The sequence below is a fragment of the Rosa rugosa genome, chromosome 6 (assembly GCF_958449725.1).
Source record: "Rosa rugosa chromosome 6, drRosRugo1.1, whole genome shotgun sequence".
In the NCBI taxonomy this organism is placed as follows: Eukaryota; Viridiplantae; Streptophyta; class Magnoliopsida; order Rosales; family Rosaceae; genus Rosa; species Rosa rugosa.
The window spans coordinates 39,563,208-39,706,418 of NC_084825.1; the positions used below are offsets into that span (position 1 = coordinate 39,563,208).

Below are 143,211 nucleotides of genomic sequence, written 5' to 3' on the forward strand. Positions count from 1 at the left end.
TGTCTTACTTCAACCTTTGACAAATTTAAAAATAGTAAAAAAGAAATAACAATCCAAGACTTACAACAAGAAATAAAGACAATTAAAACACAAATACAGTCTTTACAAAAAAAAAATTTAGAAATCAGTCATGACAACAAAGAAATCAAACATGACTTAACTATTCTCAAAATAGAACATCAATTCCTTAAATTACAGTATTCTAATGACAACCCTCCTAATAACGATCCACCTAAGCAAAATGATGTGGAAACATCAGAACAAAACACTATCAGTATCATTCGTCAAATCCAACTCAAAAAATGGTATACCACAGTACAACTTAAAATTAATGACTTTCAGTTAGTAACAACAGCGCTTATTGATTCTGGTGCAGATCTCAACTGTATCCAAGAAGGCTTGATACCTTCTAAATACTTTGAAAAAACAAAAGAGTCATTAAGATCAGCTAATGGAACCAAAATGAAGTACGAAATACCTAAAGCACATGTTTGTCAAAATAATGTATGCTTCAAAACACCATTTGTTTTAGTCAAAAATTTAACCGACAAAGTAATTTTAGGACTTCCTTTCATTACTTTAATATATCCTTTTACCACAGAATATGATGGAATTATCACCTATCCTTTTGGTGAACCAGTCAAATTTACCTTCCTATCCAATCCTAAAATCCATACACTAAAAGCTTTCCAAGAAGATTCTATTTCAAAAACACTAAATTGTATTCAAGCAAAATATAAGCAGATCACCTTTCTCAAAGAAGAAATCAATTTCAAAAGAATAGAAACTCAACTACAAGAACCTTTCCTTCAACAAAAAATCAAAACATTCGAAGAAAAAATCATTAACGAATTATGTTCGGATATTCCTACTGCCTTTTGGCATAGGAAAAAACATATTGTCACTCTCCCTTATGTTAAGGGGTTCAATGAAAAAAATATTCCTACCAAAGTCCGTCCAATTCAAATGAATCAAGAAGTCATGGAATTTTGCAAAACAGAAATTAAAGATTTACTTCATAAAAGAATCATCAGACAGAGTAAATCCCCGTGGTCATGTCCTGCCTTCTACGTGCAGAAAAATGCTGATTTAGAAAGAGGAACCCCACGCTTAGTCATCAATTATAAACCTCTCAATACAGTTCTAGAATGGATTCGATATCCTATTCCCAATAAAAGAGATCTCATTAACAGATTAAATAATGCAGTCATTTTCTCCAAATTTGATATGAAATCTGGTTTTTGGCAGATCCAAATTAGTGAAGAAGACAAATACAAAACTGCTTTTGCCACCCCTTTCGGTCATTATGAATGGAATGTCATGCCATTCGGTCTTAAAAATGCCCCCAGTGAATTCCAAAATATTATGAATGACATATTCAATCCATATAGTCATTTTTCCATAGTCTACATTGATGATGTCCTTATTTTCTCACAATCACTCGATCAACATTGGAAACATTTACACCAATTCTTCACCATTATCAAAAACAATGGTCTAGTAGTCTCTGCCTCCAAAATTAAACTCTTTCAAACTAATATTAGATTCTTAGGATTCAATATCCATCATCTCCAAATTCATCCAATAGATCGAGTAATCCAATTTGCTGACAAATTTCCTGATGTCATCTTAGACAAAAATCAATTACAAAGGTTCTTAGGATCATTAAATTATGTGGCAGATTTTTATCAAAATCTAAGGAAAAAATGTAAACCTTGATTTGATAGGTTACAAACCAACCCTCCACCCTGGTCATCAGTTCATACTTCTTTAGTCAAAGAAATTAAAAGTTATGTAAAAACCCTTCCATGTCTTGGCATTCCTCTCGCCAATTGCTTCAAAATTGTAGAAACTGATGCTTCAGAAGTAGGTTATGGATCGAGGTGTCTTAAAACAATAAACCTCTCCTACTCATCCTGAGCAAATTGTTCAATATTATTCTGGAGTCTGGAACCAATCACAACGCAATTACAGTACTATTAAAAAAGAGATTTTATCTATTGTTTTATGTATTAGTAAATTTCAAGATGATTTATTAAATCAAAAATTTTTAGTCAGAGTTGATTGCAAAAGTGCTAAAGACGTTTTAGAAAAAGATGTTCAAAATATTGCCAGTAAACAAATCTTTGCTAGATGGCAAGCAATTTTAAGTATTTTTGATTTTGAAATTGCATTCATTAAAGGCAGTGACAATCACATTCCAGATTTTCTAACCCGAGAATTTCTACAGGGTTCCAAAACATGAAGACCCGATCATCCACTGGGAGAAATCCCTCAAATCCAGTAAATGAAGACCCTTTTTGCCCAACTGCTCCCAAAAACACAGTCAAACCAGAATCATCAACCCCAGTCAAACAAGAGTCATCTTCCAGTTTAGTCCCATATGCTGGACATCCACCCCTACCATTACCACCCAGTAATAGATTCAATACCATTGGTAGCACCCTTGGCACTAATCGTCCCAATTACCAGTCAGCCCTAGTCAACCAATATGACCCATTCAAATCTGACTCCCAAACAAATTACAAAAAAACCTCTCCTTACATTCAGCGAACTGTTCACCATCTTTTTTATGTTGAACCAACCATGAGTCATCTGAAAAATCCAATGTCTTTAGTCAAAGCTTATTACCCTCCTGGTTTTCACTTTTTACCTAGTCACCCTAGCAAGTCATTAAAGTTTTATAGAGATATTCTTTTTGAAACTAAGTCAATCACCATTAAACCTATTCCTGACAAAAAAGACCCAACCAAAATCTTATACCATTCTCTCTACATAGTTCGCATCATTTCTCTTTCTCAATGGGGTGATCCTCCTTTCACCTACCACAAATGCGGAGACCTCTCATTCAATTACTATGATTATGAAGAAGCATGGAATACCATCTTCCTTCATCAAACTGATGATTCCAGTCATTCATGGTTCTTAAATTTTGATTTCAAATTCAACAGACAATTTCCAATGTGGTTCCTCGGATGGTGGAGGGCTCATGGTTGCCCCTTCGATATCCTCCCACAAGAAATCAAGAATGCAGTCACCTGTTTCTCAACAGTCATGAATTTCACAAATTATGACTTGAATTTTCCAGTCGCATTACATTTTATGGCCAAATACAAGCTCCCCTGGATCTTTAAATGGCATTACGAAGTCAAAGAACATGTAGTCTCCAGACACTTCCTAGTCAAATGGTGGGATAATTTCAAAATTGAAAGAATTATCTCCCAATTCAATGAAGAATTTCCAGTCACTCCAGCACAACCTTCTCAGTCAAGATCTCCAGTCACTCCAATGCCTACTCAACTGGCATCCACTTCTCAGTCAAAGCCACAATCCCACAAGTTACCTTCCTCTTCAAAATCCAAGGGGAAAGCAAAATCCGATACATCATCCAAGTCAGAAGAATTGAAAGAGTTAGCCAAGAAACTCTTAGAACAAGCTGCTAACCTCAGTAACGATGAAGATGAAGAAGAAGAAGCCTCTTCCCGCTCCTCATCCTCATCTCGCAGTCATCACAGTCATCCAGACACTCCCGGTAAAACAGCCAGATGGGCTGATTACCAAGATAGTCAAGATCCATATGAAGATTTCGAGTAAAGCCAAATACCAGACAATTCACTATTCATGAATAGTAACTTTGAACAGTACTTTTACTATTCACTCACGAGGCAAAAACACAGCTAATCGTGCTGCTTCCTGTTTTTGGCCTTTTCCTAGTAAAAGCAGATTCCCTGATCCAAATGTCGGGGCGTCAAGTCCTATATAAGGAGCATCCCTCCTTCAGTTAAGAGGAGTTCATTTTTTTTTGCAAGTTCAATTTCACAAGTTCATTTCCTTTCTTTCTCTTTCTCCCTAGTTTTAGCGGAGCAACTCATGTGTTGAGTAGTCTCCGCTTTAGTCATTCCCTTTCCCTTCTGTACTCACTGTAAACCCTTCATGCATTCAAACTAGTAAGTCTATGTTTTGTAATTTAATCTTCAATCTTAGTCAATTCAGTTATCAATTTTAATATTTATGTATTTAATATTTATCAGTTATATGTATATATATATATATATATATTTTGCTGAGAAGCTGAACCACAATGAACCAGTCCAATGCTCAGAAGTACTGTTCTACCTTCCTGACCGCGGGAGCAATGAATGAGCTTCTGTGCAGGGAAGAGTGAAGAAGCAGAGTAAGCAAATCAAAGCTTCGATATCAATTATCAAAGTTTAAACTTTCAGTTAGTGTTACTGATTTTGGAATTGAAGCGGGATATGTGCAAATCAGTGTGTAGCTCATCACAGATTGTGAATGTAAGGTTTCACTCTTAGGATATGGGCATTCAGTAACATAATATAAGGTTTCACGTACTCTTAGGATATGGGCATTCAGTAACATAACATCTAATCTTACTTTCATAAAGTTTATCACAGAGGTGTGGGGTGAGAAGCACCTCCAGTAGTGGGGTGTTCTTCATGTTGGTTATTCCTGAGTTCTCACCCATATCAACTAGTTAATCGATCAGATGGAGTTGTAATTTCAAACACATGTAGCAAATGAGCCGGTGTATGTAATTTGAGTAACTTATAGAGTTATAGTGAAAGAAAGGCTCCAAATGGTGTCAATCCAAAACTTTGGCTCTAACATCACATTTCTTGTGAGTTGTAAGAAACCTAATTAATTCTGATTGGAATAGATAGAAGTCGAGCCAGACATCTGAATCTCACTGAATTAATCTTCGAAAGATATATAAGAAGATGCTTGCCTGCGGTTACACAATAGTTACCTATATTGTGAAGTCTTCTCTGAATTCAACTATTCATGTGGTAATGAGAGAGGTCCTCATTATTTTCGAATATATATGCTATAATGTTAGTGTAGGAAGTGCTTTTGCTGGAAGCACATCTGTTAGAACCACATGAAAATTGTACTAAAAATTCAATGAGAAGTTATTTGTGGCCCAGAAAGCTCTTTTAAAAAACTTGTTTGTGCTAAACGCTACTGAAAGAGGTCTTAATTTATTAGAGCAAGTTCACCCGTTGGGTCACCCTCTATTCACTGCTTTTTAGTGTTTATTTCGACCCTCTGGGTCACCGGCACAGTTTCCAAACTGATCTGGGTCACCGGGTCAGTTTGCAGTAGGGGTGGGTTCTGTTCGGTACCGGAGGTGCTAGCCCAAAACCACCTACCGTACCGGACTAGTTTGGTACATAAAATATTCTCCCATTACCAGCCACAGAAGTTGGTATACCAACATCTCGGTATACCGAGAGACTCGGTTGGTTGGGCCTCCAACCGAGTTTATAGTTAGGCCACAATCCGGCCAGAGCCCAAGAATTGAACCCAAACCTAAGGAGCAAGGAGAATGTTTAGGCCCGCTAGGCAAGGCAAGCCCAGATCTTGCAGAGTCAACCCCAACCCGACACCACCACCTCTGCCATCCCTCCACCGCCGGACAGCCACCAGCGCTGACTCCTCTGCCGGCCCACCACTGTTGGACTAGCATAAGGAAACTATCCCCTAGCCGCCGCAGACCCAATTCACCACCACCCAGTCCGCCGCTTCAGTCGCCGACCCCAAACCAACAACAACAATCCAACCTCTGCTGCTTGTCGAGGCTTGGTCGTCACAACTCCCCCAAACCGACTGCCGAGATCCGTTTCAATCTCCTCCAACCCCAAACCAGCAACAAAGATCCAAATCCCAACCCCTCTAGGTCTGCAAGATCTGAAATCGCCCCCTCAGCGCCCCTAAACTCTCCTTCCTCCTCCCATCTACCATCGTCACCTACGGCCAGAGCCCGTTTGACGACAGCGGGAGTGACAACAACAAAGTTTGAGGGGTGATGAGCTCGGATTCGAGAGAGAGACTGAGGTGAGTGAGGTCTTCGTCTGAGGGAGTTACAGCGAGAGAGTTTTGAGGGCTGGGGACCTCAGGTTCGAGAGAGAGACTGAGGTCTCTGTCTGAGGGAATGAGGGATTAGGGTTTAATGACTTAATCTAACGGTTGTTAGTTAGATTATAAGAAAATCAACGGCTACGATTGATAATATAAGAAATATTTAAAATAAATACATATTATATTAAATATGTGGTACGATACTGTATACCGTATTTCTGTAAAATTCAATACCAGTACCGTACCAGTTACCCCATCTCGGTTCGGTTGTACCGTACCACAACTTCGGTTACCGAAATTGTCGGCTACCGACAAACTTGGTTCGGGACAGATACGGCTGGCTGGTTTGTCTCGGCTGGATTTGCTAGCCCTAGTTTGCAGGTGACGAAAGTGACTCAGAAAGTGATTTTGGTGACCCAGGTCAGTTTGAAAACTGTACTCGTGACCCAGAAGGTGAAAATAAACACTAAAAAATAGTGAATAGTGGGTGACCCGGTAACCCAACGGGTGAACTTGCTCTTACAAAAGAGTGTGTACACTTGCAACAGGACCTTTATGTTTATCATGTTGTGCTAATTAAATTGTGTTAATGGGTTTCCATTAATTTTTATCTTTTAAGATTAAGCTACTAGCTAAGCTAGAAGCATTTAACAAAAGTTTCCAAGTTTAACTATCGCTGTTCTAGTCACAAAACTTATATGTTTACCATTTTGAGAGATACATTGTACGTACCAACTTTTTTTGTTTTAATGAGAGATACAATGAATGTTTTAATTTTTTAAATGGTAAATTACAGTAAAAACACCATAGAAAATACCATTTGAAAACATGTATAGATATGGAATTTTTATTTACCATCTACAGAGATAAGTTGTATGTACGTAGTAGTGTTTTTTTTGTATTGAAAGAGAGACGTATATAAAAATTACCATTTGAAAACAGTAATCTTCCCCTATAAAACTGTGAGGGCTTATAGTTCAAGTAAAGCATTACACCGACAGCGAGAATTCGACTCTCGTCCTGTTTCTCTTCTCTTCACTTCAATGTCTTAAACTTTGTTTGACAAGAAATAGCAAAAATATATAGAAGAACAATGCCCTCACCACTGATATTCTCCCTCATTGCACTCATTTTAGTCATCAACATCCCTCCCTCTATTTCTTCTCCTAAAACACCAGTCAAGGGTTTCGAGGCACGTCTCATTCACAGTGACTCTCCTGAATCTCCGCTCCACAACCCCAAGGCAACGCATGCTGATCTTATCAAATCAGCTCGTTAGAGAACCTTGGCCAGACAAAACTACTTCAAAAGGCTAATGTCTTTTTTTTTTTTTTGGTCCTAAAGGCTAATGTCAAGTAAACCATGGCAGAAATTAATAAGTGCCCCCATTGATTTGGAACTAGGAGACTACATCATGAGGTTCCAAATTGGCACCCCAAAAGTGGATACCTATGCATTCTTCGACACGGCCAACCGTTTGATTTTTTTGCAGTGCATGCCTTGTTAGAAATGCTACAATCAAAGCACACCAATATATGATCCTTCAAACTCACCAAGCTTTGTAGAAGTAAGGTGTAGCTCTCTAGACTGCAACATAACCGCAGATTTTCAATGCCCCGATCCTAATGGTATATGCAAGTACACGATTGCGTATGGAGATGGAAGATCTTCTGATGGAGTCCTTGCTACAGAAACAATCACGCTCGAACATGATGGATCAAGTGGAAGCACTAGCTTACCAAATATGATTTTTGGGTGCGGTCACTCTAATGTAGACCCGAGATCAGGTTACAATCCACCCGGAATTGTGGGACTAAGCAGAGAACCTTCTTCCCTGGTAGGCCAAATTTCGTACCCTCATGTTTCGTATTGCATATCAGCTAATAATGAAGGCAACCATAGCTCTGTTAAGTTCGGCTCTGTAGCAGTCATCACTGAGAATACTGCTCAAACCCCATTGTTAACTGGTCCACTTGGTTTTTACTATGTAAGCCTAGAAGGCATTAGCGTTGATGGTACAATGTTGGACATTCCGAAATCAGTGTTCAATATGACGCCAGAAGGAGAAGGAGGGGTCTTCATGGATACAGGAACAGATCATACTCAGCTGGTACTGCCAGCATTTTATGCAGTCACCAGTAAAATAGAGGATATCTTGTTGGATTTCAAATCCTTACCAGATGTGGATGGCAGGTTCCCAGTGTGTTACAACGATACGAATTTTAGATTGGATTCGACACCAGAAATAGTATTCCAATTTACAGGACTGGAGTTTCCGTTGAGTGCCAATAACACTTGGGATCAGAACTCTCTGGGCTACTATTGTTTGGCTATATTGCCAGTTCCAACAATTGTGGGTCATTCTGTTCTTGGAATGTACCAGCAAAGGAACGTAATTGTTGGATATGACTTCAATAACAACATTGTATCTTTGAAGTACAGCGACAATAACTGCGCCTAAGAGCAAGTTCACCCGTTGGGTCACCAGGTCACCAGGGCAGGACACTATTCACTGCCACTGGACCTTTGCTTCCACCCGTTGGGGTCAGGGTCACCAGTCAATTACTGTTCATCAAATATTTTATTAATTTTAAAAGTGTAAATGAGAATTGTATGAGGTAAATAAATACTATTGATGAAAATTTTGAAGGGTCCTTGACCAAAAGCCCCAAAATTAGCCAAAGTTATCCCACTTACCCCAGCAAGAGATTTTTATTCCAGCATACACAATTTGACGTCAAAAGACCATTTTGTCCTCAACCCATTTAAAGATTTACAACCAAACGCCACACACTCTCTCTCCCCGATCACACTCCATCTCTCTTCTCTCTCTCTCTTCTCTCGAGCCTGTCACGATCTCGGCCAGATCGTCGTCGGCGTGGTCGCCGGTCATCTGAAACTGTAACGTAATCCTTCCGTTGCCAGGCTCTTCGCCCAATCGGAGGCCCGTCCGACTTCGATGCTCCGTCGAGACTCTCTCCGTCGCCAGGCTCTTCGCTCTGAATTTTGGGTCGGATATTGACCCACATCCTCATGGGCGGGCTGTTCCTCATGAAAGCCTTGAATTTGATTTGAGCGTTTTGTTGTTCGCGGTGATTGTTTTGATCGGAACCGGTTGGTCGGTTTTGTTGATAATTGTGATCCCTCTGCAAGTTCTGACCAATTTATTGGCTTCGGTTGTGAGTGATAAGACTAGGCCATTTGTTTGTTGATATCATATGTTGTACTCTGTTTTGGCTTCTTTTTATATTTTAGTATTGAATTTTGTGTGCTTTTTCAAAGGAACGTGTTATAGCTATAGATGAATATGATGCTGCCATTTGGCCTTTGAACTCATTCATCATGTTTACTGTTTAGAGTAACCGTTTCGCCTCATCCTTATTGGAAAAGATGGAATTGGATTTAGAAGGTCGCCTATGCTTTTGATTATACTGTTTTTCATTATCCTTTCTTTTATTTCTTATAAAATGAGGGCAGAAGGCCCAGAAGGAAAGAAAAAAGAAAGGAAAAAAAGATTATATTGGAGGGCAATAGATGTCTATTGGAGGGCAATAGACGTTTTGAATTAATGTAATCTCCTCTTTTTTTTCTTTAATTAAAGTTATATTTGTGTAATTTTAGAAAAATTAGTTCTCATTTCTGTAATTGAAACGTCTATTGGGGGGCAATAGACGTCTATTGGGGGGCAATACATGGCTGATAGTCGTCTATTGGGGGGCAATAGAGGTCTATTGCCCCTCTATTAGGGGGCAATAAATGTCTATTGGGTGCAAAAAAACTTTCCGGTGAGATTTTCAACAAATTCCGGTGGGCGGTAACCGGTGACCGGACTCCGGCGGCCGGTGACTGGAATCCGGCGAACGTTGACCGGATTCCGGCGACCTGTGACCGGACTCCGGCGAAAGTTGACCGGATTCCGGCGACCGGTTACCGAACTCCGGCGAAGTCTCCCATGGTTTCTCTCTCTCTCTAATTAACAAAGGGGTAAGGGTAAAATGGTATTAAAAAAAAATAAAAAACAAAAAAAAAATCTTAATGGGGTATTAGGGAAGACCTCCTTAGAGTGTTTTGGGTAAGAGAGAATTAAAAAAACTTAATGGGGTAAGTGGGAAAAAAATCTCTAAAAATGGGGTAAATAGACAAAAACCCAATTTTGAAAATCCACCGAAAGGAAATTTTTTGGGTAGAAAAAATGATATATCCACCGACGAGTTTTTTTTTTTTTTTAATAACTCCACCGACACTTTTATCACAGGAACAAAAAAAATTTAGGAAGTAAAAAAGATTTTTTTTTCTTTGTGTGAGAGATAAAATAGGAGGTGAGGTATTTATATGAAATTTTATAATTTTTTATTTTTCTTACCTTTGTAATCTACCCGTTGTAATCTAACTGATTTTTTTTTTTCCACCTTCATTCGTCCTTAATTATCCACCGTAGGATCATTTTCACATTCAAAACCAACGCACCAGATCTGTGGACCCTTGGCTTCAAAAACAAAACCAGCCGTCCACTTCATCATGCATTATGCCGCTACCGGACAAAATAGAGGCTCCCACACGCCTGCAAGGTTGTCCCCGCTAGAGGACAAGCAACTGGAATGCAGTTCCTAGCTGAAGCGCGTCTCCCCTCTTCTCTTCTTCTTGGGCCCGCGTGGCAGCCTGGGTCACGGCCTCAGTCACCATGGTGCCCTGGGCCTCCCACTGTGGTCTTGCCCCAGATCCGGTGGAAGGATGAACAGTGGAAAATCCTTGCCCCCAAGCCTCCTTTTGACGTGGTGCCCGGGCATAAGGTTGCCCGGTGAACTTGCTCTAAGACTAAAATAAAGCAGTGGAGTTTTGTGTTTTTGAAATGATCAGTTACTTGTTTGTCATAGCTAGCATAGTGCACTGAGTATCTCTCATTCATTCTTTATATATGCGTTTCAGTTTGGCCAATTACGCACACCCCTAAACCCTCGGGTTAGAGGGCCTCCCACACGATAAGGGTGGGTAGCGAACCACAAATATCCTCAATGAATTAACTTTATTACATAACGGTCCTGTGTATGAGAATATTAGAGTATGAATAACAACTATCACATCTTTTTTTGGTAAACCTATATGTACGAGGAAATTTATTTAAAAAAAGAAAAGACTATAGTCACGTGTTTTGGGGGGGGGCATAAACTTTACCAAAAAAAAAACACAAAAAACAAAGTATAAAAGAAATAACCTCTTCTTTACAAACCAGTCATACAAACAATTAACAGAAGCGGAAATTAGGAAGACCCAACCAATCACGACTACAAACTATCACATTAATAATGTACAAAACATTTGTTTTTAGTTCGGTTAACATTAATATTAATGTAATTCTTTTTTATACTGTTTTAAAAAAAAAAAATTTAAACAAAAGAATGTAGAATATGTATACCACGAAGACATTGATGTATAATGTATCTCTACTGCCCTCTTTCTTGCTTGATGCTATATGTTCAGTCACTAACAACAATCTTATGACATCTTCACAATAGTATGAAGGTAGTTGCCCCGTTTGGGATTGCTTTGCTTTAAAAAAAAAATCAGTTTTTGTCTAAAATTATAGATTTTATTGTGTTTGGTAAATAAATAAAATGCAGCTTTAATTAAAAATTATAGGTCAATGGCAGCAGATTATAGAAGCAACCCAAATGTTACTTTTAGAAGCTGCTTTCTATCAAAACACGCTCTGAAGTTGTTTTATATACTGACAGCACTTTTAAAAGTATTGTTTACCAAACACAAAATTGTTTTAATTCACAGCTGATTATTCTCACAACACAACAGCATCAGTTTTTTTTGTTTTTTTTTTAAAAGTCACAGCAATCCCAAACTAGTCCTTAGAAATTTTATTCCTCCAAAACCTTGAAAAATGTATAGGACAAAATTATGTTATGGATACCATCCATTCTTGGATCTGTTTCAAACTCAGGGTCGATATAAAAGAATACAGGCATATCAATCTGCTCTCCAGGAAGAAGGCGCTGCTCCTCAAAGCAAAAGCACTGTATTTTATTGAAGTAAACTGCAGCCTTCATTGGGGTAACGTTGTATGTAGAGACACCAACTATTGGAGTAGAACTTCGATTTTCAGCGGTATAAAAAGCAAGTGCACTTTCACCAGGTTTGACCCTTACCTCTCTTTGTGTAGGAGTAAACTTGCATTGCATTCCATCAGCCACATCAGCATTGAACTGCACCACAATCTCTCTTGTGGTGACTGTGCATGTCGAGCAATCTTCTGTTCAACACTCTCACGGCGTTGGATAGTGCCACCATACCCAGTAGCTTGGCAGAATCTTCTGTAGAAAGGAACTGCTGCATAACTGGCTGCAACCATTGCAAAAACCAAACCCGTAAAGTACACTAGCGTCTTGCGTGAATTCTCTTGTGTGGAAGCCTGAGTAGAATAGACTCGCTGGATTCTCAACAGAGATTGAGCAGCAAAGGGTTGATGCCGACCACATTTGTTAAATGAGCCTAAGTTGGGGCGCCACCTACTATCATGGCCAAAATGCCTCTGGTATATAGTACTACCGCCATTTAAATTATAATTGGGTATGCATCTGGACTCAAGAGGTCAATGTTGTGTGCTCTTGAATAGGGGAAAGGCTCTTCTACAAATCAGTGATAATGACATGTTTGAAGAGAGAAGATGTCAATTCACATTCAATACTGGCAGCATACCTGGATAAATTGAGAGCTTAAGTTTGGGAAACACGGGCAATGGGTTCTGTACGTTAATGGGGAGGGTATTATTGATATGCTAATAATAACAACACAACTTAACTCTGCAAAAGATAATTGATAATATAGAGTAAGCAAGGATCGTTCAAGTCGGGGATTGAGGATATCTGAATGTTAGAAACGAAATCACACTTATACAAAATAAAAGAGACGCGAACACTTACATATAGGCTAAGTCGTCCAAATTATAAACAAATTAGGAATCCAAGACCAAAACAGATAAGGAAAACAAATCAGAATCAAACAAGAAATCCATATCCAAATAGAAAACAAAATACTAATTAGACACGAACTACGAAACCAAATCTAACAAGGAAGTGTCTTTAATTAAACCAATTTCATTCATGTAGATCAAAGAGTCAAGATAATGTGTTTTTTTTTTAATAAAGGGCGGTGCGGCTACCCTCAGACCTTGATTAAAGAAACTGTCAAATACAAGGGGGGGACATTGAGCCAAAACCCTGATTACAATAAGCATCTAGAGAACATCCTGAAATACTATCATGAGTCTCTACTAACCAAATGTACTCAACAAGGCACCAACTAGCAAAGAGCGCTCTACTGGCGACTCTATTTGCTTTACAGCGGTGACACAACGGAAATATAACTCGATCTGCAACTCGATTACAGCATAGCATAATTTCCATACTCACAGCTTTCCCATCATGTTGCCACTGGAAAATACATCCAGTGGACACTTAGTTTCACCCTGCCACTAGGAGGCAGCGACCATTTGACCAAGCAAGGAACTCGCCGCCTACCTAGAGCAGACACGTTACTGCCACTAGGAGGTTGCGACCATTTGCTAATGCAAGGAACTCGCCGCCTACCTAAAGCAGACAAGACACACCATGTGCATAAACCGGCACGAAGCCCATCTCGTCCTACCAATCTATGGCAGTGACTTATTATAAACAGTAAACAAACATAAATAAACTGACAAACAAAAAGAACATAGCTAGCCCAAGCCGGGCCCTGGGGAGCCCAAGCCCAAGCAACAATCTGAGGAGAATGAGGCCCACCACCTGCCAGCCGGGCCTGGCCCATCTCCACCGCAGCCACCCCTGTCAGGGCCTGCACAGCGCCGCCCTGCCGCCTTCGCCAGAACGCCGTTAACGGTCCGGCATCTCCGACACATCTAGGGCCCCTGTCAATCCAGATCGGAGCCAAGTCTTACAGAAATGCCATCTTCGTTGAACCATGGAGAAACCATCTTCGTTGCCCACGCAGATCGGGATCTGATGATCCCACCCAGATCGGGTTGCTCCCATTGCCCCCCGGCCACATCGCGCCGGATGCCTGACAGCCTGACCGCCTCCGAAACTCCGATCCGTTCTGTCGATTAGGCCACCGAAGAGAGATCCCGTGCCAGTCAACAGTGGCGATCTTCCCCATCCTCATCTCACTAACATCCACCGGAATCTCCCCAAACAGAACGCAGATTGAGGGATCCGGCCACTCTTCCAACTCACGCGGAGTCAACACTTGCCCGTCCGACGACGGCGTAGGGGCACGCCGCCGGACAGGAGGGGAACTCTTGACTTTTTCTCTCAGGAGGGGAAAATGAATTTTATTGTCTGAAACGTATACCAAGATAATGTGTTTATGGAGTAGGTTTCTGTTTCTATCCGTTAACAATTTGCTGGCTTTATTATTCAGGCAATATTGTTATTCGAGTACCCATTGTTATTCTCTAGCCTGTACCAAGTCAAATAATCTAGTATTTGTTCAAATTTACGCAACTAAAAAGTATTGTTTTGTTGCCCTTGTCCATTTTCGTCATTAGACAATGTCTTACCATGTGTGTTACAATTTAATTACCAAACACTTTGATAATGCTTTTAATGATTATATCAATCTAAAAAATACAGTTTTACCAAAAAAAAAATTTCTTTTCTTTTAATTATTTTTAAAAAGAGGATCAAAGGATTTCACTCCTACCCCCATGGTGACTCGAACCCATGACTTCGTACATAGGTAGTGGGTGCTCTAACCACTGAGCTAACACCACTTCGTCCAGTTTTACCAAATGCTCAACTGAGTTTTTTCACAACTGATTATTTTAAAAATTGAGTTTTTTAACAACTAAATATTCTCACCACAATACCAAACTAAGCCTAACTGAAGTAAATGCAGATTTTATTCTCTTGAAAATTTGAAATTGAGTCCTCCACACTATTTGGTACTCTCTCTCTAGTCTACCTTTGATGTTTCAGAAACTAAGATGGAGGGTTCTCTAAAGTTGATCATCGATTGCTTTGTTCGCTTCACGCAAACCTAAAATGTTAACTTGGTGAAAGATGATGCATAAGACCATCTCCAATGGATTAGTCATTTGCCACTTGGAAGCCCAACAGCTATAAATGACACATGAGATTACCCTCCAACCCATATGTCATTGCCACCGTGGATGACAATTTGGTTTCAAACTGTCAAATTTGACAGACCCAAATGAAACTATCTTTTCTTTTTTTATTGTTTATCTCTCGTTCTCCCACTTTCCCCCTCCTCTCTCTCTCTCTCTCTCTTCTTCCTACCCAGACCAAAAGCAAAAACTCAGTAGATCTGCAATTTTGGCATCACCACCGTTCTTCAGTGGGTCTTCGCTGAGCTGGGCATCAAACCTTGTCATCCAAGCCGAGCAATTTGGGAGTAGCAAAGGTCGCCATTTTTCGCGACGGCGGGGCACAATGGAGGTTGTGTATATATGTTAAACCAAAGGATGATGTATGTATAAATTAAGGTGAGGTGGGAGATCGATTTTGAGGAATAAAGAGGGAAAGAAATAGAGATTGAGTCATTGAGAGTATGTGGCTATCTGACCATCTCTGTTTGGGAGATATGGAGGTTTCATGGGACAAGTTTGTAATTATATTTTGGAGGAATTGAGGATTTTAGACCTTTGGAAGTTATGGGAATTCATGTGTTATTGTTTCTTGAGAGAAAAGGAGAGAAAGAAATGGAGAGATTTAAACAGAAGAAAGAAATCTGCAGAAGATGAAGAGGAACTGAGAAACATGAGGAGAAGAAGATAGAGAGGAAAGAGAAAAAGTTTTTCTCTTTGTTATAAAATATTTTAAAAAAATAACAAAATAATATTTAAATTAGACCTATTTGTTGGAGTAGAAGTATGTCAAAATTGACAATTGCCACCTCAACCTTTAAATTCAAATTTGACATAGGCATTTTAACTCAACTATTGGAGATGCTCTAAGGCCATGTTTGGTTGGCGGAAAGGAAACTTTCCTTTCCTTTGGGAAAGTGATTCCTGAGGGGGGGGAGGAACCAATTTCCTCCACTTTTTCCTTAGAAATTATTCTATGCACCGATGGTGTAAATGACCTAACACTTATAAGATGATCTCAACCCTTGATATTTATAATTAATATTTTTATTAATAACCTAAGAGTGTATTTAATATAATCTAACCATCCATTTATGTCGGTGCAAGTGCACGTCGGTGCACTGAATCATTTCCCCTTTTTCCTTTCCTTTGGGAACCACTTTCCCTTCCTTGGCTGTCCCAAACGCAGGAAAGGAAAGTGTTCCTTTCCCAATGCCCAGATTCCACCAACCAAACATGGCCAAAGAGTACCATCCAAAATATCCAATGCCTCCTCGGCTCCTCCAAAAGATGTTTACCAAAACAATATGGGAAAATCGTCCAAACAGTGTCTGAACTTTTCCAGACTATTAATTTTCATACCTATACTTTGAAAAACATAAAAATGGTACCTGACAATTTAAGCCTGACCCAATTTCCGTACCTGGCAACAGTAATATCGTCAAAGGCGTTAACTTTTAAAGGGTAAAAGCGGTACTTCCGAAACAAAAACTTTTTTTTAGAGTTAACCCTCTTCTTCCAGCTGCTTACGAATTCTTTTCTTTCTTTCTCTGATAGATTGATTCACTTCACAAGAAGAAGTGATCTTTAGAGGAAGAAAAAAAGAAGAACGAGAAATTGAGTTTGATGCAGAGCGGGTTTTATAATCAGCAGCATGCGAAGCAAGTCGAAGGAGGTGCGACTGTGAAGGCCAAGATTGGGAAGCTAGAAAAGTTCGTCTCCACCTCATGCGCTGCCAGCGACATCGACGACCCATTCAGATCCATGACGTCAGCCATCGTCTTCCTCTTGAAGTGAATTGTGCTTCATGAAGTCTCATGCTTGACGGTTTCGGCAACATGCTTCAATTTTTCATTGCCTCTTCGTCATTTAAGCCCATTATGTCTGATTTGTTATCATCGTCCTCCTCTTTCGAACATCCCTTGCAATTACAACAAGTGGCTTACAAGGTCGGCGCGGATCTCCCCGGTTCTGTAGGATGTGGTGTTTGGGGCTCCCAAATTGTTTTCGCCGGCAGCTTGAGACCTAGCGTCCCTTACGGCATAGGAGCATCCGGATTAGACTCAGTTGTTTGGCACATGGATGTTTATGGCTTTGAAACGCAGCGACAACCAGAGGACGAGGACAAGGACAATTTAATCAAGAAGATGGTTTCTCTCTAATTCTCTCTCTCTGACCGGAGCTGTGTGGATTAGAGAGAGAATTGTCCTTGCAAGTTACAAGCTTTGATAAATTCATATATATAATGAATGGTATGCTGCTTCTAGTAATTTCTCAATTACTTGTGGAAAAGTTTTGTGATGTAAGACAATAAACATATGATGAATTGGTAACAATGGAAGTCATTTCTGGTAATATATATATGTCTTCTTTGAGAAGATGAAGACGATCGGATTACTTTGCCAGCTAAGGTAAATGCTATCTAGTTTATCCTTATTCATAGTAGCTAACCAGGAACATCCACTGAGAGTGATTTAATTTTGAAATTGTATGAACTGGGTATGCAGAAAATGACTGAAATTAAATTTTACTACTGGAACTTCTGAAAATTATGTAGGTAATACCAAGATATTTCCCTGTATCTGACTTCTTCTTTTCCCTTGGATTTTGTATATTTTTGCTTATCTGATTCTGATTTACGGTTAATGTTAACGATATATAGTTTTTGATTACTGAATGAGTGAAGCAGTGTGGATTGACGTATGCTTATGTGAGTGAATGAAGCAGTGGGGCTGGGATTGTTGCATTGGGAAGAAGAAGAAGAAGAGTGGTGAAGTCGGGTTTGGGCTTTGCGAGCTGGGATTGGTGCTCCGTCCACTGGATTCAAGGCATCGCGAGCTTTGCGGTGTCAATGGTGATGCCACCCGTGCGCTCCTCCATTGATCAATGAAAAGTGCAGAAAACTGACCATGAAATTCAACAGTCCTCTCCTCCACTCTTTGATTCACTGTACTGGAATACGGAATACACGAAGTACCAATTTTACCCTTCAAAAGTTAACGTCGTTGACGATATTACTGTTGCTAGGTACCAGAGCCGGCTCTGCACGCGTGCAACGAGTGCGACAGCACAGGGCCCAAAATTTCAGAGGCCCCAAATATTTTTGTAATGTTTTATGTTTACATATAAATATTGAAAATTAGGGCCCCAACCACCAGTATATATTCTTCTATTCTTTGTGCGTTCACTTTTTCTTTCTTTTTCCTACATGCCGTTCACATGCTTAATTTGCAGCTTTGATTGAGACTTGGAAGGGCCCCATTAATTCTTTAATGTCTCTCTCCTCTCCTCAATTTCATCCGATCCTCTCCTTTTTGTTTTTTCTTCTTTGCGTTCTGTCTCTCTCCCCTCTTCAATTTCATCCGGTCCTCTCCTTTTTATTTTCTTTTCTTTGCGTTCTGTCTCTCTCCCCTCAATTCCATCTTATTCTCATCGACGGATCGGCCTCAGTAGTCAGTAACTCAGTATCTCACCAGTCACTACTCGGCCGTTCAGCTATGATTCTTTGATTTTATTTACAAATAAATTAATGTTTGCTTTAGTATTCCTAATGGTTTGATTTGGTTTTCAATTTGTAAAGGTTGTGGCTGCCTAGCAATTTTTTGGGATTCTGAGAATTGAAAAAATTGGAGAAGGAGCTGTGAGCAAACTTAGAGTCTTATCTCACTCATCTGAGTCTTTGATCTTCAAGGAATCAGGTTCTCTTATTTACATTTATTTGCTTCAATTTTTTGGGAATATTGTTGCATCGTTGTGTTAAAATTTAGAAGTATGCCTCCTAAAAAAAATGTTTATCTGGATATGCAAAACGTTTAAAGAAGAAAAAAGATGCAGACTTGGTTCAATCTTTAAGGGGAAGTCTTGATAGGTTCATTACTAGAGAACCAGAAGGTTTGGGCGAAGATTTAGTTAATGAAGAGGCAGAAGAGCACACTGAGAGGGAAAATAATGTGGAAGAGCACACTAATAGGGAAAATAATGTGGAAGAACACACTGATGGCAATGAAGTTGTAGATGATTTGGATCATGGTGAAAATGAGAATGACGGGTTTGTTCAAGTATTATTGATTGGTTATTTGATTTTATATTGTGATTTTGTTCATATATAAATTTCATGTAAGACTAAAGCTTTGAGGGCCACATTTTAAGTTTTCGCACAGGGCCTCCGTAAAGTTTGAGACGACCCTGCTAGGTACGGAAATTGGGTCAGGCTTAAATCGACAGGTACCATTTTGATGTTTTTCAAAGTATAGGTATGAAAATTAATAGTCTAAAAAAGTTCAGACACTGTTTGGACGATTTTCCCAAACAATATTATAAGTTTATAACAACCAGTCTGACAATAGATGCTATTCTTGAGCCTGTAGATGACAATCAGTGCGATAATGATATTAATTAAAAAGAAATAATATTAGTTTATCTCCAAATTTGTATCGGGCAACACAACCAATGTTTAATTTAAAGCTTCCGGTTTCCACCGTCATCAAGAGGAGATTATCTACCATGCTAGATCTGGTTGGTTTGGCCAAACAGTTTGTTCAATTACACAGACATGACAAAGTCGCAATGAACTAGTGTGCTTAGAATCATCTCACTAGAAGTGAGAGCGTCTCTCTCTAGAAATAGAGACCATCCCCACTACCAACAGTGAAAACCCCCACTACCAACAGTGGACTTCCCGGAATTAACTCCGATCCTCTGCTTAATTGCAACAGCTACGATTCAACCACCAAGTCATATCAATCAACTCCGCCGTATGGCCATCACTCCCGCCCATAACCTCCACTGTGCTAAGATCCCCAGATTCAATGCAACAAACCTTCTTGTCCATTCAATATGCTCCGCCGCACCGTCTTTACTCCCAGGTCAATCCCAACACCCACCGCCATCACCTAACTAGCCAACCACTACTTCCATCCCCAATTTGCAACTCCTTCCATCCTCACCTCCCATACATGCTCTCAAAATCAATACTGATGTAGCCTGGCATTCTGACTCATTATCATGTGGTGTTGCCGCAATTGTACGTAACCATCATGGTCGTGTAATTGCTGGGTCTGTTAAAACCCTTTCCGCTCCTTCTGTGTTGGCAGCTGAGGCTTTTGCAATGAATGAAGGCATGGTCTTGCACTCTCCTTCCCTCATCGGCATGTGGAATTAGCTTCAGATTCTCAATCTCTCATCAAGAGTCTCACTACAAATGCCCCCCCCTGCAGATTGGCAGGCTACTAACATTATAACTCAAGTCCGGTATTTAGCTCAAACCCGGCAAGTCAGCTGGCTTTGGACCAGCAGATCAGCAAATTGTGCAGCAGATCATCTAGCTGCTCTTGCTTGCCGAGGGAAGTGCCCTGTGAACTGACTTTCACACCCGCCTTCTTCTCTTTCTGAAATCTTGTTGTATGATGGGTGCCCTGGCCCTCCTTAATGGCCTCTCCTTTTTGAGGCTTTAAGAGCTTAGTCCTTCTGTTTGTTTCCTTTGTTTTCTGTTTTAATGAAAGTTTTCATTCCCAAAAAGCTTCCGGTTTCCTCTTAGCTCAAATACAATCTTTTGTACCGATTTGCACTTTTATCAACATCAGCTTAACAACTCAATGGTTTTCTGTACTTTATGACAAGCCAATTTATTCTGCTCTATGAGATTATCTTCAAAACAAAGCAATAGGTGAGAGTGTGAGACAGGTACATCTTAGTTTTAAGGCTTTACAAAGCTTGAGGTAGTTGTAAGGTAACTTATGGTCTTGAAAGTTAAAAGTTCATAAGATTTATTGTCAAATAATACAAAGTACAAACTATGAGATTTTATCGCAGCATATAAATCCTTAAGATAACTTAAAAATTACAATATATGATGCGCATGCGCTTCAGTCTTGACAGAGACATATGGTACGTAGTAGAATTCTAAACATTCAAGAACATACATATCATCTAGTCAACATTTTCATAAAGTTTAGGATGTAGGCGTGGGGTGAGAAGGACCTCCAATGGGGTGGTCTTCATGTTTGCTATTCCCAAACTCTCACCCATATCAACTGGTTCATCAGATGAAGTTGTAATTTCAAACCCATGTAGCAAATGAGCCAGTGCAAGTTGAGTAATTTGAAGTGCGAGAGAGATTCCTGGACATACTCGTCTACCACTTCCAAATGGTGTCAATTCAAAACTCTGGCCCCTAACATCAACATTCTTGTGAGTTGTAAGAAACCTTTCTGGTTGGAATAGACAAGGGTCGAACCAGACATTTGGATCGCGATGAATCTTCGAAAGGTTGATAAGAAGACGCGTGCCTGAGCTTACATGATAGTTACCTATTGTGCAGTCTTCTCTGGATTCATGTGGTACTGAGAGAGGTCCAGCAGGGTATAGCCGCAAGGTTTCCTTGACAATGGCTTGGAGATAGGCTAGGTTCTTCACATCTGATTCATTCACTTGCCTTTCCCTACCAACATGATTGTCTAACTCAAGTTGAGCCTTCTTCAGGACTTCAGGATTGTTGAGTAATAAAGAAACAGCCCAAGTTAATGTCACTGTTGTGGTATCTGTCCCCCCAAGAAGAACCGCCTACAAAAGACATACGAAATGTACATGATTTTCAAACATGCAAGGAACACTGAGGTAGATTGAAGTGCTTCCAATAGTTGTTCTTAGAATAATGCTCTTTCAGATAGCAATGGAAAGTGTTTATATATCGCATAAAGCTCTTTTAGTTGTTTTTGCTAAGCAATTACCAGAAGGCTAGGAGCTTCTAGTACTGTTTGTACTACTGGAGAAAATGCACAGAAAGTTGAAGTTCATCATATAATTAAATCTGAAGAGAAAGGAAGTGTAAAATACCAGGCATGTGGCTTTGATAATTGTATCCGCAGTAATTGAACCAGCAAACTCTTCTGTACTATCATCATCAAGGACAGTAAGCATCATATCCATGAAATCATGCTCACAATCATGTTGCAGATAATTAGTACGTCTCTTGTGCTGATGCTCTTCTAACCATTTTTGAAGCGCACCATCCAGTTCTTTAGCCGTCTTCTTCATGGCTTTCTCATAACCTCCCAAGTCCAACAACCTAAGATATGGAACTGCATCTGAGATTACAAATTCACCACCCAATCTAGAAAATTCCCTCAACGCCTTTCGATATCTCTCATTCTCTTCATTCTCTTGCGCTGAGTTAGCCACAAAAAATCGCTTTCCAACAACCATCCTGAACATGACATTTAAAGTTAAGTCTCCAAACCACCTCTTCATGTCCACCAGCACCTTATTTGAGACACCTTTGTTTCGCTCCCACATATCAAATATATGTTTGGTAGACACCTTCACCTCCGATTCAAGGACGTGCTTGAGCAACTCCAACTTGTGGTTGGAGAGGATGTGCAGCGTGGCTATCTTTCGCACCTGGCGCCAGTAAGGTCCGTAAGGGCTAAAACCGAACATGGCATAGTCGTACCCCATAATCTCTGGGCATAAAGCTTTCGGGCGGTTGGCAAAAGCTTTATCATTAGTGGTGAGACACTCTTTAGCCACATCCCAACTGCTTACAATAAGAGCTCGGTGCACCCCAAGCTTGATAGTGAAGACCGGTCCGTACTTGTCAGCCATGTTCCCTAGGATTACGTGGGGCGGTTGAGGTCCTCCTAAGAGGGGAAGGTGGCCGAGTATTGGCCATGCACCGGCGGCTTCTGGGGGTCCTCTATTCTTGGCTGTGTTTTTCTGCAAGTATTTTGTTATCCATACGAAAGAGAAAAGTAAAAGCACAAATGCTAAAATGGTAGTTGGATCACAAATGGAAGATGGAAGCAGAAACTCCATGGGAACTATAGAAACCTGCAAATGCAAGTTATCAAGATTCAAGATTGTGCAAGGATTTATATGCTTAGAGGTATTTCTCATCTACTTTGGTTAGTAGAGATGAGAGTCAAATATGAATTAAAAATAAATGCATGATTCGCTCACGTACATGATTGCAGAAAGTGTGTCCCAGCCTACGAATTCTGGTATATATACAGAAAATTTCAATTGATTTTTATATCTAGATCATGACAATTGATGGGGGATGAGTCATTGCCTTATTGGGACTAGCTGACTACATCAGATGTATGAATGTATGATTGTGAGCCGGGGAGTGCGATGTGTGTCGGCATTATTAATATTTCAGATCATATTATTACCAGTTAGGGTCGTTAATTAATTAGTTTCTTAAAACAGAATCAATTAGTTAGACTACCTGATTAATTAGTTGCTTAATTAGGGGTTAGTTAGAAAAATGGCCTGGCCTACAGCTGTTAGACGATGTGTGTCGGCATTATTAATATTTCAGATCATATTATTACCAGTTAGGGTCGTTAATTAATTAGTTTCTTAAAACAGAATCAAGTAGTTAGACTACCTGATTAATTAGTTGCTTAATTAGGGGTTAGTTACAAAAATGGCCTACAGCTGTTAGACGATGTGTGTCGGCATTATTAATACTAGCCTTCCTCCACACATGCTCTGCATGTGCAAGTAATTTTTTTTTTTTTTTTTAGAAAATAAAAAAGAAAAGATAATGGAAGAAAACAGTTATTGCAGAGAGAAGTTAGTGGGAGAGAAAAGTGGGTACGTTGTGGGATTTATTTTGTTTATTTTTATTAATAAAAATATAATTTGTAATTGTCGTAATGACCCTTGTGATTTAATTAATTCTCAAAGTATTTTAATCTCTTAAGGTCATTTCTGTCAAAATTTTTGATTTTGGCTAACAAAGCCTCTTCTCTTAATAATAGTATAGATTTCAGATCATATTATTACCAGTTAGGGTCGTTAATTAATTAGTTTCTTAAAACAGAATCAATTAGTTAGACTACCTGATTAATTAGAGCAACTCCAACAACTTCCCTGAAATTTCTGTATTATAGAGAAGCAAAAGTCAAAACTTTAGCCTCTTTTTCTTCTCCAACTCCAACATATTATATTCCCTATTTTACAACAATCTCTAAAATCTCCATAATTCTTTCTTAAAATTTTAGAAATTGCTGTAAATTTAGGGAATTTTGTTTTCTCTTTCCTCACTATCCCCATTTTTTGTGGATAGTTATATGAAATCTGTTGGAGTAAAAAATGCTCATTTTTCCCTAAAATAGAGAAAAATCAAAATATAGGGAAACTGTTGGAGTTGCTCTTAGTTACAAAAATGGCCTACAGCTTCGTCTAAGTCGGCATTATTAATATTTCAGATCATATTATTACCAGTTAGGGTTGTTAATTAATTAGTTTCTTAAAACAGAATCAATTAGTTAGACTACCTGATTAATTTTTTTTAGAGAGACTTACCTGATTAATTAGTTGCTTAATTAGGGGTTAGTTACAAAAATGGCCTACAGCTGTTGACGCGTGTCGCTAATAATCTGCGCATGCACCTAGCTCATAGTATAAGACTTTAAGCATCTGTACCCTTCTCTTTTTCCGATTGAATCAAATTAATTAATTAGTTCTCTCTCTATTTTTCTCTGTTTTTCATATAAAGCTTTTCAATGTGTTCATGATTTACTTCACAATAACAGAAGAATCCAATGCAATAACAACAATATGTTCACACAATTCTCCATAGAAACCATTCCATGCCTAGAAATTAATACGTACGGGAAACTAGTTTAATCTTGGAAACCATTCCACAGCCCTTAATCTTGGGAACCATTAGTATTTTGAAAACACCAAACAGAACAATATTGTGCTATAATCAATAGAACAACTTATCTATTAAATCACTATATTAAGAAGGACACAGAAATTGCAAACGCAGTGTAAACCTCTCCACTGAGGAAACTTCACTGCGTGGCTTTTAACGTAGCTAACACGAAAAATCAATCCAATATGAATCAAATGAGTTTACAGTATACAAGTTGTGTTGTTCATAACAAACACATTCACTTAGCAACAAATGCTAACTTGATTTATAACTGATCTAACTTTTGCTTGATTATCAATCTATCAACACTAGTCAATCAACTGATCTTCCTTGCTCTCAACGTCTCACTGATCTTTGAGAATGAATTATGAACGTGATAGAATATGCAAGAGAAACATGGAACAAGGAATGAGAGTTTTCAGAAAATGATTTTAACAAAACCTAATGGTTCAAGAGTGAACAATTTTATGCATGAAAAACTCTAACTACTAGCATCAGTTTCAAAACCTTTTATAAGGGAGGAAAACTCCCCCTCAATCAAATCTTTTCTTTAATCATCAAATAAGATAAATATGGAAAGATATCAAGACTGAAGTCAATACTTCCTATTTATCTGTTATGCATGCAAAAAGTCTTTAATGCAAAATATACCAAATCAATTTATTCGACATGCATATCAATAAAAATCATCTAGGCATGATATGACATGAATACCACTTATACTCAAGATCAGTGAGAGTGATCCTCCTTGATTTCCTCTTGATGATCCGATTTCCTCTTGATGATCCGATCTTGCAGACACCTTTGATTTTCTTTAAGTCTTCGAGCAAGTAGGAGACATACTCTCCTAGTGCTTTGCATCCTTTCTGATTTCCTTGTGGCTTTGGGAAATTCATGTGTTGAATAGGGATAGTCCAATGTGCTTACAATCTCCCCCTTTGGGCATTCCCATTCAACACATGAATTTTCCATCTTTTTACTCTGCATGTTAGTTTTCATAGATAGACACTAATCACTAACCAAAAGTTGCTACTTGGATATAGGAATCAGTTTCCATCCTTTTCCGATCCAAGTTGCCAAGATAAAAATACTTAATAATAATAATAATAAAAAGCATCCCAAAAATATATGTGCTTATGCACTTACAACTCCTAAAGAAAATAACTTTTGTCCATCAAAAATAAAAATGCAGAAGCAGAAATAAATAAAACAAAAGATGAAAATTCTTTTACTTCTCCCCCTTTGAATGGGAAGGCCCGACGAACTCCTCCATAAGCTTGGTGACATGGTCCTGAAACTCCTCGCTGTCCATTGAAGTCGAGCTCTCCTCTGGTGCGACAACCTCCTGTACTACGTTGGATGGACCGGGAGCGTCAAACCAGGGAGGGTGGCGCGGCAAGTTCCGGATGTCCTGTGTGAGGGTGGTCAGGGCATGATGAGTACGAACCAGAAGGGAATGCATGTCGTCCATGTCAGTAGTGAGGCATGCAATTCGCCAGTCAGCCACCAGGATCTGGTTACGGAGACTATCCAGAGAAACAGGAGGAGGAGGAACAGCAGAAGATACACCAGAAGAAGATGGGCGAAGAGGAGGGCTCCGACTGCGTGCACGGTGCATACCGGGATGGAGAATGCCGGCTCTGGCAGCGGCCTGATGGCCTTCCTCTGGAGGAGGCAGACGGCGATGTCCACCAAGTCGAGTAGTTTGCTTGGTGCAAACCATGGTGAGAGACACAGTATTTGGAAAACCCTAGAAACTTAGACAAGCCAAAGTGAAGTCCGAAAGAGAGATCATAGGGTATATATAGAGCAAATCAGTATGGTGAGAGAAAATCAAGAGACATATCGGTTGGAGAAATCGTTTCCAAGAAGAGCAATTATGACAAGATATGTTACCGAGATACACGCATGCAAGTAGCGTCTCCTCCTCAACTTAGGCTTAATCAGTAAAGAAATTTAGTGCAGCCAGATGGCAATAAAGGAAGGAAACGAAGAGGCAAACCAATATCCATAATCAACAATTATATCACACAATATATTCTTCAGCAGAGTATTCAAGCAATTAATGCATTTGTCATAATGAAAAGAGAAAATATAGCATAGTTTAAGCACAGAGAGCACAAATCACTTAGTGAAAGGAACATAGTTCAGAGCACGAAGCATGATGTATTCTATCAACAAAATGAATTGGTACTCATATTCAGACCTTAAGGGGTAAACCTGTGATAAAAGTGAGTATAACCAGTATGTGGGGCTTAGAAACAAGTTTAGTGACAGAGAGAAGGAGTGAAGGAAGAGAACTAAACATGTGAACTAAGCTCATGATATCTCCTTAGAAGGAGTAGGAAACATTGTTCCCAAGCATGTATTTTATTTGAGTCATAGACCTCTTTTATTTAGTGACAATTAGAACTCATGTAACAAGACTCTTCTCAGCAACTCCCAGAACAGATGTTCTTAGGGTACTAAACATAACAAGGATGCTCCATGGAGAGAGTCTCGAGTAGTTGTCTGCATTATTTTATTTTACGTGCAAAGATCACTCACCAGCTCGTTTCTTGCAAACCTTCAAAAGTTCACCACAACTAAGGCCTCATTACTTGGAGAGATGGGATACAATTATCCATTCTCGTTTCTTACAAATCCTAGAAAGTTCACCACAACTAGGACCTAATTACTTTGAGAAGAGGGAATGAATCATTTGAGCATTTTAAGCAGTTCGTCTACTTCACCGAATCTCTTTTGACAGTAAACAAAGAGCATGCCACCACATAGGCTATAAGTGAAAGTTTATATGAGAATTAACTGAATAAGATACTAAACATGAGTACACAATTTTTGTCCAGAATAAGGCATGACAACAATGGACATAACTGAATATATGTACAAGTCACTAATGACAGTGGTCAAGGTACACTAAGATCACAATGTTCTCTCTCAACAGTGGACAGACATTAGAGTGCCTTAATACTTAGAACATATCCCTAATGCATTTCTTAGCATCTCAAACCTAGCAGTGTCAAGAGGCTTAGTGAACAAATCAGCAAGTTGACTTTCAGTGGGCACAAAACTTAACTCAAGTATATTCTGCTCAACCAAATCCCTAATAAAGTGATAGCGAAGATCAATGTGTTTTGTTTGAGAGTGTTGAACATGATTTTTTGTGATGTTGATAGCACTTGTATTGTCACAGAAAATAGACAACTTACCTTGAGAGATGCCATAATCATGAAGCATTTTCTTCATCCAAAGCATTTGTGTGCAGCAACTCCCAGTAGCGACATATTCAGCTTCAGCAGTAGATAGAGAAATGCAATTTTGTTTCTTGCTGTGCCAAGCAACAAGATTGTTCCCAATGATCGAAGAAACAACCTCCAGAAGTGCTTTTTCTATCCTTTAAGTTTCCACCCCAGTCAGCATCAGAATACCCTGCAATTTCTACGTTAGTGTCAAAGGTATAGAAAATGTCACAGTTAATTGTACCTGAGATATATCAGATGATTCTTTTGACAGCTTCCAAGTGTGATTCTTTGGGATTTGCTTGAAATCGAGCACACACTCCCACACTGTATGAAATATCAGGTCTACTGGCAGTTAGATACAGTAAGCTTCCAATCATGCTTCTATAGAGAGTGGAGTCGATTGATTTTCCATTTGGATCCTCGCTCAACTTTGTAGTGGTGCTCATGGGATTGTTGACCACTTTCTTGGATTCAAGACCAAATTTCTTGATGAGATTCTCAGCATATTTGGTTTGAGAGAGAAAGATACCTGCATCAAGTTGCTTCACTTGCAGTCCAAGGAAAAAGGTTAGCTCACCACACATGCTCATTTCAAATTCACTTTTATTTCTGAAAATCCACTTAGTGCCTATTACATTACAGTTTCTAGGTCTTGGTACCAAGTACCACACATCATTCCTAGTGAATTGATTTAATTCTTCCTGCATAGCACTAATCCAATCATCATCTAGTAGAGCTTCCTTAATATTCTTTGGTTCAATTAGGGAAACAAACCCACACTGAGATATGACATTCATCGCTATTTGATTTTCTGTGATAAAGCAAAGTAAAGCATTACCTCGACTTACCTCATCTACACTTACCTGTGGAGCAGTTTGGCTTCTTGTTTTGAGACCATCTGAGATTTGTCCAAGAATATCTTGACGCGAGTGATCTTTTTGGACTTGTTTGAACCCTCTTTTCACTTGAGGAGCTGGCTCGAAGATGTTGTCAGCATTCTCTTCCTGTTCATCAGTAGTTGATGTGTCTCCTGATTCTGATATGAGAGTAGGTGATGTTTCTGTAAAAGTTTCCTCCTGTCTAGTGTAGTAATCATCAATAGACACGTTAATAGATTCCATAACAATCCTAGTTCGTTTGTTATAGACTCTATATGCCCGACTATTAATAGAGTATCCAAGGAAGATACCATCATCACTTCGTGCATCAAATTTTCTGAGTTGCTCTCGATCTCTCAATATGTAGCAAGGGCTTCCGAACACACGAAGGTGGCTTATGTTTGGTTTCTTACCTTTCCACAGCTCATAAGCTGTTTGGTCAGTTCCAGGTCTCAAAAAGACTCTATTGATGGTGTAACATGCAGTACTGATTGCCTCAGCCCAGAAGTTCGAGCTTAGACCAGCAGAATGCAGCATTACCCTTGCCATGTCTAACAGCACTCTATTTTTGCGCTCAACTATTCCATTTTGCTGTGGAGTGATCGGGGCTGAAAACTCATGGGAAACACCTAACTCATGAAAGTAGTTAGCAAAAGCATCATTTTTAAATTCAGTTCCATTATCCGACCTTACTCTTACCAAGCACATGTTTGTGGACTGTTTTTCAATTATCATTCTCTGGTTTAAACCCTTGAATGATTCGAAAGTTTCAGCTTTGTCTTTTAGGAAATTAACCCAAGTGTACCTGGAGAAGTCATCAACTATCACAAGTATGTATTACCTCCAATGCTTTCTGTTTGAGCTGGTCCTATAAGATCCATATGCAGCAGTTCCAATACTCTTGTGGTAGTGGCAGAGTTTATTGTTTTATGAGGAGATCTGGCTTGCTTTCTGGTTTTGCATCCTCCACATATCTTGTTGGTCTTACCACTTAGTGCTGGTAGACCTCTGACACACTGCTTGGTGGATAATTTGAGTAGATCCTGATAGTTTACGTGTCTCAATCTTCTGTGCCATATTTTGAAGGTTTCTTCGGCAGATCTCACAGACAGGCAATCCTGTACATTTAGAGGTTCATTAGATTGAATGTGATAACAATTATCTGAAGATCTCTTACCTCTCATAATATTTTCTCCTTTTTATCAAGAATCACACATCTTTGCTTGTTGAACCAAACATCCTCATAATCATCAGCCAAGTGACTGACACTTATTAGATTGGCAGTTAAACCCTCAACATACAAAACATTTTTTAGATTAGGAATTCTAGGAGTATTGACTGTTCCTCGTGCAAGAATTTTGGCTTTTCTTCCATCACCAAAGGTAACTGAACCAGTAGTGCTTTCATCTTCGAATGAGGTGAACCAAGCTTTATCTCCAGTCATGTGTCTGGAGCAACCACTGTCCACATACCAGAAATCCTTTCGCTTGTCTGCCAATGCAGTGAGTGCTACCAGGCAGGTAGCCTCAATATATGTTGGAGGATTATCTGTACTTACACTTGCCATGAGGCAGATATCATTAATAGAGTCAGTAGAATCAGAGTGATTAGAACGATGATTATTCAAATCCTTTCTAATCCAGACAGGTTTATCTCTATTTTGCATGTTTGCTTTAGTAATCAGGTTAGCCAATTTGTTGATAAGCTCTTTCTGCTCTTTAAGTTCACAATGCAAAGATTTTACAGATAGCTTTTCCTCACCAGATGGAATTGATTTATGTCTCTCATTACATCTCGGTCTGATATGTCCCAGTTTACCACAGTAATGACATGTGGGAATAAAAGACTTAAGCGTTGAGTACCTGTTATGATCAGTTGGAAACCTCTGATTCATCCTTACCTGAGTGACATACTGAGAAGGTTTTGGTTCCTTGTCAACCCTTGTGATAGTGTCCTTGATGACCTGGGTGATTGGATCACTTTTCTCCACTTCTGGATTGGACTCTCTCACAAAATGTGTACCTTTGGAGCTTTCTCCAGAATATCCAAGTCCGAATGTATCATGGTGGGCTTTTCCGGAGCTGAACAACCTAGATGCTGTTGCAGAGCTTATCTCAAACTTTGTGAACTTCTCTTGAGTGGACTTCAGCTCTTCCTGCAATGATTCATTTTCAGTTAGCAGATTTAAGTTTAGAGCATGTTGTCCTTTTACCTCAAGCTCAAGAATCTTGATTTTGTTTTTCAGTTCAGCACATTGTATCTTCCAGGTCTGGGGACTTTTGTCACTTTGTGAGTTCTGCAGCTCTTCTGTGAGTTTGTTTCTTTATTGTTCCCAAGTGTTTTGAGAAGTTCTCCACATAAGCTCCAACTTCTCATTCTTAGCCTTCAGCATCACAATTTCATCTTCCAAACCTGTATTTTTGATTAATGTGGCTTTTGACGCTTTATAGAGTTGTTTGCAGCGGACATTAGTCTCGTCATCTGAGAATTCTTCATCACTTTCAGATTCAAGTGAAAGAGACGACACGAAGGCAACATTTTCGACCTCTTGATGTTCATCATCACTCCATGTCGAGAGGAGGGATTTATTGTTGCTATTTCCATGCTTCCTGTTACCACAATCAGTAGAAATATGGCCATAGCCACCACATTCATAGCATTTTATTTTTCCAGATTTATTTGCTCTAAAATTCCCTTTAACGTTGTTATCATTATTAACAAAATTTTTCTTGGGAGCATTGAAATTTTGAGAGGAGGACTTATTTCTAAGGAATTTATTGAACTCTTTGGTCAGAAGAGCAAGATCAAGTGGTTCATCTTCCTCTTCTTTCCCTTTCACAGCCTTGAATGCCACACCTTTGGATTTCTTTTCAGGTTTTAGTCTTAGTTCATAAGTTTTTAGATTTCCAATGAGTTCATCCAAAGGGTATTCATCAATGTCAAAAGAATCCTCAATACTAGTGACTTTAGAGTGAAACTTTTCTGGTAAGGCTTTAAGAATTTTCTTGACAACCTTATCTTCATCAAAAAGGGCACCTAGACTACGACATTGACCTGTAATCTTTAGAATTCTACCATGGAAGTCATCTACAGTTTCATCATTTCCCATGGTCATAGTTTCATATTCATAGATTAGACCTTGTAGTTTTTGTGCACATACCTTTTTGTTTCCTTCATATGTAGTCTGCAGCAGATCCCAAGCTTGTTTTGCAGTGTCACAGTGACTAATCCTCAGCTTTTCACGTTCAGAGAGAGCAGTGAAAATGCTATTTTTTGCTTTGAAGTCAGCTTGAAGATCACGTACCTCTACGTCAATCCAGTCCTTCCGTGGCTTAGGAATAGAGACTGATGAGCCCTCACCTTTAGCTGGAATTATTGGTGTCTTCCAGCCATTTTCCACAATGTTCCATACATGTTCATCTTGTGCATACAAGTATGATTTCATGTATATCTTCCATTGTGTGTACTTTTCACATCCTCCATCAAACCATGGAGGACTATTAACAGATCCACCAGCAGCCCTATCTCGATATTGTTCCATCGTCCCTGCGATCTACTAGAATATTCTAGAACCCGCTCTGATGCCAAATGAAAACACCAAACAGAACAATATTGTGCTATAATCAATAGAACAACTTATCTATTAAATCACTATATTAAGAAGGACACAGAAATTGCTAATGCAGTGTAAACCTCTCCACTGAGGAAGCTTCACTGCGTGGCTTTTAACGTAGCCAACACGAAAAATCAATCCAATATGAATCAAATAAGTTTACAATATACAAGTTGTGTTGTTCATAACAAACACATTCACTTAGCAACAAATGCTAACTTGATTTATAACTGATCTAACTTTTGCTTGATTATCAATCTATCAACACTAGTCAATCAACTGATCTTCCTTGCTCTCAACGTCTCACTGATCTTTGAGAATGAATTATGAACGTGATAGAATATGCAAGAGAAACATGGAACAAGGAATGAGAGTTTTCAGAAAATGATTTTAACAAAACCTAATGGTTCAAGAGTGAACAATTTTATGCATGAAAAACTCTAACTACTAGCATCAGTTTCGAAACCTTTTATAAGGGAGGAAAACTCCCCCTCAATCAAATCTTTTCTTTAATCATCAAATAAGATAAATATGGAAAGATATCAAGACTGAAGTCAATACTTCCTATTTATCTGTTATGCATGCAAAATATACCAAATCAATTTATTCGACATGCATATCAATAAAAATCATCTAGGCATGATATGCAGTGGCGGAACCAGGATCTGAGACTTGTCTAGGCTAATTAGAAGTACACTAATATTTTTTTTTTTTAGGTGAAATCATGTTTGATTGTTCGGTCCAAATTGAGAATCTTTCAATAGGTTTTTACCCCCGATTGTTCTACTCTTGCTTCACTTGCAGACAATCAGTACATAATTGTATTGGCCTTCAAAATCTAGGAAAATTTATGTTTCCCCTCCTAATTCATCTTGATTCTAGTTCCTACTTACCAATTCCAAAGATTGTACATATATACTCCTTTCAAGAAAAGTCATGAACCTTGCTATGAGCTTTAAACCAGGACTCTCGGTCGAATTGAGGATTATCAGGATTCACAGGGTCGCCATAAAAGAAATCGGGAACCACCACGAAAAATCCAGCTGCATCAACTTTTTCTGCAGATTTCCTTTTTCAAAAGACAATGTGAAGTAGTAAGTAATGGATACAGTGCATTACTGAACTCAAAGTTGTATGGTAAACTTGGAATAAGACCCCAACTGACCATCTTGATACCAAATTTCTCAAAACGAACATACTTACATCATTCAAACATTTACCTTATTCTCATATTTCCAGAGAAAGATTGACCATTTTATTGATTACTAGAGTAGAGAAAAAGAAGGCATGCCATTGAATAAGAAAAAGGAAGGACGAATCACAATGCAGAATAGAAGAAAAGATAACCATACCTTAAACCAAAGAAAAGAATTGATCAGCAAAGAAAAGAAATCAACAACAAACCCATTTAACCCATTAAACCAATGAAGAGAGAATTGATCAGAAACACTATTTCAATCAACAAACCCATTAAACCAATGAAGAGAGAATTGATCAGGAACACTAATTCCATCAACAAACCCATTAAACCAATCAAGAGACTTAGCTAAAAAGAAAAGAAAGACCTTCCGTTTTGGAGCAACTCAGAAAACAAAGCAAGCTTGGATGGGGAAAGCGGGAGAAGATGACTGCAAGTCTGCAATGAAAATCAGTACAGGAAGAAGAACTCGACTCAATATCACGAAGAGAAGAACTGGCTGCATCTCATCGACCTGCTGGCTGTTGCGCCGCTATGCGTCCAAGAGGCTACTAGGCGAGGCTGAGAGTTCGAGGAGGTGAGGGAGACTGTTGTTTTTTTTTTTTTTTTCTCTGGCTGGTATGGGCCGCTGAAGGTAGATATATATCTATATATACTTAGAGGTTTTTAGCCCAAAATATTGTCTAGGCTTGAGCCCATATAGCCTTCTATTTGGTTCCGCCCCTGATGATATGACATGAATACCACTTATACTCAAGATCAGTGAGAGTGATCCTTCTTGATTTCCTCTTGATGATCCGATCTTGCAGACACCTTTGATTTTCTTTAAGTCTTCGAGCAAGTAGGAGACATACTCTCCTAGTGCTTTGCATCCTTTCTGATTTCCTCGTGGCTTTGAGAAATTCATATGTTGAATAGGGATAGTCCAATGTGCTTACATATTTAGATAATTATATGCAAGCCTCACAAATCATATATGTTCGCAACATAAACGAAGCTTTGCATATTAGTAACTGCCATAAATATCGAAAGTCTCTCAAGTTGGCATTTGCTGAGATATTGGCTGCAATCTGCATGCAAAGAAAAAGTTATCGATTGTCCTGCATGTTCTTGCATCGATCATTGCCATGAGAAACCAGCTCATATCGCTATGTCACTGGCAAGGAATCTATATTCATGAATACAATCAACCAAGTCCAACATTAGCTATGAAACCTGTGTACAAATTTGCTACAGTCGTCCCTCTGAACACCCCTGTGCACCAAGGTATGATATAAATTGTAAGACTTCCACCAGTGTTCAGAGCTTCAAAGCACTAGAAGAAGGAAAGTGCAGATATAAGGGAGATAAACCCGAGCAGGCGTGGCACTAGTAGTCTTAGGCCAATAGCATTTTTACACCTCAAGTAATTGCAATATTCTAGGAACAGGGTAGCCCAGCAAAAAGAAAAGGCAAAGAGAATATGCCAATACATAACGAGCTTATCTCTCTATTGGTGAGACATCAGATCTTGTGTTGACTTCAGTCACTTCACATTATTTTGTTCTAGTGAAAACCTGAGCAGAATGTCTGAAATTCTTTTTCTTTCCTCTGGTTAGTGAAGGAATTAAAGGATAAGATTGTTTCCCTTCACTTGTTAATGGACCTCTCTAGCCACGAAATCTATTTATTGAATTTTCATGCAAGAAATTAGCTTGATACAATAATACAAGGGCAAAACACAGGAGCAGTCGGATATAATTCTTCCTTGTTTGGTCGGATGTATACTTCACTAAAAACCCCAAAAGGAGGCTGAGAAAAGCTACTAAAGAAAACCAGGCCAGGATGAGGGGAAAAGATAACAATTATACATATATAAAAGCGAAAATTCTTCCACCCACCCAGGTGGGTGGTCACCCCATGTGCTGTCAAGAGATCTGGCCTCCTTACGCGACTAGCCAATGTAGGCCATTGGATAAGTCGTTAGTTAATAGACGGAGATAGTTGGCCAAAAAACTCTTCAATCAATGCGGTAAAAAACCAATGGATGGGTAAATGAAACACACGATTAAATCGTGTCTCTGTTTTTTCTTCCTTGTTTACGAAGAGGTCACGAAGTTTTGGGCGAATCCAAGCGCGAGCTTCGAAAGAACCCAAGAGAGAGGCTACCTGCATGGTGAAGTGTCTGAGCCCAACCAATGCGGTGATCCTCCTCCACAGTCGCTACGCCGGCCGCAAGGCCTTCATCGTCGAGGGCGTCGACTACACTGCCTCATCGCCGGAATCAAGAAGTAGCCAAACAAGAAACAGATCGTGTTTGATTTAGAGAGCGAAACTGAACTGCAGGAGGAGAAGGCATACCTAATCCGGAGTAATCTCCCACTGCCGCTGCGAAGAATCAAGCTCAATCCCCATGACCCAGTGATTGGTTGTGCTTTTTCCTGAGTAATTGATCTTCTGTGGGCTTTTCTGTTGGACTTTCATCACAAGTCTGCAACCATGAAATATGCATACAAGGTGTTTGATGGAATGCCTGAGAGAAACATTCTGTAAAGATGACGTGTGTAGACTTGGGGGGGGCAGACCTGTAGGTTACAGAGGAGGATTACAATCCTCAACAGAACACACTAGCATTCTCGTGATGATGAAATTTCACAGAGTTTGAAGATAGAGCAGTGGCAGACAAAAATCATTTCGCCAAGAGTAGTGTTCCTTGACTATTGCTTCGCAAATTCACTCTGGGATGTTGCCACAGGTCAACGAATTGGGTACAAGACAAACATAATCTGGACGCCAACAGGTGGCACAAGTGATGAATGCCAATTGCAATGGCAGTATGCATTGGTTCGCACAGAAGGGAATACGGGTGCTGCGTAGCTTTGGGTTGTTTTGGAAGTTCCAGAGGTTCAGAGCCAACTTGTGGCTTTTGCCTACATATATATAAATATATTTGAATGCCTACTTAGTGGCTTCAGCCTTCTAAGAACTTCAAATCAGGCCATCATACTTCTGCAATCTTTCGAAGATAACAAAGAAAATATGGTAGCAGTACTTTCTTTGTATCCAAGAATTAATGGGTCATTGGTAGCGAATGATGGCCCACCTACTATAAATTTTGGAAAGTTTATCTCCTCGTGGTATTGCTCCCCTTAGGGAAGTATAAGTGTTTAAAGGGTTGATGGTTTTGTTTGATGCTGAGATAACGGCGGATCGGGTTAATTTTGTACACAGTACCTACTAATACATTATAAATAGATAGATAATGTCAAATTTATTAATTTCATTTTTTTAGAATAAAATTGAAAATCGATAAATTTAACAAAAAGTTTATCACTACAAGGAAAAATTTAAGGAGTTAAAGTGGAATACATGAGTAAGGTAATATCAAATATTACTACTAATGTAATGTCGAATACATGGGTACATATCACTACTCGAAAAAAAAATTAAGGAATTAAAGAGGAATTATTAGAAATTGAGTATATGGTCTCGGTGATTGTTTAGAGATCTCGGAAATATTTTCTAAATTTTTCTTGATGTAAAATCTCCATTTTATAGGTTCGATAATAAAAGACGCGAAGTGACGAATCCGTGAGAATTTTCTGAATTGGGTATATACAGCCAAGAATTATATTTTGGTCAACGGCTCATGTCAAGCGGTGAGTTTATAGACGGCTCAGATTGCACCGTGTTAATTTCCTTTTCTTTAAATATTTTTATATAATTTTTGAAAATTGTAATAAATAGCTCAAGTTCCGAAAAATTTTCAGAAAATTCTCACGGATTCGTCACGTCACGTCTTTTATTATCGAACCTATAAAATGGAGATTTTACATCAAGAAAAATTTAGAAAATATTTCCGAGATCTCTAAACAATCACCGAGACCATATACTCAATTTCTAATAATTCCTCTTTAATTCCTTTTTTTTTTTTCGAGTAGTGATATGTACGCATTATTTGACAGTAGTAATATTTGATATTACCTTACTCATGTATTCCACCTTAAATTTTTCCTAGTAGTAATAAACTTTTTGTTAAATTTATCGATTTTCAATTTCATTCTTAAAAAATGAAATTAATAAATTTGACATTATCCATCTATTTATAATGTATTAGTACGTCCTGTGTACAAAATTAACCTGATCCGCCGTTATTTCGGCATCAAACAAAACCATCAACCCTTTAAACACTTATACTTCCCTAAGGGAAACAATACCACGAGGTGATAAACTTTCCAAAATTTTTACATTAATTGATATAGCTCAAACCCAGAAGAGTGTGAGAGCTGATAGATAAAAAAAATAAAAAAATTGTGAATAACTGGTTATGGGCATATTAGTTTTATGTGGTATTTATGGTTTAGGGTAGACCTAGTAAATCGAGATCCAAACGATAACGAAAATAGCTGAAATTTTGACGATACACATTTCTTCTTATCATGATAAAATCAGACGGTCGATTTTAATAAAGTTGATTTCCTCCACCTTGTTGCTTGTGAAAGGTTTATATTTTTATACACATAATAAACATGTTAGACCACATTAGTAGGCATATATAAGGATTTTGTGCGATCCAAAAAATCTAAACTAGAAAATCGATAAATGTGACATTACTCATCTATTTATAGCATATCAATAGGTATTATGTAAAAAAAGTAACCCGATCCACTGTCATTTTGACATCAAACAAAGCAGTCAACTCTTTACACACTTACACTTCCATAAGGGGAGGCATACCACGAGAAGATAAATTTCTCGAAAGTTTTACATTGGTTGATATATTTCATGCCCACGAGAGTGTGAGAGCTGGTAGATTGAAGAAAAAAAAATTGCGAATGACCGGTTATAAGCATATTAGTTTTATGTGGTATTTCTGGTTTAAAGTTGACCTAGTAGATCGAGACCCAAACGATGATAAAAATAGCTGAAATTTTGACCATATCCTTTTCTTCTTATCATGATAAAATTTAACGGTCTATTTTAATAAATTCTATTTCCTCTACCTTGTTTCTTGTGAAAGGTTTATATTTTTATACACATAATAAACAAGTTAGACCACATTAGAAGTCATATAAGGATTTTGTGCGATCCAAAAAATCAAAACTAGGAATCGATAAATGTGACATTACCTATCTATTTATAGCGTATCAGTAGGTACTAAGTAAAAAAATTAATCCGATCCACCGTCATTTCGATATCAAACAAAGCGATCAACTCTTTATACACTTATACATCCCTAAGGGGAGCTATACCACGAAGAGATAAACTTCCCGAAAAGTTTTACACTGGTTGATATATCTCATACCTACGAGAGTGTGAGAGCTGACAGATCGAAAAAAGAAATTGCGAATGACTGGTTATGAGCATATTAATTTTATGTAGTATTTATGGTTTAGAGTTGACCTAGTAGATCGAGACCCAAACGATGAAGAAAATGGCTGAAATTTTGACCATAACCATTTCTTCTTATCATGGTAACATCTAACGGTCGATTTTGATCATTTCTATTTACTCCACCAGTCCACCTTGTTGCTCATGGAAGGTTTACTTCTCGATATAACTACTAAACAAGTTAGATCACATTAGTATGCATATAAGGATTTTGTGCAATCCATATAATCAAAATTGGGAATCAAAAAAATGTAATCCACTCATCCAATGGTCGGCTTCTCCAAATTAAGTTTTCACCACGCAATCGCTTTTGAAAGTCATATTCCTATATGTAATGAACAAGTTATATATACAACACTACTAGGCGTATTGATATTATTTTCTAATAACCAAATCAGTTGATAAAGTTTGTTTTCAACTCTTTAGATGTATCCATCGAGTAGTTACATATGTCGTGTGAAATTAATGGCATGGTTGTTGGTGGATACATCATTAATCAACATAATAGTTACAAAACTTACATCGGTTACAAACCTAATAGTGACATCTTAAATTTTTCAAAATTTTTATTGAGGAGAAATCTCAAATTTAAAAGTTTGAAAATAAATTGTGTGATGAGCTCATGGGAATTTTTGGAAACACATAAAATATTTATTATGAATTTATGAAACTTAAAATTATAAAAATTGATTAAAAAAAATATAGAAAAGTGAGGTTGGAGAAATCTCATCCCCTTTTGGTTTTCACTTTGTTTTGTTTTTTGGTTCAATTTATAATAAACTGAATTTATTATCTCAAATTTGGTGGCAATTAGTGACATGAAAATCAAATGGATTTAATTTGAAAAACACATAAACATACACAGCCACCACAAAATTTCTTCACTCTTTCAAAATTGTTCCAGGCCAAAATTTCAAACTTAGTTCGGATGCTTCAAGAAATAAAAAGAAAAGGATTCAAATAAAAAAGCTACCACAGTGTATAACTATAAGTAATGCATCTAAGATGAAATCATGTGTGCATGTGCTATGTTTGATAGAGTTTTAACTGCATATAAGTAATTCTTTATCTACGTGCAGAGTTAAACCCAAAAACTATCAGCTTTAAGTAAATTGCATCACCAAATTGAACAAAGAACTTAGTATTGAATAAAACTCCAAATTATAAATCCAGGAGTAAATACAAAGAATAATCACACCGTAAAGTTATAGTCTTTAGCAGCATTTACCTTGATCCAACCAAACCCAATACCCTTTTACTTAACTAAACCTCCATAATAGCATCTACACAGAATGAAGAACTCAACCTTGATCAAATGGATATCCTCCTTCCTCCTTTTCGATAGGTCCTAGTAGATTAGGCAAATGCAATTCCTCAATAAGCTTCTCCTATTTCAATTGGGCTATTCTGGGCACGGCGAACACAAACACTTCTTCAGGTCAACCATGGTTTCCCACAATAATTGTTCACCATACAACATGCAATTAAATCAATAAACAAACAGATCATATCAAAATTCAGAACATCAATGGAAAAACCCTTGATCAACAACATGCAATTAAATCAATAAACAAACAATAATTCACACACAGAATAGAAGCATTTTAGGGCTCAATGCCAATGTCATCATGCTTTCTCTGCTGTGATTCTTGCTCCATTCTTACTACATTATCAAACTCCAAAATTCAATAAACATAACCCAAACAGTTCCATTATCAAACCCAAACTGTTATATCAGATTATTCCCAATACAAAGAGACAGAAAATGCACAAAAAATGGAAAAGCAGAAATACTAAAAGCAAGAACCTAAGAAGATTGTTCTGGTCCTGAAAGCGCAGCCCCAAAGATCAAATCGCCCAAAACCCAGTAACCCAAATAATGGAATCCTTCACAATTCCAGTGACTCGAACTCACTCGGATTTAATTTTCGCCAACTTGCGATTGTTGCCGACGACTATACCATTGACATAGGATCACACCAGACCGACAGGCTGTCTTATGAGCGATGGCGAAGCCTAGAGGCGGTTCGCTTGAGTTGCTCAACCGCCCATTAGCCCGATGCTCATGACGAAGTAGCCGGAAAGGGGAGGTCCTGATTCCGGGACGGCGTCGACTTCAACAAAAAGAGGGGAATCGGCGGAAGGCACCGAAGTAGCCGGAAAGGGGAGGTCCTGATTCCGGAACGGCGTCGACTTCAAGAAAGAGGAGAATCGGCAGAAGGCACCGATGCTGAGGTTTAATCAGCTTGATTCGATCTCTCCTTCCCAATTTCTGTGTCTCCTCTTCTCATTTGGGTTCTAACCGTTCTATCCGGCTGAAAATACTCTTATTTCTTTTTGTTTTAGGTTATCTCATATATCACGTGCAAGGGTGAGTGTAGTAAAACAAGTTTTACTGCAACCTTGACGTTTTTTTGGCTTAGGATCCTAACAGCGCGTGTATTGCACGCACCGTTGAAGACCCTAGGTGAGCACCCACCTGGGTGGGTAGAAGAAGCTCCGATATAAAAGATGAGTTAACTGTTTATTCGTAGGCAAAAAGACGACTGTACCCTCATTTGGATTTTTTTTACGCCTCTGCCACTGACCTTTTTTTCTTCTTCTTCTTCTCTCTTCTTCCAGAAGTCTCCTAGACCGACTTTTTTGCTCTCTCTTCTCTTCTCCGGGTTTTGCCCTCACTTTTTTTTCTTAACTATGGCTCTGCGATTCAGTCGTTCTTGAATCCTCTCTTTTTTTTGGGTTTTTTTGCTCGACGCAGAGAGAGAAGAGTGCAGAGGAGGAATGGAGAGAAAAGGAGAGTTTGTTTCCGCTGTGCCCAGTTGTTATTGCTGATGAAAAACATCCCCGGAGATTGGGGTTTTGATTGCTGCATCTCTTATGGCGATCTGGAGTTTTCAGCAAAAGAAGAAGGGGGTTTTATTTTCAGCAAAAGCAAACTTCCAGGTAAATTTGGATCATTTAGAGCTTTTACCTTCTTGGGCTTTTCTGAAAAATCGGATGACTCTGACCTTTTGTTCTGGGTAGAAAATATTGGACCGGAGGGTTGCTTTATATTAGAAATAGAAGAAAGTACTTAAAAGTTATCATACATGAAGTGTTTTCGTTAAAGACATGAGTATTTAAAAAAAGCCAGCTTTAGTGATAGTCATTGATTGCTGTATCTGCTGTTTCTAATAGTATGTTGAGTTCATTTTTTATCTAATGGATGGAATTTTCTTCCACTACTTTTGGATTTAATTCCTCTTCAAGGTTATCATTGAATTAGTATTTTGCAATTGTGTAGATCCTTTTCATGAAGTGAAGAGCAAACGTGAAAGAAGGAAAGAAGACAAAGCTTTGACAATGCAATTGTTGGCTGTGGCATGTTTATCCCTTGCAGCCAAAATGGAGGAGATTAATGTCCTTGATTTACAGGTTAGGCATTGGTCTCATTTTAATTTGATTTTTCTATAAGTTTCTGATTTAGTTATTTTGAGTCCTAAAGATTTGAGCTTTCAACCAGTGGCCGAGTCAAATTATGTATTTGAGGCAAGTAGTTACTCCATTCTCATTCATAAGATTGCTTCCTCCTTAAACTCAATGAGGACGAAATCCCACTTAAAGCTTCAATCTTTAGAGCAGTTTAATCAGTTTGAGCAAAACCAATGGTACCCAATTTTCCGTCTTTCTCAATTGTTAGAAATTTTGTAGCACCCAGTTTCCATATATTGCTCTAATATTATAAAATTAGTGGTGAGATAAAGAAATAATTGTTGTACCAATTATGAAAGTAATGCTGATGTTTGTGGTGGGTTGGAATTCAATGCAGGAATTGACTGCTTGGAATTTAAACCTTCAGAGTTTGCAGCAGCAGTGACCATTTCTGTAACGGGAGGAAGCATAGCATTAGATTACACTTAGAATTCAATCTCGGTGCTTATCCAACAAGAATCTCTTGATATTTCTTTGCAGACTTTCTTTATTATATATTGTATGTTGATCATTTTGACAATCATCTAATTGTAGCTTATCAATGGTGATTTGGATGAAGCAAGGAAAGAGCAAAAGTCAAAACTTTGAACATCAAAGACAAGATAATGTTGACTGGCAAGAGACTCCAGTTGCAGGTACATATCATTATTTGACAACCTCCTTTGGTAAAAAAACAATGAAAATAGCCTGTTGATATATACTTTCTTATTTAAAAGTTTATGCTACAATTAAAATTGATTGATTATTTTTCAATAATCATCTTTAGAGATCTAGGTAAAAGAACTTAATAAACTCTGCTAGAGATCGAGGTGTTGCATTTTACTATAGTAAACTTATGCCAAACACTATACAGGTAATGGATGTGAATGAAATCTCATTGCCTCTGCTTCACTTGCTTTTAGTTCGTACTTTCTGGATGGAAATTGCTAGCATGCTGATCTTTTTAAAGCTGTTTTAAGTTTGGCTGTGAACACTGAAACCAGGGTTTGTTTATTGTTTAATTTTTATCACATGTTTCAGTCTTCTCTCTCTCTCTCTCTCTCTCTCTCTCTTTTCTGTGTACTTATTTATAGTTTAGGTTCTTTATATAAATTATCTGCAGGATTGAGTTTGGTTCTGCATATATAAATTCAAAAGATTCCAGTGAATTCAATTTTTATTCTTTGGTTCGTCCATTGTATTATTCATGCATGTACAACATAGTAGAACATCAACATCATCATATGAGAATGATTTCCATGACTTGATGTACATGTATACGACCAAGAGAGGAATAAATGAAAGGAAACAAATGGTCATCTCAGAAGAAGTGAACCAACTGCTATTATGTTGTTGGTACTGACAAAATTACGACTAGAAGTTCCTCATCTGCATTCCCTTGGAGCCTTGAACATAATTTTTTTTTTTTGCTTGGTCTCAACTTTTAATGTTGATTAACTCTTTCTATTCATTGCTTTATAGGTTGGAGCTATTGTTGGACTTGATCAATATGTCAACTACTTCAAAATTCAGTAAGTTCTGGTGATTCCTAAAATATAAGTTTTTTTTTTTTTTTGGACCGACACTATCGTTTTCCCGTTGTTTCCCTTTTTCACTAGAAATTTCATTTATCGCTGAATGCCACTGCATCTGATTCTAAGATTTGTTAGTGACATTGGTATATTTGCGTGCCAATGATCTCACTGAGGACAGAGCCTAGAGTTTTATTCAGTACTAAGGGTCAAATTGCCAATGCATCTTAGTTGACAGAATTCTTAGTTTACAATGCTTTGCATACCAATTACCTTATTGAGGACAAAGCATAGAGAAAAGGCAATACCAAGATATATTGAGCCATCCCCGAAACATATTACTGCCCTCGCAAGCCTTCCTTTGTTATAACTTGAGGTTCACATGGGTTTTAGATCCTTTGCTTAACCAAAATTACACTGAAAGCAGTGCTGCAATTTGAATATGTGCCAAAAGCTTATATCTTGCTGCAATCTCATCATGAATTGATAAGATCCTACTGGTGTTCTAATATTTATATGAAGTTAATATACAAAACATTAAGATAGAAAATCTATTACATTTTGTTTCAATTTGGTTTGATAGAGTAGTAAAGCCTCCCTCAAGATCAGAATGGTGTGGATACCAGTGATTGTGATGGTTCTGTTTGTTTCTTACACCAGCATAATTCAATGCATGGAGAGCTCTCTCATTATCTTTGTTCTTTTAATGCTTAGTTTATGAATTGATTTTCTTGGTGTAAATTCACCTTCGCAATGATTTTGAGAGATAAAATTGTGGCTTATAGTTTGGTGCTTCTAATATGAATGTGTAGATTCTAAACTATAGAGGGCCTGTTTTTGGTTTTTCACTTAAACTTCAATATCTGTATGTTTGCAGGCTGAGGATACAACAGAGGATTAAAAGCGCAGAGCTCAGGATGTTAACCGAGGAGCAAGAAAATGAACTTCTGAACTTTACACCATTCATTCCATTGATGTCTCCCTTGGTGAGTTTCCTCTCTGAACTATTCTGTTTCTATTTTGATGATGCCCGCACTCTGTTATTAGTATTTAACTCGATGCTTAAAACTTTAAGATTGTATACAATGATATGTAATTAGAGAACGACAATTTTTCTATAATGCTTCATTTGGCAACTGATAATCTTTTGTACCAATGGTTCTTATATTGCTTTTTGAAGTTCGGTACTGATTATGAAAAGAACAATTTCAAAAGTATTAAGTAAAAAGTGAAGCAATATAACAAATATTAAGCTAATGATGTCAATAATAATGTCTTTTCCAGTTTCATTGACTGACTTGCTTTCCTGTCAAGTTGTAGTGAAGTTGATCCCATAGTAGCATCCTTCTCCGCAGGAGCAGTTGGACTGATCTCAGCACTGATGATGGTTGAAATAATAAGCAAAACACTGCAGGAGCATCGGAGATGTAAATATTGTCTTGGACCTGGTATAACCTTTATGTTCTCAACCCTTTTGAACTTCGGCCAGTTTATGAATCAAAGTAACAACAGATACTCACTTTCAGTTTTAACTAGAAAAATAAATAAATAGAAATAAACTTTTTCTCCAATGTAAATCTGATTTGACAACACCATAGGAATATTAATCATTTCCATATTCTCATTGCTTCTGCATAAATAGATCTCCTCTAGAAAAGCAGCAACATGGAATTAGTACTACATATATATGTTTTCTAATAAAACAATTGTCCAATAGGATTAGGTTAGAGTCAAATCAAACCTAGATATTATTTATTCTTTTATTAAGTGAACTTTGGTGTTTGCAGCTTATGGCTCATCTTCTGATGCAATGACTATAATCCAACAAAGATCTCCTGTTGTTAAGGTACATTAGAGCGTTTTTACTGTACATTAAAACTGTTTTGCTTTCCTGTAGTAGTGCTCTACTTTTGAATGTTTTGAGGGGATCACATTAATTCTATCATTAAAATGATAATTCTAAGTAGGGGATGATGATTGAATTTGCTAAGAACTCAGTTGATTATGTTACTGCCAGCGCCCAGCGGAAAGAAGCATGTTATTGTGTTTTCAAGCTTAAACTTTCAGGGGTGGCAGAGAATTAATGTACCTCCTTTGTGCTCTATAGCTTTACATGACTTCTTCTGTTAGTAAATATGCAAGCATTCTTTTTTAATATAAGTCGATACTTACTTGCAAAGAGTTGCATTCTTTTGTAATGTGTCAAATGACAAATTTTTCAGTTATTGATTTTAGCTTACGATTGTGATCATTACTACAAATTTGAGAAAAGAAAAACCCGCAGCATCGCATTGTGAGGCCCTGGTATCGAATTGATCCTACAGCCGCAAAGTAAGAGGTACTATTAAGTAATATAGTTGTGACAGCCAATCAGCCCCTAACATTTTGCTAGCTTTTTGTTACACCTACATATTAGAATACTCCTAATATTAATGCTCTATATTAAGAATATCCTGTAGGTAGATTACTAATCCTAGGGTTTTTTAAATAAACATATTCCAGTTTATTGCTTTTATAATTCATGTTTTGTCGTCTCTCACCGGTTATGGATTTGTTGCGTGGCTTCTAGAGAACTGATTGTGGAAGAGAGAGAGAGAGCGAAAGAGAGCCAGAGAGAGGAAGAAGACCTGCGTTTTGGAGGAAGACCTCCATCCATCTGGGTTTGTTTTGAGATCGATCTCAATTATTTAGGGATTGCTGATAGGTTTTCCATTCGATCGAGAGCACCTGGTACTCTTTCTGCAATCTTTGATCCTCCAAAATTTCTATTTGTTTTAGAATTGAAATCAATCTCTATTTGATGTTTGCTTTGATGTTTGATTCTGGGTTCAATTATTTGGGATCGATCCTTCTTTTCTTTTGGGTTCAATCAATGTGATCGCTTTCCTTAAAAAGATTGTGGGAATTGATCATGGGCAATTGGGCAAATAACATGGCAGAGCTAATAGTTTTGTTGGTTTGATAGTTATCATGCTCTGAACCATTTTTAGCAGAGGATTCTGAGTAAGTGGGAGATATTCTAGCTAAAAATGGGTAGCAAAGCGGAAGAAAAATAAAATCGTGAAAAATTGTTGTTTAGTTTGTTCCGCATTAAATCATGGCATAGAAATATTGAATTATTTTGTGTTCGTGATTGATCTGATTACTATTGTATTCAGCTGATTTTAACTATAAATGAAATTTGTCTGCAATCTCTGGCCATTTTACATTTGGTTTAATTTTAGTTGTTTTGCTTTTATGATTTTATAGTTGTTTTGTCTTGCTTTTGCAGATTTTATGCAAAAAAGTATTAGTGCCGTTTATCTGCTGCTGTTCCATTGTCTGTTAGTTAGTATTATCTTGGTTTCCCATTGTCATTCAGGTATAAACTAAAAAGTTTATCAGAGTGTTTGTTTATTGACTTTATGGTGTCTACAACTTCAACTGTTGTTATTTTATGTTTGCAGATTTTGGAACCAGTTTGCAGTCAGATTCCTTGAATCTTTTGGATCCAGGTATAGGTTCTTTGAAAACTATGAACCATCTATGAATTCCTTTGTTTTATTTACATTTCTGCATTTGGAATTTATCCATGATCAATATTTTGTAACTGCTTATTATTCATTTAACATTCACACACTAAAAGATAGCTAGCTTATATCGTTGACGCTGCAATTGCTTAATGATGTATGACCTACAATAGATCAATCAATTTTATCTACTTCGATTAATACTGTTTGTATAGGTGCGGTTTGTGAAATATTTTCATCCCAATCTTGCATATGTGGTTGGTGAATGAAAGTTTGCAGATACACTGATGATATATAGTGAATTATACCTGATGAATGATCATTTTAAAATTTAGTGATGGCTTCAAACATCGCAAAAACAAAAGGCAAAAGATATTTGCAAGTTGATCATACGGAACATCATAATAATCAAGAAATGGGTCGTCGCATCAAATCAAAAAGATGGATGCAAGGTCAGTATGCTTATTTACTGTGTTAGTTTGGGCAAATACTTTTAGCAATATATCGTTACCAATATTGATAACTCCGTTCATAGTATGTGAACCGATGATGATAGAAGCAGATCACGTTCGACAAATCAACAATCGAGTGAATGTAGACGCCAGTAGCATAAATAGACTCCGTAAGTACAGTAATTTATATGATGTTAAAGTGTTCAACTATATATGTATGTATGTGATTTTGAATTGTTTCTTATCTCAACCAATCACGGTAGGACAAGAGGAGGTTGCAGAGATCAGCAATGAAAATGTCAACATATTGCACCGTTGTGACAAACGAATTAGAAGCAACCAACTTAGTGCAACTTTGCTTGCGGATCAGAGATTGTATGCTGACAGAAATTCAAATGCTAGCAGTACAGCTACAATCGGTGAGTACAGCAATTTATACAGTCGTTCCATTTAGTTTTGCACTGTAAAATCTCATGTTCGTAGAACCTCTTGAAATCAAGGTATAACTGTTTGATGCAGCAGTTTTATATTAAATATATAAAAGTTCAAATATATTGATACAACTCTTAACCGATAGCACTTTGAATTTACAAAAAACTTCTGTCTAAATTTTGGTCCACGTGTACTATAAGAAGATCACAATGTAGTGTTTCTACATGTACTATCAGGGAATAACACTATTAATTTTTTTAACAACTTACTTACAAGCTAATGATGCAGAAAATCATGATGGTGAACAAGAAATGCAGCAGATGTCAAGTGATGAAAATTTCAGCACTGTTTTTGATCTAGATAGGGATGATCAAATCAAATCAAGAACATCAAAAAGAAGGAAACAAGGTGAGTAAACATTATCAAGCTTACCATCTGATTTGTATTCACAAATTTAAAGTAATTAATATTATTGACATTGTGTATACAGTATCTCGATCAGCAATGGTGACAGAGAATCAAGTTGCAGAAACCATTAATCAAAACGTTAGCATATTGGAAAACCATGACAGGCTGGAGGTTGCCCAGATTATAGGTATACCTATAATCATCATAGATGTGTTCTTGCAGCAAGTAAGCTGCAATAACGAGACATATTGATTTTATTTTGCAGATTTGGGGAACAGTTTGCAGTTAGATTCGTTAACTGTTATTGATCCAGGTAAACAAATTTTTGAGGCTATGCATTACAACTGTACAGCTTACTGATTGTATTTTTTTTTTTGTTTTGTTTTTTTTTTTTTGTTTGATGAGAACTGATTGTATTTGGTTTGTAATTATATTTTTGCAAACCTGCTGGCTCTATCTGAATTTTTGGTTTGTTTGATGAGAACTGATCAGTAACATGTACCTAAAATGATTCACATTGACATAAGTGAGATCAAAAAAGATAAAGTAGTGTACCTAAGTAGATGGTTGGATTTTTCCTAACCTGAATCTGCAGGTACTATTAGCTTTGACTATGATAGAGTCAAAACCATGAGAATTTGAAATCTTATCTATCACATCAAATATATATTACATAACCCGTTTCGTTTTGCATTCAATCTTATGATATCCTCTGTTTTCTTGATTTGCAATTTGTTCTAATTCACTCTTCTTGCAGGTTTTGCTTATCACTGGTGGAGATCAGTTTTTCTGTTAACAGTCGGTGCTTTTTTTACAATCAGGTTATCTTCTTTTCCTTTTACTTTTCATTTCATGGTTATTCTCACTTTCCTTTTCTCATTGATGTAAAAAACTCTAACTCTTTTTCTTTATCAGCTCAATTCAGAGACACAACTGTTTAAATGTAGCTAACCCACATATTTGAAATTATGATCCGTCAAACACTTATTGATGATCGCACACACATAAGCCAGCAGTACATATCTGCATAACAACTTTAGCACAAATTGATGATCGACTTGAAAAATAGCACATAGATATATGGCTAAAGATATAGCTGCATGTATCTAAACAATCAATTTTACAACTGTCCTACATTCTTGCATGCTTAGTTTAGCCTAACTTCCAAAATTGAATTATTCTTCATAATAATAGCATTACAAGATAGTCTGTTTCGTTAGCTCTATTCTTCATAATAATATACAATCTTTTCTATAGATAAGCATCTAAGCATTCTTTCTTTGTACTATAAGAGTCTGTTTAATGTGTATTGATCTGATTTGGTATTTCAAAGAGTTACTAAGAATCCTCATTCTATATCAAATAGTTCTTCAGAGCAACTTTTCAGTGTCTCTCTTTGTATATCAAATGAGTGCTTGGCTGGGATGTTATTTTTGGCTTATATGTACTGCTGGCTTATGTGTGTGTGATCAGTTTCGATATAGCAGATTTGTTCAACAAAAGTTGGGAGGGCTATCTGCCTAATTGTGTGTTGATATGAAAAGATGCAGGCTGATTTATCATTTGCGGATGAAGCATGACCAGCGTTTCACAGTTTACCAATAGAGCAGCGCAGAGGTACTCTTCTCACAGCATCAAAAGTTTTCTACATGAGGTTTTAATATGAGGGGATTGATATGATGTTTTTGTAGTAATTTGTTATTATATTTGAAAGGACATGATAGAGGACTGGTTAAGATCTGCTATTGTTTATTTTGTTTAAGTGAAGAATTTTATATGATATTTTGTTATGTCTGATCACAGGGGTGATCAATTAACAAACTAGCCTGTTTGTTCAATTTTATAGACATGTTGATATTCAAAAGACACCTCTTTGGTCAAAATTATAGACATGTTCACATTGATCAGGTTACCCTGTTTTAAAACATTAGTCGAGTCTGTAGACATGTTCACATTGATTGAAGTACCCTGTGTTGAAACATTGTCTCCAACATTCTTTCTATATCTATAGGCTATTCTGCAACTTTGGTAATTGCTACAAGCATGGAAATTTACTGAACTCGCATTTGGTTTCGCAGCCATCAAACTCTTAGATAGAATTTTAGCCTTTTCGGACATCCATCACTATTTCATAGGATATTCTTCTTTTCTGCTGGTGGAGCTACAGGTGATGTCACAGCTCTACAGGTGATGTAACAGCTCTACAGGTGATGTAACAGCTCTACAGGTGATGTAACAGCTCTTCTACAGAAAGTAATAAAGAGCTTAATAAATGGTAAATTAAAATTCTGACAAGAATGAGATATTCTCTCACTTTCTGTTTTCATTGCAGATTAACATTCACTTCAAGATGTTTCCATTTGAACAGGGTATGGAATTAGATATGTATTGCCTTTCTTTTGTTCAAGTATGTTACATCTCATTATAAGCTGCACCTCAAGTTTCTTTTGTTTCAGTATGTTATGTCTCATTAATTTATCCTTTTTTCCAGCTCTGATACTGTTACTAGATTTACTGCCCTTCGTCTGTCAACCATCTAGACAATTTTACCTCCTTTGTAGGTAATAGTCCTTGAAAACTTTGTCTTCCATCTATTTCCTCCTTGAGATATACCTGCACCCTTTTATGTTAATTCCTTTCTCTATTCCTTTTCAGGTAATTCAAACTTGGAACTGTCCATGGGGTCAAAGCTTTGAAGTTAGTTTCGATATTATAATCTTAGGAAAAAAAAAAACTCGATATAAATAGTTGAAACACCTATCAATCGCATTGCTCATGGTCAACGCACAGAAGCATTAGTTTTGTATGGAAGTAAATAATTTGCTACTCTGGGCCAAAGTATGTCCCCTAATTTCATCCCTATCATATCACTACAATCTCATACAAAAAATATAATTTCATTTAATCTCCTATGAACTAACTACAACAACTTTGATATTGTAGACAAGATTTCACTATCAAGCACAGGAAACAGTTTCTACTTTCTAAATCCTGAAATTCCAGAAGGATATCGAGCGGCGTCTCTGTAAAGGCATTCCTAGCTTTCCCAAGCGATGAAGTCGTGGTAAGTAAACGTCCCTTTTTTACATAATATGATCAAGCATTAAGTATCTTATCCAAAACAATAGAACCTAACAACAAACAATTTTATTTTAAAAGTATTTTGCCGAGATACTTTACACCTAAGTTTCATATGTTGCCCTTATCTGCATCCTAAGTTCAAATATTGAAATATTCTCTTATGTATGTCGGAATTTACACTTAGAAACTCTATTGATTTGTATTAAAATCTTATGATTTACAGTAACAGCCCGTCACAACCAACATTAGCTGCAGAAGAATCACCTTGAAGGACCTATGTGAACATTTTGTTTGAACTACAAATGTAGCTATTTTTGTTGACACTAACCAGTTTCGTATAGCGAAACAGCTTTGGTTAGGAGATCAATTTCGTAACCAGATTAAGATACCATATTCTACGGTATTTCCACTTTTGTAAAATTACTGTAGAATATTCCGTAAACTATGAATGCAAAAATTTGACGAGGAAAAAAAACCCGCGGCGTCGCGCGGGCATACATTTCCTAGTATTATTAATTTCTTGGAGTGAATGAGTCCGAGTAAAGATAACAATATCTAAACAAAAAGCTTAGAGATTATTCACAAATTAAGTAATATGTTGAAATAAATATCTGAAGCACAGCAAGACTAAAGGACTAGCCTTTCCCGGCTCCCACACTGACCCTTTCTGCCCAGGACTTGTAGATGGTTAAATCATGCTGGCTCAAGATAGAAGTGACTATGAATGAGGAAGCCGGATCATGTTATGATACACCGTGACTGAAATCTTGTTCAGCTAGAGCAATCAGGGTCAAGAGCAAGCTGGACTGTAGTTCAACTACATGCTTGGGTGAGACACAATGCAAATGAATTAGGCACCAAGCTGTAGCAGGTTTCCAGAGTCCAAGATAGGAGAAAAAACAGGTGCAACTTAAAGCACCCGCTATATAAGAACCGGTGTCATGTAAATGGCTTGCACCTAGTCATGGTAACTTTGATTGCTTGTACAAATTTTTGTCCAGCGTATGTGCAGCCACAGTAGGGACGTCTAAGAACACTGATTATTGTCATCTCTTGGAGTATCTATAATGTATATTCGAATATTACCTTTCTTTCTGTTTAGGCTTCTTCAGCATCTGCTTTGATCTTTTCCTGTAATCAAGACAGAAGACATAAAAATTTGCCTGCTTCGGAAACGGAAGTGCTTTTTTTACAATACCCAGTTAAGTAATGCATGGAAAGTACTCCACTAGTATAAAGAAACTACCTCTTAGCGGGCTTGCCACTGAAACCAGTTACATCCTTCATCATCTTTTTTGGTTTTTTTCTGTAATCAACACAACCAAGATGCACAAAATGTCACCACTTTGTAGGCTGCATGCCATGCAAGTAAGTAGTCTTTTGAAACAACTTCAAGATAATTAAGATATTACCTCCTAATAGGTTTACCGCTGAAACCAAAAACACCTTTCATCAATGAGCTTACATCCATAGAGCGCTCCTGCATGATTTTGTCATGGTATATTTTGCCCCCAATCTCAGTGATCTGTTCCTCCACTTCTTCCAAAGTTTGATCCACGTGGAGTTGAAGCTCCCCTTTCCTAATTACAGTAACACCAAAGCCATTTGCCTTGGCATCTCGAAAAACATCCTGGAAGGGGGTTAAGTGGACAGTTATGTATACATTTCAACAGATAAAGAAAAAATAGACAAAAATATAAATATAAAAATAAAAAATAAAACAACAGGAAATCTTACTCCCATCATCTACATAACTAGTACAGAAAGGAACAATTGACCCTACTCTCAGAAAAGTGATTCAATTTGAGACTGGAAAACATATTGAAGTCAAAAAGCATCAAAACTTGAGTTTCTTGACATATAGGGAAAACTTGCATATGGCAATTTGCAACAAGTCAGCATTAAAACAAATTAATTACCTTAGGTGGCTGGGGAACAACAAATGCGTGGCCATTCCCAAGCATTTCCATTTGAGCTTGGATGATATAACAAAGGTTTTTGCAGTCATGAGTGTCCTCAAAACCAATGATATGATACGGCTTCGGTTCCAATTCAAGATCTGCAGCCATCTCCAATGAATAAAATCCTATTCTTTGTTCTTCATTATCATCTGTGTACAACTCGATGCACTGGAAAACAGAGAGAGAACAAACCATTTACTGAGTATCTTTCTTATAATCTGGGAATATATACATACAAAACTTAAAATCAAGTGGTTAATTAGACTATTCGATATTGAAAGTGAATTAAACCACCTAGAATTTATACCATGCTAGACAACCATTAGACTCCACAAATTTCAAGTATGAGGAAACGAGCTAACAGAGCACAAAACTCAAAATGCATATCTGGCTTACCAACACATAAGGAAGATCTAACCACCACAAATAATCTTCTTCCTTCACTTCTGCATATTCACGGTATTTGCTCACTACAGCTTGTGGTCCAAACAATTCCATCTCTCTCTTAAGCTTGCTAAGTTTCTTTTCCATGAACTCCTTACTTTTTTCAGGCATGTTGATCATAAACTCAGCAGCTTCCTGTATTTCTTTTTCAGTGATCCACCGATCCAAATCCTTCCCCATGTCCTTCATGGTGGTTTTTATTTCTGGGTCTGTCTCTGCATTGTAGGATTCCACAAATCCCTGGGACCATTTCTTTGTGTGTTGCCAAAATTCCTTCCCTGATTTTTTACCAGCTCTAACAGAACCGTCACTAGCTTCTATAACCGTCTTTGAATCTGTTTTATTCGTCTTCCTAGGGCCATTGGCTGATGAGGAATTTGGAATATTCTCATTGGATTGGGCTATTGACTTCTCAAAAAAGTTCTCATCTTTCTTGACGGGATGTGAAATCCCTGCATTTTCAGAAAAAATTGCCTTCCGCTGCTCTTGAAAATAATTTAAGAACTCAGGACTCTTCTCGATAGGAGGACCTTTCCAGCGTGGTATAATTTTTACTGGTGGGTCATGTATGCTGATACCATCTACATGTAAACAAAAATTTCTATCAGTACCAGCACTTAGAATTCTGAACCCGTGTTTACATATATACATTTAAAGAAATTATGTCTCATTGCTTGGTAAAGCTTAAACCTCAGCTACCAAATTCCTTGCCAAAGGAGCAAGAGTATGTTAGCTCATAACTGGCCTAACAGGCAGTACTGGCATCTAGTTATTTAAGGAACCAGTCTAGCAAACAATTACTAAGAATGAGAAAACTAACATCAGAACAGACTTTCTTGTACTGGTGGTCATAATATTTAATGATTTCAGCATATTGATAATTATACACAATTAAATGAATCCTTTTGTATTCAAAAAATTACGAACAACAACAAAAATAGAAATACCTATATGCTCCTCAGTTCCAAAAAGTGGATCAATAGCTAATTGAGCAAAACAATTAATTACCTGCCCCATAATCGAGATTTTCAATGTTTGAGTGGAGCCACCCATGCAGTTTCGACAGCTTTTGATTCTCTTTCTCAACTTTCTTCTCAAGACCCTTGAAGAATGCAACCTTATCTTCAGCATCCATCATATAAAACGGATCCTGCCCTCCCAGCTCATTTTCTCGGACTTGCAAAACAATTTCCCTAAGACTGTCATCATTCATCCATTCCAGTTCACTTTCATCATCCTTATTAGATCCAAGATCTGGTATATTGGTACTTGATTCTTGATCTTCGTTTTTTCTTGAAACCATGTAATTATCTCTAAAACCAACTCCAATCTTCAAAACTATGGGCTCAAATTCACTAAAATTTTCCTCTATCCAATTCTCTTGTTTCTGAGATGGTTCTGTCAATGAAATACTACCATTACCTTCATGATCTAATGAAGCTTGGCGCCTTTGAACTTCATCAACAATGTCTCCCTCCTCTCCTTCATCACTTTCTTCAGGTTTATCAATCATTATATCATCAAATTTCTTTTCCTTTGGACTACAATCTTTGGAAGCATTTTTGGCAGGTGGAGAATCTGATGTTCCAATTAGAATCTCATACATGAATCCATTGTTGGCCATATCCCCTACCTGGTTCTCATTTTTATCCCTTTGTAGCCTTGAAAGAGCATCACTTCCTAGAACAGGTTCAATCTGGCGCTCTTCATTTTTGTCACGTTTCTTAGAAAGATACTCCCTAGCTTCTTTCACTGACCTTATGACCCTTGGTTTTACTTGAACAGAACCATTCTTGGCCTTTTTTGTATCAACTAAAGGGGCATCATCTGCCAAGTCTAGATTCTCTTCACTATATTTCTGGTGTTTAGTGCTTTGCATATCATCTGAAATTTCTCCATATAAAGTACTAGAAGATTGAATATCCTCATCCTCATCAGAGTCCAACTTACTAAAATCTGCAGTATTATTATCACTACCCATAGCTTGTCTGCAATCTCCGTCCAAAAGGTTAGTTAGAGTATTCGCCCCTTCTTCTGTATGCTGTTCAACAACTTTGGTTTCATCAGAAAACTCATCATTCACAGGCTGAGTTTCTTTCTTATCATTACCAACCAAGGAATGTTCCATTTGCTCAACTTCACGTGCTTTCCTGGCCATATTTTTTATCTCCTGCACTTTAAGATCAAATTCTGATGACTTACTGGTCATGGAATTTGAAGAATCTTGTAAAGCCAGCTTACCATTTGACGACTTTGCGCTCACAATAGTGTTCATAAGTTCTTTCCTATCTAAATTAGGCTTTTCAAAAGAATCCAGTGGCACTTCTGATGATTCTTGAACAACTTCCACTTCCAGGCTGCCCTTTTCTAACACCTCTTTCGCCTGTCTTGCTTTCATCTTTCTCATCATCATTTCCTTCTCCAATTCCGTGTATTTCTCTTCTTTATTTCCAGAACCAAACAACTTCTTCAATGCCCACAACGCAATCAAAACATACACCATCATTCTCCCAACTCTAGATAGCTTTGGCAAGAAGTCCGGTTGGAGAGTAAAACCCTGAATTGTCTTCACAAAACCCGACTCCTCACCCTGAACAACAAACTTGGCTACTGAACTATTCCTCGGAATCACATTTGCCCCACTCTCCATCTCCCTAGCTAAACTCTCTGCCTGCAAAATCTTCAAGTTCACCTCCGGCGATCCCTCTAATCCCCGCCTCTCAATTCGGCTTCTCCTCAAGATCTCATCCTCATTAACCAAAACCCTTTCCACATTACCATCAGAACCTTGATAAATTGTAAAAATCTGGCCAGAACCAATCCCCCAGTACTCACTATCTCTCTTATACTGTTCAATCCAACTCTCCAATTTTCTCAACAAAACAGATTCACCAAAACCTTTTCGACTCGACTCCTTGAATTCACTAACTTCAGCTACACTATCATTACTAAACTCACCCTCTTTCACCTTATCATCAGCAACCCAATTACTAAACTCACTCTCTCTTACATTATCATAGTTCAATTTACTCTCAGAATCATCAAAATTGCTATTCAAAAGCTGAAAATCAGAACTTGGGTTTAAAGGAACAGAATTCTGGTTCACCTTTCGGTCTTCAATGAGCTTCTTCCTCAGCGAGTTTCTGCGGCTCGTGGGTCGACCAAATTGTGCGAAAGCTTGAAACTTTGTGCTATTGCATGAAGGCAAATAGATTGAAAATGATGGGTTTTTGCTGGGTTTTCTGTATCTAAATGTGCTCTTCGGGTTCCAAGACTTATTGGGAAACCTGGTAAGGAAAGGTGGAGTGAAAGAGAGACTGTTGGGGTTGGTTGGGGTTGAAGAATACAGAAGCTCCATGGATGAAGATAGAGAGGTTACATAGAGGTTTGCCCAGACTTTGGAGAGGTTTTAGGCTTTAAAAATTGACCCTAGCCGGTTAGCCCCCGACTGTCTCCAACTGGTCGAGGGCCACATTTGTTCTTTTCTAATCAAATTTATAGTTTTATTTAACTATTATATAAATATAGTTTTATTTCTCAATACGTGGAAAAATTAAAATAAAAATATCTTTAATTTTTACTCGGAGATACTGAAATCAATGGCATACCTATTAGGTTTTGATCATTTAGGGTTAGTGTTTCATACCTATTGTAGAGAGATGTCAAGTAAGGTTTAGGTGACAAGGGGATTGGACTGTTGTCGATGGTGGTGAGGGTTTGCGGCTTTTGTTCTTGGTTTTAAGAATTGGACTGGTGCCGATAGCTTGAAAACTGCTGAACCTAAGTGGTTAACATAAAAAGTTTCGAGGTAAGCATGATCTAGAAAGTTTCATAGGACTGATTTCGTAGGAGTTTATAAATGATGGAATTTACAACTCCATCAATTAAAATTCCATTAATTGCAAATTCTATTGTTTGGTTAATCTATTTAGGATTTAGAATGTGTAATAAAAGTTTAAAACAAATAAAAAAATCAAATGAAAAAAGCCTTGTTTTGAAAATAAATAAAGAACTAAAAATTTAATACCACGAATGAATTCAAATTTCAAAATGACATTTATTTTGGTGGAAATTGAAGTGAAGAATTCGGGCAATGAATTCCTTAGTTTTTTATTTTTTCACAAAAAAATTTCAAATTTCAAATATGAGAATGTCAAATGAGGGAATCGATCAGTTTCTATAAATTATGAAGTCCTCACTTTTAATTAAATTCTATCATCTTTTCCCTCATCCAAACACACCGAGTCTTAAATGGTGAATCATACTGTACATTTCTTATCAATATTTTGATTGACATAGCAAAGCCAAAGTTGCTAGAGACAAGCTCTCAAACTCTAAGCAAAGCTAGGTACTAAATCAACTAAGACGCCATGGTGCTCTAAATTAACTGTCAAAGTATAACTTGATTCCTAAAAGTGGTCTTGCACTTTTGGCATTTTGATAATTCGTGTTGACTGTTATGAAAAAAACAAAGAGCTAGTTCGTGTTGACTAATGACAGAGAACAGTCTTCTTAAGTTATAATATTTGATATGGTCTAACATGACACTTCTATATTTTGTTTCCTAGAACATCCACTTGATTCTATATTAGCAAGATATGTATATATATGCATCATATATATATGTCAGACGAATATATAAAATAAGAAGGGGGGGGGAGGGGGGGGTGTTGGGGGGGAAGGAGTAATATTTCCTCACAGTAACACGTTGAGGCAAATGGACTGGGATCAATTTGATATATAGGGTTCTGTAATCAATTTAGAGCACTTTTGCAATTTACTTTGGGATTGCCCACTTTCTTTGGATAGAAGTAACTCATTTTAAATATCTCAATATTCCATGAATGCTAATAAACTTGAAATATAACAAAGGCTGATTCTATTGTTTTCTGAATTTCCACCCCACAATTCCAGAAAGATGGTGAAGTTTGGTAGTAGGTGCTTGTTTGGCAATGCCAAATTTGTCATTGGGGGACTCGTCATTCTTTTCCACTGCATTACTTTGCGATGATGAGTATTAACTTTCCGTGGCGACACAAGGCTCATATTGATCCTGAAACTCATCCTATGACAAGTGAAGATATATAGCAGTTCAATTGTGACGAGATAGAAGCTATATGGTAGGATGCATGTTGCGCGGATCAAATGCTACAGGTTATACAATACAAGGTACTAATTGTTGAAATTCATGGTAAGGTTGATAAAAGCTAAAGAAATCCAGAAAGAAAAGCTATAGGAGCTACTGAGAATGAAGAAGAAGAAGAACGAGAGAGAGAAAGGGAAAAACTGATATTGAATATTGACTTGTGGTGGTAATTTGTTTACAAAGATGACTCTCTAACAGTAAAGGATAAGTCCCTATTTATACTAACTTGATGTTGACCTTGACTTTGACCTATACTCTTAACACTAATTAATTAGAAAATTTTGCATGCATACCTTAAGAAACGGAGAGATGAAGTGATTAGGAGGTGGCCACTGAACTGTGGAAGCTGAGTCTCTTGCTTTATCCACTCTCAGTTTCTCCAGTACTAAATTTACTTGCTCTTTCACTGTTTATCTCTTTCATTGGCCAAAAGCCCAAAACCCAGCTTTATGATCTAAAAAATCCTTACAATAATGAAATAATTGTCATGAATATCTGGTTCACTTTCCAAGCAATCCGGAACCTCTCAATCCAAGGAATGGCGGGAAAGGGGTTGTGATTTCTCTGGTGCGACCTGTCATTCAAGCTACCATTTTCCATGTATTCATAAAGTAGGTATGATCAGGGCATGCACCAAGAAGGAGAATAGCTGTGTTCCCTCCGCCACTGGTCATATAGCAATATAGCATCCTTTCCTCCCCCAACATTCAGAGATTAGGATTTTGATCATGAATGGTTTCATTTTACTTTGCTTTTGTCTTAAGATGTTTTGGTTGATAATTGTAAGAGCTTTAATTCGCTGCCTTGGCAGGGAAGGACAATATATGGCATCGAAATGAGAGTATGAACCAACGGATCCACATCTGTGCCTAAAAAAAAACAGAATGTACGAGTTAATTTATACGTAGTAAGCACCATCACTGACATGGTACATCATCATATTACTGCAATGATTGCAATACATGAATATATAGCCTCATGTATTAGACACCCCAAACACAAACAAATAAGAAATAGAAGCAATAAATCTACCTCAAGGGACTCCATGAATGTCATCCATTAGGCATAGCAAGAGGAGGAACTCCAAACTCATTTTAACCAAGATCAGGCAGTGGCTCCAATCAGCAATGTGATTTGCAGACAAATTCTTCTCTGTAGATGTTGCCGATCGAGAACACATGAATCAAACTTCTTCATTTACATGCAAGTACTAACAAGAGTAGCAAGAGGATGACAGCTAGTATTGCTGACATGATTGATGAGATGGACAATTACAGCAGAATCCATCTGAATCAAGATATGAGACACACAGCAAGGGTAAGACTGTATGAGCTAGCGATGCTAGAGCAGAGACCACATACATTTCTAAATTTCTAATATCGATATGATTATCTGATTAATTTGCTTTACAAGGGTACAATGTATATGTCGATAATGGAAGATGTTAATTAATACTAATACTGCACTCATGCATGTTAATTATATGTGTCATCCTCTCTGTGTAATGACCGATCATATCTATACAGGTTTTGGTGTAGTTATGGTACATCCATAGTCATAATCTTCATCTAAAATTTCATAACTAATTACAACAACTTCATCACTGAATTATTTTTACAATAATTAATGTAAAAATAGATAATCTTTGTTTTAGATATAGTAACTACTTCATGTACAACTTGTTATTACTGCTTTTTGAACTAATTTACAAATGTTACCACAATGTGTTATCATATAGGTAAACCACCACGCATGTTCTCACTGGTGTAAAGAAGTTCTCCCTTGCGTAATTAAAGTAATATATTGTGTAATATCCATCGTCAAAGTTGTAATTACTTTCAGTCGATGTAATTTACCACAAACTACAATAATTGATATAAAAACGATAGTTTTTGTTCAAATTGTAGTAATTACTCCATCTACAACCTATGTACTAGTTTATGGACAATTTAACAAGTGTGACAACAAATTTGTTGTCAGAGTGGTAAATCTTTATGTTTTTGTCATTAATGAAATGATTACTTCAATAATCATGCATTTTACCACAATCCACGTCAATTGATGTAAAAACTGTAATTTTTGTTCTATTTGTAGTAATTACTCCACCTAACTAAGAGCATCTTTAGCAGACTCTCTATTTTAGCTCCTTAGCTATTTTGGAGAGCATGTTTAGCTTTTTATCTATTTTAGCAACTGCACCAGACTCCTAAGTGGCTCTCTATTATAACTTTTAGCTATCTCGCTCCTAAATATAGAGAGCGAGATGAGACTCTCTATAATTTGAAACATTCCTTTTAAGTTATTTTATGTAATTTATAAATACATTTAAACTCTTTAATCATCATTTAAAAAATAATATAAATTCAAAATTAGCTAAAATAGAGAGCATTGATACAGACGTATTTCTAAAGTGGCTAGCCAAAATGACTTTCTAGCTATTTTAGCTAAAATTTAACTAAAATATGGCTATCATTGCTAAAGATGCTCTAATGTACTAGTTTATGGACAATTTAACAAGTCTGACAACAAATTTGTTGTCACAGTGGTAAATGTTTATGTTTTTATCATTAATGAAATGATTACTACAATGACCATACATTTTACCACAACCCCAACAATTGATGTACAAGTGATAATTTTTGTTCTATTTGAAATAATTACTTCAAAAACTACATCATTTACAAGATTATCAATCATTTTACAATTCCGATAACATTTGTGTTGTGAACATGGTAAAATTAATATTAGACCAAAAGATATGTAAGTACTCAGTATTGTAAGGAGGTTCTCCATTTGATAATCAATGTTCTCCATTTGATAAAAGTTGTCCAACTATGATATTTACATCTTTGACCACTCAATTACAATAACCACAATAAGTCTGGTTATAAGTCGTAATTTTAGTTCTACTAGATGTAATTTATTATTTTGACAATATTTGTTACATGTTTCTGAACAATATTACATATCAAGATAGAATGTGTTGTTGAGGTCAAAAAACGTGAAGTCAAAGTAGGGGAGGCTCCGGTTTTCTTGGAGCAACCTCGGTTTATGAAACCTAGGATTTCGTGTTGCTGGCGGTGGTGCAGCTTCGCTCCCCAGACCAGGCAAGGCTGCGGCGCTCTCCCGGGTGGTGTACGACGACGGTGCGACAGCGGTGTGGATTTTGGTCTGGATCGTGCGGTCTGGGCTCGTTCCAAGCTTTGGTTCAGCGGCGGCGGGTTTGTTCCGAGTTTGTTCCAATCGGGGCTCTCTGGGTTGGTGCAGATCGGGATCTGAGCAGTCGATCGTGGTGGTGCTCCTGTGTAGGGTTCGGTGGTTCAGTCTGTTGAGGCTTTGGTCGCGGCGGTGACGCGAGCTCGTGCGGCTTCGAGAGCGGGTGCAATTCAGTCGGGTACCAGGTTCCGTTGATCGTTTTTTGAAGTAGGCTTTCGGCCCGGTCTTTAGGCGACCCATCGATGGTGGAGGAGAGATGGAGGCCGTCAGAATGGTGAACGGCGGGGCTGCCTTCTTTGACGGTTGGTCTGGTCCGGCTGGTGTGAGGAAGTTGGATTTGGTAGTGGGCTTGGACCTCTACCTTACTGGGTTGTGGTTGCAGCCTGGTGATCTGGGCCTTGGCCCAGTTCTCCTCTTCCTTCTCACTTAGTTGGGCTGGATTGGGCTTTTGTGGAGGTAGTCATTTTTTCTAGCCTTATTTCTGTCTTCTGGATGTTACCGTGCTCTGTGTTGTTGTGTTGCGACGTACACCATTTGGGTCTTAGGCTTCAAGATGCTCAGGATAGTGGTTCCATCTTAAGATAGGGTAGGGTTAGGAAAGTTTTTTTATTTGCTTTTCTTTTCTGCAGTTCCTTTAGGTTTTTGTTTTGTTGGCTAGAAATAATCTGGCTGCTTTTGGCAGTTAGTTCTGGCTGCTTTGCGCAGTTTGTATTGTGCTTGTACTTGTACTATGAGTGGTTTCTTGAAACCCTCTAGCTTGACGCTGTGACGTCGTAATATATTGGAACCTGATTCCATTTCCCTCAAAAAAAAAAAAAAAAAAAAAAAAGATAGAATGTGTTGTTAATATGGTAAATTTTATTTTAAAAAATGACTTGTGTCAACATTTAAGTGGATAACCTGTTAACCAGTTCAACAGGTTTTCACTGCATTAATTTATTAAAAAATAGAAAAATAAGGATATGACATACATCAAGGTATCCTAGACGACCCCTCCTCTACAAAAGACAATGGATATGTATCATACCCTAATAATATACTGAAACTCTAGAAACCAGGACCTGGCAGGCGACTAGCTAGAAGCCCTAAGACGGAGTCAGAAAGAACGAAATTAAAGTAAGAGCACACCTCTTCTGGAACCTTTTCTGTTAGGTCATTGAATTTGCTGCCTTTACAGAAGTCAAGCCCATAAGTACGTATTGCAGCGCGCGGATGCCCAGAGGAAGCATTTTTCGTAATTTCAGCTTCTCGAACCTTTTGCTAGTCATGCTGGGGAGGTCTAATATTGGACACAGGTGTTTGTTGACAACGCTCTGCTCTCCCATCCTGGTTGATCGGCTTCTCTTCAGAAGCTGCAGAGCTCTTTGATTCAGTTTTGTTTGTTTGTTTTTTTTTTTTAGCAAGTCGATTTTCTTGAGGACGTACCATGGCCAGGCACTTCCCTCTTCCTAAGATATGTCTCCTATGTATAATACAAAGGAATCCCCACAACCACGCCTGCTAGCTCTGATTAATTGGTCCGTTTGACTAATAACGTAGCACGACGGCACGAAAGTAGTTTCTCGACAAAGCGTGTATTTTACTTCAATTCTTTCACATTTTTTTTTCATCTTTTCTATGGCTTAACGATCACCAGTGGAGAATATTATCTTGAACTAGAGAATGATGCCCAAGAACTGCTAGAAATGAAGCCGAGGACAATATTTGCATGTCCTGTGGATTTGCGTCTTAGTATAGTAATTCTTACAACACCACCAATGATTTATTACAATCTAGAGAGTAACTAGTCAATAGAATTACCATGTCAAGACGCAAATTCACCCCAACAAAACTAAATATAGTATAGATGTGCAGCCACACATTGCATTAACGTGGTAATTGAAGTGCTAAGAGCACAGTCCTTAGTTACATGGGGCAAAATTCAGAAACCAAATTCTCCTCTTCGTCGACATGTATCATAGCAAACTTTGACACTTATAAAGGCATTACCGAACTTACCTTAAAATATATCAAACCAACTGGCAAGAATAAAAAAGAAATTTGTATATCACACGTTTATAACGTGTGGAATTCATTACTTTTGTCGGCGAGTCTCACTCAAATCACAATCAACCACCCATGTGAGCAGTAATTGACCTATACAACGCATTGATCTGTGTGTATAACTGTATATATATGCATGAAGAGCGAAGACTCGTTTGTATATTTATTACTTTGCTTCACGTTATTTCTCTTGTTTCTGTTAAATTCTCTCATGGAGGAAGAAAGTCAGCTACCCAAATGGGAAGGCAAAACGTCAGCTGAGCTGAAAGGCCCGGCAGCAGAAGAAGTTTGGCCTCTCTTGGCAGATTTCTGCAACATACATAAGTGGTTCCAAAGTCTTGAGACCAGTTATCATGTGGAGGGAGTCCCCGGCCAACCTGGCCTGGTTCGCTACTGCGGGCACCGTGACCATGATGATGACGAAGATGATCAGACGTTGGACACGATCAAGTTCTCAGCTAAAGAGAAGCTACTGATGATCGATCCAGTCAGGCGGTGTTTGAGCTACGAGATACTTGACAACAACTGGGGGCTCAAGTCATATGTTGCAACCATGCAAGTATTGGATCTGGATGGGAATAACGACCAAAGCCGCCGCGGGTGCAAGATTGAGTGGTCGTTTGTTTGTGATCCGATTGAGGGATGGAGGTTTGGAGATTACGTATCTCTTCTCGACTCTTGTCTGCTATCCATGGCAAAAAAGATGGAGCATGATGCCTTTCCATCTACTACTAGCTAGCTAGCTTTTGTATTTATGGGTGGATGTTGAACTAAGGATATATATAATCTGGTTGTTTGGTATTGTAGTCATTTTTTGTTTTTGTTTTGAGAAGAAGGTATTGTAATCATTTGAATTTTTACAAATGAGCTAAGAGATCGATTTAGATCTATGTGTATTCAAATTAAGAGTTCAATCGCATGTAAGAATTAACATGGACTTATCGATCAATGTTCACTATGGATCACAACAAGTTAGCTACCTTATTTGCAGTATACGTAATTAGACAATGTTTTAATTATTCAAATCTGTGACCTCTTTATGTATAATCACTAGTGAATACGGTATATATTGTTGATTACTTAATTATATAGTAATCCTAAATGTACATGAAATAGTTTGACAAAAGCCTACATCAATTAGGACAAATGGGAGGTACCTAGTCCTTGATGCCTATAAAAGTCTTAGATCTCTGCTCTATCAATCATCACGCTATTCATAAGCTTTACCCTATAAAAGTTTTCATACAGGATTGGATAGAGGAGAAGATATATCATGATTAATTCAAGTTGGTATACATGATTTATATTTTGTTTATCTCAGTGTTAATGCTTATGATAATCAATCTTAATTATGTTTTATGTTCTTAGATTGAGTACAATCTTATTTTAGTTTTACATAGCATAATTGTTTGTTTTGAGTCACATTCTTATAAAATCACTTCATGGAAACTTTAGGATTTTATGGAATTACAGAAGAAAAGAGAGGGGATTTTATTAGGATCATTTTAGAGATAATTCCATTTTTCACAGAACTAAAATGAGTACTCTCCTTTTAGAATTTTGGAAAAACTTCATTGCATAGTGAGGCTTTGGCCCTGCGTCTGTACAGTGCATAGTGAATCTCACGATCGACTTAATTAGGGTAACACACAAACTCATTTATCAGACTTTTTGAACAAAAATAAAATCATCATAGACTCCATTACTTTATTTTATGCACAATGTGATTACATACTCCTTGTTACAAGTTAATTTAGGCGAAACTTTTTTTACCCGGATGAGATACCACAACATGTGATCGACTTCTTCAATAATTCATTGCAAGGACTTTTGTATTAGAAAAAAACGAAAATGAATTCTTCAACACCCTACACACACGGTTTTGCAGGTGCGTGCAAGGTAGTTACAACTTCAAATTTTATTATTAAATTCTACACGTTATACACATGGAAAATGTTCAATGTATTGGTTTCCATATCTTGTCAATTCTTTTGTATGAATCGACGAAGTGACGTTGGATAGTACTGCATTACATGTAGCATCGCGAGCCGCAAAAAAATTATCCTTTTGGGCGAGTGATACGTGTACATGATATATTCACCAAAATACAGAAGATTCCAAAATAAATATGTCCACACAATTCTCCTTAGAAACTCAAACTTGGGAACTAGGTATATTAATTCCATTTGTATGTACATCGCTCATATATCTTATAGCTACAGATACAGGGTGTTTTATATAGGGGTAAACCTATGGTATGTTAACATTTCTCATACATCAACTATTTTTACCCCTTTAAGGACTCATGTTACTACTTTGAGGACTAATATTACTATTTTGAGGACTCATATGGTAAACTAAGAAAATTTGCCACTTTAAGGACTCATGTTACCACTTTGAGGACTAATATTACTATTTTGAGGACTCATGTGGTAACTAAGAAAATTTACCACTTTAAGGACTCATGTTACTACTTTAAGGACTAATATTACTATTTTTAGGACTCATTTTACCACTTTTAAGGCAATTGTATGCATGTCATACGTTAACACATTGTAGAATTTTCCTTTATATAGTACTTTGAAGTTCGGACATTGAACTACTTATTGATGGAACATACTGTGAATAATTTATAGTCTAACCGTTTTTAATTTCGGAATTTTAATACTCTGAAACACAATTAAATTTTTATTTTTTTTATTTTTAACATGCCATAGAACTTTTGATAGATTGGTATGTTTGCTGCCTTGTTTGAATCTATGGAGCGAAGGTTGAGCCAGATAGCTAGATAGAGGTAATCCTAGTCCTAGATTTTTATTTTTTGAATATGCCATAAAACGTACTTTTCATAAATTTTGAATATGCCTAGCTTGTTTGAATGGATTATGCCCCACCGAGAAGAAGCCCATTCAACAAATAAAGGTCATAGAGGATTCAATCAACTCACCCCACAAGAACAAAGAACTTTCTTCCAAATATGTAGCGAGAAAGAGCAGGCAAAGAAAAGATGATTGATATTCTCTAGAAACAAACCACAAAGAGGGCAGAGAGGACTGATATGAGGTGAATAAACAATGACTTTGTCGAGAATAGCAAGCTTACCATGGACAACCAACCAAAGGATAAAACTGGGTCTTGGTATATTATTTTTAACCAGATAAGCTTTGCCCAGTCAACAGAAGGATAATGATACTAAAAGTGATCCAGCGCTAAAGCTGTAGAGAATTTTCCAGTTGTAGAGGCTAACCACATAAAGCAATCCTTGCAACTAGAATTGGGATAGATACCTTCTAGATTCTTTACAACTTCAAGAAAGGCAGAACTGTACGAAATAGGCCAGCACTAGGCCTGACATTTAAACCCATAACCCGCAAACCCGCACGATATCCGCAAGCTAAAAACCCGCACAAACCCGCCCGTTTATTAATACGGGCTAAAAAAAACCTAGCAAATTAACGGGCTTTGCGTGCTAAACCCGTTGGAACCCGTTAACTCAAAACCCTTCCCAAAAACTCATTTCTAGCAAACTTTTAGGATTTTTAATTTTTTTAAATTTGATTTACTCTCAAACTTTATCTTATTCTAGCAAGCATTACCAAACGAGGCATTAATTGTAAAAATACGCGATGCTATGGTCTACTCCCGCGTGTGTATGTATGTAGATCTTCAACTTTGAATTAGTAATCTTCTTGGAGGACTGCTTTATATACAGCACCTTATGACTATCTTCAGATCTAATACTACTTTGACTATGACAAATAGTTATTGCAGAGCCAATAGTTACCTTTTGAATGTTGGAATCTCCCTTTTCTGTTTGAATGGTAATTAATTGTATATTCTTGTTTCGTTCTTATAGGCAACTTGATTGCCTTTCAATGTCAAAAAAGCTACTTGCAGTGCCTTGTGATGTAGTGATGTTGTTGTCAAAAAAATTATATACATAAGTCTTAACTGGTTCTAGTTGCTTTAATAAAAAGTAAAAAAAAAAAAAAAAAGTTTACGGGTCTTAATGGGTTCCAACGGATAACCCGCAAACCCGCCGGGTTTAACCCACGAAACCCGTTAAGCTAACTGGTTCTTACCGGGTCTGCCCGTTAAGCTAATTGATTCTTATCGGGTCGGCCCGTTAAGAACCCGCACGTTGCCAGGCTTAGCCAGCACCAAGACTTACCCCTTACAAAATAGCCAACCACTATTAGAAGGAATACCAGAGTTAATAATAGCATCAGGCCCCAACCTGGGAAGCAAGGGGACTCAAGAGTGCCAATGATCATGCAAAAAATAAGTGGACTTGCCAAGAGCCTGGATATTCTTGGGATAATGATCACTTACCCACTTTCTACCAAAATACTTCTCATACACCCTACTAACTTATTTTTATCCGCTTTCACACAAAACTTTTTCCTTTTTCTTCCCAACTTTTCAATTCACTTAAAATTATACCATTAGTACCCTTTTTACCTTTCACCATCTTTTTATTACTGTGAATGGTATTTTTAAACTCTAAATTTATTGACGGAGCGTGGTGGGCTCAGACCTTGAAGTTATTTGTTTAGATATCAATTATATTGGAGAGGAAAGATCCCACATTGGAAAAGTGGCAAATAAAATATAAATTCTAAGTGGGTGGCTCTTACCCAATTGAACCGAGACCTTTTGTGATTAAAACCACCCATTAGGTGTTGAGTTTTAATCACAAAAGGCCTCGGTTCAATTGGGTAAGAGCCACCCACTTAGAAGTTGGGACAGTATCGGTACAATGGTGGGCCACGGGCCACGCTTGCCGCTATTTAACATGGTATCAGAGCGGGTCCCTCTCCAATTATATCTCCAGTTATCATGGGCCCGAATTTGAGTTCCTTATATTGCCATCGGAAAATTCCGATTGGATTGTTACCAAGTGTCCGATGTGGGCCTTGGATTGTTATATTGGCCAAGTCTCCAATATGAGACTTATGTCCTAATTTCCAATGTGGGAATTGGATTGTTAATAAATTTCACGTGCAGATCTAGAGTTAGGTTGCGCGTGAGAGGGCGTGTTGGAGAGGAAAGATCCCACATTGGAAAAGTGACAAATAAAATATAACTTATAAGTGGGTAGCTCTTACCCAATTGTGCCGAGGCCTTTTGTGATTAAAACCCAACAGCTAATGGGTGGTTAAGTTGGGACAGTATCGGTACAATGGTGGGCCACGGGCCACGCTTGTCGCTGTTTAACAAATTACAACTGAAATTCATCCTCTATATTCAAAGGTAAAAATTTAATTTTCACCATTCATAATTTCAGTCATTTCAAGGCTAGACTTATTAGCAATTTGCAAAGAAACTAGTAAAGAATTAGCAGAAGAAAGAGAAAAGTTGAGAAAGCTACAAGATTTTAGATCTAGACTCAGGAGAGAAACCCCAGGTTATTGGATTCTATGAAACATTTACTGAAGGGTAAGAAAAAGCTTCCAGTAAAATCTAAGAAATCTAATGGGTTCAAACCATTAGAAAGACCTTAGAAGAATCCTATTCCAAACATGATTTTTCTAGAACCAACAACAAGTTTGACTAGTGTCAAATATGAAGAACCAAAACACTTGGTAGCAAGAGATGTTAAAATGATGAGAATCTTTGGGAAAAAGAAAGGAGTACAACTCCTAAATGTAGAAGAATTTGAATACAATGAAATAGAACAAGAGGTGAAAAGCTCTTCAATTCCGAAATTAGATTTCAAACAAATCTATAAAAGAGGAAAATTTAAATTGATGGATAGCCACTATTTCAAATTAATGGAATTTACAACTCCATCTACAACAGAGAAACAGATCTCTTAATGATCACTCCTCAAGAAGTTGTTAGAGCCAAAGCAAAGAATTATCAATTTATGCATATGGGAGCAGTCCAAGTTGGCATAAAATTTCATGCATGAGAAGGCATAAACTGTTCAGTTCTATGTGTCTTACAAGACAATAGACTAACAGATTTTCAAGCTAGAGTATTGGGAAATCTTGAAGCATCTTTTTGCAATCAAGTGGCATATTTCAACTGTTTTCCAAATTTCTCAACCAGCTTGAAAGATGCTGCTCACTGTTTAAGACTGAGAGTCAAAACAGATGGCATAACAATGAAAGAAAATATGCAAGAACTTGCAATAGTATACAGAATATACTATAAATTGATGAGTACCACATGCAGTAGAGCCTAAAACAAGGATATCAAATATTCCAGGTCTCACTACTGGATTCCTCATCAGTTAAAAGAACCATTCGCAACAAATTCATAAGGTTACTTAGAATGAAGTGACTTTTCCTATCGAATGGAAATTATCTGGTCCAAAGAAACCACCAGAAAGTGCTAAAGCAGCAATTTATGAAAGTAGAAAGACTGGAGATATCAGTCTAAAGTTCGTTGATCACAAAAAATGTGATGTATGTCCTGAAAATATCAGGATAAATAGAAATTTTAGAAGATGCAGCAGTACTAGCGGCACTAAATTTGTTATAGAAGAACCAACATATCCTATTACAGAAGAGGAACTAGAAGCTTATCTAAATAGATCAGTAAATATGCTTAGAGCAGAAAAGCTCTATGAACTCTATGATGAAGTAGAATCTTGCAAAGATACAACTCGGTTAGAGCAACTAATTGAAGAAATAAAAAATTTCAAAGTAGGAAAGGTAAGAAAAGTCCTTCCCTATCAAGATATAGAAATGAAAAAAGGAGACAGCTAGCTCCAATTCCAAAACTTTCATTACTAGAGAAAAGGGAAAACTGAAACTCTCTATACAGAAAGCCCCTACAGGTAAACAACAAGAAATAAATTCTCAAAGATTTGTCCAGAGGATAATCTGGCTAGAGTACCAATTACAAATTATGGTATATGGCTGAATCTTGACAAAGCTCTAGATAAAAGAAAAGCTATTGATCAATGGGTGGATGGGTAAAGGTATAGTATGTTAACATTTCTCATACATCAACTATTTTTACCACTTTAAGGACTCATGTTACCACTTTGAGGACTAATATTACTATTTTGAGGACTCATATGGTAAACTAAGAAAATTTACCACTTTAAGGACTTATGTTACCACTTTGAGGACTAATATTACTATTTTGAGGACTCATGTGGTAACTAAGAAAATTTATCACTTTAAGGACTCATGTTACCACTTTGAGGACTAATATTACTATTTTGAGGACTCAAATTACCACTTTTAAGGCAATTGTATGCATGTCATACGTTAACATTTTGTAGAATTTTCCATGGGTGGATAGCCTCATGATGGTTGCAGCTCTCACCCTTGGAAAATTTGAAGCACCAGATCTTCAGGTGTATTTTGAAACTACTCTTACTGGAGTAGCCAAAAAATATTACTTCTCTTTCAAAGAAACTGAAAGAGGAAAAGACTGGTTAGAACATATCAAAAACTCAAAATTCCCATATGATTTTGCAGTACCACTATATGATCAGTTCTGTGGAGATCTCAAACATAAGTGAAAAGGCTAGAGAAACAGCCAAATCAAACATTTATGCTCTCAAGATTTGCGACACGCGATATTTTGAAGAATATCTAAATGAATTTCAAGAATACTATTGTACAATAGGTGAGCTAGAAAACACTAATCTAGTGAACTTGTTACACAGAAAACTTTCTAAACCATGGAGAACAACTATGAGAGAAAGTATAACTGAAAAACCAATTGAAAGATTTTCAGTAGGAGGAATTGTCGACAGAATCAGGCAATTACTAAAAGAACAATGCAAAGCAAATCTTAGACCCAAAATGGCCAAAAAGCAGCTCAAAGGAGTTGAAAACTTCTGTTATGGAATACTGGATATGCCCACCAACTGGGGATGTCATGAATCTAAGTTTCACAAGAAAAGAAAAGAAAAATATTACTAAAAAAGGTTCAGAAAAAGTGAACACAAAAAGAATTGGAAGTTTAAGAAAAGCTCTAACTTCAAGAAACAAGATATAGATCCAAAAAAGAAATTCTTCAAAAAAAAAAAATAATCATCAAAACAATCATCAGAAGAAACCAGGAAAGAAAGAATACAGATGTTGGTTATGTAAAGCTGAAGGACATTATGCTAATGAATGTCCAGAAAAAAAAAAAAATAAAAAAGATCTACAAAAGCTCTATTTGAAGATTATGAACTTATAGTAGAAAAATCAAATATGAAAGGCTACGAGGTAGCTGATGATAGGTTAGTTTACTCTGTCTGGTCTGAAGAAGAAGAATCTCATCTAATTCTGAAAATCATTCTGAAATAGAATACTTAGAATCAAGATAGATGAATATTCTTAAAGTAAAAAATTGGGAAGAAAGTAAGAAAGAAGAAATAATGTCTTCACAAAGGCAACATTTATACAGTTTAGACAACCTATGGGTCGACACAAAATTAGCAATAGGGTATCTAGATTTCGCATTTAGAGTAGGTTCATAGTGTTTCGGGGGCTGACCACGGGTTGACCGGGTAGGCAAACTTCTGGTTGGGAGGCCATCTGACACAGACGAAGGAACACTATTTGACACAGAAGAACTATGAGTCAAAGAAGGGTTAGAAAATACTTCGAGTGACGATTGAGCAGGAGAGACCACGACTAAAGGAGAAGGGGAGACTGGAGAATTGTTCAAAACAATGTTTGCAGCATCGAGAACTGCAGGTGCGTTCAAAATAGGATCAGCGGCAATAGAAATAGAATGAGAAACGGGTCCTCCGACCTATTGGTTAGATTTATCCGGTCGACTGGGTAAAATCTCACGGTCGATCCGACCAGTTGGTAAACCGTGACCGCTCAAATCCTATTCTTCCCTGAGTTTACTTTCTACATGGGGCGACCGATCGGTGGAATCAATTCAACCGGTCGGTGAACTTCTATTTTCTCCTGGTTCAAGTGCTAAACCGAGTGACCGGTCGGTGGATTTGGTGCGACCGGTCGGTAAGCTGCTGTTCGTGTTCGCGTCTTCTACTGAATTAAACGATTGGTCGGTGGAGTTGGGCTGACCAGTCGGTGGCCCACTATCTTCTTTTCTAGTTCTGTGCCAAAAAAACTCTAGCCTTAAGGATTCAGATTCTAGTCTTCCATCTTGCTCACTGAACAAATCTTCATAATAACAGGACCCCTCCCCCTACCGAGGAGTCACATGAGGTAAAAAAATAACATGCATCTTTACTGAACGTAACATCCATGGTGACATAAAATTTTTAGGACTAAGGGTGATAACATTTGTAGCCTTTCTGATGAGAACCATACCCCACAAACACGCACTTAAGGGTTCTAGCATCCAATTTTGACCTTTGATTCTTATACAGATGGACATAAGTAACATAACCAAAGACACGAGCAGGAAGAGTGTTTGATGATGGAATAGAGACGTATTTAGACAAGACATCAAGCGGAACACGACCTTGAAGAGGGGCTGATGGGAGATGATTGATCAGATGAGACGCACACAACACAACCTCTCCCCAAAGGTACTTAGGCATGTTAGCACTCAGGAGGACAGACCGAGCTATGTCCAGGAGATGGCAATTTTTCCGTTCAGACACCCCATTTTGCTCAGGTGTGTGGACACGAAGTTTGGTGTATTATGCCATAGTGTTGGAAATACTCATGAAAAGAATGGTTAAGAAACTCACCCCTATTATCAGAACGAAAGATTTTAACACGAGCATCATATTGAGTACAAATAAGATTATGGAATGCTGTAAAAGCAGAAAAAACAGAATCTTTGGACTTAAGCAACACCGCTCAAGATAATCGAATAAAATCATCAATGAATAACACAAAATATCACATTCCAGAAAGGGTAGAATGTTTAGAAGGACCCCATAAATAGGCATACTAGAATGAAAACTCAAAGGATAACTAGACCTATAACTCTTAGCCAAAGCACAAGTTTCACAATGCAAGCTAGACTCACTAACTCCCAGAAACAATGAAGGATGGACTTCTTCATAACTCCAAAAGATGGATGACCCAAACGTCTGTGCCATAACCATAGCTCACTCAATCGGTCAGAACTCAATGTCAGGGCCAAGGGCTGTTCTGGTGCTTGTGTTGGCTCTGCGTACATGCAATCCAAGTGAAACAGTCTCCCTCTCAGGTCTCCCTTGCCAATGATCACCCTGGTGCACAAATTTTGAAAAATAACATACATTGGGTAAAAGGTTACAGAGCACTTATTTTGTGAATTCAACTGGGATACAGACAAAAGGTGATGAGACAACGAGGGTACATAAAGCACATCCTGCAATACAATGGATGGTGTAACCTGAACAGACCCAATACCTAAGACAGGAAAAGATGCACCATTTGCATTAGAAATATAGGATATAGATGGGGATGACATAGACTAAAGAATGACTTATCATAGGTCATATGGTCAGACGCACCAGAATCAATTATCCACGTATCACTACCAGTAAATTCAGAAACATGTAAAGCAACACCAATTTTACCTCGACTTTCCTTAGTCAAGGAAACATTACCTTTGAGGGGTCTTGCCCTTTCAATGTTGGAGAAGTCAGGTTCTGGTACCAATTGGACTGCTGCTTTGCCTCTTTAACCACCACCACGTCCTTCACGTCCTCCAGTATCATTGCCTTCTCTCCAACCAGAGTTGTTGTAATTGAACCTTCGCAGCTTAGGGCATTGATTCTTGAAATGGCTAACTTCCTTGCAATAGTTGCAAGTCATTTGGTTATAATTCTGATTTTGCTGATATCCCTGGTTCCGTGGTTGATACTGGTTCTGAGAGGGAACTAGGGTCGAGTTCCCAATCTAAGGTTAAGGTGGAGGTCTAGCATGTATTGCTAAACTAGAAATTTCAGTATGAAGGCTCTGAGCAGCAGCCTTATTACCTTCATCTCTTCGGATATAGGCAAAAGCTTGTTCCAATGTAGGTGGAGTTGCAAGACGCAATAAGCCAATAACTCATTCTTTTCCCCTTCAAAGTGAGGATCCAGGCCACCAAGAAAAATATGGACACACATCTTGTCCTGCTCAGTCCGATAGAAATTGATATCAGCTTCACAAGTCATAGGATTAAGGTTTCTCTGATCAAGCTCTTGCCAAATTGTCCTCAAATTCGCATAAAAAGTTGCAACAGGTTGTCCACTCTGAGTTGTTTTGAAAGCTTTGGCATTCAATTCATGAACACGAGCAAAGTCACTCTCATCATAATATGTAGCAGCAACAGAATCCCAAATTGCTTTGGGAGAATCATAGTTAGCAAATAATCTCATTACCTCCAGAGTCATAGCCTTGAGAATAATTCCCATCACATTAGTAATTTTCGTATCCCATTCATCGACTTTTGGTCCTGCAGTAGGTCTTGCTGCGCTACCGGTAACATAATTCCACTTTCCAATCCCATGAATATGGATCTTCATGAGTCTGCAAAAACTGATAATTGGTACCATCGAGCTTGACACCAAAACTCGAGTTATCTGTGACATTCTGAACAATTACGACCTCACGGGCCACAGAACTCGTCTCTCCAGACTCCAGAGATTCTCCACTATTCCCGTCGGTGATCTTCAAATCCACCATCTTCTTTCTTCTTCAAATATTCAGATTAACAACCAAAGGAGCCAACAAAAAAACACAAAGCACAAGGGAAGCAACGATCGAACAAAAGAACCAACAAAACAAAAGGATCAGCTTAGCAACCAGTGAACAGAAAAAACAAAAGAACCACAGCAACCAAAAGATCGAATCTGCAGCGGAAAAAACACAACTGAGTCCGAATGGATCTCGACTCTGATACCAAGTCAAAAGGAACCAAGAGATTGGGAATTTCTTAATTGTATTCACCTTATCCAAGAATGGAGTAAATATACAAGATACACAAAGACCTATTAGGAAACTAATTACAACAGAATATTCCTAATAGTAATAAAATATTCACAATCCCAATACTACTCAGCATGACTCACGCCAACGAACTTATTTTCATTACATAAGAACAAAAAGAAAGCAGGAAAATTAAAATGAAAATGACAACTTCTTCGAATGAACATGTTGTCACCAATAATTTCATTTTTGCATGTAGTTAGTTTGATTCCATTTTTATGGTACTTGTTTTAATTAGGGGCCGTGACCACTTACCCAATTTTAGACTAAAAATTACCCACTTACTCCACTAAGAGTTTTTTAACCCCATTTACCCAATCTAACAGTGTTTGACAGTATTGCTCTCATACTCCCTCTATCTCTCTCTCTCGATTCCCCTTCTCCTCCCAGACTCCATCTCTATCTCTCTCTCTCTCTCTCACATTCTCTGTGCCATGGCTGCTCCGGCGCCCCACCTCCGGCTTCGGGCCAACACCTCCATCAAGTCAACACCGCCAGGTCCCCCAAGCCAGCCCCAAGATCGGAGCACTGCATCCGGATTCGAATTGAACCTCCGAGTGCCGCCGTCACCAAAAACAGACTCTCTCTCTCTCTCTCTCAAACCAGACTCTCTCTGCCATGGCTGCTCCGGCGCCCCACCTTCAGCTTCGGGCCAACAACTCGATCGATCCACCTCCGGCGTCGCCGTCACCCAAACCACAGATCCAACGATCCAAGGCCCATTGCAACAACTCAGCCCCAACGCCGATCCGACTCCGATCCCAGCCCGAATCGACTCCGCTCCAACGTCGCCGTCACCCTAAAACACGCCCCGACCACTCCTGCATCGGCCTCACACTCCGGTGGGTGCCCACAGATTTTTTTTTTTTTTTTGGTATCCTGAGATTTTTTTATTTTTTATTTTTGTATCTGTAATGTATTCATTTTGGTTCACTTGAGGGCAATAATATGATTATTGGAGGGTAATAATATGATTATTGGGGCAATAATATGATTATTAGGAGACAATAATATGAGTATTGGGGGGCAATAATATGATTACTGGGGGGCAATAATATGATCAATTGTGCCTATAGTGTATTCATTTTGGTTTTGGGAGTTTATACAATTCACTGGACGGCAATAATATGATTTTTGGGAGGCAATAATATGAGTATTGGGGGGCAATAATATGATTACTGGGGGGCAATAATATGGTTACTGGGTATTATTAGGGGGCAATAAATTCAGACACCGGAATCCCGACACCAGTCCGGTAGCCGGATTACGGATTTCGGTGACTGGTCGCCGGATTCCGGTCATCGGTTGCCGGATTCCGGTCACTGGTCGCCGGATTCCCATCACCGGAGTCGGCGGCCGGCCACTGGTCGCCGAAGTCCGGCAAGGTGGAGGATGACTTCTCCCTCTAAGTGAGAAAGAAGGAGAGGGCAAAAAAGTCCCAAAAATAAATAAAAAAGAATTAATTGGGTATTAGGGAAATAATCTCTTAGAGTGTTTTGGGTAAACGGGGTTAAAAAATTGTTAGTGGAGCAAGTGGGCAATTTTTAAGCTGAAATTGGGTAAATGATCATTTCCCCTTTTAATTATATAAGAAAAAAAGGAACATTAAAATAAAAAATGACAACTTCTTCGGAACATGTTGTCACCAATATTTTCCCTTTTTGTTTTTCTGATGTAATTAAATATGTACTATATAAATGGAATCAAACTAGCTACATGCAAAATATTTCTGATCAGTGTTCTAAAACTCGGCCGCCTAAGCGACGCCTAGGCGCTGGGCGGCGGCTCTTCGACTCGAGTAATGGAAAATCGGAGCTGTTGGGCGGGCTGGAGTTGGGCGGCCGCCTAGGCAGTTTTATGCTGGTCTAGGCGGATCTGGGCGGACTTAGAGGGCTAGGCGGATCTGGGCGGTTTGGGTTTAGAAAAATGAATTTTTTTTTTCCAGAATCACGAATTCGATCTTCTCTATTCTCAATGAGATCAGATTGTACTTGAGTGAATGAGATATGCTTTCAAATTTCCAACCCAGAGTGAAATCGTGAGATAGAGAGGGAGAGGAGAGAGAGAGAGAGAGAGATTCATGATTTCGATCCAGCTGTTAGAGAATGGAGATAAAGAGGGAGAAGCCTTCAAGGTCAACCCGGCAGCTTCTATGAGGAAGGTGGCGCAAAGGAGGCTCGAGAGCTTGTTAAGGAAGGCGGCAAGGGCTGACGAAGGGGGAGGTCGAGATTGGTCCGGCGAAAAAAGGAGGGGAGGAGAGCAGGAGGAATAGAGAGAACCTTTTTTTTTTTTTTGTCTTTCACGTATTCTCTTCTTTTTGACGGAGAATAGATAGTAAATGAATTGGTCTTCCACTCTTCCCTATGTTCCCCTCTTTAATTCATTGATTATATTTGAGTCATGCAGACACTGGAATCTTGGAATAAAATATATTTATAGAATATCTTATTATTCTTTTTTATAAGTTATAATAAATCTTCATATATTCATTTAAAGTTTATATATACTCTTATATATATATTTTTATATGATATAAAAATAAATTATAAATTAAAAAAATTAAAAACCACCTAGGCGCCTGGGCGCTAGTCCCTTGACCACCGCCCGACTAGCGCCTAGCAATTTTTAGAACCTTTATATATACTCTTATATATATTTTTATATGATATAAAAATAAATTAAAAATTAAAAAAACTAAAAACCGCCTAGGCGCCTGGGCGCTAATCCCTTGACCACCGCCCGACTAGCGCCTAGCGATTTTTGGAACATTGTTTCTGATGTAATTAAAAACAAACAGGAAAAAAAAAAATTGACAGCTTCTTCGAATGAATATGTTGTCACCAATAATATTCTTAGTTTCATTTTTCTAATTTGAAGTTTGAAGAAAAACAAATAGACACCTATGGGGGCTCTTTGTGGTAAAATTCAAAGTAGAGAGGCTGCAGTATACTTTTTTGTTGAAAGATGTCAAATGGAAGAAAACTCGCTTGTTATAGCACATAATTTTGAAGGATTTTGAAGCGCGGCAGAGTTTAAATTGATACCATTTGAATTGAAAGTGGCAGATAAAGATGTTCACAAACCTTTCTTGCACTTCAAGTTACTGAACTTACAATGGCTCATTTGCCACTTGGGTTTGAAATTACGTACAACTAAGGATGACATTTGTACCCATTGGGTATTACCCGCTGGGTATTACCCACCCAATAATAATTCGCGGGTAATACCCAATGGGTAATACCCATCAAATAATTAGCGGGTGTGGGTATTTACCCACTCATTTCTAAATGGGTAAAACCCATACCCACCCATTTACCCATTTTTTTAGAATAAGAAAATTATAAAAATGCCCCATATGTTGGTTGAAAAATAATAGTTCTCAATTAAAAAAAAAATTTGGGTGTGGTCTACAATTTTATATGGGTATTTGGGTAAAATTTGGGTACCCACGGGTATACCCATAACCCACCCATTTTTATACGGGTATTTTGTAATTACCCATACCCATACCCATACCCATAAACTATGGGTATTACCCATTAAAAGATACCCAAAAGGAATAATTACCCGCGGGTACCCGTACCCATGGGTTTTAATGCCATCCCTACGTACAACTGCATCTGAGGATCTAGTTGATATGGGTGAGAGTTGAATTTCCACCCTATTGCAGGACCTTCTCACCCCACGCCTACATCCTAAACTTTATGAAATTGTTAACTAGATGACATTTTTTTGTGTTTTTTTATTTTTCAAATAAATAGAGGATTAGACAATGTTAGCTTCTTTGCAGTAACTAATTTGGAATGTGTAAGGCCTTACATGCCATTTTCAAATTCTTAGCATTGGGCATGTATTCTAATTTTTTAAGTCATCTTTTTCCATATCTTCTAACAAAGCCTATTCGATCCACTGATGGTGAATGTTCATCAATGGGCCAACCACTATTGAAATTAGTTATTTTAAGGGGAGTGAAATTTGCACTCCCCAAATTACAAACCACACTCCCTTCATAATATTTTAATATTTTCTCAATCAGATTTTCATGAATTTCCAAGTTTACCCCTCCTATCTCCCAAATCTGGTTTTCATGCCCACCTTACTATTTCTCTCCTCTCCTTCCAAACCCAGAAACACAATGAAATGCATCTCAGGAGCAAATCAACTCCCGTCTCCCTCATACCTTCGTTGAATTTTCATTGATTAAATTTGGTCAACGGTGGAGATGCAAGGTTAATGAGTAAAAGTCTATAATAGTTAATGGAAGGAGGATTTTCATAGATGATAATGGTTGCCATTCCAAAGAAGCTTCAGAAGAGTCCCAAATTGCTAGCCATGTCCGGAGACTCACCAGAAACTCAAGCTCTCTAAGAACTCATCTTTTCCCTGAACATAAACCCTATCCCCTTACCCATCACAATCATCTGGGCCCTCCCAAATCTGAATCCCAAGTTCCCCATTTGGGTCCTATAAGCGTTGACAAGGTGGAATTGTCGTTGCCAATTTTCCCCAGTTTTCCATTCGGGTACTGCTTGAATCTGATTTCCAAAATTGGGTCGGAGCAATATGGACTGTGCGAGGCCGATGGGGTTGAATCTGATGATGCAGGGACGATTTGGGATGACAGCGTGAAGAAGAAAATGAAGAGGAAGATGAACAAGCATAGGTTGAGGAAGCTGTGGAAAAGTCTTCATCGCAAGACCTGAGCTTGATGTCGCAAGAAGTTTTTGAACTCTTAATTTCATTATTCGAGTTCTACTACTTTGACAAGTATGATGCAAATTAATTCCAAATATAATTCCACTCAACAGCCATCTTGATTTAGGTTATAAAGCATGAGAATTGTTGAGTTTTGAAGGAAAAACTAACTCCAGAAGACGTATGAATTGATAGGGACAAAAATATGTTTAGGAGGGATAAATTTGAAAATTCATGAAAATCTGATTGAGAAAATATTAAAATATTATGAATGGAGTGTGGTTTGTAATTTAGGGAGTGCAAATTTCACTACCCTTTAATTATCTATATGCTTTAGAGATACCTCTCATCTGATTTGGTTTGGTACAGATGAGAATCAAATATGAATTAAAAAGAAATGCATGATTCACGCATGACGCACCTACATACTTTCAAAACGAGTGTCCTACAACTTCATATTATAGTGTATGTAGACAAAATTTTAATTGACTTCATATCTACACCGCATTACATGTATTAATTATTGTAAGCCGTGGAGTGCGATTTCAACGGGTCAGTAGCTAGTCCCATCTTGATATAGACTGGTACGGCAGATTTAGGACAAATAGATTTGAATTGAATGCAGTGCATCAAATATAAGGACAACTGAGACAAAATATGCATCGTTAAAGGAGTTGAATGCATGACATCAAAGATCCAAGACAATAAAGATAAGATACGCATAACCGAGAATTCAACCTTAAATTTATACTCTACCTTTCTTGTTTGATTAGTTGATTTAGACCGGTACTTACCACTATATATTTAGGTGTACAATGGGGTGTAAGAAATATATATGAAGCAAATATCATAATCTTGAATCTTGATATTTATTGGTACTTGTAGGTTTCTATTCCCATGGAGTTTCTGCTTCCATCTTCCATTTGTGATCCAACTACCATCTTAGCATTTTTACTATTTCTTTTCTCTTCCGTATGGATATCAAAATACTTGCAGAAAAACACAGCAAAGAACAAAGGACCCCCAGAAGTGGCTGGTGCATGGCCAATACTTGGCCACCTTCCCCTCTTAAGAGGGCCTCAACCGCCCCACATAATCCTAGCGAACATGGCTGACAAGTACGGACCGCTCTTCACTATCAAGCTTGGTGTGCACCGAGCTCTTATTGTAAGCAGTTGGGATGTGGCTAAAGAGTGTTTCACCACTAATGATAAAGCTTTTGTCAACCGCCCGAAAGCTTTAAGCCCGGAGATTTTGGGGTACGACTATGCCATGTTCGGTTTTAGCCCTTACGGACCTTACTGGCGCCAGGTGCGAAAGATAGCCACGCTGCACATCCTCTCCAACCACAAGTTGGAGTTGCTCAAGCACGTCCGGGAAACGGAGGTGAAGGTGTCTACGAAACATATATTTGATATGTGGGAGCGAAACAAAGGTGTCTCAAATAAGGTGCTGGTGGACATGAAGAGGTGGTTTACAGACTTAACTTTAAATGTCATGTTCAAGATGGTTGTTGGAAAGCGACTTCTTGGGGCTACCATGGCGCAAGAGAAGGAAAAGAACGAAAGCTTTCGAAAGGTGTTGAGGGATTTTTTTATATTAACTGGTGAATTTGTTATCTCAGATGCAGTTCCATATCTTCGGTGGTTGGATTTGGGAGGTTATGAGAAGGCCATGAAGAAGACGGCTAAAGAACTCGATGGTGCGGCTCAAAAATGGTTAGAAGAGCATAAGCACAGGAGAAGTACTAATTCTGTGGATGATTGTGAGCCTGACTTCATGGATATGATGCTTACTGTCCTTGATGATGATAGTATAGAAGAGTTTGCTGGTTCAATTACTGCTGATCATGATACAATTAACAAAGCTACATGCCTGGTATATATACCGATGAACCTTTCACTTCAAATTAATTATATGATGAACTTCAACTTCCTATATATACATTATCTCCTATAATATATATACAGTACTTAAAGCTCAAAATCATTCTGTTTGGATTAAAGTGTTTTTGTTATATGACCGTTTGAGATTAGTTCATTAGGACTGTTTTTATTATATTGTTTTCTTATTTGTAATCGGTTTTGTTCGAAGTAAATAGAGTTTCTATAGTTTTTTTTTTTAAATAAAAATTTCAAGTGTACGTGTGCTATGTGTGCTTTAAGTTGAAGTGTTTCTAACATGTCAAGTGCTTGAAAATTCACACAAAAGAAAAAAAAAAAAATTGATTTTAACCTTGTTTTGCCAAACGCTGCCGAAAGTCTTTTTTATAGTCTGGAGGAGATTTCCCCAAATTTAGAACCAATTCCAAAAAGTCTTACAAGAGCTTTCTGCGATATAAAATTACTTTCATAAAAATTTTGAGAAGGAAAAGAAGCAGTTCTTTAGTGCTTCTAAATGCAATTACAGGAAGCACTTAAATCTTAAGAACATGCAATGTATATGTACTTGTCACAAATACTTCCAGCAAAAGAATTTCCTACATTACTATTTCTTACATACATGTTTGAAAATCATGTACATTTCGTATGTCCTTTGTAGGCGGTTCTTCTAGGAGGGACAGAAACCTCATCAGTGACATTAATCTGGGCTCTTTCATTATTGCTCAACAATCCTAAAGTCCTGAAGAAGGCTCAACTTGAGTTAGACAACCATGTTGGTAGGGAAAGGCAAGTGAATGAATCAGATGTGAAGAATCTAGTCTACCTCCAAGCCATTATCAAGGAAACCTTGCGGCTATACCCTGCTGCACCTCTCTCAGTACCACATGAATCCAGCGAAGACTGCACAATAGGTAACTATCATGTAAGCTCAGGCACGCGTCTTCTTATCAACCTTTCAAAGCTTCAGCGCGATCCAAATGTCTGGCTCGATCCTTGTCTATTCCAACCAGAAAGGTTTCTTACAACTCACAAGAATGTTGATATTAGGGGCCAGAGTTTTGAATTTATACCATTTGGAAGTGGTAGACGAATATGTCCAGGAATCTCTCTCGCACTTCACGTTACTCAACTTGCACTGGCTCATTTGCTGCATGGGTTTGAAATTGCAACTCCATCTGATGAACCAGTTGACATGGGTGAGAGTTCAGGAATAACAAACATGAAGACCAGCCCACTGGAGGTCCTTCTCACCCCACGCCTACATCCTAAACTTTATGAAAATGTTGACTAGCTGACATGTATGTTCTTGAATGTTTAGAATAGTACTTTCACTGGCTCATTAATTGGGTTTCAAATTCTACTACTATTATGGAATATAAAAAACCCTCCGAGGAGGGGAAGCTCTAGTTTCTCTCTCACCTTCATCTTCACCAGACTCACTTTCGCCTTCACCTTCTTCCCTTCCCTACCCTTTCTAGTGCTAGCTCTAGCTCTGCCCCCCGCGGTGGCACGTATGGTTTTGATTTCCTTTCCTTCCAAAATCCATTCCTCCAAATCTTCCCAATCTTTCAATTTCAGATTACCCATCCCCTCCAACCCACTGTTCTTCCCTTTTCTTCATATTTCCCACCGTTTCTCTTGCTTCTCATGTCCTTTCCATCAATACTTTCTTTTATTTTTCTCTCATCTTCCTCTTTTTCTCAAATCTCTGAATTTTCATGGTTAAGATGCACATCCTCCTCACCCACCAGAATCAACTTAAACAAATGTTTGCCGGTCCTTCGGAGTTCCGATTTTGGCATCGTATCGCTTGTCTAACATCGACTCTTTGGCATATCCTCTGCTGCTGATGATGATCTTGATCTTACTTTCTTTGTTCTTTTCTCTTTGGTTACTTTATAGCCTTGCATATATTTGTCTGGCTTTCTGATGTCGGTCCCTGAGGATGTTTTGTATGGATTAGAGATTTGGGTTATGAAGATCTTTGAATGAGTTCTGTGCTGAGTTTCTCGCGCGGGGCTAATTTGATTGGTTTCCAAGTTTTCACTGCCCGATCCGGTGACGATTCTATATATGTCACGATTGGTTTGGCTGGTGGCGGCGATGTCACTATGTCATTCCTCTTCTGATGGATATGCTCCTTTACTGAAGCTTGCAGTGATAGTTGGGCTTGTTTGTGTTTGTTTGTTGGGTTTGTTTTTTTTTTTTTTTTGTCTTGGGCCCATTTTGGGTCCTCAGTTTGTAATTTACCTTTGTTGAATAAAACATTTTCTTCTGTCGCTAAAAAAAAAAAAATTCTACTAAATTATTTTATATGCTGCAATAAAATCTTATAGTTTTTTTTTTTTTTGATCAATTAGGAACTCATTCATCATCAATAAAGAACTATATCAAGGAGTATATAGTAACCTCATTAAACCTTACAACAAGCCATAGGGAAGAGTACCGCACTTCATATTGACTTAGATCACTAACTAGAACTGGACTTAGCCAATCTGGAATCATTCTCCACCAATAAGTAGGGAAAGACATAGAAAGGCCAGCTCTTGCCACACAATGGGCAGCCTTATTACACTCTCTGGGTACATTACCCCAACTACAAGACGGCCGGAAAGTGACTCAAAAGTACCTTTGCTTCATCAACTAATGCTCCATGTGGACTGAGATCCTCCTGTGATGAGTTAAGAGCCGTGAAGATTGAAGGTGATGCCCAAAACTCTTATAGTTTGTATTTTATTTGTTTGGCAAATATAGTTTGTATTATTTGACAATAATATCTTATCAACTTTTAATTTTTAAGACAACTACACCGGTTTGCAGCTCATGTGGGCTTCTCCAACCTTGAGGTTGAAGGTGATGTTCTCTCTGTCATCAACACTTTGCATGATAGTTCGGATGATTTAAGTTTTGAAGGTCACATCATTGATGAAGTTAAGTCTTTAGTCAAGTCTTTTCCTTTTTGTAGTAGTCATTTTGTGAAACGGGAAGGCAATAAAGTTGCCCACCGGTTAGCAAAAGAGGCGTTAAAAATTAGTCAGCCTTTGCTTTGTTTGGAGTCAGGGCCTTCTTGGCTTCATCAGTCTGTCATCATGGATTTCGAGTGCGAAGTCTAGTTGGGTCAATTATCTTGTCATGGTTGCCATGTTGGTGAACTGTTACAGATTGTTGTTTCCACAACCCGTTGTAATCTTTTCATTATTAATGAAGTTCCTTTTGATCAAAAAAAAAAAAAAAAAGACAACTATACCGAGTAATTTAAGACTATAAGTACCTAGAGATAAGCATCCTTAAAAGAGTATCCAACAACTTGGAAGTGTCACCACCTACATAAGATTACCAGTACTTATTACTATCTCCAAGCTTTGTAAAGCCTTGAAACTAAGATTTACCTGTCTCACCTGCTTTGTTTTGAAGATAATCTCATAGAGCATAATAAATTGGCCTCTCATAAACTTTAGAAAATCATTTAGTTGTTAAGCTGATGTTAATAACAGTGTAAATCGTGACAAAATATTGTATTTCAGTTAAGAGGAAACTGGAAGCTTTAATACGGGGAGCAATGAATTTTTATTGGGGTCTATAAATCTCTAGAAACTGTTAAAATTAAGAACATTTTCATTTTTCACTGATTATTGATCCTCAATAAAAGTTTTATTGCCCAATAAATTTTATTGGGGGGCAATAAAACTTTTATTGAGGGCAATAAAAGTCTATGAGATCTGCGACGACCTCTTTGGCGATCTCCAGCGAAGTCTCCTATGACTTCTCTCTTCCATTTTCTCTCTCTATGTGACAAAGGAGTGAGGGAAAATTAGTCTAAAAAAAACTTAATTGGGTATTAGGGAACAATTTATAAGAGTTATTACTTATTATGGGCAAGTGGGAAAAAAAATAAGTGAGTGGTGTAAGAGGGAAAAACTTCCCTAGAATTAGTGTAAAGTGACATTTCCCCATGTAATTAATCCTAAAAATTGTTAAGATTGAATTGAATTCATGACGTCAAAGATCAATATAGACAATGGAGATAAGATATGCATGACTAAAGAGACAACTGCCTTAAATTTCTACTCTATCTTTGTTGCTTGATTTAGACTGGTACCTACCGGTCTACATGTTTAGGTACAATGGGGTGTAAGAAATATATATGAAGCAAGCACGATCTTGAATCTTGATATCATGGTATTTATTGGTTTCTATTCCCATGGAGTTTCTGCTTCCATCTTCCATTTCTGCTCTAACTACCTTCTTAGCATTAGTGCTTTTTCTTTTCTCTTTTGTATGGATATCAAAATACTCGCAGAAAAACACAGCAAAAAGTAGAGGTCCCCCGGAAGCGGCTGGTGCATGGCCAATACTCGGCCATCTTCCCCTCTTAGGAGGGCCTCAACCGCCCCACATAACCCTAGGGAACATGGCTGACAAGTACGGACCGCTCTTCACCATCAAGCTTGGTGTGCACCGAGCTCTTGTTGTTAGCAGTTGGGATGTGGCTAAAGAATGTCTCACCACTAATGATAAAGCTTTTGCCAACCGCCCGAAAGCTTTATACTCAGAGATTATGGGGTACGACTATGCCATGTTCGGTCTTGGCCCTTACGGACCTTACTGGCGCCAGGTGCGAAAGATAACCACGCTGCACATCCTCTCCAACCACAAGTTGGAGTTGCTCAAGCACGTCCGAGAATCGGAGGTGAAGGTCTCTACGAAACATATATTTGATATGTGGGAGCGAAACAAAGGTGTCTCAAATAAGGTGCTGGTGGACTTGAAGAGGTGGTTTGCAGACTTAACTTTAAATGTCATGTTCAGGATGGTTATTGGAAAGCGACTTCTTGGGGCTACCACGGCGCAAGAGAAGGAAGAGAACGAAAGCTTTCAAAAGGGGTTGAGGGAGTTTTTTATATTTGGTGGTCAATTTGTAATCTCAGATGCAGTTCCATATCTTAGGTGGTTGGATTTGGGAGGTTATGAGAAGGCCATGAAGAAGACGGCTAAAGAACTCGATGGTGCGGCTCAAAAATGGTTAGAAGAGCATAAGCACAAGAGAAATACTAATTCTGTGCAACATAATTGTGAGCCTGACTTCATGGATATGATGCTTTCTGTCCATGATGATGATAGCACAGAAGAGTTTGCTGGTTCAATTACTGCTGATACAATTAACAAAGCTACATGCCTGGTATATAGACCTATGAAATTCTTTCTCTTCAAATTAATTATATGATGAACTTCAACTTCCCATACAGCGTCTCCTATAATGTATACACAGTACTAAAAGCTCAAACTCTTTCTGTTTGGATTGGTGTGATTTTGTTATGTAGCCGTTTGAGATTACTTATTCACTAGGACTGTTCTTATTATTTTGTTTTCTTATTTGTAATCGGTTTTGTTTGAAGAAACTAGAGGTTTTTTTTTTTTTTTTTTTTTTTTTTTTTTTTTTTTTTTAAATAAAAATTTCAAGTGTGTGCTTTAACTTGAAGTGTTTCTATTCTCAGAAATCACATGTCAAGTACTTGAAAATTCACAACAACAAAAAAAGCTTCTTTAAGTCTATAACTCAAAGCATTGATTTTAACCTTGTTTTGCCAAACGTTGCCAAAAGTCCTTTTTATAGTCAGAAGGCGATTTCCCCAATTTTAGAAGCAATTCCAAGTAGTCTTACTAGAGCTTTCTGCGATATAAAATTACAAAAAAAAATTGAAAAGGAAAAGAAGCAGTTCTTTAGTGCTTCTAATTTCTAAATGCAATTACAGGAAGCAGTTAAATTTTAAGAATTTCCTACATTATAGGTTTGAAAATGCAATGTATATGTACTTGTAACAAATACTTCCAGCAAAAGAATTTCCTACATTATAGGTTTGAAAATCAGGTACATTTCGTATGTCCTTTGTAGGCGGTTCTTCTAGCAGGGACAGACACCTCCTCAGTGACATTAACCTGGGCTCTTTGTTTATTACTCAACAATCCTGAAGTCCTGAAGAAGGCTCAACTTGAGTTGGACAGCCATGTTGGTAGGGAAAGGCAAGTGAATGAATCAGATGTGAAGAACCTAGTCTATCTCCAAGCCATTATCAAGGAAACATTGCGGCTATACCCTGCTGCACCTCTCTTATTACCACATGAATCCAGAGAAGACTGCACAATAGGTAACTATCACGTAAGCTCAGGCACGCGTCTTCTTATCAACCTTTCAAAGCTTCAGCGCGATCCAAATGTCTGGCTCGATCCTTGTCTATTCCATCCAGAAAGGTTTCTTACAACTCACAAGAATGTTGATGTTAGGGGCCAGAGTTTTGAATTTATACCATTTGGAAGTGGTAGACGAATATGTCCAGGAATCTCTCTCGCACTTCACGTTACTCAACTTGCACTGGCTCATTTGATACATGGGTTTGAAATTGCAACTCCATCTGATGAACCAGTTGATATAGGTGAGAGTTCAGGACTAACAAACATGAAGACCACCCCACTGGAGGTCCTTCTCAACCCACGCCTACATCCTAAACTTTATGAAAATGTTGACTAGCTGACATGTATGTTCTTGAATGTTTAGAATAGTGGTTGCACTGGCTCATTTGCTGCATGGATTTCAATTCTACTACTATATGTCTCTGTCACTGAAACGCAACATATATTTTAATTTTCAAGTCTAACTTATCCCGCCATTTCCTCTTAATGTTTTATATGCTGCAATAAAATCTTATAGCTAGTTTGTATTTTTTTTGGCAAATATAATTTGTATTATTTGACAATAATATCTGATCAACTTTTAACTTTTAAGACAACTATACAGAGTAGTTTAAGACTATATGTAACCCGGACTTATGAGATATAAGCTATACTTAAAGAGTATCCAATAATTTGGAAGTGTCACCACATAAGATTACCTCTTATTAACATGTAGTCTTTGATAAAGTAATCTGGGGTTCACATCCAAAACCAATTGGCAATGGATGGAGTGGCCCAAACCCTTATAAACTCATAGGCAAGGTCCAATTTTTCCCATGTGGGATGTATATATTCTCAACACGCCCCCCGCACGTGTGGCGAATTTTCAAGCCATACACGTGGACAACTTTGGGTGACGTGGAGCCCGTGTGGCCGTGAGGCATGCACACGTGGGCAACCCGCTCTAATACCCTGATAAAGTAATATGGGGTTCACATCCAAAACCAATTGGCAATGGATGGAGTGGCCCAATTCCTTATAAACCCATAGGCAAGGTCCCATTTTTCCCATGTGGGATGTATATATTCTCAACACCATGATGAAGTAATCTGGGGTTTACATTCAAAACCAATTGGCAATGGATGGAGTGGCCCAAACCCTTATAAACCCATAGGCAAGGTCCCATTTTTCCCATGTGGGATGTATATATTCTCAACACGCCCCCGCACGTGTGGCGAATTTTCAAGCCATACACGTGGACAACTTTGGGTGACGTGGAGCCCGTGTGGCCGTTAGACATGCACACGTGGGTAACCTGGCTCTGATACCATGATGAAGTAATCTGAGGTTCACATCCAAAACCAATTGGCAATGGTTCTCTATGAAGCTTAAGCCATCACTTCCAATTTGGTATCCAACTACAGTATAGAATCTTGATCGAGAATGAAACATGGCTTGAAGTGATGAATTCCAAAGTTGCTGCAATGATGCTTGGCCACCCATGTTTGCTATTTGATTCATCAAGTTTCTCATCATGACCAGTTCTTCACACAAAGGCACATTATTATTCAAGTACTTAAATCGAAAGAACAGCTTCTCTGCGGCACCAGAAATCGGGGACGGGGCATCTAGAAGCATTTTGTACAATAACTAGATCAAAGTGATAACAATCCTCAGCTCCAATGGAGCTCGAGGAATCAAAGAGATTGAAGATAAGATGATGAAGCAGTTATACAAAAGATGGTAGCTGGAAGAGTAATCGATCGGATTAAGAACGAGAAGGTTCAGAAAAGGCCATGATGATGAACAGTGCTAGCTAAAAAAAAACCACATCGTTCTTTAACTGTGTCCACACAATTTTTCCATATAAATTAACTTGAACGCTAGTTTGATTCTAGTTGTGCTTCATATATCTTATAACTATAGATTGGCGGTGCATATATGCTGCCTCATTTGTGTTAGGGTGAGTCAGCTTATCCTATTTAGAATATTCGTATTCTATTAGAAATGTACTTATTGTATTTAATTAGGAATGTAGTTATTATTTTAATTGTAATTAGTACTTATCTAGTCAATATATGTAACCTCCTTGTGAAAAGGATAAAATTATTATTCTCCAGTAAAAGAACATTAAGTAGAATATTATAGCAAACTAGATAGATAATCTTAAAAAAAATAAAGGAAAACTCTCTGCGCTAGGGTTTCTCTCTAGGGTTGGAAGTTTTGGCATAGCCGTTGCATGATGGTGGAGGAGGTTTCAGCTCATATGGCTGCTGCGCTCGTGATCAAGGATAATGGCAGGGTGTCTTTTGGGGTTGCAGGTTTGTCCGCAATTTCTAACCACTCTTATGCCATCGGGAGATTGCTCTCTCAAAAGAAGAGTTTTGATCCACATCCTTTCATGGCTACCATGGCCACTGTTTGGGGCTTGAAGCAGTGGCTCTCAATCCGAAATGAGGGTGATCGCTTCATTCTGCGCTTCAACAAATCTGAAGACCGAGACGAGATCTTATTTGGAGGACCATGGTTTTATGGTCAGTCTATGTTTGCCTTGGCGGAGTATGACGACTATGATGAGGTGGAGACGGTGCCTATCCATGTGATCCCGGTCTGGGTGGAAGTGTTTGGCCTTTCTCCTATTTTGATGACTACCGAAGCTGTCTCTATGATTGGGGCTTCCTTGGGCCAGGTTCTACAGTTGGACAAATAAAATATCCAGCGCGGGTTGAAGGCTACGGTTCATATCTGTCATTCGATCACAAACCCGGTGAAGCAAGCCTACCCTCCTATGCTGTACGAGTTCGGTATCGGTACGAATGTGGTGTTTGCTAGGGATACGTTCAGGTATGAGAAGATGGTTGGCTTTTGCAGGATCTGTGGCTTATTAGAACACCCAGTAACCGGTTGCGGAGGGCCGCCAGACATGTCTGGTACAGAGCCTAGAGCTGTGGGGCAGCGGCAAACTTGGCTGATGGAGGGAGGAGTCTCAAACCCTAGATCTACCCTACTTCCTGCCTTTGGCGCACTCGGGGCTTCTTCGTCGTTGGGGTTGCTAACTCAGGCTGCTGTCAAACCGCCTTCAAGCGGTAGTGCTTCGACTGCCACCGTCAGGGCCTCTTCGACGGGTCTGGTACTTTCGGCTGCTGGTAAGCCCACCTTGGAATAGCAACCTTCTCCAGCGGTGATTCCGGTGGCTCCTCCCCCTCTCCAGCAGCCTGTGGAGAAACCTATGGTCTATGGGACAAAGCGCACAGTTGAGACCAGAGAACTGATGACATACAGCAAGAAAGACCGAGCGGTGGTTCCGGTTCCTATTACCGAGCAGGTGAGTATTGGTTTTGTTCCAGAACTGGTTCTGCCTCACCATGCTGGTATCCTGATCGTCTCCCCCCCAAGAAACGGAAAGTGTGACGTCCTCTTAGTGCCAAGAATAAACCTAGAGTGGAGGAGATCTATCCTTGGAAGATTGGGATTGCTTCAAAGAAAGTTAAGAAGCGTCAGTTTCATTCTGCCAAAAAAGCTTTGGTGATGGAAGAAGACACAGGGTTGGAGGCTCCAGTGGATGAAGGTGCTGTGGAGGAGATTTCTCCTGTGGTGACAGTCGATTCTGAGAAGGTCGCGGTGGTGGAGGCGACCGCCGTGGAGGAGGCTACTCCTATGAGTCTGGTTACTGTGAGGCCTGGGGATGCCCCCTCTGCGTAGGGTGGTCCTGGGCTTCATCGAATAAGTTGGGGTTTTTATTTTCTTTGTTGTCCCAACATTGTCTAGGTTTGGTTCTTTGGTCCTATTACCATAGTGGTTTCACTTGGTTGCTCTAGGGTAAACTACATGGCTTGATATTGATGTGGCCCTCTCGGGGGTAGGTCATGTTGTGTAATCACTTGTATTCAAATATATGAAGGCTTGACGTCCTCTTTCAAAAAAAAAAAAAAGTAGAATATTATAGCACACTACACCAAAAACCTCAACATACTACACTTTTTGCACAACGAAAAAAAAAAAAGTGTTGTGTGATGAAGAAAAGTGAATCAGACAAAATGTTTAGTAAACCTACGTTGTATAAGGTGGTTTAAATTCTAAAGTTTTTGTTTAGAAGGCCATTGCACAACGATTACAAGAATAATCTGTTGTGTGAATCAAAAAAAAAAATTGCGGCAGATTTCCCTCCTAGATGGACTCAAATTTGGCTCCAAATTGTACCCTAGATGCCACTAAATTGTACACCAGTTTAGTTATTTGTGTTGTAGGAGTATACTTGCAAATCATCATACAATGGTTTTTAATATGCCGTTGTGCAAGTAAGTGGCAGAATTTGGAGAAGTCTCCAAAATGACATTCATTCCCCCCCAAAACAAGCAAATTTGGCTTCAATGGTTTGTCGTGCTTGCAACTTCCTACAACATAAAGAACTATTTCTGTTGTGTGAATGAGAAATGCCTAGCCTAAGCGCCAAAACTGGCATTTCGATTGCACAAGCTGGAAATTTTCATCTTTTGTTTCATCAGCTATGTAGCAATTCAGACAACGTAAATGTATTTGTACGTTGTCTGAGTAACTACCAAAAAAATAAGAAAACAAAGCTATTGCTTAATGCCTTGCACAACTGGGGCACATTTAAACAAAGTTAGTGCCTTGGCTTTTTTTCATAACCTCTCGATCTCTTCTCTCAAGATGCCCGACACTCACAGCTCCCCATCTCTCTCGCGAAATCTCTGTACTCTTCGTCGCTGAACTCTCACGTTCTACTCTCTCTCTCTCTTCAGATCGCTCCTCTCCCTGTCTCACTCTCAGTCTTCTCTGGCTCTCTTCTTCATCCAACTCTCTTCTTTACCCAGAAATCATAGTCTTCCTCTCTCTTCCATTTTGAAATCCCAAATAGGGAAACCCCCAATCTCAGATTCCTCGAAATCAACCAAATCTCTATTGGTCGAACCCTCAATCTGAAACCCAAATTTCATTGACCTAACTCTCGTCTCCTCAATTAGCTGGATTTACACCACACAGCCATGGGCCAAGAACTTGAAGAACAAGCAGCGCCGCCGGTCATCCTCCGATGGCAAGATTTGGGTGAGTTGCCGAAAAACGAGCTTATTAATAAGGCTCCTGAAGACAATACCCCTCCTCGTGGTATGTAATTTCTGTTTTGATTTTAGGGTTTTCGAGCATTATATGTCATACTGGAGCGATCGTTTGATTTTGTACCTAATATTTATCTTGGGTGATTATCTAACAGGGAAAGAGAGAGAGAGAGAGCTTGCTCTCTGACCCGGACACAGCGCGACCCGGCCAGCGACCAATCGGAACTTCCACGTCCGGCCACCGATAGACGACGGACGACCACCATCTTCTTAGTCTTGCCGTCGCCAACAGCCTCCTATCCTTGGATTGTCCATGCACTGAACGAAGAAGGAAACCCGAGGACGAGAAGCCCGAACATTCACCGGCAACCTCTGCAATTTCCGGCCACCGATTAAGCTTCATCTGGTATGGAAACTCATCTTCATGCCATTCTCTACGTGTTAGGCTAATTGGTTTTCAAAATTGATGGAGTTTTGTCGACTTGGTTTCTGGGTTAGCTCGGGTTCGACGCCGGCGACTTCTCCGACGAGTCTGGGCTTGGTTTCTGGTTCGACTGCTTCCCTGGACGAGGCCTGACCTTGAGTGGGAGTTGAACTTCGAAGATTTCTGGGTTGTAGCACGAGGCATCATCAACTCATCACCAACCCAGTCTCGGCAGCAAGCTTTGGAAAACGAAGTTTCTGTTACAATACCAGAAATTAGCAAAGGTAAACCCATGACTTGTGATAATCAAGTTTGATGTTTTGATCCTACTGTTATGGATGTTGGTTGTTCGGTGTTTTCGTTGATTGCCTTGATAGATTTTTACTACTTATTGCAATGCAAAGGAGTGGCATTCATGGATTTCTCATACTGTACTTGTTTCACAACAGAGATCATTCTTTCAATTTTACTCTTAGGTCTAAAATCATCAACGGTCTGAGTTGAAAGAGAGGGTACGTATGGTCTGAAGTCACCTCCTTTCTACAGCAGGTTGACCAAAATGTGAAGTTCATAATCTTAATGTGAGTTCATTATTCCTCAGGTGATGTGTTATGAAAAGTTGAATAGGAAAAAGATTATTATCTTCTGCCTTACATTTTCTATTTTTTGGGTGATTGTTAGATTTAGCTTTGTCAAGAACTTGTTTAAAATTTTGTAGTGCCCCTCTCTCATTATTTCTCTATAAGTTGGATGGACAAGTCCAGTGATGAGAATCTATTTGCTAATGCTGTGTGACACAGGACTAATTTGATGAGTACTTGGACAATTATGGACTGTTTGAAAATGAGAGTGATTGGGATTTCATAATCAAAAATTGATGTATAGACTACTAAGATACCTGAGGAAAAGAATCAAAATGTTAGTCATTTCCTTAAATTTTGATTCTGCTAGTCCATGCAACTTCTAAATTGATATGTGACCCCTAAGTTCTAGTGACTTGGTTCTATTGGCATTTGACTCATCTCAGTCTGCAAGTTGCATTTAAGGGTGCAGAAATTAGTCCTGAAATCTAACTCTTTTTTTTTATAACCTGTTTCTGATTTGACCATGATATTAATAGCATATGAATCTACTAGACTTTATTATGAAAATTTGTGTCTATTAGCTGATGCTAGGACAAAGGTTCTCTTGGCTTATCAATTATCATCTTAGGAGCGTCGTTGACCATTATTTTATGCTAAACTTATCTTTGATCCCTGCTATGATTTATTTCCTTACTTGACCCAATATTGGTGGGACTCAGGCTCTTTTGGGTCCTGCTTTCTTTTGTGTCCATACACTTGCTGCTTGTTTGTGTTATTATTGAGTCATCCGTTGATGCATTTGATATGCCTACCTATAGACTCCCCTTTGATTCTTTCTTCTTGATTTTCTTATACCTTCCATTTTGTGTGTTTGATTATAAGTATTTTCCCAAGTCAATCCACTTTATTTGTCAGTTTGTGTGTCACCTATAGAGAAATCTTTATCCTCCAAAAGGTCATGTAAGATACTTTGGACAAATGGTGAATTAGTTGAATTTATAAAGATTCTTCACCTGTGTCTAAAGCAAGATATATACCTATTCCTCCAGCTCATGCTTTACAAAGAAGTTTTGAAGCCAAAAGTTAAACGAAAAGGATACCAGTGATTAGAATGTCCATGCACTTCTCTCATAGACTGTTGCAGTTGGTTGGAATTGGGTTTCTGCTATAATCACTCCCTCCAAACACAAAGTTATCTTAGTATAGTGTCTTCAGTTTTATCTTTGTATGTGTGGGGTGTGTAATCATATGCAATTGTGCATTGTGTGCACTCTGGAGCATAAGCATAATCCTCGTCTACAGATGTGTATGTAAAGAACAGTACAAGTTTAATTATAGGGCTTAATCAGTATTTCTTTTTTCTTTTTTTGAAATTGTATGTGTCTTAATGTTTTTGTTGTGTTTTATTTTGATATTTGTTTATTCATTTATATTTTCTGGTCTATTCTTTTGATATTATCAGATAGAAGCAATAGTGCAAGAAGCTGCTCAAGGAACCATATCTAGCAGTGATGCTCTTAATCTACGATTAGAGAATCAGGTGTGAAAATTTTTGCTCACTAACTCTAATTTCCAGCAAGCTTTGTCTTTACATTGCATTAACTTTTGTATAAAAGCTTAAGTTGATAAAGTAGGTCTTGTTTTTTCAAAAAAGTGAGGACGAAATAGATAGGAAATTATTTGCCTTCCTGGCTGCCTGTTTTCCAGTTTTACAAACACAAAATAGGAGAAGTATATTTAAGATGACTGTAGTTAGTTGAGCAGGGACTTATCCAATAAGGAAGTTCTCAAAGTGGATTATTGGTGGTTTAGATATTTATAAAAAGCTCTTGATAGAAACTAAACGCTAGAACTCTAGGTATATATCCACCTTCTGCTCAACTGCGAACTTGTATGGGTGTCAGATGTGGTCTCCCTCATTCCGAAAGAAAAAAGGGTTGATTTGGCCTCCTTAGCTAATTACTCTGATCAAGTTAGCCTGAGTGATTAGATATAATATGGTGTCTGACATGTATATAACGTATGAGACCAAACAAAAGGCAGCACACAACCCAACAACTGTGTCTTTGATTCAGGACTAGTAGACTCGTAACCCAAATATAATGTAAAAAGGTCTTGTTTATCCGAACTAAGATTAATATAATGTGCCACTCTCTAAGATTAATGAGGCTGCAGAACTAAAGAAAGGCCAAAAATAAACCTGAATTTGAGACTAAGGAATCAGAGTAAAATCAAAGGGATGCACTATTTAATACGCAAAGGTTATTAATCTTGTACATGCATGCTTGATAACTCTGGTGGTCTTTCTTTAGGTTAACAGTGGTACATCATCACAATCACAAGGAGGTTCACTTCCTATCCCTACTGCATTGAAGAACTTTTCAATGTCCCAGAAGGAAAAAACTCTTGATGAATTTGTACGGGATAAATGGCTTTCCTTCACTGCACATTTTCTATGTTGGACTTGGTGTCAGATCCTTCCTTGATCTGCGAAGTTGGTTTCGCAATAATGATGTTCCTTCATGCAAAGTGTGCAACGAAGCTGGCGTGAAGGTTGTCTCTTGCTTTGTCTCACAATTGTTCAATTCATAATTTGTGATTTTCGACTGCTCTAAATTAAATAATTGAAGTTACAGCCTTGCTCTTATGCTTCTTTCTTCCTTCCTAACCATTTTAATTCCAGGATAATTATTACTAGCGCAACTTGCCAATAGTTTGCTGATGCTGTCGTATATGACAATTTGCTGGTGTATTATGTCTGACAGGCAGTGTTATGCCAGAAAGAGGGTTGTTTGGTTCGAATTCATCAGTACTGCCTAGGAAAACTGTTTGCTAAGAAAAAGGTATATTATATTGATAGGGCAGTAGATTTTGCACTCCACATTTAAATAGATCTTAACATTGCCGAACTCTTCACTGATATTGATTAGCTTATTGACTCCCCTATTGATTTACTTATATGGTAGTAAAGAACAAAAGAACAAAAGAGCCTAGTGCTTAATCAATCTGCTTGATGAATTTCAGGGTGAAAGAGTTTGTCCAAGTTGTGGTACTCAATGGCAATATACAGGACCAAAAGCAGAACCTGTAGAAGATGATGAGCCAGATTGCGCTACTCAGAGCCAACCACCTGTGGAACCCAAGAGAAAGAAGCTGAGAACAAGCCGAATTGGTGATGTCCCAAGTAGATGGGCATGCACTAGAATGCTTTTCTTGTGTAAAATGTTGGTTTCAATGATTGGGAAATGCACCCATTTTGCTTTTGAAGTTTAAAGTAATGGTTATATGAATCATTTGATGGTTTGCAATGTTTGTATTTGATAGAGTACTGTTCATTTCGTAAATAGACCAAATGAATGCACAATCTAATTCAGGAATGGAATGTTCAAATGATCACACAACAGACCAAATTAGCTAATGATCACTGCCTGTTGTCTGAATGACCAAAAATGGGAGAAAAACACATTGTAATCAATATATCACACATCGGTTTTTAACGAATCAGTGTCTTCTGATTAATACTCAGACAACAGAATTAATTGAACTCTGTTGTCTTAATAGCTAATCACACAACAGAATTAATTGAACTTTGTTGTCCTACAAGTTAATCACACAACAGAAGCAATTGAACTCTGTTGTCCTAAATTTAATCACACAACAGATATAGTCTAAGAACTGAAGTTTGAAGAGCAATCAGACAACAGACAAAATAAAAAAATGTTGTCTGACATGATTAACATACAACGGTTGCAAACTGGCACTGTTGTCTGAAGACGCCCCTAAACTGCTGCGCAGCTGCGCGCTTGGCATCTGCCGAGCCATCTGCCGAGCTATCAAACAACAATTATAACACATACCTGTTGTCTGTGTGTTTATCACACAACTGTGTTCCACCGTTGTCTGATTTTTCATCAGACAACGGCTCACTCTACAACGGTTATACATCAAATCACACAACGGTCTTTTGCCGTTGTCTGATAACAAAATTGGTGTAGTGGCACTTTCCACTTTCCAGGTTTTAATTACCGTCTTATTTGGCAAACGAACTAGCGTGATGCTCTATCTCCTACCATAAACTAGGTACATTCTTGCTTCTTGTGGCATGCATATGACTGATTAAGATATCAGATGATTAATTAAGATTTGTCTCTACCTTAAATTTCTACTCTACATATTAGGCTTGTCAATTTTCGAATTTTCGAATTTTTGAAATTACTCCTCTATAATTGAAAACTAAAGAGAATTGAATGCTTGACGTACATCAAAGTTATCAGACACTTGAGATAAGATATATATGCATGGCACAGTCTACCTCAAATTTCTACTCCATCCATATTAGGGTTGTCAATTTTCCAAAGGATCCCATGAGCTCCATAATTTCCTATTACACATGTAGCTGATAAAGTAATCTGGGGTTCACATCCAAAACCAATTGGCAATAGATGGAGTGGCCCAAATCCTTATAAACTCATAGACAATGTCGCATTTTTGCCATGTGAGATGTATATATTCTCAACACGCCCCCTCACGTGTGGCGAATTTTCAAGCCATACACATGGACAACTTTGGGTGACATGGAGCCCATGTGGCTGTGAGGCATGCACACGTGGGATAACCTACTCTGAGGATTTGCATTTGCTCACCATCTTTGGTTAGGTGGTGATACCATCGCCACGTGCTTCACAAAATAACCGTGGTTAACATTCTAGAATTAGATTAATAAATTAATAATATTTATGATTAATAAAAAATTACTCTCTCTCTTCCTTCCCAATTCTCAAAAACAGTTCTTCTCCTCCAGTAATTTTCATCTTCCTCCCAGCAAACCCAGTTGCGCAACTCACCAAACAATACCAGCAAACACGATCAATTGCAGACCCCCTTACTATCTTCTTCTACCCCTTACTATCTTGTTCTACTATATTTATAATTTTCATGGAGTATATATGACAAGTCTAAAACAAACAAACAAAAACCTAAAAATCCCAAATTAAGTGGCACCCAAAACAATATTGAGAAATTAAAGCTTTATGGATTGTGGATAGCCAATTTCGATTTGTTCGTCGAGGAAATCTTGTTGGAAGAGGTTGGGTATAGATTATATTAGGAATTTAGAAATATTGAAATAATTTGTAAAACTCAAATCAAATCCCAAAACTGAGATTTCTGGATGTTTATATTGAATTGGTTTGATGAGAGAAGGAAGAGAGTACTTTCTTAGGTGAGAGAAAAAAATCCCGAAATTCAAACTATAGTTCATTTGCATAGCCTTTTAAACAAGATTCTCACCATGAAAACCAACCAAAGAGATCAAATTTGGCAACCCACAATCCATACCACATCAATTTTTCTCAGACTTCTGGGTAAATTGCAATTTGAGTTCTTTGGATTTATCTTGGAAATCTTCATAAAAGTAAAATAAAAACCCAAAACACATAAATAAGAATAGAAGAAGATTGTAAGATGCTTTGCAAATTGGATTCATGGGATTAAATAGTGTTTTGGATCTTCATCGTTGTGGTGTTGGAAAGAAGATCAAAGAACTAGGGATGAGAGAGAGAGAGAGAGAGGGGTTGGGTATAGATTAAAATAAATATAAAGTTTAATTGTTAACCATAGTTAGTGTATCAGACACACGTGGCGAATTCTCTTTGGATGGTGATATCACCACATACAATGGGGTGGTGAGCAAATTCGAATCTCCCGCTCTGATACCATGATAAAGTAATCTGGGGTTCACATCCAAAATCAATTGGCAATGTATGGAGTGACCCAAACCCTTATAAACTCATAGGCAAGATCCTATTTTTCCCACGTGGGATGTATATATTCTCAACAAGTAGCTAGCTACCTATTGGTAAAGCGAAAATGAAACTTTTAGATGCATGAAAATGTCGTAGTCCGTACACAGCAAGATGACCACCACAGTAGCATCAGTAATGAGGATGCACATAGGCAATCCTTACCCAAAGGAATAATTTGAAATTCTTCGATCCCCACAAGAGGAGACAACTCATGCACCTAATCAATAATACAAGAAACCAGTTTTGTTGTTATGTCAGCTCCAGACTTCACTCAGACAACACACTTCAATTGTGATCTATTGTCTAGTAGTAGCTAGGTCTTCATCAATTATTGTTTAAATAGCATCCTACTGTACATGAACACACACTATAGGAAAAAAGATTGTTTACAGCGTGCAAAATATTTTTTTTTTTAATAGGGTTGATTTTATTAATAATCAAGCCATGAAAAACATGCCAGAGTCTAATAGAATGTACACTTACATAAGAAATTCCGGGACAAACCGGATAACCTATCTAAGTACTCATTAAAATTCAAATGGACTCTCGCTGAACAAAAAACCTAATCTAGGAAGGATAATCTCGGCTTCCAAGGAAGAAATATTCATCTAGTCTAATTTGCCAGACATGCAATTGTGGTACAAATATCAACTAGAAACGTCTTAGAAAAGCATATAAAGAGTACCCCTGCTTCAAAGATTCGAGTCCAGAATGTCTTGTCTTGTTGAAACCCTAAGCATGTACCTCCTCCTTCCCCTTGGGGTCGGAGGTGGTACCTGCCTTAGGCTCTTCAGCATCCAACAACCTCGGCATCAGGTTGGTCTTCTTGCTGCCCAATACTCCATCTTGAGACTTAGGGTTTATCGTAAAATGACTTTTTACATTGTGAAAAAAAAGACCTTTGAAGACCGCATTGTAAATGATATTTTTAATTTACGACGTACGTGCAGAAATTTATGGCGTTGAAATAAGCTGAATTTACGACATGCAATGCACCCCGTAAATGATAAATTTACAGGTCGCTTTGCACGCAGTAAATGTCATTCTGATTTAATATATATATATATATATATATATATATATATATATATATATATATATATATTAAAATAAAAAATATCAAGAAAATATACAAGAGTTATTACTTTTTCCTTCTATGTTTTCAAACTGTCAAATTTCTTCTGTCCGCACTCGATCTGAACGCAAGGTCAGTAGCTAGTCCTGTCTTGATTTAGACTGGTACAGTGGTACCTACCAGCTAGCTGTCTATATATTTAGGTTTACAATGAGGGTGTAAGAAATTACATGAAGCAAAGCACAATCTTGATCGAATCTTAATATCTTGGTATTTGAGGGTTTCTATTCCCATGGAGTTTCTGCTTCCATCTTCTATATGTGACCCAACTACCATCTTAGCATTTTTTCTCTTTCTGTTCTCTTTCGTATGGATATCAAAATACTTGCAGAAAAGAGAACCCCCGAAAGCGGCTGGTGCATGGCCAATACTCGGCCACCTTCCCCTCTTAGGAGGGCCTCAACCGCCCCACATAACCCTAGGGAACATGGCTTACAAGTACGGACCGCTCTTCACTATCAAGCTTGGTGTGCACCGAGCTCTTGTTGTAAGCAGTTGGGATGTGGCTAAAGAATGTCTCACCACTAATGATAAAGCTTTTGCCAACCGCCCGAAAGCTTTAGGCCCGGAGATTATGGGGTACGACTATGCCATGGTCGGTTTTAGCCCTTACGGACCATACTGGCGCCAGGTGCGAAAGATAACCACGCTGCACATCCTCTCCAACCACAAGTTGGAGTTGCTCAAGCACGTCCGAGAATCGGAGGTGAAGATCTCTACCAAACATATATTTGATATGTGGGAGCGAAACAAAGGTGTCTCGAATAAGGTGCTGGTAGACATGAAGAGGTGGTTTGGAGACCTTACTTCAAAGGTCATGTTCAGGATGGTTGTTGGAAAGCAATTTCGAATTGGGGCTAACTTGGCGCAAGAGAATGAAGAGAATGAAAGCTTTCGAAAGGCGTTGAGGGAATTTCTTAGACTGGTTGGCGAATTTGTAATCTCAGATGCAGTTCCATTTCTTAGGTGGTTGGATTTGGGAGGTTATGAGAAAGCCATGAAGAAGACAGCTAAAGAACTCGATGATGCGCTTCAAAAATGGTTAGAAGAGCATAAGCACAAGAGAAGTACTAATTCTTTGCAACATGATTGTGAGCGTGACTTCATGGATATGATGCTTACCGTCCTTGATGATGATAGTAGAGAAGAGTTTGCTGGTTCAATTACTGCTGATACAATTAACAAAGCTACATGCCTGGTATATACCGATGAACCTTTCTCTTCAAATTAATTATATGATAGACACACACACGGTACTAAAAAGCGGCTTTAGTGTAGCAATTTTTCTGTTTGGATTGGAGTGATTTTGTTATGTAGGTGATCACTTTTTTTAAAACTGTTTTTGTACGTTACGTAATTTTCTTACTAGTAATCGGTTTTGTTTAAAGAAAATAGGGTTTTTTTTTTTTAATAAAATTTCAAGACCGTGTGCTTTAAACTTGAAATACTTCGATTCTTTTAGGAAGCACAGGTCAAGTGCCTGAAAATTCACAAACAAACAAAAAATCAATAAATAAAATCAATAAATGAACAAAAGCAAAATGCTTCTATAAGTCTATATAACTCCAAACATTAATTTTAACCCTGAGAGCGATTTCCCAAATTTTAGAAGCTTTCTGCAATATAAAATTACTTACAAAAAAGAAATTAAAAAGGAGCTTTCAAAAAAAAAAAGGGAGCTTCTATTCATACCTCCAAAATTGGCATTTGGACCTCCCAACTTAATAGACCTCCAACTTACTTTTATAGATAACCAACTTGCTATCTAGACCTCCCTAATTTTCCCACAACGCCCATTGTCCAATAAAATCAATAAAAACTTCTTCTTTTACGTTCTATTCATACATCTAAAATCAGTAATCGAACCTCATTCAATTTTTGAAGATTTCACAATCCTATTTTACCTTCATACAAGCTGCACAAAAAAAATAAAAATAAAAATAAAATCTCCAATTGGTAGTTAATACAGTATTTTTCATAAAATCAATTGAATATAGAAGCACATTGGTATACTGCTATCTAAGATGTTTAGATATTACTCCCAATTCTCAAAATTTTTAATTAAACTGATTTTTTGGATACAAAGTTTTCATCACTTAATTATGATTTACGTACAGTTGGTACAGATGCCCGTACTGAAAGTGGTCATGGTGTTCCAAAGCCGGTCCAACATAATGCTCCTTAGCTTGGAGAGAGACACATATTTACTAATTGCTTCGAGTTGTAAAAAAAGCGCAAGCAGCAATATAATAGGCAATGCAAAGCTTAGAATTTTGCGAATTGCCTCATCAAAACATACTGTTTGTAAAGGTAAGAAGAGACTTTTTTTTTTGTCTGTGAGATGTGACCTATTAGTTATCTAGGATAACCGATATCGTGGATGTCACAGTTTCAGACCTCACTGACATCATGGGAGGGGTGGGGTGGGGTTAACAAAAATTATTAAAAAAACAAGTTTTTTTCCCCCCCTCTTTTGTGTCCTTATTGGTAATTTAGCATGAGTTGACAAAGTCAACTATAATTTGGAAAAAGAGAGAGGTACAGATACCAATTTTGGAGGTATGAATAGAAGCTCCCAAAAAAAAATTAAAAAAGAAAACAAGCAGTTTTTCAGTGCTTCTAAGTGCAATTACAGGAAGCTCTTTAATCTTAAGAACAATGTATATGCACTTGTAACAAACACTTCCAGCAAAAGAATTTCCTACATTAGTGTTCCTTATATGTTTGAAAATCATGTACATTTCATATGTCCATTGTAGGCAATGCTTCTAGGAGGGACAGATAATTCAACAGTGATATTAACCTAGGCTCTTTCTTTATTACTCAATAATCCTGAAGTCTTGAAGAAGGCTCAACTTGAGTTAGACAACCATGTTGGTCGGGAAAGGCAAGTGAATGAATCAGATGTGAAGAACCTAGTCTATCTCCAAGCCATTATTAAGGAAACGTTGCGGCTATACCCTGCTGTACCTCTCTCAGTACCACATGAATCCAGAGAAGACTGCATAATAGGTAATTATCATGTAAGCTCAGGCACGCGTCTTCTTATCAACCTTTCGAAGATTCATCGCGATCCAAATGTCTGGCTCGACCCTTGTCTATTCCAACCAGAAAGGTTTCTTACAACTCACAAGAATGTTGATGTTAGGGGCCAGAGTTTTGAATTGATACCATTTGGAAGTGGTAGACGAATATGTCCAGGAATCTCTCTAGCACTTCAAGTTACTCAACTTACACTGGCTCATTTGCTTCATGGGTTTGAAATTACAGCCCCATCTGATGAACCAGTTGACATGGGTGAAAGTTCAGGAATAACAAACATGAAGATAACCCCACTCGAGGTCCTTCTCACCCCACGCCTACATCCTAAACTTTATGAAAATGTTGACTAGATGACTTGTGTAAGTTCTTCAATGTTAAGAATTCTACTACTGTGTTTCTGTCAAGACTGAAGCGCAACATATATTGTAATTCAAATAATCTTATCCCATTGTCTCTTAAGGATTTATACGATGCAATAAAATCTTATAATTTGTATCATTTGACAATAATACCTTATTATAGTTATTGTTTTAACTTTAATTAAGCCACCTATACAGAGTAGTAGTTTAAGATTACATGTAGTACTCTTAAACTGAGTGCTTCTACTTTCAAGACCATAAGTTACCTTACTACTCCCTCCAAGCCACCTATTCAGAGTAGTTGAGTGCTTCTACTTTCAAGACCATAATTACTACCTCCAAGCTTTGTAAAGCTAGCCTTAAAACTAAGATCTTCCGTCTCACCTACTGCTTTGTTTTGAAGATAATCTCATAGAGCAGATTAAATTGGCTTGTCATAAACTATAGAAAACCATTGAGTTGTTAAGCTACTCATAAAACAGTGTAAATCAAGACAAAAGATTGTATTTCAGCTAAAAGGAAACTGGAAGCTTTAATATACTACATTTGGAAAGTGAATGTAAGATCAAATATGGACATAACACATATCATCATAAAGTAATTGATGATTAGCTTAATATCAATCCTAGTTTAACATGGATACAAACAGTGAATCAATACTAGTGACTTAATGAAGTAGTGTATCAATTCATTAAGGATAGTAATCCATTGCTTAGTCTACAAGAAAGGCTACAAGTTGTGATACATTAGGAATCTAACAGTGAAACCTAAACCGACAAGGAATGCTTTAATGGGAAGCTTCTTGAGGTTTAAGTCTCATATATATACAGATGAATTGGTCCCTGATTACTACCACGACTATTGCATAAGTTCTATCCATTGAGAAGCAAGTTGGTAAGTAACAGAAGACCACATTCAGTGATCGAGTTAAGCAGTTGCATAAGATGGAATCCATGACTGTTATTGATGAAGGTAAGCCTTAATCCTTTTGTGATTGTTGTGCATATGTTGTGAGCATGTAATTATGGTTTTACAATTGGTATCAGAGCATAGGCTCACGAATATGAAAAATCGTTTTAGGGTTTTGCAAAACAAACATAAATTTTTTTAAGGTTTTTTGCTTTACGGGTCAAGTAACTGATCAGGTTACTGACCAAGTCATTGGTCATGTAACTGATCAGGTACCTGACCAAGTAAGTAACTGACCAGGTAACTGACCAAGTAACTGGTCAGGTACCTGATCAAGGTAAGTTACTTAAGTCGACTGCTGCATCTGGTTAATTATAAAATTCACGCTTCCGCTATGATTTTTAGCAGCAAATTGGGGAAAAAGCAAAAACAGGTTTTTCTGTGAGATTGATTTCGATTCATAGCATGATAATTGAATTTTTGATTGTGCCCAAGAATCCTAGTTGCATTCCCGGCGTGCGTTAGGCTAGAGTAGATGGTGACCGGATGAAATTTACAATTTCTTGATTGTTCTGTGGTTTCTTGGAATCGAATCAATTTTGGTTATGCTTGAATATGCATGTTGAATTGATTGATGATATGGTATTGTATCTGTGATTGTGTAAAATTGTATGAAGAACAGAAATCTCCCAGATTTTGTTTACACGTTGTTAAAGTTGACAGATACAAGAGCTTAATTTTCTTACAATGATGAATCTGGATAGAATGTAAAGTAAAAGAGCTCATATGTTTTGTGGTTTTCTGTTGGCATAAGTGATTATGATGCACAAAGTATCCTTCATTGATGTTGGCAGAAAACATTGATCAGGTACGTGTAACTGGTCAAGTAACTGACCAAGTAACTGTACCTGACCGAGTAACAAAACTGAAATTGTGTTTTGTGTTTTAAAACTATGCTTCAGTTTTATCTTCCAAAGAAGTGGTTAAGTATGGTTTTAGAATACAAAACAGCAGTATGTATGCTTGATGAAAATAAATACGGATACTTAGAAAGTTTTCTTCTGTCTAAAGATGTGGATAAATTTCTTTGGATAACTTGTTTTCATTGAACATGGCATATTGATAAATAACTCCAGGATGTTATGCTTCTGCTCAAAAGTGTTGCTTAACATTGTTTTTTGTTATGGACTGACATGAATGCAAGTATGGTTTGTTTAGGTTTTCTGTATGTTCTTGTTTCTGATTGCTTAAAGCTAAATAAAACACAGAAAACTTAAAGTTATTTTCTTTACAAAATTGAGAACTCACATGAATTTTGTTTTGCTCCTTAGGTAACTCTTACATGAACTTGAACAGTGTCTTGATGTTAACTGGAACAAACTATAGAGCTTGGCTAGACTCTGTAGAAAACTACATGGGAATGCATGAAAACATAGACTATTGCTTCACTGAGGACAAACCTGAAGAGTTAACTGAAAAGAGCACTAAGAAGGAAACTGATCTTTACAAGAAGTGGCATAGATCCAATAGAATGGCTAAAAACCTCATTCGAACCTCTATGTCTAAGACTGTCAGGGGAAGTATTGAAGAGCCTGAGCTAGCATCAGATTTTCTGGAACACATAGGTGCTAAGTTTAAAGAAAGTGAAAAAGCAGAAGCAGCTAGGCTGACTAAAGAGTTTCATGATTTGAAGTACATGGGTTCAGGGGGAGTTAGAGAGCATATTATGAAGATGATCAATATAAATGGCAGACTCAGAGAGCTCTTGATGGGGGTTAGGGATGAGCAAGTAGTGCATTATGCACTACATTCCTTGCCTAACAGTTTTAGTCATCTTAGGACCAGTTACAACTCTCAAAAGGGAAACTGGACTCTTGATGAACTTATATCCATCTGTGTGGATGAGGAATCTAGGATCAAGGAAGAAAAGGAACCTGCTACAACCATTAACCTCATTGAGAAGCCTAAAAGGAAAAAGCCCCAGAATAAGCTCAAGCCTACCAAAGCCATAACTAAGAGTTCAACAGCTGTAGTGGCCAAGGAAAACAGGCCATTCAGGTTCAAGTGCTACTTTTGCAAAAGAGTAGGACACATGAAAAAGGACTGCACTGGCTATAAGAACTGGTTAGCCAAAAAGGGTAAGATTTTTTCTAATACAGTTTTTTCCTTAGAAATTAATCTTATAAATGTTGAACCACAGTCTTGGTGGATATATTCAGGCTCACCTATTCATATTACTAATTCTTTGCAGGGATTCATAAGGAGGAGAATCCCAAAAAGTGATGAAGTGAACCTGTGTGTAGGCAATGACATGAGAGTGGCAGTCAAGGCTATTGGAACCTTAAAGCTCGATTAAGGATTAGGAAAATTATTAGTTCTGGACAATGTTTTTTATGTACCTTCCATGAGAAGGAATTTGGTTTCAGTTTCTCTTTTAGTAAAATCTGGTTGTAGACTTGTTATGGATAGTAATGGAATTCTTATTTCTAAAAATTCTGTTCAAATTGGTTCTGGTGTTATTATGAATGATTATTTACAGTTAAATTGTTCAATGGCTCAACAAGAAATTTTACTTGTTGAAAATAACACAAACAATACTAGCACTTTAACAGGTGTTAAAAGAACCAAACTAAATGAAAATTCTGCATTTTTATGGCATAGAAGACTCGGCCATGTTTCAAAAGAGAGACTGAAAATTTTGGTGAAAAACAACATCCTAAATGAACTTGATTTTTCTGATCTAACAGACTGTGTTGAATGCTTTAAGGGAAAAATAACTAATACTAGAAAGAAGACTGCATATAGAAGCCAAAATTTATTAGAACTCATACACACTGATATATGTGGACCATTTAGGCATCAAACTATCTGTGGGAATGTGTATTTTATCACATTCATTGATGACTTTTCTAGATACAGTTATGTTTATCTACTTTCAGAAAAGGCACAAGCATTGAAAGCTTTTCAAATCTTTAAGTCTGAGGTAGAAAATCAACTAGAAAAGAAAATCAAAACAGTAAGATCAGATAGAGGGGGTGAGTTCTATGGCAAGTACACTGAATCCGGCCAACAAAAGGGTCCATTTGCCTTGTTTTTGCAAGACAATGGAATTAAAGCTCAATATACAACACCCTATAACCCACAACAGAATGGTGTTGCAGAGAGAAAGAATAGGACTCTTTTGAACATGGTTAGATGTATGATGTGTACAACATGTTTGCCTAAATTTCTGTGGGGTGAGGCTTTAAAAACTGCAAATTATATTTGCAACAGAACACCTAGCAAAGCTATAGAAAAGACTGCTTTTGAGCTTTGGTGTGGCAGGAAACCTAGTCTTCACCACTACCATGTTTGGGGATGTCATGCAGAAGCTAGGATTTATAATCCAAGCTTGAATAAACTTGATCCTAAGACAGTTAGTTGCTATTTTATAGGTTATCCAGATAAATCTAAAGGCTATAAATTATATTCTGCTTATCATTCACCTAGAATTTTTGAAACACATCAAGTAAAGTTTCTAAGTGAAAAAGTTTACAATACAAACCTTGAGGATTTATCCTCAGATTTTGAGGAAATTGTGTCGGATGAGAATATAAGTGTAGCATTGCCTTTAGAACAAGAAGTAACTGATCAAGTAACTGACCAAGTAACTGATCACGTACCTATAACTAGTCAAGCAACTGACCATGTCACTGACCAAGTAACTGTCACTGGACAAGTCACTGACCATGTAACTGGTCAAGTATCTGACCAAGTCACTGATCGAGTACATGTAGACCATGTAACTGGTCAAGTACCTGTAACTAGTCATGTCACTGACCAAGTAACTGGTCAAGTACCTGTCACTGGTCATGTCACTGACCAAGTAACTGTCACTGGTCAAGTAACTGACCACGTAACTGACAATCCTCAGCCTAGAAGATCACAGAGAGCAAGAAAACCAACTTATGGGGGGGGGGGGGGGGAAGAGAGTAACTACATTATTTATCTGCAAGAAGCAGAAATTGAAATGGACTGTGCAGAGGACAATGATCCAACTACATTTAATCAAGCCATTGAAAGTAGTGAATCTCATCAATGGCAGCTAGCAATGGAAGCAGAAATTAATTCCATGAGTCAAAATGCAGTTTGGGAATTAGTTAAACCTGACCCTAATCAGAAACCTATAGGTTGTAAATGGGTTTTCAAAACCAAAAGAGATGCAAATGGCAATGTAGAGAGACATAAAGCAAGATTAGTTGCCAAGGGTTTTACACAGAAGGAGGGCATTGATTTTACTGAGACTTTTTCTCCAGCTTCTACAAAAGACTCGTTTAGGATAATCATGGCTTTAGTGGCTCATTTTGATATGGAGCTACACCAAATGGATGTTAAGACAGCCTTTTTGAATGGTGAACTAGATGAAGTGATTTATATGAAGCAGCCAGAAGGTTTTGTGCAAGCTGGAAGTGAAAACTTAGTATGCAGGTTAAGAAAATCAATTTATGGCCTTAAACAAGCTTCTAGACAGTGGTACAAGAAATTTGATTCTGTGATTTCTACTTTTGGATTTACAGAAAATCTTGTGGATGAGTGTGTTTATTTGAAGACAGTTGGGAACAATTTTATTTTTCTGGTACTCTATGTGGATGATATACTTTTGGCTAGCAGTAACATTAAATTGCTTAAAGATACCAATAGTTTTCTGTCAATGAATTTTGACATGAAAGACTTAGGAGAAGCATCCTATGTACTAGGTATTGAGATTAAAAGAGATACGGCACAGAGACTACTTGGTTTGTCTCAACAGAATTATGTTACCAAAATTCTAAAGAGATTTGGTATGGAGAAGTGTGCAGCTAGAAAAGTCCCCATGTCCAAAGGAGATAAGCTAACTAAGAAGCAAAGTCCCAAAAGTGATGTTGAGAAAGAAAATATGGAGTCAAAGCCTTATGCTAGACTTGTAGGAAGTCTCATGTATGCACAAGTCTGCACTAGGCCAGACTTGTCTTTTGCAGTAGGGATTTTATCGAGATTCCAGTCTAATCCAGGCCATGAACATTGGGTAGCTGGGAAGAAAGTGTTGAGATACCTGCAGAAAACTAAAAGTCATATGCTAGTTTATAGGCAAGTGGAGGATCTGAAACTTGTTGGATTTTCAGATTCTGATTTCGCAGGGAATTATCCAGACTCCAAGAAGTCAACTTGTGGATACATGTACATGCTAGCAGGAGGTGCAGTTGCTTGGAAAACCATGAAGCAAACTCTAGTTTCAACCTCCACCATGCAAGCTGAATTTATTGCAGTATATGAAACTGTGTGTGAAGGACTTTGGATCAGGAATTTCTTGATGCAGACCAAAGTGTTAAGTCACATTGTGGCAGACACACTTGTGATTTATTGCGATAATGAAGCAGCAGTTTTCTTTAGCAAGAACAGTAAAAGATCAAATAATTCTAAGCATATTGATTTAAAGTATTACAGTGTTAGAGAAAGGGTTAAGCATGGTGAGATAGCTGTTTTGAGCATTGACACGAATTCACAGCTAGAAGACCCCTTCACCAAGGCCTTGTCAGTAGCAGCATTCCAGAAGCATACAGCCAGCATTGGAGTTTTAGCTAATCTAGATGCTTAGGTTCAGTAGAGAGTTAATCCAGTTGGAGCAATTTAAATTTCTAAGGTTTTTGAGTTCTTGTATTTTTAGTTGTGATCCTTTGACTATATTTATCACAACTTATTTGTAATGACAGATTTTATTATTAATAAATTTTGAGGTATTTTCAGATTTTGGTTATTGCTGCAGTTTTTTGTTAAATGTTCTGAAAATTATCGATTTTGTATTTAAAGTTATACTTGCTATCAGATGGCTTAAATCATGTGAAGCATGATGATAAGGTTCAAGCAATATTTTTAAGCCATCAGTGTTCAGTGAATTTGCTTGAGTTTCTGGTTTTAGAAACATAAAGTAGGACCTAATATATGTTTACTTGTTGATACACATTAACATATATTGTATCACTTCTGGTTGAACATATGTGGATTGCAGAAGCTTGTGTTAGTGGTTTTGAAACTCTGCATTTTTGTTAAAATGTATACTGTTTCTTACTCAACATAAGTAACTGTGATCTGACCATGTTGGAATGGATTTTCGATTTGAGTTTGTTATCTGGCGCGCACTTCAATAAGTTAAGTAGGTTTTGATGTTCTCTGGTGCAAATCATCGAGCATGATATGTGTGAGTCCAAGGGGGAGATTGTAAGATCAAATATGGACATAACACATATCATCATAAAGTAATTGATGATTAGCTTAATATCAATCCTAGTTTAACATGGATACAAACAGTGAATCAATACTAGTGACTTAATGAAGTAGTGTATCAATTCATTAAGGATAGTAATCCATTGCTTAGTCTACAAGAAAGGCTACAAGTTGTGATACATTAGGAATCTAACAGTGAAACCTAAACCGACAAGGAATGCTTTAATGGGAAGCTTCTTGAGGTTTAAGTCTCATATATATACAGATGAATTGGTCCCTGATTACTACCACGACTATTGCATAAGTTCTGTCCATTGAGAAGCAAGTTGGTAAGTAACAGAAGACCACATTCAGTGATCGAGTTAAGTAGTTGCATAAGATGGAATCCATGACTGTTATTGCTGAAGGTAAGCCTTAATCCTTTTGTGATTGTTGTGCATATGTTGTGAGCATGTAATTATGGTTTTACAGTGAAGCCTCCAGAATTGAAACTTCATAAATAGAGAAAGAATCCTTTAGCATCTACATTCACTAATAACATTAATATAATGTTTTAGCACACGAGTGAAAAGGATAATCGAGAACTAACTACAGAGAGGTATGATGCAGGCACCGCCTTCTGGGTTCAGCTCTTTCCTATCCCCACCAGAGAAGAAAAGCGCCATGTTGCGCTGTATTATGAGGCCATCATGGCTGTCTATAGAAATTGATATTCCCCTTGATTAATTTAAGCTATTACATTCTATGTATTATATAGCTGTGAGTATTTGACAGTTACAAGTATTACATTAACAACAGCATCAAAACTGATGCATAATTCTAGGAAACGTTAAATCAGCAGTAGACAAACTATCTAATCAATGGAGGAGATTCTGGGAGTGATTGAAGGAGGAGAATGAGTCTGTTTAACAGCCCCCCTCAAACTTGGCGGTGCTGGACTGACAAGTTTGCCGGAAAAGAGAAGACGGTGAGACTGTTCGGGTCTTTGGCTGTTCTTGTTTCCCTTATCTCGGTCCTTATGTCTCTAATAAACTCTCTAGTCGTAGTCTTGAATGTGTTTTTCTGGGTTACAGCCCTCACCATAAAGGTTACCGTTGTCTTGATCCCCGCTCTGATACCATGTAGAAATTGATATTCCCCTTGATTAATTTAAGCTATTACATTCTATGTATGATATAGCTGTGAGTATTTGACAGTTGCAAGTATTACATTAACAACAGGATCAAAACTGATGCATAATTCTAGGAAACGTTAAATCAGCAGTAGACAAACTATCTAATCAATGGAGGAGATTCTGGGAGTGATTGAAGGAGGAGAATGAGTCAGTTTAACAGCCCCCCTCAAACTTGACGGTGCTGGACTGACAAGTTTGCCGGAAAAGAGAAGATGGCCAGACTGTTCGGGTCTTTGGCTGTTCTTGTTTCCCTTATCTCGGTCCTTATGTCTCTAATAAACTCTCTAGTCGTAGTCTTGAATGTGTTTTTCTGGGTTACAGCCCTCACCATAAAGGTTACCGTTGTCTTGATCCCCGCTCTGATACCATGTAGAAATTGATATTCCCCTTGATTAATTTAAGCTATTACATTCTATGTATAGCTGTGAGTATTTGACAGTTACAAGTATTACATTAACAACAGGATCAAAACTGATGCATAATTCTAGGAAACGTTAAATCAGCAGTAGACAAACTATCTAATCAATGGAGGGAATTCTGGGAGTGATTGAAGGAGGAGAATGAGTCTGTTTAACACTGTCCCTAACCTTCTTGTGGCTATCCCTTATGCTTCTTGGATTTCCTTCACATATGATCTTTCGGCCATTTCCTCCAACCTCAAGGCTGTAGGTGTAGTTCCGAGCTTCTGTTTCATCCCCCATGAAACGTAGAAATGCCATGTAAACAGGAGCCATACCGAGCTGGAATGCTTCAAAATGGAGACAGAAGTACTGACCAAAGCAGTGGAAAACCTAACAAGGTTGAAAAATAAAACGATTACTTCTCTATCTTGTAAATCAACCCATGATTTTTCTAGTCTTATATACTATCAAGGGGGATCCCATGACTCCTATATTCCCAGGCTTCGTCGGGAAAAATTGAACAAATCCGCTAAAGGTTACTTAAATGTTTAATAATGCAATTAGGATTTCTTAATCGAAGCAACCTAATAATGGATCAAATCCTAACAATAGAATTAACTAGCTCATCTTCAATATCTTAGTAACCAAATAAGCATTGAAAAGGGTTGCATTCACATGTACTTCCTGATCACTATTTCATCAAAAGCAAAAATTTTAAAGACACACATATGAGGAAGTACATGCATACTTACAGTTAACATCCATGTGGCATTTTCTACTTTGCGGGGATTAGACTTAACGTAACGATGGTTAAAAGTACATCCACAATGCATGTCCACCTTGTGGTCATCCCGTAGATGAGCAACAAGGAATGGAATATCCCCAACAACAGAGCAGTCTGATCCAGCATAAGGACAGTTGTATGGTCTGAAGTTACAGACAGCCTCATGTTTCAGTTTACTATAATATGGGAATATCTCCGGGCACCCAAGCGAGCAGTACTTGCAAGGCAGTTCAAGTGATTCAGCTACCTTCTCCAGTGCTAAACACCTTATGTCACCAAGCTCCTGTCTACAAGTTGGGCACCGATTATGCACTCTTGTTTTACAGGTGGAACAAAGGGTATGCCCGTTATGGCACTGCAGAAACAAAATTTCAGAGTTAAACACCATAAAGCTCCATCACTCTTAAAAGAATTTCACAAGCAGCTTCATAGTTTTAGAACAATCCCCTTGCTTGCCATCAACAATAAATCTTACGGTAGTGATTGACTGAGTATCTCTTGATTCAAATAACAATGAAATGAAACAAGATGAAAGGTAAAGAACTCCATTTGCCAGAGTAGAGAAAGTGTTGCTCATCCAAACTAAAGAACGCTTCTACATCTGGAACTCATAAACTCACATTTCTGAGTATATATCACAACACTTGGTTTTAAAAATGCATCATATGTATTACACCTTCAAAAATATGTTATTGCAACCTATACATCAAAGAGTTGTAATATGTTATTACAATATATTGCATGAGAGAGAATTTACACCTCTCCTGTCCTCAAAGTAAATGAAAAAGATTACACAAATTCAAGAACGCAACCAATTAAATTTTAGGAGCGCCAAAATGATTTATGAATGAATGATATGAGCAGAATGCACCCAATTCAAACACAAGAGCTTTTCAGAAATAAGCCATCCATATACAATACCCAACAATTTGGAACTGTCACGACATTAACCTGCTTCACGTTACACAATCTCTGGGGACTTCAAAAACTCCTATTGTTGGTAATCCCCTTCCAAATCAACTGACCAATAAAAGCCTCAACAACGTAATCACCAACCCCAAGTTTCTCTACACATACAATGTATTCGAATAAATTTCGTGAAACTTTGCACTCTGCTTGCTAGACTGTTACTATGAACTCCAAAACACACTTCAAGTTCAAATCTTTGATGATCACATAACTACATAATAAAACTACGCCGAATTAAAACATTCTTGTTGAGTGTTCTGGCTAAACCAATATACAGTTCTAATTAACAAGAACCAATGTAGTTTTCTAACAAGTTTCAGGCACTCATACTATCTTCTACTCTATTCCACCTCCACCCCACCCCATTTTCCAAAATCAAATCCCTCCCTGTTCAATTCAATCAACATATTTCACCCATAGAGTTCAAAACCCACAAAACTAATCTTCACCAACCTGTCAAATACATATCATCACAACCACATTGCACAAAACAAGACAAGCAAAACAACCCAAATGGCAAAAAACAAAAATGAACCCAATAACCAAAACCCAGTAAAGCACAAACCTGATGGATTGGAGGGTACATTGAATTTGTGCAAACAGGGCATTCAAGAGGCTCATGAACACCGGTGGTTCCCGGAATGTTATTGCCATTGTTGTGAGGCTTTGGAACTGTAAATAACTAGCGAGGACGGCCGTGGATCTCATCGTCGTCCATCAAATCCGACGGTGGAACAATCTCCATGTTTTCTGGGTCCATTTTCATACAGGGGAAACCAAAACCATACCCCCCCTCCCTCCTTTTGAAACGAAAACCCAAAAAGTTCAAACCTTTGGGAAAATGTGCACGATATGATTGTTCACTCTAAAGAAAAAAATCCAATCTTTGGATTCTGGGTTCTTCAGAAACGTGATTGCAACAAAGAATTGATGAAAAAAAAAATCATGTTCAAAACAATTTATCATACGAATTCCTTCTCGAACCGACAGATTGGGCCTCATAACATCTTTGGGACTGATCAGAACAATGTCTCCAAGATAAAGGTGGTTTGTAGGTATATAAACACAGCAGAGTTCTTCTCCTACACTCCTTCGATTAAGAATAACTGTATTAGGATAAAGCCCAATACATATTCTCCGATTCTTGGGTGCCTTATGTGAAAGCTTTGTAGGAAGAACGGAGAATTTACAGAGAAAAAGAGATTCTATTAATGAAACGCTCAGATTACATGAGGAAAATGAGAGAGAGTGATGTAGGTACTTATACTATGAGCTAGGTGTACAGATTAATGACACGTGGCAAACAGCTGTAGGCCACTTATGTAACTAACCACACACAGAGCCTAATTAAGCAAACTAATCATGTAGCTAGTTTCTCCAATTATAAGAGCTGCAGCTGGTTGATAATGCTAACACCCCCCTCAGCTTGATGATTGGATACAATCTTCAAGCTGACACAGAGACATAGATGTTGAGGTATGTTGAGGTGAGCACATATAGGCTTTTGGTGAAGATATTTAACCAGGTGCTTCAACCAGGAGAATTAAGTTCCATGGAAGAACAGGTTCTTGGTTGAGCAGCAATGGAAGCAGACTTGGGTTGAGAGAAGTTGTGTGACTGTTGTTTATATCTGCAAAGTTTGGCAATGTGTCTAGACCTCCTGCATATTTGGCATTCCACAGATGAGTTCAAAGCAATATTCTGAGGTTGAGAGTTTCTATGGTGACAACTTTGTGCAGAGTGTCCATGTTTTTCACATATTTGACACACAACCGAGTTTGAGCAGCCTTGACTAAGGTGAAAATTTTGATTGTTGTTGAAATAGTCACTATTTTGAGAAGAGATATTAGTTTGCTGCTTTATAAACCCTCCATTGTGGCATTGTGCTGAAAACCATTGTTGTGCTGCACCTGCTGAGAACTGTGATAACTACCTTGATTTGGATCCTTTGAGTAAGGCTCATAGTTAGCATCTTTTGAGTTGAAATTTCCATTGCTAATTCCATTGCCCTGAGACCTTTGCATTCCTTCATTTTGTGCAACAAAACTAGTAGGTTGAGAGAAACAACCATAAACATTTTGCTGTGTGGTACTATTGTATGATGCAGAAGGATGTGAAAAACTAGGCTGCTGCCATAATCTTGAAGTTTGAGGAAACCAGTCATTGTGCACTTGTGATATTCCACCATAGGTTGCATGACAAGGAGTGAATGTAGAGGGAGTTACAAGCTGCAATAAGAAACTATTGGTTTGCATTTGAGGCATATGAGCACCAAATCGTTGAAGACCACCATTGTTGTGAGCAAAGAAATCAGTAGGTTGGGTGAGACAAGTATTTGCACTTAGTTGAGAAAATCTAAGATATGATGGCTGCAAATAACCAACAAGTGTGGGAGCACAAGGTGATAAAGCATTTGTCATGTATAGAGGCTGAGGTCCAGGACTAGCAACAAATTGTGAAGGACTAGAAAATTGATGTACAAAGCCTCCTTGAGACACATTGTTCAGCACAATATTTGCAACACATAGAGAATCCATTTTAGGAATAGATGCAGTGGCAGAATAGATTCCATTAAACACATCAGTATGAGCATGAGGAGCATCAGTCATCTTATTCCTTGAATTAGACATGGAATGCACAGTATATCCAATAGAAGAGGCAACACTACTTGTAGGCATCATAGGATTAGCAGCAGATTTGGCATTTGTAATAAGAGTTGGTGCAGGAGCATACTTTCTGAAACTATCACCTTGTGCTACAATTTCATTCTTGGAAGGCAAGGATATAGGCCTGTGAGCTTCTTCAAGTTCAGCTTCAGCAATGAGCAAAAGAGACCTCAACGTAATCTTGTATTGAAATAGGGTTATGCTTAGCCTTGATTATAGTTTTCATGGTAGTATAGTCTGATGGCAAACCAAGAAGAACAGAGACAATAATGTCTTCATCAGTCATATGAACTCCTACATTAGCCAACTGATCACAAGCTATCTTCACCCGATCCCAGTACTTGTCAATAGAATTTGAACCTTTTTGAAGTTTGTAAAAGTTGGTCTTTAATTTCTCTTTGTTAAACCATGAAGTAGAAGCAAATCTCTCCTTGAGCAAACACCAAAGTTCTCTAGAAATATTACTTCCAACAACAAAAGAGAGGACATCACTGGATAGAGTAGCAGCAAGCACAGTCATAATAGCATAATCATTTTGTTTCCAAGTAAGATACTCTGTTGCCATCTCAGATGAGACACCACCTTCTTCTATCATCATGTATTGTGAAGGACAAGGAAACGATCCATCGATATATTTCATTAGGCCACAACCTTTTAACATTGTTTCTAACAAGAATTTCCATGTGACATAGTTACAGCCATCCAAGCGGACTGAAATCAAATTGCAGAAATTGGATAGAAAACAGTTGCTCAAGTCAAAGTTGTTATTCATAATGGTAGGTAACACAGAATGATGTATTGAATGAATATAGACAGAGGCCACGCTTAAGTTCCACCACTAATAAACTCCAATGTGTATTTGATGAACAAGATCAATCTCTAAACTTGTAATGGTTTAAGCAGCTAGCAGAAGCAGTAGGTAGAGCTGAGAGCTTGAATCCAATTGTAGCCAAAAAATGATCCAGATTCTATATATAGCAAGAAGGAACAAGTAAACTTCAAGAGGTATCCGAATGTGAACAGGAAGGATCCAAGAGCATGAACAAGAATAATTCTGAGAACAAGAACAATTCCGAGTATGAACACAAACAATTATCACTTGCTGAAAAGAATAAATCTGAAAATCTGAGTCTTGAACTTCTTGCACCCCAGTTAGGGTTTCAATTCTCTTTCAACTTGCAACAATCACTATGAATCATTATGAATCTTGTACTAAAACTGTAGCATAATACTTCAAACACGAATCCGAGGCTTCAAAACCAAAAATTTATCAACAAATTTCAAATTTCATAATTCCAGATTTAGAAAAGGAACTTATCTCAAACTTGAATCTTTCTCTAATATAGCTGAATCAAAAACCAAAAACGAGTAGAAATGAGCAATAGCTTGCTGAACCTCAAGCAGCTAGGCCTCCAATATCGAGTTCCGATCCCGATCGAACCTGGCTTTGATACCATGAAAGCTTTGTAGGAAGAACAGAGAATTTACAGAGAAAAAGAGATTCTATTAATGAAAGGCTCAGATTACAAGAGGAAAATGAGAGAGAGTGATGTAGGTACTTATACTATGAGTTAGGTGTACAGATTAATGACACGTGGCAAACAGCTGTAGGCCACTTATGTAACTAACCACACACAGAGACTAATTAAGCAAACTAATCATGTAGCTAGTTTCTCCAATTATAAGAGCTGCAGCTGGTTGATAATGCTAAGATTATGATAGCCACTTCCATGAACGCCTTAGACGTCTGATCTGCAAAAGTGATGTCAAATGGGTCTAAGTTTCAAAATCTAGAAGCTCAGACAGTGAGACAACGATGTACGATAGTTTACATATACGTGGTGATATTGCTGTACTAATTTGCTTTGAGGCAGTATATATATAGCTTATAAGCGGCATTTTCTTAATAAACCACTCCTATACGTTAGAACTGAAGTTCCTAACCGTGGTTGCATGAAAACACCAACTAAGAAGATGAAGATGACAGAGGTGGCAAATCCAAGACCTGCAGATTGAAATCAGTCGCATCGAAAAAATGATAAGAAGAGATCTGGTATATTGATTTTTGAACCATAAGAACCTCCAGGAGAAGCACCAAATGAAGACCCTTGACCATGACAACAACGAAATGAGGAATTTAGGCCTTGTTGGCCTCCATAAGAATAAACACCACCTTGTTGTGCACTAGAAGATCCTCCACTATCTCTCCATGAAAAGTTGGGGTGATTTTACCACCCTGGATTCCTTGGTCAGTTTGGGAAACTACCAACCGCTTTAGCATTGTCATCAACAAAATCCGGATAGCTAGGGGCAAAATGACACTAGTAGTGTGTGTAGGCAACTCGTAAAGTAAACATAGTGATGAAGGCATAGAGGCGGCCTTTACATGATGTGTAGGTGAACATGCTCTTGAGCTTGAAGAAGTAGATTAAGCTTCCTATAATCCGCACCAGAGCTCTCTTGGGCAACCCGTGTCTCATGAGTCTCTTGGGGTCATAATATGGATCTTTCCTCAACCTCATAATATGGATCTGCCAGCAAAGAATACTGGGAGCTCTTCCTGGGCCTCCCGCTGTACAATGGCACAGCTTACCGCTGATGGAGATACCGCTAGGTAGATGTATAATATCTCACCCTATACAGGAATGGAAAGAAGTGGGACTGCTGCCAAGTACTCCTTCAAGCTTTGGAACGCCTCCTCACAGTCTAGGGTCCAGTCAATTACCTTCTTGTGGGTCCTCTTTAGAACCTTGAAGAATGGGAGACATATGTCGGTGAGCCTGGAGATGAACCGAGAAAGGGCAGTTAGCTTGCCCTGGAGGCTCTGAACGTGGATCTTCCACACAGAAGACTTCATGTTGAGGATGGCTTATATCTTGTCAGGGTTGGCCTCTATGCCCCGTTCACTGACGATGTAGCCCAGAAATTTGCTAGCGGTGACGCCAAAGAAACATTTTTCTTGCTTGAGGCGCATACCATAGGCCAAAAGAATGGCGAATATAATTCAGAGGTTTGCTACGTGTCCGCTGGCCTTGATGCTCTTGACCAACATGTCGTCCACGTAGACTTCTATTATTTTCCCAAGGTGCTCCGCGAACATGGCGTTCATCAACCGCTGGTATGTTGCCCCGACGTTCTTTAAACCGAAAGGCATGACATTATAACAGTATAGGCCCTTGTCGGTTGTGAAAGTGGTGCATTCCTGGTCGCCGGGGTGCATCTTGATCTGGTTGTATCCTGAGAAGGCGTCCATCATACTGAGCAACTCGTGTCCCGTTGTAGCGTCAACCAGTTGGTCGATGCGTGGTAGCGGGAAGCTATCCTTGGGACATGCCTTGTTGAGACCCTTGAAGTCTACACACATCCGCCACTTTCCGCTAGGTTTCTTAACCATGACCAGGTTGGAAATCCACTGAGGATAATTGACTTGGCGGATGAACCCAATGCCCCGGAGCTTGGCGACTTCTTCCCCTATTGCACGATATCTCTCCTCATCAAAGGCCCTTCGCCGCTGCTTGACAGGATAAAAGGATGGTTTGATGCTCAGCTTGTGCGTGATGATCTCAGGGGAGATGCCTGGCATATCAGCGTAGGACCATGCAAAAACAGCGACGTTGTCTCGTAGAAACTGGGTGAGTTCTGCCGTTATCTCTGGGTTAGCTGAGCGCCGATGTAGACCGTCCGCTCAGGGTGCTCGTCGGAAATGCTGATAACCCTCAAGGATGTCTCCGGGTTGACAAGCTCTTTTTTTACATATTTCTCCTCGTCATCCCTAGGATCTTCAAAAATATCTGTCAATGGTGCATGGTTTCCCACCTTTAAGATCTCATGGCGGCGTGTCGACCGCGCCACAGTACGTTGTTGAATAACATTCCCGTGCCAGTTGTTTACTTCCCTTCACGCAGCCTGTCCCATTGGGTGTAGGGAACTTCATGAGAAGCATGTATCCGGCTATGATGCACTTTAGCTTGTTGAGCGCCAGTCGACCGATGATGGCATTATACGAACTGAAGCAGTCGACGACGATGAACTCTGTATGTATCTTTGCTGTGCATGGACTAACGCTGATAACTAGTCACATGTAGTCAGAACCGAGTGGTTGTGTGACGTCACCGGAGAAGCTGAGCAGCGACTCATGATCCTGGAGTAATTTTTTATTCCGCTGGAGTTGGTTGTAGTAGCCATTAAAGATGACATTGATAGCGGATCCGTTGTCAACCAAGACCCTTCCCACGAACCATTTATCGAGCATGGCGTCAATCAAGAATGGATCGTCGTGGGGTAGATACACTCTGTGCTCTTCTTCCTCCGAGAAGGTAATGGGTTCCCAACCAGACTTTGGGAGTTTAGCGGATCTCTCATAACGGATGTTGCAAATTTCTTTGGGGTGGTTAGCACGTGCATAGCTCTTTCTTGCCCTATGAGACATGTTGGCGATCGGAGTACCGCCGTCGATGGTGTTGATGCGACGCATGGGCTCGATGTTGGCGACCACCGGTGGTGGTTGACGTACCTTAAATTGTTCCAACTTACCATCACGATACAAAGTTTCAATAGCCGTTTTGAGAGCGTTGCGGTTGTTGGTGTTGTGACCGCTGTCTTCGTGGTATTTACACCACTTGCCAGTATTTCTTGGTTTTCCCACCCTTGGGTACTTTCTTGGGAGTGGCGGTGGGATCTGGTATTTGCACTGGTCGTATATCTCTTCATACGAGGATGTGAGGACTGTAAACACTGCGTACCGCTGGGAGGACTCCGTCTGTTTGCTACGGTTATCCCCATGAGATGAGCGGTTGCCCTTGTGGTAATGCTGGTCCTTTTACCGCTTGTTCTGGTAGCTGTCTTGTTGCCACTCTCTCTTCTTATCAGTTGGCGGCGTAGCAGGGGTTTTGTTAGCGGTCTCCTGATTGCTGGAGGAGGGTTGAGTGGACTTTGCTGGCGTTGGCGGTGAGGGTGGGGTTTCTCCATATGTGATGAATTCTGCCTATGCATGGATGACGGTTTTGCTCATGACATGGTCATACGTAGCATTTGGATGATTGTAGTTGAGATGATAGAGAAATGGTCCCTTTAGGAGTCCTTGCTTGAAGGCTGCTAGTGCCATTGTTTTATCCAGATCACGGCATTGAGACGCCGCCACTCGCCACCTGGTGAAAAATGTCTTCAGTGTTTCCTCTGCACCCTGTTTAACGTTGAACAGCTGACTTGTGTTGTGATGTCCGGCGGCCAACAGGATGAACCGAGAAAGAAAAGCGTTTGATAGTGCGTGGAATGAGTCGATGGATCCCGGTGGGCAATCAAAGAACCAACTCATTGCCTCACTATCCAACGTTTCGCTGAACAAGTGGCAAAGGGTTGCGTCATCAAATCCTTTGTTGTTGGTTACCTTCTTGAAAGTGTCCATGTGTACGAAGGGGTCCGTCATTCCACTGTATTGTGGCATCTTTGGTGTTTTTACATGTGCTGGCTGGACGGCATGCAGGATCCTGGTGGTGAATGGTCCTGGTCTGGACGCAAAGAGCGGATTTGGAGTTGGTGCTGGGGCGCCTGCCTCTGCCCGGATTAGCCTCTGTTCAAGTTGCTACATCCTTTCCAGGATTAAGGCTGTTGCGTCGCCAGTGGGCCCCTAGCTGTGCCAGCTCCCGCCTGAGGGCAGGTGGATTACCTTCAGTTCTAGCCCTAGCTGCAGAGCGGTTGGTGTGCGGTTGTGACTCCGCTTCCTGCTCCAACATTAGTTGGGGTAGGGGAGGTGGGCCCATTCCCAATAGCTCTGGTGGGTTCAGCGGTACCTGCATCTGTATGACTGGTGCGGGTACCAGCCTGCCGGCGTTGGGTCGACTACGCCTGGTGCTTTGCGATTGTTCGCTCTATGCTGGGTTAGCGTTTGCCTCCAGCTCCTTCTTCAGTTCGTCGAATTTTGACATCAGCATGGCCACCTGCTTTTGAGCCTCGGCCTTCTCTCTATGCTCTTGTTCGCGCTCCCTGTTTACCTTGTGGAGGTCCGCCAATGCCAGCTTATACATAGAGGCGAGGTCCTAGCCTGGTGGGCAACTGCTGCCAGGTCGGGTCTCCGCTGTAGTTTGAGTCAGCGGGACCTGGGGAGTAACCTGAGGTTCCACGTTAGGGTTGACCGGTGTGTTGAATAGTGCACGGTTGACGTTAACCGCTGGGTTAACGTTAGTCGCGGGGTTGTTGGGGTAGAGGTTGGCAGATTGGTCCGCTTGCTCTTCAATGTTTCCCCCGCTACCGTTAGTCATGGTGATTGTTGTGGTGGGATGGCCTTTCGTTCAATGGTTCCCATAGACGGCGCCAATGTTAATGTCTAAGATTGGGCGGTAGCCTAATCTTGGTTAACGCGGGTCCGGTGGACGGACCGCTACTTGTGGTGTTCTCAGAGCTTCCGCTATCTGTCACGTGAAATACAAAGGGCGTCAGAGGGAGACCGCGCTGGGCGGTCTTCTCTTCTCTGATGCCTAAGTTAGTCAATGTATTTATGTTGACAAGATAACAGTAGGTAAGTAGTAAATGCGTCATTAATGAGGAGAGAGGAGTGAGCCTTTTATAGGTGGGGAAGAGGCTGACATCTTCCTTGTTTTCGATGTGGGACTGATATGCTTCAGTTCCCAATTTGTGGAGCTTCTGGTGCTGTTTAGGCGCAGCGCGTCAGCGGTGATCTGGGGGTGAGCCAGGGCTCAGGCGGTAGCCTGCTTGGCTGTGTTTCCGTAGGTCATACCGTTGGTGGTAGTTGGTACCGCTGGCGGTAGCATGAGCGTAGCTCATTATGCTTGGCAAATGCTCATGCAGGTACAAAAGGAAAACAAACTTAAACAAAAAGCAATCGAACCAAAACCGAAAGCAATTCTCAAACAAAGAAACTGATGCTCTACCGAAATTGTCAAACGGATGCTCTCATGGTCAAAATCAAAGAAGCAAGCAAGTCTCCCTACCGATTCCATCCAGAGACGAGATCAGACGACGTCCTCAGCGGCATTAGTCAGCTTCCTCAGTCGAAGTTCTACGATGTGAGAACTGAGAGAGAGAGGTAAAGGTCGAGAGAGATGAGGCAGAGTGGAAGACTCGAAATGAGAGGCTGACCAAGTAAGCTAGGGTCTTCTCTCATTGAGAGTAATCAGGTGCATCAGAGATATGTGTAATCTATTTTGCACCAATAACAATTCGACAACCATTTAAAAATAATATTAATTTAAATAAATATTAAATATGCGGGCGGTCTGGTTTTTTCAGGAAAGCTGAACCTAGTCCCGAACCAAAAAAATCCGGTATGGAGTGGTCAAGTCAATTTTTAACCCATGTTTCATCCCATTCCGTCCCCAACCGGTTTTGGCCCTCCGGTTCGGTTTCTGCCCGCCCCTAGTAAGTTTTCAAGTCATCTTATCCCATATCTTCTAACAGAGCGTAAATCAAAGTTCCAAAGTCCCAATGTAACGCCCCAAACTGCACCTCACCAGCTTGAGCACGTCACAGTGCCGCGAGACCCCGAAACATAAACCGAAGGTTCGATTTACATTCCAGAACCCCGCAAGGCATTTTATTAAATAATTTTTTTTTTGTAAACCGCACAGCGAAAACGTCTAAAATAATATTGAGGTGAAAACTTGAAAACTTTTATTTCAAATATTTGTTCGTCTAGAGCTTAAGTCAACAAGGAGTCAAGAAATAATCGACATCTCCGAGTATTGAATTTAGAATAAATGGTAAATGATCAATCAACTACTTCTGAGATAACACTAAACAATCATTAAACTTCGGAACCTGTTCCCATTACAACCATTTACCGAAGTTGACTCTGCAAACCCGCTCCGTCCGTCAATCCCGTCACCAGTGCACAGTACCTGCATCCACACTGTTGTAGGGGTGAGCTTTCGTCCTCGCTGCTCAACAGGGGCTTCACCCCGGCTATATTTGAAAACCTTTAAATAAACTTTTGTGGCGCCAGTATAAAAACATATGTAAATGCATTTTCTTTAAGAACGACAACTTAAATGATTTTCCGATATAAAATACGATGCATGAACTTCAAGTAAATACGGGCCCAAAACAATACCTGATGGCCGGTCCCATAGACCAACTACACGACCTTACCTCAAATCAATTCATAACCAGGTAAGCGTAGCGAGAGCGTCCGCTACCTAGCTACACACACGGAATCGGGTCGTCATTACGATCGCGCACCGTCCGACCGGTGTAGCTAACCCTCCAGAGGTTTTGGGGATCGAACCCAAGGAAGTCAGAGCCACCCTTCGCTCTCAAGACATCAACGATATCTCTCACGGAATGGTTAGTATGCATTGCATTTAAACATAACCATACCATATAATTTAACATGCATCATGCTTCACTTTATATAAAACGGGAAAACTACTAACCGAGAAAGGCCCCGAATCCCCTACCTGGATTCCGAAGTCGTCCGAAATTCACGAACCTTCCGTTCCTCGGGTAACTGGAGTCCTAGATTCCGACATAATAATCGTTAATAATCCGTTAAACCATTATTTATAATCTCGACGATTATCTAATCGTCCAACCAACTTTTCCTGATCAAGTTGACCAATGTTTGACCAATATTGACTAAGCTTGACAAACTCAATAATTAGCCCAAATACCGAACATTTCACTAACTTAAAATTGGAATACTGACCAATTTATATGTCTTTTAACATTTAATTTTTGTTTTTCTTCACAATCACGTCACATAGTAATTTCATTGAATTTACTATGGACACCCAACAACTTTCCAATTCACATGAAGTGTGTCCAAAACTACTAAGGACACCCAACAACTTTCCAATTCACATGAAGTGTGTCCAAAACTACTAAGGACACCCACTTAACTATGCATTTGTACCAAAACCCAAAACTAGTACCATCGACAATTTCATTCATCAACCAAAATCATTGCAAACCAAATCACTACTTCAATTTCGATTAATAACCATTTTCTTAATCTTTACACTTTCACCTCCCCAATAACTTCTCCCTATTCTTTACTTTCAAACCAAAACTCCATGCATAACAACACCCATCCGGCAACAGCAACCAAAATTCTCCAAGGCTAAAGATAGATAACGTAGCGTAGCTCACCTAGGCTAAATTCCCGGAATTTCGACGATGAACAAACGGAGGAGCCAGAGTACACCAACCCAGCAGCTTCGAACATCCAGCTATAGTCGAGGTTGACACGTCTACAGGTGCAGGCAAGACGGAAAACGAACCCAGAAGAGCTAGAACAGCCGCCGGCGTCGAAAATCATGGCGGAGCCGAAACCAACCCAAAATCGAAAATCATTAAACTCGACCAAATCCAAAAACTAATTATACCCAGACGTATAACTCGACGAGAGGAGTACGTTTCATACCTCAGACGACCTAAACGATGCCGGAGTCGCCGGAAAAGTCGAGGAACACCGGAAAAGCTTTAAGCTTCCAAGCTTCGAACCTCCCTCCACGGTCTGTGCATGGACGATCCTTGGCCATAGGTGCATCGGCGTCGTCGAGACGAAGCAAACGCCGGTGGTCCGCCGCCGTGATATGACCGGAAGGGGAAGTTCCGTTCGGGTCGTCGGGTCGCGTCGCGGGTCAGAGGGAGCTTGATGCTTCTGGAACAATCTGATGCGTTGGTCTGATGGAAGGTCTATATATAGTCCCCCTTAATAAATCTTGGACGGTCCAGATTAAGCGGTGGGTAAATGAATGGATCAGATTGAACCAGATAATTTCCATTTTCCTTAAATAATTGTTTATAATCCCAAAACTTCTAAAATTCATAAAAATTAGCTTGGGTATCCGAAAAATTCTCCGAAAATTCCCACGGACTCGTCGTGTCGTGTATTTTATTATCGAGTCCAAAAATAACATATTCAATCTTGTGAAAAATTCGGATGAATATTCCCGAGTATTTAAATAACCACCGAGATCGAAAATTTAATTCCTTAAACGATCTCACTAAACCTTTGAATTTTTTCCGGGGCTCACACCCAACCATAAATTTAAAGATTACAAACCAAAGTTAAAGTCCCAAACATCATGTTCAAAGTACCAAACAACTATTTAAAGTTATTACAAACCAAATTAAAGGCAATTTACTTGAATGAAACTAGGGAAAAAAAAAAACTTGGAAGTAGAGACAGCTTATTCCAGCAGCGCAACAACCTATCACAGCAAGCTGTTGGGAGTTTGTGATGCTCCACTTCCCTAACAATGAAATCAAACACATAATTTAGCAGAAATGAAACATAGTTTGTGATGCTCAACTATTTTGTTGTACTAGTAGCTCAATATTAGTAAACAATCAATTATCAAACACTCATTGTCAAACAATTATCAAACACCCATTATCAAACAGTCATTATCAATCAATTATCCGACACTCATTGTCAAAATCGACGAAGCAAAAGCAAGTAAGAAGCAGAAGCAAGTAAAGGAAAACAAACTGAAACCAAAAGCAATCGAACCAAAACCAAAAGCAATTCTCAAACAAAGAAACTGATGCTCTACCGAAATTGTCAAACTGTTGCTCTCATGGTCAAAATCAAAGAAGCAAGCAAGTCTCCCTACCGATTCCATCCAGAGACGAGATCAGACGACGTCCTCGGCGGCGTTAGTTAGCGTCCTCGGTCGGAGTTCTACGTTGTGAGAAGTGAGAGAGAGAGGTGAAGGTCGAGAGAGATGAGGCAGAGTGGAAGACTCGAAATGAGAGGCTGACCATGTAAGCTAGGGTTTTCTGTCATTGATAGTAATCAGGTGCATCAGAGAGAATGTGTAATATGTTTTGCACCAATAATAACAATTCGACCACCATTTAAAAATAATATTAATTTAAATAAATATTAAATATGCGGGCGGTCCGGTTTTTTCCGGAAAGCTAAACCCAGTCCCGAACCAGAAAAATCCAGTCTGTAGTGGTCAAGTCAATTTTTCACCCTTGTTTCATCCCATTCGGTCCCCGACCGGTTTTGGCCTTCCGGTTCGGTTTATGCCGGCCCCTTGTAATTTTTCAAGTCATCTTATCCCATATCTTCTAACAGAGCGTAAATCAAAGTTCCAAAGTCCCAACCATAAATTTAAAGATTACAAACCAAAGTTAAAGTCCCAAACATCATGTTCAAAGTACCAAACAGCAATTTAAAGTTATGACAAACCAAATTAAAGGCAGTTTACTTGAATGAAACTAGGGAAAAAAAAAAAAAAAAACTTGGAAGTAGGGACAGCTTGTTCCAGCAGCGCAACAACCTGTCACAGCAAGCTGTTGGGAGTTTGTGATGCTCCACTTCCCTGACAATGAAATCAAACACATAATTTAGCAGAAGTGAAACATAGTTTGTGATCGATGCTCAACTATTCTGTTGTACTAGTAGCTCAATAACTGTTTGCTCAAAAATCGTCTCGGCCACGTGTCACCGGGCCGAGGGCTTCTTTTGCTTACACGTGTCCTTCTGGAGTGGTGGTGACGTGTGTGCGGGCGTGCCAACTCGCGGCTGGTAAGCCAAGCGAGGTTTTGTTATAGATTGTAGATCTTTGCGCCGATCTGACTTCCAATCAGTTGATTGTGGGCCGAGGAAGGATCAATCTCGGCCGCAGGGTTCTCTCTGCCTTGAATGCAAGGACTTTAGCACGGATCGGCTTTACCTAGCCGGAATGTTCGTGCTGTGCAACTCGGTGAGTGAACGTGAAAGTGCGAGTGACAATTGATAGGTCTATGGGATGCAGATACTCACAAGTCACGGTAAAAATAAAATCAAAGTATAAATTATTACCCTGATGCCTTGATTCTATACGGGTATGAACAAAGAAACGCATGAATGCTAGAAAACTTGTTTACTAGATCCAAACGTTCTGGTGATTTTCTTAATGAGTGCAGGAATGTAAAGGTGCATCAAATAAAATGCAAGCAGATAAATAACAAGAATGTAAACCAACCGCGGGAAATAAAGTGCAGCAAAGTAACAAGCAAAAAGATAAATTGCTGGAATGTAAAGAACAACAATAAAAAGTGCAGAAAAGATAAATACCAGTAAAGAAAGCAATAAGATAAACACGTAAAGATTGATAAGTGTTGCTGAATTGTTGAAATTGAAGGAATTGTGTCCTAAAACAATCATTTTGATGTAATTATTATTGTAATTATTATTAATCAAAAGGGCAAGTTTATTGTTCATTGCTTATATTTAATATTTGATTGAACAAGGTCCAAGGAATATGAGTTAAAGAGAAAGTAATCTAAAGAGTTAGATGTGTGAGACCTTTACTCTTTCACACTCTTATCCTAAAAGGTTCCTAGTCATAGGATTATCACTTGAACATTGATAATCCGGAAAGACTAGCACATACTATGTATGCTCAATATGGAGGATGATATGTCTCTTGTCATTTGTGTAGAGACACTAATACAAATATGTGGGTGCTCTTAACTTAAAGGGTACACTGAACGCGATCATTAGAGTTCTTGTATGGAGTCTTACTTACATGTCAAACTTGAACTCTAAATTGCAATAATACAAATTAGTCCTTTGACCTGAGACACCATAGTTGTCTTATGAGTGAATGGATTATCTCTTGATGATGCAATAATATTGTGTTCCTTAATGGATATAATAGATGCATTCATTGGTATAATCAATTCGGTCATGGAGACATGTGAGTGTACAACAAGGAATCTCTATCCTTAAGTAAATAAGGTGTATGTTCAAAGATGTGATTCAATGAGTCTTTGGCCAAAGCATTGAATGAGATTTAAAAAGGAGTTTTTTAATCACATTCTAAGAATCACATAAGAATGAAAATCACATTAGGGGATTGACATATCAATTCCATACCCCGATGATGTGATTTAGAACATCGTGTTAGAGAAGGACCGTATTGTATTGTAATTCCAATTGAATAGGTTCTTTGTCATTCTACATTAACTAGGGTAGTCATGATATGTTGCAAGACGTCACTCATGACTTGTGAAGTCCCCGAGGATTAATAAACATTTATAATCCTAATAACAAGGGAGAATCAAAAATGGAGTTTTTGATTCGTAAACAAAATAGAATGGTTTCTATAAACTTCACTGCCTTGTTAATTAGAACCTAAGAGATCGCACACCATATAAGTGGATCCTTGAGATTGTATATGAAGAAGATTAAACAAGAGTTGGTTATGACCAAATAATTAATTAGATTTATTATTTGGACATAATTAGGTTTTTCGGGTAAAACCGAACCTATTAGGCCTAAACGATTGTCGGGCTTTTCGTGTGGACTTGGGCTTCACTAAATGAGATTTAAATGAAAGCCCAAGACACATTTTTAGTGCCCAATAACAAGTATGGACCAGCCAAAATATTGGCTTTATAAAAGTCAATATTTTCTTTTAGTAATTGGAGTTATTTCCTATTATATAAAAGTGAAAGCATGGACAAAGAGAATAAGTGTGTCTCCACATTATTATTTTCAGATTAGAGAGAGAGAAAGAGTGTTCTCTCTTGGTCCATTTTTCAGAAATTAAAGGAAAGAAGAACACTTGCATAATTTCTTCTTTTCTTTCATCTTTCTTCATCTCTTGATTCACTTGGTGAAGATCCTTAGAGGCCATATATTTTTGTGGCTTTACTTGTTACATCAAGGAGGAGATTACAAGCACAAGAAGGAGTACAAGAAGGAGTTCTTAATTCAAGGTGCTTCAAGGTGGAGGAAACACACACAAGGAGAGATCAAGGAGAGGAACTTTGGTGGTTCACTTGGATCGGATTAAAATCACGCTCCAAGGGTGAGTAGAACATAAACTCCCTCTTTGTTCTTCCTTAGTATGCATGCTATGTTTATATACATATCACAATAAGCCAAGATCATGGGTTAAAGGAATGGATTTTATGTTTAGTTAGTAGTTTAATTGTTAAACTAATTCCGCACTAATTAAAAAGTTTTGAAATCCATCCATTCCTTCAGAAATATATTGAGATAAAATTTGTGTAATCGCGTAGAGCGTTTGGTCGAGGACCTTTAACAAAGATGTCTATGGCCCCTTTTATAGTACAGAATAAAGATAACAAAACTAATACGTACAATCTCAGCTCTTAATTGTTGAGACTGGATTGATAACAAATTGAATTCTAAGAATAAAATTCCTTTGATGTGCATAATTGACAATCAACCATCATGATTCTTCAATGATTATTTTGTAACGGCCACACTCAGTACTGTAATGTCTCTGAACGTAACATTTGGCATTCAGTAGCTCATAATGTCTTGCCAAACCCGCCATCAGCGTCCCTAACTAACTGAAATGGGCATTTGCTAGAACCATCTCAGCCGCAAGTAAACCAGACCTCAGCTGAGGTAAAGTGAGCCGGACCTCGGCTGAGGTGAAGTGAAGTGAGCCGTACCTCGGCTGAAGTGAAGCTGGGCCTCGGCTGAGGTGAAGTGAGCCGGACCTCAGTTGAAGTGAGCCGTACCTCGGCTGAAGTGAAGCTGGGCCTCGGCTGAGGTGAAGTGAGCCGGATCTTAGCTGAAGTGAGCCGTACCTCGGCTGAAGTGAAGCTGGGCCTCGGCTAAATATTTATTGTATCACGGCTCACTATGTCCCAGACCTGCTTCATGTAGGACCCGACTTAACGCCACGTAGGCCTTGCTAAATTTAGGTTCAAACAAAGCCCCCCCAGTCCCTTGAGCTTCGGCTTCAATGCCGAGTGGTTAAGGGATTGTAGGATTACCGATGTACTTTGGTTTGGCAAGGGCCTACTTTTCTAACTCATCTGCTCCAAACTACACCATGCCATGTCTGGTACGCTTCCATTCTTTGTAAGTAACTCAACTGGGCTGCCACCAGCTCGGCCTTAATTGACCGTAAGTTTGACTTCAATTATTGTTCCTCGGCCCAGCTTGACCGTGAAATTTTTTTTTTTCTGAACCTCGGCTTCAAAAATAGCTAGCCGAGTTAAAATAATTAATAGATCTCGGCTTCATGACTCTATTCAAAGGTAAATACTTCTATGAAATTTGGCTTTATAAAAGCTAACTGAGTCAAAACACAAATAATTTATGGAGCTCGGCTTTATGAAGTCTAGCCGAACGCTAGCCGAACTCTCCTTTTCTTCTATAACTCGGCTTCAGATCAAGCCGTGGCTTTCTTTTTTAAGGTAGCTAGGCCTCAATAATTCTAGCCGAATCGCTCCCCTTTTTTTATTATAAATTTCGGCCTTAGAGTTTGCCGAGGCGCCGAGCATTCCATAACGAATAATTCTTGTCTTCCAAGGAAACGTGCATTATGCTACTTTCCTTCCCTTGAATTAATTGAATTAATTCAAACCCATGTCAAGTGATATCATAAACTTCCTTTTGCCCTATCGCACCTTTAATTACATGGAATGGCTGCCAACATTCTTAAAACATGTGGCTGCCATTATTCAGCTGAACCAAGAATTAAATAATCAAATATTTAATTAATTGATTCATGCCAACCGTAATTATGGCATAGCTCCCATATTCACCTTCAATTATAGAATGGCTGCCATCACGGATCCAATTAATTCCATGAATTAAATGATTATATATTCAATCAATTGATTAGTCATTCTCAGAGCACTCTTCACCTTTCATTAGATACCCATTCCAATTAAATAAGGAATCCTAAAAGGGTGTGCATCGAATTCCATAATGAAGAAGGATTACTTTAGATTTCTTTCCCCTGTACCTGGACTTCTTTTTGAACAAGGATTCTACAAAAGCCGAGCCTCTGTTACATCTTATCCCTCATAAAAAATTTCAGCAGCTTGCAGTGACTTCTCCAATTTTCCTCATGGACGACGCAGTAAAAGAAGAGGCTATAGAATTTTCAGCGAAATACAACCAAGCTCTATCGTCAATGAAGGATGTGGTGCATGAAGGAGTAATTCATGAATTATCAGGGGATGCTCCACCATCCTGTTATTTGGGTCCTCACTTTCCGGGAGGCATGCCGCAAGTAATCTCACAAGTTCTTGATGAGTACCAAACGGACACCTCGTGGCATTTTTCTGAACGTGATTGGTCTTCGTGGCGTGCCGGGAAGCCGCGAGGTTGGCCAAGTCTTACAGACGAGTGGAAAGCATGGGTTCCAAGGATGGAGCATTACTTCGGCGACCTTTGGAAAGAAATTGGTATTTTCCATGCCATCAAACTCACGGAACAAGACATAGTGGCAGAAAAACCCATGTTAGCGGCAGCACTATGTTTTTGGGCCTCTGCTACTAATACCATGAATCTGCCATTAGGCTACATGAGTCCTACAATTTTAGACATATGTACCATCACCGGCCTTTTACCCATTGGCATTGAAATTAGTGCGAACCACAGTCTTCCAACAGCTTTTATGGATAGCTTTCTTCCTCCCAAATATGATGATAAAGAAGAACAAATGGATGCTACAAACAAATCGAAGAGGCAACGCAACTACAGCACTTTGTATAACACATATGGTGTGGTCGACTCAAAAGAATCTTCAGAAAGACAACCGGTCAAAGAGTATGAACACGCGGCTTTCTTGTTCTACTGGTTGTGCAAGTACATATTTTGTTGCAAGTCAGGACAGTGCCCTCGTGACTATGCAGCAATAGCCGAGGCCCTAGCTTCTGGTAGCAAACTAGCCCTTGGCCCATTTGTTCTTGCTCATCTTTATAGATGTTTACACCGTATTGTGACTGACCGCATGAATCCTAATGTTGGCGGTCCGCTTTGGATGTTCCAACTGTGGCTACGAGCTTATTTTCCTCAGTTGTCTGCTGCTCGGCCTGAATACAACCATGATGTTATGTACGGCCGATAACTTACAGCTACACCTTCATCTCACATGTCTTTTGAAGACTGCTTTAAGATGCTCTACACACTTAGAAGCTTAGAGAGCTTCTCTGTTTGCTATTCTCAATGGCATCCAGCCTCCACTGCACTTGGTTTGAATGAATCATCAGAAGTTCTTAGTGAAGTTCAATTAAGAGAAACTTGGGCCAGCTTTTTAATTTCACGGGATCTGCATTATGGGCTTGCAACCTCCAGCAAATACAAACCAGGTGTTGAGGTTTACCTCCCCAACTACTTCGCTCGTCAGTTTGGGTTTATGCAAAGCTGCCCCGTCCCATATCAACATTCTGAAAATCTTTTGAGTTCATGGCGCCGAAAGTTCAGATCAAAGAGCATGTGCATCCCGGTTTCAAAACGCTTCCGTCAACACTTCAACCGTTTTAAGATGAAAATATTTCAACCAAGCAGCAGACCAACTCCTCCTTTTTCTATCTGGTGGTCAAGCTACTCTTCAAAATTTGTCAATGCAGATCTGATAGACCTATTCACGACACGAATGTTAAAAGGTATCTCCAATGGTCCGCAGTATAGGTGAGCTCAGAAAAGGGGACGAACAGATGAAGATGTGGATAGCCCGAATGACCGAGATGGAAAGAATCACTCGGCCTCAAAGAAACGAAATACCATTCTTATTACTGAAATATCTCCTTCCAACTCTGGTGATAGCAACCACACAGTAGAATTATTCCTCGTTGATAATGAAGCTGCCAATGAGACTTGGGTGGAAGGTGAAGACACCATGTCAATTGAAGCTTCTGCTGAATCCCTACCCAAGGATGATGAGGTATTTTCCTCTTACCCTTGTCTCACGGTTTTTTTTTTTTTTTTACATGGCTCTAAATAATCTGTTGGCAGGAACAATCTTTTGAGCCAAATCAATCATCATATTATCATGAACCTTCTTCATTCGAGATTGTAGAGGAGACAACAAGCTTCCAACATCAACAAACTAATCAGGTAATTTGCTAGATTTGGAATTTAAACAAACCTGGTATTTCATTAGTTTGGCGTGATTGCACCCACACTCATTTTTTTTTCTTTCTTTGTTTAGGTCATTCCAACAACTCATCTTCTATCCGCAGATACCTTAGCTTTGCTAGACAAGCTCACCCATCAACAAACTAACCATGAACAAGAGATGGATGACAATGACCAAATAGCAGTTGCGGCCAAGTTTGTAGAGGATCTTTGTCATACTGAGCTTGTAGGCGTGGTCAGTGATAACCTCTACGGCCGTTTCAAGGAGGAGCTGAATGTTTTGATTTCAGCGCACTATTTTAGTCATGAAAAGACACGAAAAATTGAAGAACACCTTGAGATTATGGATGCTAGCATTCCTGTCTACATCACTGCTCTTAAAAAGTGGGACACTGGCCGAAGACTTGAAAGAAATTATGAAGATATTGTTGCCCGACAAAGTCCTCGAGCTGCACAGCTAATAGAGTTGCGCCATAGTTATGACAAAGACGTTCAAGAATTAGCCGAGTTGGAGAAACGTGTGACTGCAGTTCTCGACCGTATGACCCAGACAATAGCTACTATCCAACAGCAATCTAGTGAACATCACCGCGAGCTTGAAATCTTCTCGAGGCATGGGAAAGCCACTCAAGAATTCTTGGCCAAGAAAGAAGACATTGACAGTGTGCTGACCAAGACTAGTATTGACTGGAACGCATGGAGGAAGATTCTTCTTTGATTAACTCGGTTCAAGCACCAACTAATTGGCCGTTTTAATTCGGCTGTGTCTTCCTCTTTTTTTTTTTTTTTTTTTTTATGTTGTAGCCGTGCATTAGGTAAGTTTAATAACTTGTGAACTAATTTGCTTCACCCCAACCGTGCTTTTCGATTGGGTGTATATCTGATTCTCGGCTAGGTTAGCCGAACCTCGGCTAATTCACATTCATTAGAACTCTTAAATTACTGCAATTACTTCTTCTATGATCAACCGAACCTCGGCTAGGATAGACTTAATTGACCATCCCATATCCGATTCTCGGCTAGGATTAGCCGAACCTCGGCTAATTCACATTTATTAGAACTCTTAAATTACTGCAAATCCACGGAGGACTGTCAAATTAACTTTTGACGACCCACCATTGAGCCGAACCTTGATTAAGATCAACGATACCTCGGCTAGGACAGACTTAATTGACCAGCCCGATTCTGAGCTAGGATTAGCCGAACCTCGGCTAAAACAATCTAAATTAAGTTATTGACTAAACCAGATTCAATCCTGGACAAATTCAACTGATCCATCGCTAAGCCTCAGCTAGAACCTTAGCTAAATTATCAACCAACCTGTCTTGTCCCACGTATTGCCAGATACATCATGTTGTTTCTTATCCCCCCCCAAGTGAGACGACTATTTGCACAGTCGGATCACTTTAAAATCATTTTGATTCCTAGATCGTCGGCCACCGTGTGCATAGCTTCCGAGATAAATACTGATCCACGGTCGGCCGTAATCGTCTCTGGAACTCCAAATCTATGCACTATCTCCTGCTTAACGAAACATATCTCTGTATGTTTGAGCGACATTCAATAGGCTCTTTAAACTCTTGTTGCTTTCAAGCTTACTCCTTCACGGCCATTTAAACACGGTCCATTAAATTATGGACATTCAGCTGCGGTCCTTTGCTAGCCACGACATTTGATAGCCGCGGCTATTCAACCATTGATTTCATGAGATGTAGCCCCCCCCCCCCCAAGTGAGTCGACTATTGATTGTCTAAGCATCAAGTCGAATCACTTAACTTGTTACTAATGTTCTGACATCTCCCATGCAGTAGGATAATACTTCTTCAAGTGCTGGCCATTGATAGGCATGTAATGGAGCTCGCCATCAAGGTCCCAAAGATGATACCTCCATTACCAAGGATTCGATCCACTGCGAATGGTCCTTCCCACTTGGGTGACCATTTTCCGTATTTTGGATCTTTTGCGGTCTCAGGGAGGACCGCTTTCCAAACCAAGTCATCTTGAGCGAAGGTCTTGCCTCGAACCCGTTTGTCATAAGCCCTTGCCATTGCACGTTTTTGAGCTTCAATCCTGTTGTAGGCATCCAATCTAGCTTGGTCCAGTTCTTCCAGTTCTTGTAGCATTGCTTGAGTATAGTCACCAGTAGTTAGACTATTTTGTTCTGCTACTCGTAGGGCTTGGATTTGCATTTCCACTGGAAGCATGGCATCATGGCCATATGTCAAAGCAAATGGTGTTGTACTAGTTGCTGCCCGCTTGGAGGTTCGAAGAGCCCATAACATCTCGGACAAAATGTTATGCCAATCGCGCGGTTTGTCTGTTATCATTCGCTTTAGTACGTTAATCACCACCTTGTTAGAAGCTTCTGCCTGGCCATTTGCTTTGGGGTAATAGGGGGTAGAATGAATCATTTGTATTCCCAAATCTTTGGCAGTACTATGCACAGCATCAGAGATAAAGACGGATCCACGATCCGCAACAATTGTTTCTGGAACGCCAAACCGATGTACAATCTCTTGTTTAATGAAGGTAATCACTGTTTCACTTGAGATAGAAGTGTACGGCTTGGCCTCAACCCATTTTGTGAAGAAATCTGTCGCGACAAGGATCCACACATGTTGCTTGGATGATGGGGGATGAATTTTTCCAATTATATCCATGGCCCAACTACGGAACGGCCACGGTTTAACAATAGGATGCAATAAATCAGCCGGTACTCGTTGACGTGAACCATGGATTTGACATTGTTTGCAGCCACGAGCAAATTCAATGCAATCTTTCATTATAGTCGGCCAATAGTAACCATGTCTACGAATTAACCAACGCATTTTAATCCCTGCTTGATGAGCTCCACAAATACCCTGATGAACTTCACGCAGAACTTTAAGAGCATCTTGTCCCCCGACGCACAAAAGAAGCAAGTCATCACCACTTTTGCGATACAGCTGATCCTTGTAGAGTATGAAGTTCGCGGCTAAATATTTGATCTTACGATCATGTGTACCTTCAGGATTGTCATGAAACCGAATTATGGGATATCTCCAATCAGATGGATCCACAGTAATTACAAAAATTTCCACGGGTACGCCACGATCTTGCAAGGCAGGCATCGTTCTCCTCAGAACCTTTACAGTTCGACTAGTCTCAGTTTTTCCCAACTTCATACCAGAAGCGAGTTGTGCCATTTCGTTGGCATCAGAGTTGTCCTTTCGTGGTATATGGACAAAAGAAATCCTATCAAAAGCCTCGGCAAGCTGGTCTGCTAATGCATAATAAGGTAACAAAGACCAACTTGTACATTTGAATTCCTTAACTAGCTGATTAATAACCAACTGTGAGTCCCCAAGTATGAGAACACGACGAGCTCCCATCTCTTGTAACATCTCCATTCCAATGATCAAGGCCTCATATTCAGCTTGATTGTTAGTACAGGAAAAATCCAGTTGAAAGGCAAATTGGAACACTTCTCCTTCAGGAGATTCAATCATAACTCCAGCTCCGGCTGAAGTCTCTGTACTGGAACCATCAAAATGCATTGTCCAAAAGTTGTTTTGCATAAGCTTTGTGTCAATGGTTCCAATTTCAACGTCTTCTGTTAGTTCCATTTCTGTGGACGGATGGTGAGCTAAAAAGTCGGCCAATGCTTGTCCCTTAACTGATTTTTGCGCCACGTATTTAAAAGTAAACTCTGAAAGAGCCATAGTCCATTTGCCAATACGGCCGCGGATGATTGGCCGAGTAAGCATGTATTTAATCAAATCTGTCTTTGATATAATCTGGACTATTGACGGCAACATGTAATGTCGTAGCTTTATGGCTGAAAAGTACAATGCTAAACACAACTTTTCAACAGGGGTGTACCTTTCCTCTACAGGCGTCAAAATTCGACTCAGGTAGTATACAGCTCGTTCCTTCCCTTTATCGTTATCTTGGGCTAAGAAGCTACCAATTGAATACTCAGCCGCGGCTAAGTATAACTTTAACGGCCGGCCTCTAACTGGAGGTACCAACACTGGTGGGTTTGCAAGGTAGTGCTTAATGACGTCCAATGCGCGCTGATGCTCCTCCTTCCAAACAAATTGTTCCTCATTCCTTAACCGTAACAGAGATGAAAATGGTTGGATCTTTCCTGCTGAATTTGCTATAAATCGTCTCAAAAAGTTAACTTTGCCCAAAAAAGATTGTAACTCCTTCTTATTTGTCGGAGATGGTGCACTGATGATAGATTTTGCTTTATTCTTGTCCACCTCAATCCCCAATTTATGCACAAGAAAACCCAAGAAATTTCCAGCTAAAACTCTGAAAATACATTTTTGTGGGTTCATTTTGAGTTTATGAGCTCGCATCCTCTCGAATGCTTGTCTTAAATCAGCAATGTGGTTCACTTTCTTGCCAGACTTGACGACGACATCATCTATGTATACTTCTACTGTCCGACCAATAAGATCATGGAAGATCATGTTCATGGCCCGTTGGTATGTAGCCCCAGCATTTTTAAGGCCGAATGGCATAACAACCCACTTATATGTTCCAAGTGCACCGGGGCATCTGAAAGCTGTCTTGTGCACATCCTCTTCAGCTACAAAGATTTGATTGTACCCAGCATGGCCGTCCATGAAAGATAAAATTTCATGGCGTGCTGCTCCATCTACAAGAAGATCAGCCATGGGCATGGGATATTCATCCTTAGGAGTAGCCGCATTCAGATCTCGAAAGTCAATGCACACTCTAATTTTGCCATTCTTCTTTTTAACTGGCACAACATTAGATATCCATTCCACATACCTAGCAGTACGAATAAAGCCAGCATAAAGCAATCGTTCTATCTCATTTTTTATTTCTAGCTGCACCTCGGCGGAAAATCGCCGAGGTGGCTGTTTATGTGGTTTACAATCATTATACAAAGGTAGTTTATGCTCTACAACGCTCCGGTCTAAACCAGGCATTTCATGATAATCCCAAGCAAAACAATCTTTATATTCCCTAAGTAAAGCTACTAGCTCTTCCTTAAACTCACGGGAAAGCAGCTTGCTTATGAAGAGCGGCTTCGGATCTTCGGGAGTACCAAGATTGATTTCTTCTCTAGGATCTTCTACCTCTGCTGGAGTATCCTCTAACTCGGCCGGAGCAGGGGCGAGCTGTTCCATTTGGATCTCATCTTCATGTTTACCTTCAGACAAAAACTCTACTAAGTTAATGGCCGCACCCAAATGGGCGGCCCTCTCGTGCCAATAGGCCAGCAGATTGCTCATGGAATTCTCAACTGCGGCCATCTTCTCATCTTCTTTTTTGGTGTTACTCATTAAGGACTGAATCAAAAAGCTTAGCCAAGGCAGGACGCTCCGAGTCTTCCAAAACAGTCTCGGCGCCAAGTGAAATCATCCTGCGCATGGTAACACCAGTAATTTTGCCCGTGTGGTCTTCCCTCCGGATCTCAGATGGGCCAACCTGTTCATCATAGTATGCAGCCTCTACGACATTAGCCGTGGCCTTGAATGGCTTATCATCAGCCCTCACTATCTCAATCTCATCTTCATTCCAGAATATAAGCATTTGGTGAAGAGTGGATGGGATGCACATGTGTTTGTGGATCCAATCGCGGCCCAATATAGCATTGTAGGTGGTATCAGCGTTAATCACATAGAAGCCAGTAATGATGCTTTTGCTCCCAACCTTAATCTCCAGTGGAATCACTCCCATAGTCTTCTTTTTGCTACCAGAAAAATCATACACCGCCAGATCAGCAGGTAGAATATCTTTCTCTCCTTTCTTCAACTTTGAAACTACGGTCACCGGAATAACATTAACCGCAGCACCACCATCAACTAGGACTTTAGACACTGGATATCCTTCAAAACATGCAGTGATATACAATGGTTTGATGTGCTTGACCATGTCCTGAGTTGGTTTGGAGAACTGAGCATGAGATGGCTCTTCAATAAGAACTTTTGGTAAAACTGTATCCTCAACATCCCCTTCCATTGACTGTGGCTGGTCAGGTTGCGCTAAAAAATCCATGGGGAGAACATAAACCATGCTTACTGCGGCCTCTCCTCCGTCGTCAGCTGACAATGTCATTACCTGATTCAGCGATGATGACGCTACAACTCCTTCATCCACCTCACCTCCTTTACAGTGGCCGGTGAGGTCTTCATCATGGTCGCGGCTATTGAAGCTTCTGCCGCGGCCAGTAAGGTCTTCATCATGGCTAATGAAGTCTTCTGTAAAGCTAATATCAGTTGGCTTCTCAAACTCTGGCTCTTCTTCTACCTCAATCATTGGCTGCTCATCTTCAATATGGAATTTTCCATCAGTCGGTACTTGGTCGGCTTTTCCATCGCACACAAAAGAACTGGTTTGTTGATGAGTGTCATTGCAGTCTATGTCCATGTTTGCTAGTTCCTCTTCCAACTCAAAATCAGAATCTCCCTTGCCCAGCTCCGCAGCATATTCAAGTTCTCGTTGGCGAATGCGTTCTTCCATCTTCACCAACAACTTCCTCTCTTGTGGAGTTACTCCATATGTACTGATAACCGAATACATTTTATGGTACTCCTTGAGATACTTGAGATCTCGCTGGGATACTGGTAAGTCAACAGTGTCC

The 143,211-nt window shown here is 38.7% G+C and overlaps 10 protein-coding genes, 3 long non-coding RNA genes and 3 pseudogenes across 19 annotated transcripts; 8 read left to right on the top strand and 8 right to left on the bottom strand.

Annotated features, from left to right (window-relative positions):
- Positions 1-7,624: 7,624 nt before the first annotated feature.
- Positions 7,625-8,341, top strand: LOC133716770 (protein ASPARTIC PROTEASE IN GUARD CELL 1-like). The gene has a single exon (XM_062143428.1). The coding sequence runs from the start codon at positions 7,625-7,627 to the stop codon at positions 8,339-8,341; it is 717 nt and encodes a 238-aa protein (XP_061999412.1).
- Positions 8,342-11,747: 3,406 nt separating this feature from the next.
- Positions 11,748-13,833, bottom strand: LOC133716771 (cytochrome c oxidase assembly protein COX11, mitochondrial-like; annotated as a pseudogene).
- Positions 13,834-18,268: 4,435 nt separating this feature from the next.
- On the top strand, positions 18,269-19,142 carry LOC133718053 (uncharacterized). 2 transcript variants are annotated; one of them, XR_009850079.1, is made up of 2 exons: positions 18,269-18,453; positions 18,570-19,142. It is a non-coding gene; the product is annotated as an uncharacterized LOC133718053 (long non-coding RNA). The 2 variants fall into 2 exon arrangements; XR_009850080.1 differs by having other exon boundaries at positions 18,269-18,441.
- Positions 19,143-20,730: 1,588 nt separating this feature from the next.
- LOC133718052 (cytochrome P450 CYP82D47-like) lies at positions 20,731-23,113 on the bottom strand. 2 transcript variants are annotated; one of them, XM_062144848.1, is made up of 3 exons: positions 22,950-23,113; positions 21,824-22,816; positions 20,731-21,550 (listed from the first exon to the last, which is right to left on the bottom strand). In XM_062144848.1, exons 2-3 carry the CDS (start codon positions 22,799-22,801, stop codon positions 20,918-20,920), a joined length of 1,611 nt encoding a protein of 536 aa, XP_062000832.1. In that variant the 5' UTR covers positions 22,802-22,816; positions 22,950-23,113; the 3' UTR covers positions 20,731-20,917. The 2 variants fall into 2 exon arrangements, with proteins under 2 accessions (XP_062000832.1, XP_062000831.1); XM_062144847.1 differs by lacking the exon at positions 22,950-23,113 and having other exon boundaries at positions 21,824-22,943.
- A 6,487-nt stretch (positions 23,114-29,600) lies between these two features.
- LOC133716772 (uncharacterized) lies at positions 29,601-32,317 on the bottom strand. The gene is made up of 3 exons (XM_062143430.1): positions 31,244-32,317; positions 29,990-30,931; positions 29,601-29,894 (listed from the first exon to the last, which is right to left on the bottom strand). Exons 1-3 carry the CDS (start codon positions 32,315-32,317, stop codon positions 29,601-29,603), a joined length of 2,310 nt encoding a protein of 769 aa, XP_061999414.1.
- Positions 32,318-40,082: 7,765 nt separating this feature from the next.
- On the bottom strand, positions 40,083-41,464 carry LOC133714914 (uncharacterized). 3 transcript variants are annotated; one of them, XR_009848867.1, is made up of 2 exons: positions 40,765-41,464; positions 40,083-40,359 (listed from the first exon to the last, which is right to left on the bottom strand). It is a non-coding gene; the product is annotated as an uncharacterized LOC133714914 (long non-coding RNA). The 3 variants fall into 3 exon arrangements; XR_009848866.1 differs by having other exon boundaries at positions 40,083-40,364; XR_009848865.1 differs by having other exon boundaries at positions 40,083-40,386.
- A 186-nt stretch (positions 41,465-41,650) lies between these two features.
- On the top strand, positions 41,651-46,155 carry LOC133714913 (uncharacterized). Of its 2 annotated transcripts, none has more exons than XM_062141196.1 (7): positions 41,651-41,900; positions 42,241-42,371; positions 42,766-42,869; positions 42,988-43,063; positions 43,890-43,939; positions 44,817-44,925; positions 45,907-46,155. In XM_062141196.1, the coding sequence occupies exons 4-7, from the start codon at positions 43,034-43,036 to the stop codon at positions 46,021-46,023; spliced, it is 306 nt and encodes a 101-aa protein (XP_061997180.1). In that variant the 5' UTR covers positions 41,651-41,900; positions 42,241-42,371; positions 42,766-42,869; positions 42,988-43,033; the 3' UTR covers positions 46,024-46,155. The 2 variants fall into 2 exon arrangements, with proteins under 2 accessions (XP_061997180.1, XP_061997179.1); XM_062141195.1 differs by having other exon boundaries at positions 41,655-41,900; positions 42,963-43,063.
- Positions 46,156-46,508: 353 nt separating this feature from the next.
- Positions 46,509-52,224, top strand: LOC133714912 (uncharacterized). The gene is made up of 17 exons (XM_062141194.1): positions 46,509-46,669; positions 47,211-47,300; positions 47,386-47,433; positions 47,784-47,900; positions 47,984-48,070; positions 48,164-48,319; positions 48,621-48,740; positions 48,823-48,927; positions 49,006-49,053; positions 49,498-49,561; positions 50,285-50,357; positions 50,819-50,967; positions 51,073-51,109; positions 51,232-51,301; positions 51,396-51,578; positions 51,684-51,804; positions 52,045-52,224. Exons 2-11 carry the CDS (start codon positions 47,216-47,218, stop codon positions 50,343-50,345), a joined length of 891 nt encoding a protein of 296 aa, XP_061997178.1. The 5' UTR covers positions 46,509-46,669; positions 47,211-47,215; the 3' UTR covers positions 50,346-50,357; positions 50,819-50,967; positions 51,073-51,109; positions 51,232-51,301; positions 51,396-51,578; positions 51,684-51,804; positions 52,045-52,224.
- Positions 52,225-52,760: 536 nt separating this feature from the next.
- Positions 52,761-57,692, bottom strand: LOC133714911 (uncharacterized). Its single transcript, XM_062141193.1, has 6 exons — positions 55,235-57,692; positions 54,179-54,807; positions 53,741-53,950; positions 53,234-53,451; positions 53,068-53,127; positions 52,761-52,952 (listed from the first exon to the last, which is right to left on the bottom strand). The coding sequence occupies exons 1-6, from the start codon at positions 57,582-57,584 to the stop codon at positions 52,904-52,906; spliced, it is 3,516 nt and encodes a 1,171-aa protein (XP_061997177.1). The 5' UTR covers positions 57,585-57,692; the 3' UTR covers positions 52,761-52,903.
- A 7,090-nt stretch (positions 57,693-64,782) lies between these two features.
- LOC133717230 (lachrymatory-factor synthase-like) lies at positions 64,783-65,632 on the top strand. The gene has a single exon (XM_062143908.1). It carries the CDS (start codon positions 64,843-64,845, stop codon positions 65,368-65,370), a length of 528 nt encoding a protein of 175 aa, XP_061999892.1. The 5' UTR covers positions 64,783-64,842; the 3' UTR covers positions 65,371-65,632.
- Positions 65,633-81,938: 16,306 nt separating this feature from the next.
- On the top strand, positions 81,939-85,517 carry LOC133718871 (cytochrome P450 CYP82D47-like). Its single transcript, XM_062145751.1, has 2 exons — positions 81,939-83,053; positions 83,717-85,517. The coding sequence occupies exons 1-2, from the start codon at positions 82,073-82,075 to the stop codon at positions 84,347-84,349; spliced, it is 1,614 nt and encodes a 537-aa protein (XP_062001735.1). The 5' UTR covers positions 81,939-82,072; the 3' UTR covers positions 84,350-85,517.
- A 1,646-nt stretch (positions 85,518-87,163) lies between these two features.
- Positions 87,164-89,721, top strand: LOC133718626 (cytochrome P450 CYP82D47-like). The gene is made up of 2 exons (XM_062145501.1): positions 87,164-88,237; positions 88,952-89,721. The coding sequence occupies exons 1-2, from the start codon at positions 87,260-87,262 to the stop codon at positions 89,582-89,584; spliced, it is 1,611 nt and encodes a 536-aa protein (XP_062001485.1). The 5' UTR covers positions 87,164-87,259; the 3' UTR covers positions 89,585-89,721.
- A 12,654-nt stretch (positions 89,722-102,375) lies between these two features.
- Positions 102,376-105,723, top strand: LOC133714649 (cytochrome P450 CYP82D47-like; annotated as a pseudogene).
- A 7,776-nt stretch (positions 105,724-113,499) lies between these two features.
- LOC133714653 (E3 ubiquitin-protein ligase SINAT3-like) lies at positions 113,500-117,370 on the bottom strand (annotated as a pseudogene).
- Positions 117,371-126,473: 9,103 nt separating this feature from the next.
- Positions 126,474-128,708, bottom strand: LOC133714656 (uncharacterized). 2 transcript variants are annotated; one of them, XR_009848775.1, is made up of 3 exons: positions 128,172-128,433; positions 127,898-128,037; positions 126,474-127,264 (listed from the first exon to the last, which is right to left on the bottom strand). It is a non-coding gene; the product is annotated as an uncharacterized LOC133714656 (long non-coding RNA). The 2 variants fall into 2 exon arrangements; XR_009848774.1 differs by lacking the exon at positions 126,474-127,264 and having other exon boundaries at positions 127,675-128,037; positions 128,172-128,708.
- Positions 128,709-138,430: 9,722 nt separating this feature from the next.
- LOC133716773 (uncharacterized) lies at positions 138,431-141,880 on the bottom strand. Its single transcript, XM_062143431.1, has one exon. The coding sequence runs from the start codon at positions 141,878-141,880 to the stop codon at positions 138,431-138,433; it is 3,450 nt and encodes a 1,149-aa protein (XP_061999415.1).
- Between the last annotated feature and the right edge of the window lie 1,331 nt (positions 141,881-143,211).

What these genes read in the sequence shown, in the direction of transcription:
- LOC133716770 (XM_062143428.1), top strand. Translation starts at nt 7,625, where the DNA reads ATGATTTTTGGGTGCGGTCACTCTAATGTAGACCCGAGATCAGGTTAC.
- LOC133718052 (XM_062144847.1), bottom strand. Translation starts at nt 22,882, where the DNA reads ATGAGAAATACCTCTAAGCATATAAATCCTTGCACAATCTTGAATCTT. An exon ending in TTATCAAAGCCACATGCCTG is followed by an intron (nt 21,551 to 21,823) that starts GTATTTTACACT and finishes TGTCTTTTGTAG; the next exon opens with GCGGTTCTTCTTGGGGGGAC.
- LOC133716772 (XM_062143430.1), bottom strand. Translation starts at nt 32,317, where the DNA reads ATGGAACAATATCGAGATAGGGCTGCTGGTGGATCTGTTAATAGTCCT. An exon ending in TCTCAGATGACGAGACTAAT is followed by an intron (nt 30,932 to 31,243) that starts GTCCGCTGCAAA and finishes GAATCATTGCAG; the next exon opens with GAAGAGCTGAAGTCCACTCA. An exon ending in GGTTCAACAAGCAAAGATGT is followed by an intron (nt 29,895 to 29,989) that starts GTGATTCTTGAT and finishes CTAAATGTACAG; the next exon opens with GATTGCCTGTCTGTGAGATC.
- LOC133714913 (XM_062141196.1), top strand. Translation starts at nt 43,034, where the DNA reads ATGTTGACTGGCAAGAGACTCCAGTTGCAG. An exon ending in GTCAACTACTTCAAAATTCA is followed by an intron (nt 43,940 to 44,816) that starts GTAAGTTCTGGT and finishes GTATGTTTGCAG; the next exon opens with GCTGAGGATACAACAGAGGA. An exon ending in TTCCATTGATGTCTCCCTTG is followed by an intron (nt 44,926 to 45,906) that starts GTGAGTTTCCTC and finishes AATTCTAAGTAG; the next exon opens with GGGATGATGATTGAATTTGC.
- LOC133714912 (XM_062141194.1), top strand. Translation starts at nt 47,216, where the DNA reads ATGCAAAAAAGTATTAGTGCCGTTTATCTGCTGCTGTTCCATTGTCTG. An exon ending in GGTTTCCCATTGTCATTCAG is followed by an intron (nt 47,301 to 47,385) that starts GTATAAACTAAA and finishes TTATGTTTGCAG; the next exon opens with ATTTTGGAACCAGTTTGCAG. An exon ending in ATCAAAAAGAAGGAAACAAG is followed by an intron (nt 48,741 to 48,822) that starts GTGAGTAAACAT and finishes TTGTGTATACAG; the next exon opens with TATCTCGATCAGCAATGGTG.
- LOC133714911 (XM_062141193.1), bottom strand. Translation starts at nt 57,584, where the DNA reads ATGGAGCTTCTGTATTCTTCAACCCCAACCAACCCCAACAGTCTCTCT. An exon ending in AAATCTCGATTATGGGGCAG is followed by an intron (nt 54,808 to 55,234) that starts GTAATTAATTGT and finishes GTTTACATGTAG; the next exon opens with ATGGTATCAGCATACATGAC. An exon ending in TAGATCTTCCTTATGTGTTG is followed by an intron (nt 53,951 to 54,178) that starts GTAAGCCAGATA and finishes TCTGTTTTCCAG; the next exon opens with TGCATCGAGTTGTACACAGA.
- LOC133717230 (XM_062143908.1), top strand. Translation starts at nt 64,843, where the DNA reads ATGGAGGAAGAAAGTCAGCTACCCAAATGGGAAGGCAAAACGTCAGCT.
- LOC133718871 (XM_062145751.1), top strand. Translation starts at nt 82,073, where the DNA reads ATGGAGTTTCTGCTTCCATCTTCCATTTGTGATCCAACTACCATCTTA. An exon ending in TTAACAAAGCTACATGCCTG is followed by an intron (nt 83,054 to 83,716) that starts GTATATATACCG and finishes TGTCCTTTGTAG; the next exon opens with GCGGTTCTTCTAGGAGGGAC.
- LOC133718626 (XM_062145501.1), top strand. Translation starts at nt 87,260, where the DNA reads ATGGAGTTTCTGCTTCCATCTTCCATTTCTGCTCTAACTACCTTCTTA. An exon ending in TTAACAAAGCTACATGCCTG is followed by an intron (nt 88,238 to 88,951) that starts GTATATAGACCT and finishes TGTCCTTTGTAG; the next exon opens with GCGGTTCTTCTAGCAGGGAC.
- LOC133716773 (XM_062143431.1), bottom strand. Translation starts at nt 141,880, where the DNA reads ATGGCCGCAGTTGAGAATTCCATGAGCAATCTGCTGGCCTATTGGCAC.